The sequence below is a fragment of the Pyxicephalus adspersus genome, chromosome 10 (assembly GCF_032062135.1).
Source record: "Pyxicephalus adspersus chromosome 10, UCB_Pads_2.0, whole genome shotgun sequence".
In the NCBI taxonomy this organism is placed as follows: domain Eukaryota; kingdom Metazoa; phylum Chordata; class Amphibia; order Anura; family Pyxicephalidae; genus Pyxicephalus; species Pyxicephalus adspersus.
In genome coordinates, this window is record NC_092867.1 from 53,522,427 (window position 1) to 53,657,686 (window position 135,260).

Here is a 135,260-nt window from a genome sequence, read left to right on the forward strand (position 1 = left end):
ATTCTGATCCCACTTTGCTATGTATCTCCAAAGCCATAAAAATTTCTGTATTTCTCTTCCAACCATCTAGATATTTAATTCTGATAGCACTTGGTATTGATTCAAAAGACCATAAAAAAATTATTTTTTTTCTCTCCAGAAAATACAGATATTTAGTTCTGATCCCACTTTGCTATATATCCCTAAAGCCAAAAAAATGTATGTATTTCTCTACAAACAATACAGATACTTAATTCTGATAGCACTTGGTATCTATCCAAAAGGCCCTAAAAAATTACATATTCTCTTCAAAAAATACAGATATTTTATTCTGATAGCACTTGGTATGTATAATAATACCCATAAAAATGTATGTATTTATGTGAAACAAATACAGATATTTAACTGTGATAGCACTTGCTAGAGATCCAGAAATGATAAAATAGTGATGTATTTCCCCGCGGATTCCACCAAGCCTGTTACCTTTTTTGTGGTTTCACTAGATAGTAGGTATGGAAAGTGTGATTTTCGTTCATCCATTCATGTCTCAAATAGCTACAGCTTCTACACTGTCCATAGAGGTGATGGCCTCAACCTCTAATGCGGTCCTTTCTCCGTCTCAGGGCCCACCGCCTCCTACTGCCTGTAACTGCTGCCGCCTTCCCAGTCCCCAACTCTACATGCAAGATACTAATGCCGTCCACACTCTGTCTCAGAGCCCTCCACCTCCTCCTTCTGCTGTAACTGATGCTGCCTGCCCAGTACCAAACTCTAGATGCCAGATACTAATGCTGTCCACACTTCGTCTCAGAGCCCACTGCCTCCTCCTCCTCTTGCTGTAACTGATGCTGCTGCCTGCCCAGTACCTGACTGTAGATGCCCACCGTCTCCTCCTCCTGCTGTAACTGATGGAGCCATCTGCCCAGTACCAATTCTAGATGCCAGATACTAATGCTGTCCACACTTCGTCTCAGAGCCCACCTCCTCCTTCTCCTCCTCTTGCTGTAAATGATGCTGCCGCCTGCCCAGTACCAAACTCTAGATGTCAGATACTAATGCCGTCCACACTCCGTCTCAGAGCCCACCGCCTCCTCCTCCTGCTGTAACTGATGCTCCTGCCTGTCCAGTACCTGACTGTAGATGCCAGATACTAATGCCGTCTTCACTCCTTCTCAGAGCCCACCGCCTCCTTCTTCTGCTGTAACTGATGCTGCCACCTGCCCAGTACCCAACTCTAGATGCCAGATACTAATGCTGTCCACACTTTGTCTATGAGCTCACGTCCTCCTCCTCCTCCTACTGTAATTGATTCTGCCGCCTGCCCAGTACCAAACTCTAGATGTCAGATACTAATGCCGTCCACGCTTCATCTCAGAGCCCACCTCCTCCTCCTCCTCCTGCTGTAACTGATGCTCCCGCCTGCCCAGTACCAAACTCTAGATGCCAGATAATAATGCCGTCCACACTCCGTCCCAGAGCCCACCGCCTCCTCCTCCTCCTGCTGTAAATGATGCTGCCACCTGTCCGGTACCCAACTCTAGATGTCAGATACTAATGCCGTCCAAACTTGGTCTCAGTGCCCACCGTCTCCTCCTCCTCCTGCTGTAACTGATGCTGCAACCTGCTCAGTACCCAACTCTAGATGCCAGATACTAATGCCGTCCACACTTGGTTTTAGAGGCCGCCGCCTCCTCCTCCTGCTGTTACTGCTGCTGCCTGCCCAGTAACCAAATCTTTTTGCCAGTAACTAATGTCGACCACACTTGGTCTCAGGGCCCGCCGCCTCCTCCTCTTGCTGTTACTGCTGCTGCCTGCCCAGGAACCAAATCTGGATGCCAGTTACTAATGTCGTCCACACTTCATCTCAGGGCCCATCCCCTTCTACTCATGCTGTTACTGCTGCTGCCTGCCTAGTACCCAACTCTAGATGGCAATTACTAATGTCATCCACACTCTGTCTCAGGGCTAAATGCCTCCTCCTTCTGCTCTTACTGATGCTGCTGTCTGGCCAGTACCCTACTCTAGATGCCAGTTACTAATGCAGTCCATGCTCAGTCTCAGAGCCCACCGCCTCTTCCTCCTGCTGTTCATGCTGCCACCTACCCAGTGCCCAGTACCCAGCTGTAGATGCCAGTTAACAACGCAAAGTTACAGCTAGCAAATAGGAAAAGGTAGTCCCCTACACAGCAATGTCTCCCGTAGCTACAGCTTCTACACTGTCCATATAGGTGATGGCCTCAACCACTAATGCCGCCCTTGCTCCGTCTCAGGGCCCACCCCCTCCTACTCCCAGAACCCATCTCTAGATGCCAGATAACAATGTCATCCACACTTCTCAGGGCCCACCACCTACTCTTCCTGCTCTTACTGCTGACGCATGACCACTGCCCAGTACCCAGCTCTAAATGCCAGACTAGACTCAAGCCCAACAGGGTCTTCTTTCCCCGCTGATTCCACCAAGCCCGTTCCCTTTCATGTGCTTTCACTCGCTAGCAGGCCCTGGGAGGGATTGTGGAAGGCATTAGTAACTGACATCTAGAGCTGGGTGTAGTGCATCTTTAATGACACCCCGAAGTGTGTAAAGCAAGTGTGTAATCTGAAATTTGTGATTGAATGTAGAAGGCCACGTCTTCTGCTTCATCCATCAGTAGCACGCTTTATCGGACTGAATTTCTGTGTCACCCCCGAACTGGGAAGTGGGACAGCAGTCCCTCTGTATATGTCAGCGGGATGAGATTGGACACACCAGTATGTTTAACGGGAACCGAGAGGTCCTGGATGACTACATTGAGCCATGAAGTTATTGAGCTCAGCAGACTTCTCCACAACAAGTATTTGGCCATCCTGGGACATCCTGACTCCATTCAAAGATCCATCAACAAAGATCTTTTGAAAATACTGCAGAATGATGACACATTGGGGGATCTCTGGGTGAAATGCACAATGGCATCATTTACTGCGAAGTGTGTCATTACAGAACTGACCACCACCTTGTGCGGTTCTATTTCCTGACCCGTGTATCTTCGGAGTAGATAGAGAGTGTGCTGGCTGACTTCGAACATAGACTTCAGCTCAACGTTGTCATCATCAAATCGTGTATATAGGATGTTATCAGATATCATGAGCAATCACTGCAAATGTACAAAACCAACCTTGACCACCTGTTTATTCGCCTCACCGAGGTGCTGAGCCCCAAATGTCTGATGATATGCAACATGTCCATGTCTGTTGGATTCAAAGCTGGTGAAGTTCTAAAGTATCAAATTCCTAATCTGCGCTGGGACATCATAAAAGGGAATTTCTACAGCGCCACTCAGGCAGATTTGCACCAATTTAATGTGATTGACCTGCACTTTCACTTCCGCTTTGAGCTGCGCTCCAGGGTTAAAGATGCCACCCACTCGAATCAGCTGGCTCATCAGACGTATACCTGCATCCTGATGGCTCATATTGATCAAGCCTGGGGCGTGCAGCAGGAACAGCAGGAAAAAGAGGCGGTGGCCTCTGAGACAGAGCATGGACAGCATTGGTAACTGGCATCTAGAGCTGGGTACTGAGCAGGCGGCAGCAGTAGAAGCATGAGGAGGAGGCAGTGGGCCCTGAGACGGAGCAAGGACGGCATTAGAGGTTGAGGCCATCACATATATGGACAATGTAGAAGCTGTAGCTATTGGAGACATGAATAAATGAAAGAGATTCCAATCTCTCCCTACCTACTATGTAGCGAAACCTCATGAAAAGGAACAGGCTTGGCGGAATCAGCAGGGGGAAAGAAGACCATGTTGAGCTTGAGTCTAGTCTGGCATCTAGAGATTTGTACTGGGCAGTGGGCAGGCAGCAGCCTGTAAAGAGCTATGTAAAGAGCTGAAATCAGTTAACTCTTTCTGAACCTGAAAATAGTAGGTCATTTAAAAATATGCTTATTTCTCAGCTAATATATATGTTTGAAACATTTGAACAGCCTAAACATTTTTATTTAGGGCTAAGTGAAAGACGTGTGCCATTTGAAAGAATTATTTTTTAGGGGAACAGTGAGTTTTAATTCAAGCTCGCCAGTGTCGAGGTGCTGGAGATGAGCAGTTCGGAGCGAGTGATCATTTCAGTTGATAACTGCCGGGAGAATACGCCAGCTGAAATTTGGTTGATAAATAGGCTTTTGGCGTCCGATTCCGGATCGCGATTACGCACAAGCGAGCTTCTGATTTGTCTTGATGAATCAGGCTCCCCATATCTGAAATAAACTGAAAACACTTTTTGTAATGTACATAATCCAAATTGCAATAATGTGATAATGACAATAATGTCAGGTTGTATAATAGCTCAGCTGAACTTCACACTAGTAGAAATACAACTATGCACTGGGCTTTATTCTTACATCAGAGAAGTACTTAATTATGACTTTTGTTTGTGAAATAGGACATTTGAATGTGCTGTATGTTTCTTTATTATAAAATAAATTTATCAGGAGTCTGAGTCGGCACATTTTTATTGACTCCGACTACAGGTACCCAAAATTGTCTCCGACTCCTCGACTCCAACTCCACAGCCCTGTTTCTGCCTATAAAGAAAACACATGACCCATAATTTCTTGCATTATATATTGCATATGTGAGGATTTACACTTTTAGTCTCCGTTCCCTACAGCACAGTGGGGTGACTACAAACGAAGACATTCTGGACAGAGCATGAATTTTAGCCACCAACATTAGGATTATTTTCTGTGAATAATATAAGGTATTTATGGGGACTAATTTAGGATATATGTTGTAGAACAAAAAGAGAAAGAAATGTATTATTAGGATCAAAAGACATGAAAGTTTTTTGTCAGTACTTATAATTATCAAAGTTATAATCTGATTACTGATTACTGGAGTCTGTTCATGAACAGTGCACTTCTATTCCTTATATCCCTAACCTTATGTCCCTTCACCGAAACTTCAGCAATTTATCAGGTTTGCTTGTCAATTCAGCCAAATCCTAAAATCCCAGATGAAGAAATTGATATCCTACAACAAAATTTTCAGTGGGCTGCACACCACTTCATTGGCTTGGTAATCACTTTACCAAATCATATGACTCCCTCTACATTACCAACTACCTCCCTCTCATCACCAAACTTAGGGGTCTCTTGATGACCTAGTTTTGTTATTGCTTGTCTTGGTTCAGTAGGTTGGAATCTATCAAGATGATCTTGCCTAAGCTACTCTGTCTTTTCAGAACGCTCCCAATTCCTGTTCAGAAAGGAACTTTTACTTTCCTTCAGTTAGTAGACTGACAAAAAAAAAGATGGCCCAGGAGTACCTAACCCGGTAATCAGATAATATTTTGCTGCTCTGGCTAAGAGGCCAGATTTGCCCTCAGTGTACTGTGCCTCACTGGAATCCCCTCTTTAGTTTGGAAGCTACTTCACTCTCTAGTTTAGGTACATTTTTCTAGCTTAGTTCTAAGGATATACCCAAGTTATCCTCTCTCACCCTTTGCCACTTTGAGATTGTGTCAAACTCTCGGGGGGCATTTTCACCTCATCTTCCACTTCTATTTTCCTTCATGAGCCCAAGTTCCCTCAGGGCATTTTTTACATCGGACCCAAAATGGTCTGAGTAGACTGCATAAATTACAAATGTTCACAGAGATCCTCCCCTTCTCATATGTTTGTGACAAAGCCATTTGTTGTTCAGAGCTTTTCCATAACCTGAAAATTAAGAATTTTGTCCTCATTGTCCACCAGTTTCCTTATACAGTAGTGCAATGCCCCGCTTTGAATGAATCTGTGCCACTGATCCTTATGCTAAAGGCCTCATCTACCTTCTTCATTCCATAACTCCTGACTTCCCTTTCATCCCTCATATGTTAGGAGATGGAAAGACAATTTGGGGCTGAATGAGGACACTTAAAAGAGGATTTTGATCACAACCAAATCTTTTTCGATCACTATAGGGGCTCTTGAAATTAGTTATTAACTTTTTTCTTGCTGGTATCTGATGTCCACTGGACTTGTCACATTTTTTATACCCATTCAGTCCCCACAATGCTTTTGGGGTTCCCCCACCTGGGCTCCCTGGTACACATCTAGTGTTAATACCCTGTGGCCACCTACTTTTGGACCGGGGTTTACTGTCTATTATTACATTATTTCATAATCATATCCCAAGGACTTACCTAACCACCCTACCTTACTGCCCCACAATTTTGAATACTCCACATTTTCACACTGCAAAACAATGTATAGTCCAGGCATGATTATTCTCCACCATTCATATTTTAGAGGTAAAAAGCTGCGTCTCCTGTACTAAGGTTTAGGTGAAACGGACAGCTCAACTGCTGGACACTATGCCAACATATGAGGCCACCTGGTCTCCATGAAACCAGTGGTTTAATGCAACTACCTCAGATTCTTGTCTAGTCTGTCTCTGATACCTTTCCAGTATTTCATTCTTGATCCAACTGCTCTCTCCCCTTCCCCCTTCTCTCTCATCTCCTTGCCCTGTTCCCCTTGGCCTTTTTCTTTTTCCTTCTTCTCTCTTTCTCCTTTCTGCCATTTTGCAATGCAGAGCACAATCAAATTTTTTGGCTCTTTTTTTTTTGTTTTTTTTCAGAAGTCTGCTTTTGCACTTTTTTATTGTAGTTAATATCATTATGACACTGAGCTTCATAGCCTTCAGACTTGTCAGTGTTACTTAATATTGTCTTCTCTGCCATACAAATTGCACGTTGTAAACTTTGTTTATTTGTTTTGCTACCTTTTGTTTCTTCTTGATTACTTTGTCATACAATTCTCTGCGTTTTCTTTTCATTTCTATAAATTCAAAAATAACATTATTTATATAATGAATACAGACTTGTTTGGAGCTCCTATTACTCCTATTATAAGTTCTTTTGTGATTACATTAATGTTAAGGTTTGATATGATCCATGACTCCACTAATTAAAGATTCTGACTGCCAAACAGCTTTATTAGATTTATCACTTACCTCTGGGGAAGAACGCAACAAAAATAACAAATGTACTGTAACAATTGTTAACGTATTGAACAAATTAGCCATGACTTCTTGAATATTCTGCTTTAGTGTCAATAAAAGTAAACTTTGTTGATTTGTTTTGCTACCTTTTGTTTCTACTTGATTACTTTGTCATACAATTCTCTGCATTTTCTTTTCATTTCTATAAATTCAAAAACAACATTATTTATATACTGAATACAGACTTGTTTGAGCTTAGTGACTGATTGAAACAGTAAATATATACATACCTGTTTGAAAAATATATTCTCTTGCATATTGTACCTTATCAGAAACTAACTCATGTAAATGTATAAAGATACTAATTGGTCCAGTTTAAATTCCAGTTCAGAATGAAGCCGGGTGCTAGGGGGTAGAATAGTTAAACCATTTAACTCAACTGGTTTGATAGTAACTGCAGTAAGTTAATAAGAAGAATAAGTAAAATGAGCAGATTCAGAGAATGTGTCCTGTGTGTATGCAGGAGGCCAGACAGGGGAGAGAACAGTTCAGTTCCATATGAATGAAAGGGAATGGAATGAGAGACGGAACTCAAGAGGACAAGCTACTTCCTGTTGTTGACACATTTCACCTTTGCTGCCCACATGCAGATATCTGATCCAGGTTAGAAGATTTCTTTTAACTAGGAGATTATAGGTGATACTATCAACCGCACTTGTATTAAGGGGTTATGGGAACAAGAACACTATATATATATATATATATATTTATATAAATATAGTAATACATCTTTATATATGCCAGTAAGAAAATGACAGATAATGAGAACCAGTCTTTTCTAAATGTGTCTTCTGTTTTGACATTTCCCTTTAGTTGCTTATCCATAATAATGATTGTCCTTACGTGTTCCTCCAAATTGGCCTCCCTGAGACACCTGCTGAGCAACAACTTTCCGGAGTCATTAAAGGTGAGAGAAAATGCATGTGATTTGTCTATCAAAGGCTGTATTGTGCTTATTGTGTTGATCCTTTAGGTTTATGGAGCGCTGCATTACGTAATCAATAAAAACCCCTTCAGACTGCAGGTTTTGGTGGACCAGTGGCCGGACTTCACTTCTGTCATTTGTTGTCCTCTGTTGGAGGTAAGCTTCTCATTGGATTGGGGCGGCTGTAGTGGTATGGGCTAAATTTTATTCATTTTTTATTGTAGTGTTTGTTTGGGTCAACTTAGGAGATACGGCACCTGACTGAAACCTTGAATAAGTAGAAGAAATGAGAGGGGCAAATCACTGCTCTACCTTTTCATGTGTAGCTGTAAATATGAGTTTGAGTTTCTGAGTTTGCATGAAAAACATGAAAAAGAAGCCTAAGGCTTAGTTATTATGAACAGCCATATGAGTCTAGCATTTGCCTCCGGCAGGCAGATGCTGCAAAATGTAGCCACCCTATAGAGAATAAATGGGGCAGTTGACAAACGCTCATAACAAGCATTTGATCTCTTATTCACTTTGAATGATCAAAGTGGTGAATGCCCAATGGCTGGCTGGTATACTTAGGGTTTATATATAACCTAAATTTAATACAAATGTAAAGTGAAACACAAAAACAAAACCTGCATGACACCTATAATTTGTAAGTCTAGTCAGCCAGATTCTGTACAGGAAGATTCTTATTCCTACTCTGAAGCATTAGCCCAGCTTGGTTAGACAAAATTATACCTCCAAGCTTTTTGAAATGGGAAAGATATATACAGGTATTTGGTTCCAAAAGGGAAACCATCCCTCCAAATCAAAAACAGATGGGGCTTCACACACTCTTAGCCTTCATATCAGTGAAGAGGCTGCAGCACGCTGATATGTCAAGTCTGCTGTATCTTGCTGTCAACATACTATATGATTGGCTGCTAGTGGACCCAGTACCCTAACTGTCTGGAGTTTAGCTTTAAACTGTCCATAGGCCTAAAACAAAGTTCAAGAAATGTATCATCCAATCCCTGAACTAGTTTCTATCTTCAGCTGGTGCATGCTTTCCTAAAACTGCATTTTCATGAAACATGTGGGTGAGATTCCAAAAACAGGGAAGAAAATATTTTTATGTTGATTTCCTTCTTACCTTCCAGGAAATGAAGGATCTATTAGATCCTTACACCAACACATATTTTGTGTTTAGTAAAGACCCACAGGGTCTGAGGTACATGCTGCAAGATCCTCAGACTGTCAACTGGAGTCAGAAGTTTCAGATACAAGGTGAGAGCCACAAAAAAATTGACGGCGTACTGATGGCGAATAAGAATAAAATTGTTATGAGGAAAATAGTAAAAAAAGCAGAAATTTTCCTCAGAATGGCTGATTTAGGAGGGGCGATGCTAAAATGTAAGCCAGAACCTGAAAAACTGAAGAGGGAGAAAATCAGTTAAAAATTCAGTGAATTTCTACCTTGCTGTAGTGCAGCTTGAAAATGTTGTTCCTGCAACACTAAAATCTCAAGCAGTGTCTTTAGTTCTGTCTGCGTTTTCCTTTGTTAATGTACAAAACATCACACCTCTCCTTATCCCAAAAACATACTGTAAGTGGTGGTGATTTATAAACTTGTTGATTAGGGTTCTGCCAGGATCAACAAGTCTGCTGGAACTGTAGTTGCTGACATTCCTCCTAATACGAAGGCTGCCATACTGTCTCAATTTTTAATATATTTTGGGCCACAGGCTAAATATTTATACACTTCATATATTAATTCAAAACATAAAAGCATTGAAATAATGACTGTTACAGGTTGTCAGGAGGCACTTGGGGAAACATTTCATTCAGTCCTCTCCAAGCATGGGGGACATATGATGACTGTGAGTAACGTGTTATACATGAGAGAGAGGAAGATAAGTGATGATGAAGTGGAAGCACTCTGCAATACAAGGTAACGAGATGAATTCTGATTGACTTGTATTGTTTACTGTAAGAACACCAACTACATTATAGGTAATATTGCTCGAACATGCCTCTTTTCAGTTAGCCTCTAGTTCATCTAAATTGACCCATATATTTGGGTTGGTTCATTCTGGAAAGTAGATTCACTAAACTGTACATTGTCCCTTTCATTGTCTGCCAGCTGGATTTCATGAGCCGTCTGCTATACTTGTCATTGACAAGGCTCAGCACAGCTCAGCCAATCCACTTGGTAGTCAATAATAGGTATAGGATACAGCCCAGGAAATCCAGTCAGCGGCTGATATATATAGGATTCAGGAGTAAACACAGCTCATGCACAACCTGGATGCTAAAGATGCCGACACCGGCTGGCATCCTAAAATCTAACATGCATGAAGGGTTACTTAGGGGTTATTTGTTTTAAACATCTTTCACCTTTATTGCACATATTTATATTGGAACTAATGGCTACCTATAAGTTTGGGCACTGCTGCAAATGTTCCCCAGTAAGGCCATTCATTTAAAAGTCCAGTGCTGCATCAATTACACTCCTGATGATTTGGTATATCTGTATGATTGTAACCACAAAATGTGTTAATTTGTTGGAATAAAATGAAGCCGTGTATAACACAACTTTGCTAAATATCCTACCTTATTGTGTCATCACATATATATATGTGTCTCCTCAACATGACAATCACAACATTGTCATTATTTTTACCTTTTATTTGTGGATATAGTCAAAAAAGGTAATGTGTTTTATAAGTTTTTTTGTGATTACAATAACGTTAAGGTTTGATATGGCCTTCGACTTTCCTAAATCAAGAATCTGACTGCCAAACAGCTTTATTAGATTTATCACTTACCTCTGGCGAAGAAAGCAACAAAAATAACAAATGTGCTTTAGTGTCAATAAATAATCAGTAGTGGAACTATACATATGCTATCATTACTGACCTGTCCTTCTGAAAATGCTGGTACCTTGGCTGCAAGACCTGATCTTCATTTTTTTCTAAAAAAATTAGTATTTTTGGAAGACAACGTGCTAGTCATGTCTCTGTATTTCACTTGGCGACTGTTTCTTTTAACTCTGTGGTTGTCAGTGTGTATCACTAACGTTAGTGTGAGTCAGCTGAGTAACAAATGAAATTTCACCCGGCTAACTATATCTATGCCTTCTCAGTCATATACCAGGTTTTTCTGATTCAAATCATATATTCAATCTGTCTTACTTATTGTAGCTCAGGTAGTGGTATATTTTATGGAAAGTTGGATCCGCCCTGCACAGGGCAAGGAGGTCACATGTCAGAATGCAAGCAGACTTGAAATGTGACCATGTTACTTAAGATTAGTGGCAGACTGACTGGGGTCAGATGGGAGCCATTCTGACCTTGTATCTGAACTCAGAATTTGAGCAAACAGAGTTGTGATCTGACATATGACATGTTAAGCCATACTATACCCATTATTGACAGTTTTATACAGGTCAAAAAATCTAATTCCGACTAAGAATTTTCAAATCTAGTCAGATTTTTTTGCTAAATTTGTAATTAGTTCTCACTCTTTTTTTAATCTACAGTACAAGTGACCTTCAGTTCTCACCACTGAACCCAGATGAAGCTCCTCTTGTAAATGCACAATGGCTATTTGGCGGCAATGAACTAAGTGAGAATTATATCAGGCGATGTATCCAGACATTTCCCAACTTGTGCGCCAGAAAACCTGGAGTGTCACAGCCTATAGCCTGGTCACTGAGCGAGCAATCAGCAGAAATACGCATGGGGTACACAGAGAGTTCCTACCGCAGTCAGAGACTGTTTGGGAACACAGTAACAAGACTGATGGCTATACAACAGTCAAGAGGTGCCCCACTCTACTGTCATATTCCACCCGATAACAGGAAGAGCCAATCAGCATGTATGGCAGTTGGATTTATTCCAGTGGGAAGATGGCAGCAGTGGAGCTTTAAGCCTAGCTAATACAACATTCCATGTATTCATGTGTTCATTTACTAAAAAATCTCTAGACTTCAAATTGTGTGTTAACCAACTATATTTCTTTACATTGTATGTTTTTTCAAAGGTTTGCCAGGCTGTTTTCTATCAGTTATTTAAAGAGAGTGCATCTATATTATTGCTTTATGAAGGAAGAACTAGGTGATTGGATGGTGAAGATCTTGGACTAATATATCTAGTTTCTTATATTTTGTCACCCTTTTATAAACTGTTTAGCATAATCTTTCTAATATTTTCTAGTATTATTATTAAAATGATTAACTTTTTTGATGTGCTGCTATTTAAGGTATTTTGGTTCATTTGTTAAAGACTGTGGTATAATTATAAAACTCATAATAGAAATATATTCATAAATTAACTAAGTCAGTAAAACTAAGAAAGGAAAAGACTCTGTTTTTATTGAATAACGGGATTCAGATGTTAAAGAAATCAGAGTAATAAATTACTTTGGCATTTCAAAAACTTTGATAAATTTTACTATTGATAGGAGCCATTTACCACACTGTGTCACCTACTGTAGCACTTTAGACCAATCTGTAAACTAATCCCATCCAATGATGCTTGACCCCATCCCCTACTATAGTAGCTGTACCATAGATGAAGAGACTTAAAAGAGAGGAACAGATCTTGAGCCACTACAATTATGTACTGTTATTCACAACAGCTAGGAGGTCTTATACAAGGTAAAAATTATTAGATGGTGCCATAAGGGGTGAAATACAAAGATAAGATTTTTAAGGAAAAGCAGGAAATGGTTGCAGATGGTCTTTATTTCTTTTTGTCCCACGGCTGAGTTGGTTTGTATATGCACACAAATGGAAGCTTTTCACTGCAGCTTAGTTGATTCCAAAAATTTCCACCTAGGAAAAAAATAATATTAGTGAGTCTGCTTTAAGGCAATAGTTATTTGATTAATAACCCCTTTACATCTTTCATTTGTGCAAACCTTTCACCATTTTGACATGCACATTTCTCTGTGCCTCATCTCTTCATTAGCTCTGATAATGTCTGAAAATTTGCCAAATATCTAGTTCGCTTCTAATTGATATAATGAATTGATTGGATGGCTGAATTAATCAAAGCTGCCCTTTATTGCCAAGTTATAATTCATTTACACTAAATAAACAACTGAACTTTTTTTACATCATTTTTAAACAATAAAAATGCATATATATTGGTGTACATCCAGCCTTAGGAGCTAGGCTGTTCTTTTAAAATTTAAAGTTCTTTTATATAATTGACTAAAAAATTCTCACTTATAAATGTGAGTTTTATATATATACTCACCTCCATGTTTAAGGCTCAAACACAATTTTCCACCAAATATTTTGTTTAGGAGGTTGCCCGGTAGTTTCAAAAAACCTAATGGAGATCCATCAGCCCAAGTATTTGATCCCTAAGAGGAAAAAATAAAATGAGAATAATTTTTACAGTTAGGTCCATAAATATTTGGACAGAGACAACTTTTTTTCTATCTTTGGTTCTGTACATTACTACAATTAATTTTAAATGAAACAAACTCAGATGCAGTTGAATCACTTCATTTTAGGGGCTCAAAAGTAATTTGACATTTGACTCAAAGGGCCTGATTTATTAAAGCTCTCCAAGGCTGGAACGGATACACTTCCACCAGTGAAGCTGGGTGATCTAGCAAACCTGGAATAGATCTGCTCCTGGATTCAGAACATTTGCTAGCAAATGAATTTGAAGAAATTCATTCCAGGTTTGTTGGATCACCCAGCTTCACTTCTGAAAGTGTATTCTCTCCAGCCTTGGAGAGCTTTAATAAATCAGGGCCAAAGGCTATTTCATGGGCTGGTGTGAGCAATTCCTTTGTTATGTCATTATCAATTAGGCAGACAAAAGGCCTGGAGTTCATTTGAGGAGGGATGCTTGTATGTGGAAGATTTTGCTGTGAACAGACAACATGCAGTCAAAGGAGCTCTCCATTTGGGTGGAACAAGCCATCCTTAAGCTGCAAAAACAGAAAAAAACCCATCCGAGAAATTGCTACAATATTATTATTAATATTGTCAATAATATTATTGACAATATCAATATTAGTATTATCAATATAATAATAATATTATTATTAGGAGTGGTAAAATCTACAGTTTGGTACATCATGAGAAAGAAACAAAGCACTGGTGAACTCGGCAACACCAAAAGACCTGGACGTCCACGGAAGGCAACAGTCTACCATAAAGAGAAGACTGCATGAAAGTAAATACAGTAAGGTGCAAGCCACTGATAAGCCTCAAGAATAGAAAGGCTAGATTGGACTTTGCTCAAAAACATCTAAAAAAGCCAGCCCAGTTCTGGAAAAACATTCTTTGGACAGATGAAACCAAGATCAACCTTTACCAGAATGATGGCAAGAAAAAAGTATGGAGAAGGCGTGGAACAGCTCATGATCCAAAGCATACCACATCATCTGTAAAACATGGCGGAGGCAGTGTGATGGCTTGGGCGTGCATTGCTGCCAGTGGCACTGGGACACTAGTGTTTATCCATGATGTGACACAGGACAGAAGCAGCCGAATGAATTCTGAGATGATCAGAGACATACTGTCTGCTCAAATACATCTAAATGCAGTCACATTGATTGGGAGGCGTTTCATATTACAGATGGACAATGCTCATTAAAAAGGAAGAAACTCAGCATCTGGTGATCTCCATGAGTTCAAGACTACAGGCTGTCATTGCCAGCAAAGAGTTTTCAACCAAGTATTAGAAATGAACATTTTATTTTCAGCTTTTTAATTTGTCCAATTACTTTTGAGCCCCTGAAATGAAGTGATTGTGTAAAAAAAAAGGCTTAAGTTCCTCACATTTTTATGCAATCTTTTTGTTCAAGCCACTGAATAAAAGCTGAAAGTCTGCAGTTCAACTTCATCTGAGTTGTTTCATTTAAAATTAATTGTGGTAATGTACAGAACCAAAATTAGAAAAAAATTGTCTCTGTCCAACTATTTTGGGACACTAGTGTTGCAAAGATGAGATCTGGGGAGGGATAAACAGCAGAAGGAGACAATCAGTTGTGCTTTAGTGCACAGAGAATGCCAATAGAAGCAGAAAAAGAGATGACATGATAGGCCGATGAGCAAACATTGTGCTGCGTCTTCATTCATTTTCCAATCACACACTGAGGGAAACACAAGAGCTGTAAGTTTTACTTAACCAAAGCAAACCTTATAATTTAGGTCTCCTGTCCTACCAGACAAGGCTGTATTGCGACAGAAATGTTTAAATCTCAGAACTGGTTGGATAGAAATACAAATCTTTGGAGATGGCTTCCTTAAGAGCATTTGTCTGTGAGATTTGTTTGTATTAGAAGGGTTATGCATTCCCATCTATAGTATATAACTGAATATAAAGTAATCAGAATCTAAACCAGGAACCAATTTTAAGCTAAAAAAAAATCAGAAAACTATATTGACTCAAGTAAAAACCTAGGGCATAAAATGTTGCAACGATAACATTTAAAAAGCTGTGTCCTCAAGTAAAGTGTTATACACTCAGCTTGTCTTTGACAGCACTGATCTGTCAAATCAAAGACAAATGCAGTTCCTGGACATGACAGTTGGTGTCACCCAAGTGTAACCGAGATTCTTTTTCTATCTTGGTGTTTATTTGAAAATATGCTGTCTAGTAATTGTCTATATAAGTCTATAGAAATGCAAGGTTAACTGTAGATCTTATTCAGAATTTGACAATTGCATTTGAAGCATCTTAGAATGGGATCAACAAAATCCCAAAGCCTGTTGACACTGTAAGAACTTTGAGTAATACAAATGGGGGCTTTAGGTTCAGTATGGTAAGCATTTTTCAGGAGGTGTGAGTAGGCAATTAGTAGCTCCTTATACTTGAATATTCTATTTTTATATCTGCCATGGAGCCCTATACCTTCCATCATGACTCAAACATAAATCTTGTTCACCAGCCCATACTTTTACAGGGGTTGTTCAATTGTTTACCTTCTCACTGTTGGCTCCAGTCCAGAACTTGTCATCAAGGGAACCTTGTGACTCTGCAAGAGCCATGAGGAACAGATTGTGCTTCTCATTTATGACACTGGTGAGGTGGGCACGGCTGAAGAGGGATTGACAGTGACCCTTGGTGCAATGAAAATATGTGTGAGTACATCCTTTTTATTCAATAATGTTTTGATAATACCTCTATGGTCTTGTTTCTTAATATATGAGACTTCTACTGACAGTCAAATATTGTAAATAAGGTCCAACATGTAGTGAATACATTTCCAGTGACAAAAAAAAAAAAATCTATAAAAAATTATCAGTTTCTGTACAAACGCAGGTTTATTGGCTCTTTATGAGCATACAGTGGTGATGCGGGCAAGTTCACAGAATAGACAGGTTTCTGTCATAATGATGTTTACAGGCCCCATAAAACCTTTTATAAAATGCCTGTGCGTATTATTGTAATGCTCTACACATTTGCCTCCTAACCATTTTTAAGGCTTAGTAGTTGGGTGTTGTGGTCATTTGTTGCCTTTTACATTTAAATATAGTGCTGCTAAAAGGACTGCTTTTGATTTGCCTACTGGACTTTACTATGGTTTTGAATTACTGTGAGGGACTTTTCACCCCCACACTAGTACATTGTTATCCCATTTGGGACTGTACATGGAGCACCTCTTGGCTTGCCTTATCAAGGCATTCCTTGCCTTAATTTAATACTCTTGATTATCATTTCCTTTTGTGTAGCAGACAATAACCCCTGCCATTATCATTGTGAATTATTTTTTGAAACAGTCCAGTGGACTGCAGTGCTGCAAGGTTTGGCCTCTGTGTACTCTGCTTTCGGCCTGGAGTTGCCTAGACTTTAAACATACAAAATCGTTTTCTTTTCAGACTAACTATACATGATTTCCAGTAATCTTGACGAAGGGGACCAGCTCTGGAAAATGAGTGATATATCTGATTCTGTTCCATTTGAAATCCAGTGAACAGTAATTAGAACATTTTGTTGTCTTTTAGTATGACCCTGTATAGTGGCCAAATAGGGCCCTGTTGAAATATACCCCTTAGAGAGGATTTTATGTCCCTTTAGCAAATTGTTAACTCATTTTAAAGATGTATCAATAACTTTTTTAGTTTTTAAAATTTTTGTCTTGGTACCTAAAAAACCCTGCTTTCCTTTTTGGAATTTTTTTTTCTTGGATTCCTGGTTCTTTCTTACACAGGTAAAAGAGGTAAATAAGGATCAGGTGACCTATAGATGATGTGTACTGCAAATACATATCAAAATTCTAGAAACAACATCTATCCCATGAACCTTATTGTATTCAGTAAAGTAAATGGGTAAAGGAGTCAAAATTCACCTCGGCTTCCTTCCAGGTGAGCTTCCGAGAGACGTACATGTGACAGTAGCCAGAAGAGGAAATCCATCCATCTTTACATGGGCCCTGACAAAAATATTTTGGGTTCAGTTCATCCGGGACTGATGGCTTTTGTTGGAGACTTTGCTTTTCTTCTGATGAATAGCTCTTCTCAAAATGCAGGAATGGTAAGTGGATCTCCTTGGAATGGGAATCCTCATGGCTTCCATGCTTCCCAAAAAAGAAGGCTACAGAAATATTCTGGAATTAATGATTTTAAAGGGAATGGAGGGTGAACACATAGGTAAGCTTACTAAAATCTGTCAATAAAGATTGTGGAAGCTATAAGTAAGAGGAATTATAAATCCTTGCAGATTTCCAGCCCAGAGCTCATGAATCACATTGATGTTTAACATCATGATACTATAAAATAAATTAAAATACTGTTTTGCTATGGGTTTAGAAGTCTTTTGTCCAATTTTTTGCACCATGATTCTTGGGACTCGCAAACTAAGGTTTTGCTTGCTAGCATAAAAGCATAAGCATTTGGAGATATTTGAGAAGAATATATTTCTTACCATGAGAACCAGAAAGAGACAGGAAAGTCACCACTAAAACCATAAATGGCAACAAAGACATTTTCAAACCTGCAGAGTAAAGAAACAAAGCAAAATAAGTCAGGTTTAAAAACATGTCCATCAAGTGTAACAAGGAGCAAAATGTAAAATATATATATAAAAAAAACAAAGCCTTGTATCCTTTAGAACTGTAAAACCACAGGTGATCAAGAGGAAGGCAAAAAAACATATTAAGTGCCATCCCATTAGCATTACCAGGTACAAAATAAAATCCCTCTGACCCTCAGGGACAAGCAACCCTGGAGGTGTGGAGCTCTACCTAAAGAAAAAAGAATGCCCTGTGCAAAATAACGAAAACATGGTGTAGAATGTAAAATGCACAGTAAGGAATGACATAGTGTGGAACAGGTAAGAAGCAATGCAGAATTCAACATTAGACAGTGGGAAATACGGAACACAGAGTATAAAATATAGAATAATAGGGAATGCACAGTGCACAAGTCAAAATATCTATGAAATAAATACCATCCTTAAGGTCATTTTCCTATTAATAACTTTATGAATCTGATAAAACCTTAGGTGTGAATGACCCTTTATAAGTACCATACACTTTACTGCACACATTTTTAAGATTACACAGCTCCATTTTTTTCTAAATAAACACGTTAATTGTGCTGCAGAAAATGGTGAGTAACTGCTTATTCCCTAGGTTCTGGGTTACAGGATTCCCTGCACTTTTTGCACCTTGAAAATGATTCTCAAGACTGTAATCAACAGGTGGATCGACCTGTTACTGATCCCCACACTATGACAATGTGATTCTTTCAAGAAGATCAATCTACTTACACATAGCCAGTTTTATTGTGTACAATACCAAATACAACAGGTGTTTTTTGAAGCAAAATACAGAGTTACATAGAAGTAGCTCCTCTGGAAGTCTATTCAGAGCTCTTACTGTATAGAAACTAGAGGCTGGCGATTAGTTTCTATCTGGCCACCAAACAAAGAAAGTGCAGCTCTACTATACCTGCCATTATTATTAACCTTTTTTATAAAGCGTATAAAGGGTTGTGGATGACAATATTAAACTAGTACAAAAATGCATAACAGAAAAGTGGAAACAATGACAGTAGATGATGAATCTACCCAAATATTAGATTTAGAATGGCTCGTTAAAAAAAAAAAAAAAATACTAATTCCACGTCAGAATTTTCAAATCCAGTCAGATTTCTCAACCAGTCCAACCAGATTTTATTTGAGTCATAATTTTATTGTTCCAAGTACCTCTAGTAAAAGCTTTTTTTATATGCAAAGGTTAAATCTCTTGTCAATTAGCCACAGAGTGTCCTCTCTTTGTTCTGATGACCTTAAAGTTAACAATGTTCCACCAAGTTTACTGCATGGACACTCATGTATTTATACACGATGAGCATATTCTCCTTCAAACACCTCTTCTCAAAGGAGATCAGACTCAGTTCAACTAATCTCTTCTCATAGCTGAGCTCCTCAATTCCTCCTATTAGTTTAGTTGCCCATCTCTGCACTCTCTTCAATTCCACAATGTCCTTTTTGTGAACTAGTACCTGGAATATGCAGTCCAGTTTTGGGCGAAGCCTAACCAATGCTTTGTACAGGGGCAGGATTATGTCTCTGGAGTCTATACCTCTTTTGATGCAAAAGAATTTTGATCTGGAAAGCACAGAATAACAAATTGTTTGTGATGAAATTAGAATGTAAGAAGGTCTTTCAGGTTTTCCCGTATAATCTTTCCAATACATTCCAAAACACTGACCAGGAGCAAGTGTGCACAGAGGAAAGATCAGAAACCCAGATTTGCGTATGTGTTCCAGGTAGATTTTTTAGACAGAAAGGTCAACAATGAGTGCTTCAGTAACTGTTTGTGATAGGTCCTAATTACTTTTACAGTAGGATGGGTTAGAATTCCTCTTGAAAATTACAGTTATCTGGTGCTCTGTCAGAGAGGATTAGTGCCCCATTGACAATAGTTTTTGTAAACAGGATGCAGATAAAAATCTCCAACAATCATAAATGGAAGTAAAAAGTTCTTCTTGGTAAAGTATGAGAAGTGAATTACCATTGATATAAACCATCTAAAGACTTTAAGGAATAAATAGAATTACATACCTGTAGGTGTTTTCTTACAGTCTACCCTCCAGTAACAGATAGGACTTTATATATCTCCAGAAGTGGCACAAAAAATGCCAGCAATGAGATTTATGCTGTTTGTCCTCTGAGTATGTAAGTGGTAATAAATTCACACACCCAATATGCAAACACAAGTGTGTGACAAGCCATCCCTCACTGTTTACTGACACTTTTATGTGTATTCTACATAACCAAGAAGATGCTGGCACAGAAAAGTTTGCTTGGATTTATATAGGTTTTATTTAAAAAAATATGTTACAATTTCAAGATCAACCTGATTCAAAGTGTGTAATGGTTCCATTGGCTAACTGGAACATGGCAAATGGTTTAATATTGCTTGAAATATGGTCTAAACCAGTGGTTACCCACTTTGTTCATATAAAGGGCTTCAAGTGCAGCCCCTGACATCACCAAAAAGGCATATATAATATTTATTAAATGTAATATTTCAGAAAACTGCAAAGTATGTACAGGCAATGTCCCTTCTGCATTAAAACATACCAACACCCATCAAACGTTACATAACGCCCATTAAAATTGCTGAAAACCCAACTTCAGGAAAAGGATCGGATTAAGATGTTAGGTGCATGAACAGGACCGAGGACAAGTGAGTGCAAATAAAAAATTGTAATAAGACAGGTAAGGTTATTTTATTGCAGATAGGACATCACCTGTTTCTTCTGCGATAGGCAAACTGCCTGATCGCAACTTTTTGAATTTTGAAGGTTTAATTCTGCTTTAGGGAATTCTTTAGAATGGCTACTAGTCTAACCAGTAGGGGCTTTGGAATAACCTAATGATTTGCCTAAAAAGGGGTTTCAAAAACTTTTTTGTCAGATTAATTAATTAATGAGTTTGTGTAACACATCTAGCTTTTTAGACAGTACTAAGATAAGGGAGGCTCTCTTCTTGATCTTTGCAATCACCTTACTATTAAGATAACCCAGCCGAATGGCTTTATGGGCAAGCCAGACCATAGTTATAGGTTTTATTGCATTTAAAATAGTCCTCCAAAATATTTTGTATCTCTGCCAGTGCATAGATGGGCATAGTGAGTAAGAAATTGTTATTCCTCCAAAAAACTATAGAGAGGTAATTAGGCCAAAATAAGAAGTTTAGAAGGTAGCAATTAGGTGATCTGACCAAGAATCAGAAGAGATCAGAGCAAAAATGTTTGAGAGTTTGTAGGGATAACTGGGGTGCAAAATATAAAGTCTAATCTGACCTAACTGTGATGAGGGTGGGTAAAGAAAGAGAATTCCTAAGCACTTTTTATATTATTAGATCATCAGGAATTAATGGGAGTGTAATAGTTGGCACAAAGTCTTAGGAAAGACCTTAGAGGCAGAGTAGGTACATCTTCTATCAATGGTGTAATCAATATTAATCTTTAATTACAGAGAAAACTATATTTGCCTCCTCTCTGGTATTCCACTAACCCAACATTCTTCTCTACAATCTATTATGAATGCTGCAGCCAGACTCATCCATCCTTCTCACCTATCCTATTCTGCTGCCTCTCTGTAGTTCACTACATTGGGTTCCATTTCAGCTTGGAATCAAATTCTAGCTCCTGTGCTTTTGCCTCCTGTTCCACTTACCTTGCTGACCAAATTGAAAACTACACCCCTAGCCAATCTTTTTGCTCCAACAATGACCTACTAATGACTTCCCCATCTCACGCACAGCTCCAAGACTTTTTTAGAGCCAACCCTGAGTCTGGAAAAGTTTTCCTCGTCCTTTTTGGCTTGCTCCTACTCTCTACTCCTTTAAAAGAGCACTCAAATCCCATCTTTTCAAACCTGCCTACCCATCTTTTTCTGTCTCTTAAAACCCTCACTACCACCATTCCATATGGTCTGTTATTCTTCCCCCACATCCTAGATTGTAAGCTCTACTGGGCAGGGTCCTCTGGTCCTTCTGTGTCACTGTCTGTATCTGTATGTCATTTGAAACCCCTATTTAATGTACAACACTGTGTAATAAGTTTGTGCTATATAAATCCTGTTTATTATTATTAATACCCACCCTTTAGATAAGAGTAGTAGATTTCACTGATACCATCCCATGTAAGGATACTCCAGGCACAACAAAGAGAATACAACAATAATAAATAAAAGAGTGGTATTCCAGGACAGCTTCAATTTACTCCAGACAGTGGCTGGTGTTCCAGTGCTTCGGGGCTCTTTTTATGTGTAATATAGTCTTGGGTGGATTACTGATCAATTGTGAAATTTCTGTTTTCCTTGTGTATTAAGCTGTATACCCAAAATCAATCGTTTACATCTATTGTTGTATAGTAGTTAGTGAGAGTGTACAGAGATTGTACAACCTAATTGCAAAGTGTATGGTCATCATTTGAGAAGAGTAGAAAGATTACTGTTCTTAATTGTTGTTTATAGATTCCTGACCATATTATTATCATTGTTATTTATATAAATTTATCCTGATTAATAATATCCCAAACCATAGCTTGTGTGTCATCATTTCATTAGTCTCTACTTTCCTAGAACCTACACAGAAATATCATGATGGATATTTTTGACAGTGGGTTGAGCTACCATATTATTATCATTGTAATTTATAAAAATGTATCCTTAATATTAATATCACAAACTATAGCTTGTGTGTCATCATTTTGTTAGTCTCACCTTCCCTAGAACCTAGAGATAAATGTCATTAAGGATATTTCTGACAGTGGGTTGAGCAAAGTAAAAGCACCACCCATAATATATGAAGAGAGAAGTTTACCAAGAACACAAACACACTTTGAAAATAATATGAGTAGAGTAATTAGGAGCATAATGAGTAGTAATGGTGAGCCCTTCAAGGGTTTAAAAACCAGCTATCAATGTTTATAAATGGTTTGCAACACAAATGGTAACAAATTACAGATAAAGATGGCAACACCCCAATTTTTACACATGTACAATGTAAAAATAAAAGTGTGGAAATTTGGACATGTACTATCAAATTCTCAGCAATAGCATTTCCCTTATTCCTGTAGTGATAGGTAGCTTATAAGCAATACAAATTAAGTATAATAACACAATTGGTATGATTTAAAAAAATTATGTTTAGTTATGATTAACAAAAATAAAGATAATACATAAAAAAGCACTTTGTCTTCATTGACTCCCCAAAAACTTGAAAGGAGAATAAAGACAGAACTCCTACATTTACATATGGGTCTGTGTTGGGTCAGTAACATCATAAGTGTTGAAGCCATTGACCTTGAGTGGCAGACCTTGAATAGTAGCTGAACCAGTATAGTACAGATGTCACTTAGCCCTGCTAAGCAACTCCCTGTCATATTGATACATTGACTAGGGTGTAATTTCCAGGCATGGCATATGTGTTGACTCCCTACTATTCAAACTCAGCATAACTAAATAGACCCACCTGTCATTTATTACACACTTTCCAATGAAAAGAGAAACAATCCTGGGCGGAAGGCCCTGAATAAAACTAACCCTAGGAATTTCTTTCTTGACAGGTAAATATAAGAAGAATGTCTATGGAAACTCCGCAACTTAATCCTAGTGCAAACAAGAGACATCAGTTATAAAGGGAACCACCTTCTCTCATCCTTTCCAGTAGTGAATGCCAATGAAATATTAAAAATCCAACTTTTTTTCAAATCACATGCAGATTTTACTGACTTAAATAGGAACTATACTAAAAACACAAAAAAAAAAAACCACTTAGCTTCAATCCTGCAGGGCAGACCGGTCACTCCAGTCTGGGTCCACCCAGGGGGTGTTGGGCATCTGGTCCCGCTTCGTCCCGACAACTGTCCCGACAACCGTCCCAGAGCCGGCGCTCAAGGCGCCTTCATATTCGTCTTCTCTTCCGGGTTCTTCATTCTATATCACCCGACCCAGGCGGGAGATCGGGTGATGTAGGATGAAAAAGAAATTTGACGATCTAACAGCACATGCATGAGATCGACAAATGTTTCTCTTTGAGCAAAAGAGCTCCTTCTGCATCTCGGGCATGCGTAGAAGGAGCGCCCAAGAGCCCTCCGAGATGCCTGACGTAGGTATCCCGGGAGGCTTTGCGCTCCCATTTATTCTCGACCGCCTAGGCAGCTGAGAATTAGGGGGCAGTGCTGTACCCTTTTTTCCAAAAAAAAAAAAGGGGAGAATTTTTATTCTACATAAAAGAGTTCTCTACCCTTTTATGTAAAGTGAAAATTCTGAGTATAGGTACACTTTAAGTTGCAAAGTTAGATTAGCTTGGGTTCAAGTCAGAACAGTTTACATGAAACTTGCATGTAATTTAAAGTCAATAGGTGGTCTTAGATTCCAATTTAGGTGGTCTTAGATTCCAATTTAGGTTTTCTTGTTATCAGGGTTTCTACCAACAGGGACAGGAGGGAGACCAGCACTGGCAGCATACACTATAAAGCCACAAATCAGGGATTACTTAAGTGCATTTATTAGAAGTGAATGCATTCAAAACAACAGCAAATAATAAATAGTGCAACAACCAATAAACATACTGCTACTACTTACTTGAGGGCTGGAACAATATGGTTCTGAAGCAGCTCAAATCAGGCAATTGGTACTACATTCTTGGATCCTGAACCGGACCCTCCAACTATGGAGAGAGACACAAGCTCCCCTAATGCGGCCTCTGGGACTTCCCCAGCCTCGCATCGTGGCGGCAATGAGTTACAACCAGGCTCCCCAGATTCATATGGTTTCATGGAACCAGATTTTCACGACCCAGGATTCCTGGCTGATTATGTGAGAGTGCTTCCAACTAAGGATGATTTGTCCTCTATGTTTAATGACTTGAAGCAATACATAAAATCTGAAGTGAACTCCCTCTGTACAGATTTATCTCAGGCCCCTGGTAGGGTGGAGAAGGAGAAAGCTATACATGAATTGCTGGAGGCACAGCCTAAGACAGCCAGAACTCACCAGACCATATTTTGCCAGCTAGAGGATGCAGAAAATAGGGGAAGGCAAAACAATCCTAGGATCTGAGGCCTACCCGAAGCCACGGGTCAATTGGAAGACACCATGAGGGGCATCATAAATCTCATATTGGCGGGTTAACCCTACTGCTCTCCTATGTTTTGATCTTGTGTACAGAGTAACCAGAGCAAAAAATGCACCTCCAGATACCTACAGACATGTAGTATGTTGTCTACATTTTTACTCATCAAAACAGCTCTACAAGAAAAGCTTAAAGTTTCCTCCACTATTGATTTTGATGGGGCCTCCATTACTTTTTTTCCAGATTTGGCCAAGGCCACATTGGATAGGCAATTTGCCCTGAGACCTCTACTGGCAGCTCTGCGGGATGCAAGTACCCCTTACAGATGGGGCTTCCCTGCTTGTCTTGCGTTTTCCAGAGAACCTGGAGCTTTTTTGCACTACTTGGGTATACCAAAACCGCTGCTGCCAGGATGGCAGTAGAAGGGTTCCTGGGCTCCCTGATGGCACAACAGTCATGGCAAAAGGTCTAATCTGCAAACACCCATTGCAACATCTTCACCTGGAAGAGAATGAACTCTGCCTGCAACTGATCCTGCCCTACATTATTACGAAGCAAAAGTTGTGGAAGTTTATTTATGGGTCCATATTTGGATATCCTTTGTGTATAAAATGTTTTATTAGTTATAGAGAAAGTTGTCCCCTACAGGTAAGGGTCCGGGCCCAGACAGTTTAACACTAAAATATTATAATTGTCTATAACTTACAGGGCAATATACAGATGTGCTGACTCTTTGGGAGCACATATATCAGTACTACCCAATCCAGGGACGGATCGAATGGCCTGCTCAAGCTATTGACCTATTTCGCTGCTGAATGCAGATGCGAAATTGTATGCAAAAGTACTTGCTATGTGTCTACAGAATATTATTCACCGAGAGGCCGAGAGGTGAGGGACAACACCTCGAAAGTGCTTTCCTTGATGCACCATGTGCGGAGGTACAGCCAGCCCACCCTGTTATCATCTACTGACGCTGAGAAGGCATTTGACCGGGAGGACTGGCTGTGCCTGTCTACCACGTTGAGGGTTTTTGACATTATGGGATTATGACATGCCCTTCAGTGCAGGTGTGTGTAAATGGTACCCTGCCAGAATCCTTTCCCCTGTAAAACGGAACTAGGCAGGGGTGTCCCTTGTCGCCCCTGCTTTTTGCCATTCCAATAGAACTGCTGCTCAATGTTATTAGAGGTAATCCTTGTATACATGGAGTGAGGCTGGGTTCTGATGTTCACAAGCTAGCAACTTACGCAGATGATGTGCTTTTTTGTCCAACAGCCCAGAATATCTTTACTATTGGGAATTTGGTCAGCTCTCTAATTTTAATAATAATCAAAATAAATCTGAGATTCTAAATATTAATGTGCCAAAACTAGGGGTGGGTCTTTAAAATTATGTTTCTCTTTCGAATGGAAAACGAAATCCTTTAAATATTTGGGACCTGTGTTGACTCAAACCTCAGAGGGTTTATATAAGGCTAATTATGTGCCAATTCATAATTCTTTGAGGAAAAACATTCAGTTATGCAAGCAGTTGCACCCTTGCTGGATGGGAAGGGTAAATGTTTGAAAAATGAATGCCCTTCCTAGAATCTTATGTTTTTCAGATGCTTCCTATCCAAATACCCAGTTCATATTGTAATAATAACTTAGCAACATCATTTGTGTGGTATAGGTCGAGGTCTAGGATAGCCCTTAAGATCTTACAACGTTCTAAAGTGGATGGAGGATTGGGCCTACCAGATTTCAAACAGTACTATATTGCCTCCATACTGAATAGAGTGATAAACTGGAAATATGATATTATCCCCAAGCAGGGGAAAAATTGTAATCAGAGCTAAGCTCTACCAACCTGTCCATAATAGTTTGGATGCCTAAGCAGTTTAGGGACTTAAGCCCAAATACATCTCCACTTACACTCCTTGCTCTTCGCTGGTGGGATTTAATACACAAAAAACAGGGATGGAGCTACAACTCCCCCCATTACCTGTTAGTGGCCACTCCTATTTTACTCCGGGCTATAGAAACCCGGCTTTTTTGGGTCAGACCCCCGAATCGCCTATGTTGCTACATCACGTGGACCAGAGTGGCACTATACGTTCTCTTGCGCAAATAGTTTCTCCGGAGGTATTACTAGCTACACATAACTGGCAATATTTCCAGCTAAGGTACTTTGTAAATGCCCTCCCTCGCCCTATTCGTAATTTATCAGATCATACTTTGATGGAACATCTATTTAATGTGAAAGATAGACTTCTTCATTTGGTTTCAATGTTGTATAAGATACTTTCACAACTGAAGAACCCAAAATATCCAGACTATAGACTGGGAAAAGGGAATTGAATACGTCTCTTACAGATTCCCAGAAAATTTTAATTATGTGCCTTGCTCATAAGACTATTTATTATTTAATATTATATGTATTTATTTAAATTTCTGGCTAGATGGTATTTTGTACTGACCTAATTACATTGTTTGGCATTACATTAATCTCCACTTTGTTGGGGGGGCTGTGGTTCTCCTGGGACTATGTCCCATATATGGTGTTTGCCCTGTTATTCAGGATTACTGGCATAAGATAATAAATATTGCTGAACAGGTATCAGGCAAGCAGTTGGAGTTTACTCCATGGAGTCTTTTATTTCATTGCACCAATGAGCCATTGCTTAAATACAAACATTCAATCATTCCTTATCTTTTGAATGCGGCCAAAGCTGTAATTCTATGTTATCGGAAGGACCTGCAGGAGCTCCCTTTGATCAGATGGTTCAGAGTTATGAGAGTTGATGAGTTATATTCATCCTTCCCTCCCTTAATATTTTGTCTGTTTCTATAGGTCTTGTTTTTTTTTTATTTTTCTATGAGTATCTATACATGTATGATACAGGTACCTACTGGTGCCTACTATGTAGGCAAAATGGGTGTTGTACTATGTTACTTGTTGTACTTTTGAGTTTTACGGTTACTAATTTTACAGTGGACTGAGAACTCTATATTTGATGCTGGTCTATAATTATTTTATTGTTAGCCACAAAGCGAACATGTATTGTACAATCTTTTCTTTACCCTGTATTGTTATTTTCTTTTACTTATGTTGTATAACCCAATAAAAATTTTAATAATTAAAAAGAAGTAAGTGTGCAGCTCTAGGGGGAAAATATCTATAATTAGTCAGAATGTTTCTGACACAGACAAGTGGTTCTCCTTAACCTTAACCTATCAACCTATCAGTTTTTTTATCAATCTTTTTATAAAATGGATTTTTTTTTACAATATTTGGGGCAATAAAGACTGAAGGGAAAACTATGGCCTCCTCGGATACTTATGCCACATACGTATGCCTAGGATTCTTACGCTGCACCTTCTGAACATGCCTGAGATCAGACATCAGAGGCTTTCCTATAATGTTCTAATGATGTAAACTTAGACATATGTGGCAGTCTGTAGACTTGATACTTTTACACTTGATAAAACGAAATACTTTACTACTACTATTTCCTACATTATGTGCACAGCTTCCTGATGTGGTGTACATACCATCAAGCCTAGGCCATATAAGATACATCTAGATACACTTCTCCAGAAACTAAATAATACTGACACAAGTATTTTACAATGGAACTGTGTGATATGGGAGAGGAGGGGGTGAAATGAGGTTTGATGATTGTCCATGTTAAATTAGTAGAGCTGTCAATGACAGTTACAATACAAGTATATGGCTCTGGACCAAATCTAACCACAGAACTTCAGAGTTGTTCAAACTTGTTTCTGTTCAGTTGGGTTCAATTGGGTGAAGTTCAGGTAGAATTTGTGACTGACTTGAACACCAAGCCTACCCACCACCAAAGCCCAGGTTATGTTAATTTCCCTGCCTCTTTAGTCACAGGTAGGGATGAAAATTTCCTCAAACTTCCGATAGGTCCGCAAAATTTTGGCAAACCGATTTCGTGAAACCATTGGAAGATTAAGGAAATCATTATGTTTCCCGGCACTAGAGGTTTATTAACCTCTAGTGCCCTGGGATCGCAGTGGATTCTCAGGGCTGCAGTCATTCTTGATAACTACAGCCCGGTGACCATGGGAACTGAATTGCAGATGAACTCTCAATAGAGACACTCCATTGAGAGTTCATCTGCAGTTCCACTGCGATCCCCAGGCACTAGAAGTTTATTAACCTCTAGTGCCCTGGGATCCCAGTGGATTCTCAAGGCTGCAATCATTCTTGATAACTACAGCCCGTGACCATGGGAACTGAATTGCAGATGAACTCTCAATAGAGACACTCCATTGAGAGTTCATCTGCAGTTCCACTGCGATCCCCAGGCACTAGAAGGTAATTAACCCCTAGTGCCCCGGGATCGCAGTGGATTCTCAGGGCTGCAATCATTCTTGCAGCCCTGGGAATCCTGTTTGCGATCCTTGGCACTAGAGGTTAAATGTGGACAAGAAAGCTTTCCTCGGCCAATCAGAGAGCACCAGAGGTTTTGAATGGGGAGACTTGTCCCCATTTAACCTCTACTGCCGGAGATCGCACACTGAGCTGATCACCGAATGTAGCCAGCGCTGCATTTATTGATCAGCACACCCGCGATCTTCTTTTTTTTTATTATTAAATAAAATTTTTATTTTTTTTTAATTCGATTTCGTTTGGCAAATTTACACCGGCCGTTCTCGCTTACAATTTCGGTAAGCGAGAATGACCGATTCCGCTGCAAGATCGAGTTTTAAAAACATTCTTGCTCATTCCTAGTCACCGGGGGATGGAGAGATGGTCTTTACCCTGTGTAAGTGACAACCACACTTACATGGTAAGGTGAGAATAAAAGATGTATTAGTAGTGTTAAGCTATTACAATTGTGTGAAACACAGGGGTTACTTTTTAAATCACCACTACACATACTAAAATCTGATTGTACAATGTCTTTTTATCCACCATGTATGTAGTGCAAGGCCTTTTTTTTAACTTTTTTAAAGATTTTACATTTTTAGTTTTACATTCTGTATTAAAATTACAGTAACCTTCCTAACAAACAGCTAATCCATTGTGCTATAATTTTCCTAGTAATATTGGGTGTTTTTTCATGTAATATCAACTCTAACAACCAGATGTGTTCTGTGTAATCTTCATATATGTTTTATTCCTGTCTCACTCTCCACCCACATCTCATTGGTAACCAGCTACCAACACAACACAACACAGCTTGGTCTACTACAGACAGAGGGACAGGTATTTTGTGTTTTTCTAATACTGTTATTTTTTTTTCTGCATATCTTTATGTGCATCTAAAATCTGAAGTTTGTACTATTGTTTCCCAGCTATCATAGGTAGAAATCAGAAGCTCTGGGATAACAATTGCTTGTTTCAATTTATAGGCTAAAGTTTTAACAAACTACATTTTAGTAGATTCAAGGCAAGATTTTCTGCTCAAACTTTTAACATGAGGGGAGCCCTTAAAGTAACTTTCAGGCCTTCAGCGAACCCCCTTTATAATTATTATATCCACAGGTCACAGTACATTAGTGTGGTGGTCAGAAAAATGAAAGCATTTCATGTTGTTGGCCAATTGGAAGAATATCACCCCTACAGCCAAAAAGATCATTGGTGTCACCTAATCTGACCTGGGCAGCACAAAGTTCTCATTGCTCAAGGAACCCCTAGTAACCTCTGGAGGCTGAGAAACACCGTGTCTCACACTGCTTTACACTCTTACATACATTCAGCAAACAATTGCACATAAAAGGTATTCATGGGCATCAGGCCCGAGGAGAGGGGGGTGCAGCCGGTACATCGATCCGGGACCTATGAAGCTCAAGTGGGCCCATTAAGCTCAACGCGTCCCATAATTTTTATTATAATTTGAACATTTATTTATTTAATTTCATTTTTATTGTATTTTATTATATTTTGCAAGTCTGTTTAGTTTAAAAATGTAAAGGCATGTGGGTCACAGGGTACTTGACAGAGGTCAACAGTTTATAACATAGGAGACATTCATGAAGGCTGCCCTGGGATAGAAGTCATAAAGTCTAGGCTTTTTATTATAATTTGAACATTTATTTATTTAATTTCATTTTTATTGTATTTTATTATATTTTGCAAGTCTGTTTAGTTTAAAAATGTAAAGGCATGTGGGTCACAGGGTACTTGACAGAGGTCAACAGTTTATAACATAGGAGACATTCATGAAGGCTGTCCTGGGATAGAAGTCATAAGGTCTACAAGTGTATTCCCTGTTCGGTGGGAAGTGAGGGGGAGGAGGGGGTTCTGGGCGAAGTGAGAAAAAAATCATCAGCCGGCCAACAAATACGTCACGTAGTCGCCGCGTTCTGAGACACTGTGAATTAAGGAAAGCTGTCTAAGTATTAAGTATTGAGTCTGATCTAGCAAAACAGATTAATTTTGATAATGTAATTCAGAGTTTCGCCAGGAAAAAGGCCAGAAAAAGCACCTTTGTTCGGCAGACAATACATGCTATTATAAACATCTTTTACTATTTTAAATACAGTAAATAGATTTTACTATTATGACTTCTGTGCAGGTTTGAGTATTGGCCACTAGTTAACAGAACGAGTCATTGTTTATTAGGCATTGAAACAAGAAATGTGGAATGATTTGAACAGCTGTCAGTGAACATGCAGCCTTCTTCTTCTTCTTAAAAATGTTAGAATTCTTGATCAATATTTTTATTGATCAATAGAATTTTGAACAGGGATAACCATACTTTCTTTGATGAGCATTTGGTTTGGAGTTCTCCTTTATGACATCAAACCAAAGGGAGCAATCCTCACCATTTGCAGTACGGCTCTACTTGTTAGTGTAGACACTGGGGAGCGCTGCCATCGCCTGATGATTGTTAGGGGGTATCAGATGAATGTTGACCCTGTTATTTAATGACTTTAACCATTTAATGGCAGTAACTAGGTAAATGGTCATTATCAAAGAGAAATCAATTGTTTACATTGGTTATTGAGACAAGGACTAGTGGATGGCCACCTTAAAGAGTAACTAAACCCTTTAAAAAAATGCCAAATTTTCTCCTCATATCTCTGCTGTATAATGGAAAAACAATGAGGGTGTAGGCTCTCTGATACACATCTGATGCACTGCAAGAACTCAACAAACTTCTGGGACACCATGTTCAAAAGCATTTCTGATCTCACTTTGCAGGCTCGAGATTGGGTGAAGTATGTTGCTATGTTTTTATATAAAAAAAGTGCTGATTTCATTGCACATGTGTAAGATCAGCACCTTTCTTTTTCAATGATTAAAGAGTCCCTTCTATTCCTATGCCGGATCTCAATCTGAAGCCTCATGGAATGTATACATCACAAATCCCAGGAGGCTCTACATTCCCACTAATGCAGTAAAGACAGAAAGGGAGCATTTAAAGGAACACATTTTTACTTTATATAGAATTGTTCTCTGCCCTTCTATATAAAGTAAAAATTGTGGTGATAGGTCCACTTTAAGACTTCCTTTTTGCATTCCAGGTTTTCATAATAGTATTAGTTTTGCATTTTCAGTTGTTCTTTTATCTTCATTATATTTGGTGGAAATGGTGGTGTTATTGCTTTCTGTTTTGAAAGTGTCATTGGTTTGAGTCTATTATACTTTTGTCCTATTGTTGTGGTAATTGTTTTTATGTCAAAATCCTCAATAAAAAACATTTAAAAAATGTAACTGGGCAGGTGACACTTACTTGTCCTCATTCCATCACAGGCCCCGCCATCTTCTCTCTTCTCCCCTTCCTCTGCTCCTCTGGGGGAGTTAATTCAGTCCCACCAGTGGCAGGGAAAGCCAGAATCCTACATTGAGCTGTGCATATGCAAAAGTGAAACTTTATTTTTGCTTTTACGGGTTAATACAGAAAGTCTGAGATTGTGGATACCTTACAAGGGTGATTGGAGACTGAGAATATGCTAGACGTTTGGAGACATCTACAGGAGATGGTCAGAACATGGAGACCTCCTTTTCCAGACAATCCAGTCCTCAGATATTACAGAAGACTGAAAGAGATAAATCCCATTATAGATCCAGGTTATAACATCAATGCTTACTTCAGTACCCCTAAAATTTACTGTCCAGGCATTCCATATTACTCAGAACTGGGGTATTTTAAATGGGCTGCTGTCATTATTCTGATTCATATATATTTTTTTTTGGTCCCAGTGTCTCTGTCCTCATTAAAGAAAAATACCATTACTTTACTACCTAACACAGGGACAGAAGATAAAGATAGAGACAGGAATAAAATATCAAGAAAGTGTTTTAAACTTTATGCCTGTATCCAAGACCAAAAAAAAATTTGGTTAGGCTTGAAACTGTGGCAGGTATATATGGCATTATAACTTTTTTTTTTTTTTTTTTCAGTATCACTGTGAAATGTATAAAATGAGACATAACCTGGAACAAGTTAAAATTCCAAAGGCTGATAAGAAGAGTCCATTACTACAGGCAAGCGATCTTTAAGAGGAACAATAAGAGGCAAATTAATGGGTGATTGAAGTAGTTGCACATTTCCCCAATTTATTGCCAAAGCCATGACAACAAAGATGAGTTGTCTTTTAACATTTGCCAGCAAAACAGTCCAAAGAGATTACAATGCAGGGACATAGTCTGCGTCTTCCTTTATGAAGTCTTTATTATCGCTTGACTTTCTTGAGCGATTCTGCTTTGAACAGTGATCATTGATCAGTGTAATTACTATTCCTGATGCGTGGATGGTAATGGAAAGAGCTGCACAGACACATCCAGCAGAAGGAAGAATGTATATTAAAGGCTGGGATGCAAAGGGTGTAGCTTTTTTTTCTGTGCCTCGTGTTTTGGCAATGTTATGTTATTGAAGACTGGCACAGTGATTTTCCAGTTAAGATAACAAAATTATACTATGTGGGTTTATTTAAAAATTAATTAATTTATGGCCATCAATTGTCATTTCCTTACCATTCTCACTAGCACAAAATAGATTCTAATTTATTGTTACCTGTATGGGCATCGTATTTATTCACCACACTTTTTTAAACCAATAATTGTTACCTGTGTTATTATTTATTTTTATATATGCAGTCTATGTTCTATCAGTACCTATCACCTACCTATTTTTCACCGAAGATAATATATTTAAATGTTTATTAGAACAATAAAACTCAGATGAGTAAGTATATTTAGGCAATTTTGTTTATGTAAGCAGATTTCCTGTTGCTGCAGCATCATTTTATTATTTTGCACCACTGCCAGTTTTCTTTGACCTACATAGCAGTCAGTATCATGTAGGAGAAAATTGCTTGTATGAAACTTTGTCATGCTTAAGAACTGGCCACAACCATGTCTTCTTTGTATAAATATGCTGATGACCTTAAAATGACCTATATTGGAAGATGATACAACCTGCCATTGCTAAACCTTTTCAAAAAATGATAACTGCCTGGATAAAAGCTGATTTTGAAAAAATCAGAGGAAATACCCAGAATACATGTCAGTTTACATAATATCTCAGTAGAGATCCTCTTTACTATGATCCTTTATTTTACTTAAAGAGCTGCTTATAACAGTAAATTGTGGCTAGACCAAACATTATCCTCAAATATCCACAGTACAGTAATCACTCTCAGCCTCTTCCACTAAAGCCAGTATCACAGCCCCTTTAACAGTGTTTCTGCTACAGAAAAGCTTATAGAAAGGAAAATCTTAAACCTTCATCTTCTTTCTTGTTTTCCAGGGCCTGTCTCAAGGAGACCGTCGCTACATGTTCAGCATCATTAACGTGTATGATCCAGCCCCAGCAAGGAAGCAGTTATACCACAAACACAAAGTGCCCTGCAGCATGGTGTTGTCTTAATTGCTGTCCAAAGAATATTATTAATAATAGATGTATTAATAGGATGAAATCTTTACAAAAGATCAGGAATCCATAATTCACCTTTCTGGAACAGCATACAGTATAACCCCATTTACTACCAGAACCTATATACACATTTGTAATAAAGTGTATGTTGTGACTAATTATATTAAAGACCATGCAAGTAAAAATATATAGCTGTTGATTCTTGAACCATGTTTTTGGCTGAGAACAGTTTTTCGTAGACCAAGTGGTCACAGGTTTCTATATTGTAAAATCTGACAATTCTGTACACCAAGATAAGACCTATTTAGGAACAATAGGCTAGTATAAAACAGGAAGTGTGTGGAGAACGAGGACTGGACAAATCCAATCAACAGTTTTTGTCATTTATCAAAAAGATATAACAAAATGTTTCCAATAGTTTATTTTGCAGACAAAACGGGAACAGATAAAAGAAGTACAGGGTTAGGGTTAACTGTTTCTAGGTCCAAGCAGAGATTAAGAAAATATATAACTAAATAAAAAAAGATCATGGAAAGTACTCAATTGTGTAAGTGCTAAACAAAATATACATCCTTTTCACAGACCCCTCACTCCATACACAATTGGAGCATGTAAGTTATAGGTCAGGTTAACCATCTACAAGCAATCATTTATCCCATAATGCACCATTGGCCAATAAGTTTCAAGGCATGAAGAGGACAATGCTTATGCATATCTTGCTGTTCTACAGACTTCTTTGGCATACATACCCATAATAAAATGTCTTCCCTAGGCACTCCCCATGCTGCTGCCCATTTATCTAGTTCCTAATTCATCCAGTCCATCAGCTTGCAAAGCACACATGGAGCCAAAGAGCATGACAACTCCACAGATTTGTTTTTACAAAAACAGCAGCATAACTAAACTTTTAAAAGTTTTATGGCTTTTAAAGAAGTATAGAAATCATTTTTTTTTAAAAGCAGCAGTCTCCAAACATACTGACTCACTGAACCCTTCATGTATTTTTAGATAGTTCTACTTTTAGTACTACAAATATTATTTTTGGAAAAACCATCAACACTACCTCATGGTATCATCAGCTACTGTTATGGCTGTATAGCAAACACACAGTGTTTACTTCTTTCCCCTATTACTATGGGTATATTGCATCCCAGACAGAGTTGATGATGATGGTGTATGTTTGGTGTGCTGAACATAAATCACAACACAAACACTTCCTGGAAAAGAACTGCAAAGACTCAAAGATACATAATACAAAATATGCTGGTAAAGTCCGGGAACAACATACAACTGATAGAGATAACTTAAGGTCATTCTACCTGGTGATTAAACATCCACATTTTTCATTGCTAGACACCTCCTCTTTAGGACTGAGACAATAATAACCCCTCTCTTGATCCTCAACACCACTTTGTCCCTTTGAAAAACCAAAAAGGGTTCTTTTTAGTTTAAGGTTTTCAGCTCGGACATTTTCCCCACAATGCTGATCATGGCTACAAGAAACTCCAACCTGAGGGTAAGAGCAGAGATAGAATTGTCTGTATAATTGGTTCAAACAAAGGTTTCTGAAACACAGAAAGAATCAAGTTCCATGAAATAACAGGGAAACCAAATGAAAAAGCCACATGCAAGACTCCCTTACATAAGAGTACCTAATCAAAAGGCAAACAAAAAGCCAGCCCTCCCTGAAAGAAGATACAAATTGAATAAACCTGACCCTTGCTAGTGCTAAAAGTCAAACACTGGTCCTGATCCAACTCCTGGGGTGGAAGGCCCAAGATCTATATCAAGTGAAGTAACTTTCTAGTATTTAGGAAAAAAGCTCAGATTAGGATTCTCCTGTGCTGGATTTCTACAGCTATGGCAACTGGACGCAGTAAAGCAAACCAACCTATAAAGGTATACATCTACTGTCCTCCATCTAGAACAAAATTTCTAGAAAAACTCCAGATGGAGGGACTTCTCTAAAGGTCTTAATGTTGTTGGCTGAGGTAATTAACATGCAAATTGTCTATGCTTACAATGTACACGGCTGACCAGGAATGTTATGATGTTCTGCCCAGAAGAGGCTTTTTCTACCTCTTATGTCACAGCAGGACTTTTGATTTGTCCCTCCAGCAGTCTGGTCTAACAGTCAGTGTATGGCATCTGATAATCTTTGAGGTGATACAGCAATATTAAAAGTTATAAACTGTGAGGGCAGGAAGCAAAAGTCCAGTTCGACGGTTTGTTGCAAGATGTGGTATACCAGGGCTACAGGAATGCAATCCATTAGGTGTTTGCAAAGGTTAACAACCATCCTCTGTATAAGGATGAATCTTCTAAGAGAGTAATTGTATGAGGAATTTGCAGACTTTGAGAGTCAGACGTTGCAGGTACATAGGGAGGCCAAGAGAGTGAAACAAAAGAGACTGTGTGAAATTTGTCTGTGTCTTAGGCTTCTTGTTAAGGAAGATGGGTGCTCTTTCCACCAGTAGAGAGGTGATAGCTGTCCTTTTTGGGCAACACATTTAAAAAAAATAAGGCAAAGGTTTGAGAGATCTCAATGAGTGGGACTTTATAGTTTAATAGTTCAATAATCATTGTAACTATATATCAAAAACCATATCTTTATTTATTAACATTAAGAACATAGACATTAAAATTCATTGAAAATGTGCGACAAACACAACTAAAATATTCCTGTCTGGGTTGCCCAATCCTAGAGGGATAACCTTTTGGATCTTGACACATTTCAGATTAAATGCGCTTCTTCAAGAAAAAGTGGAAGACAGAAATATCTGATTCTCGTAGAACATAAAGCCCTACCTGACAGGTGAGAGCAGGCAAGGACAGCTCTATTTTGGACTATGGTTCACTCTGCATATATTCATTATCATGATGTAATAAACATCCAAATTGTCCTCTTTCTAGTTTCACTCCTTGGTATTGGTACTTTCTTTTAGATCAGCGGTCACATGCTCGGGGAGTCTGGTGTCACTCAAAGGGGGAGAAACCTCCCGCAGAGTCTAAGGTTGCAAATGGGAGAGGGGGTGGGTTGTGTGCAGGGACACAGCCCGCTCACTCCCGAGCCTGGGAACTGCTAGGGGGATGTGGTCCACTGTTTTAGATCACCATTATTCATAGTATTTCCTAGTTTTTACTTTAATGCATATTGTTTCCAGCCATAAATGACTAAATAATTTTCCTTTTCATCCGATTTCTGTATTATGTCCAACTGCTGCCTCAATAAACCTACGTTTGGCATCCCCACCATAGTCTAAAATACTGCTGTCCTTGCCTGCTCTCACCTGTCAGATGGGGCTTTATGTGCTACAGGAATCAGATATTTCTTTCTTCCACTTTTTCCTGTAGAAGCGGATTTAATCCATGAAACGAGATCCAACAGGGTAGGCCCTGGGATTGGGCAACCCAGGCAGGAATATTTTGATTGTGTTTGTCATGCATTTTTATTAATTTTAATGTCTATGTTCTTAATGCTAATAAACAAAGATATGGTTTTTGACATATAGTTACAATAATTATTGTTGGCCTTAAAAATCCCACTTCTTGAGATAATCTCTCAAACCTTTGCCTATAGTTAAACAATAGGGGTGTGGTCATGTGCAAATTAGGAGGTTGGTCAAACCTTACTCGTTTTGTTTATAAAAAAAATAAACTTCACACAAAATGTTTAATGCTGTGAGAAAGTTTTACATTTCTTTGAGCTGATAGATCTACCTTACAGTGGTAGAACTATCACCAAAAGATTGTATTATTCTTTTTAAATAATTTGTTAACATTTGGTTTAAATTGTGCCCGGAGTACTCATTCTGTGGAATGTGAGCAAACGTTTAGTATAGGAGGCTTTAAAGGTACAGCACAGTCAAAATGAAAATAAAACTCTTGAAATCCATACCAAGAGCATTGTGTACATATTCAACCAAACCTATGGTGATCCTGGAAGATACTTGTGAAGTTGGAATACAAACTGAAGGCTTGATTACCGTCTTGGAAATTTGATTCTAAATGGTGATGTAGGAAGTTGAAAAGTTACAAAGTAAGGAGCCTCAGGAGACACTACTACTGTCCTATTACAGATACATGGACAGCTTGTGCTGCAGGGAATTGTTCAGATTAAACCAACATTTATTGGGAATTTAGCAATCGGCCAGGAATAACTAAATGCTTAGCAAATCCTTAATGTGGAGTTCCCAATTCCTACTGAATGTGATGCTAAGATGCCAAAATGACTATGTATATGTATGTAATAGTAGAAAAAGTCCTGTTTGAAAAAATGTTTTGCTGGTGCCTGTGTCTTCCTGTCTTAGTGAGTCCCACAACTCCAACTCTATTCAAAAATTAAAATCATGGCTGCAAAGGCAAAAGGGCATTTTTTTTCTTTAATTTTGTTTTTTACTTCCTGTTTTTATTACAGTATTCCCAGAGACCTATCCTCCAAATTCCAGTTTCTGTCCCAGAGGCACAACAAAAGAGGACGTGAAGGGGGGTCCAATGAACAGGAAGAAGGAAAGGTAGAAAGCTATGAAACTTGACAATGAAGATAAACCTTACAGATTCTAACAAAAAAAAATTGGATAGCATTAAACTTCAAACGAGACCCGTGTGTTCTATAATATCTCCAAAAGCAGGAAAGATGGAGGACCACACACACACACACACACACACACACACACTTTTTCCTTCAGTAATATAAAAAAGAGAGCTGACACAGAAACCACACCACTGGAGTCCTAGAAGAGTGATCTAGGTTGACCGACTTGTAAAGCCGAACTCCAGATAAACAGTTAAATTCCTAGATGAAATACATATAAGGTATGGTCTTCCCAGCCAAATAATTTTTACCTTCATCTAATTGGTCTTGAGATTCACATGGCACAACTATCCTGCTGAATGAACTTTTCTTTGCTGCAATTACTCAACAAAGTCTGGTGACCTCCCCTTCCCCATCACGGGAAAAGGGGCGGTGACCTTCCAGGCCCTCAATACTGCCCCTCCATCTCATGTAGTTTGAAAAAATAAATCTCTTTATTCTTTTTTTCTGCCTTAAGTTCAGCTTTAGAGGATACCTGTAATGGAAGGTGTTGTAGGCCATCACTGTTTACCTCAAAAGGAAAAAAAATTACCTGGTTGGTATAATCATTCTCTGGCTTTAGCTCATTTCAGTAATTTGCCTACAGCAAGACCTTTTGTGTCTTTTTGTTCTGAGACAGTTTGGGACTCAAAAAGTTGTAGTCAGAGACAGTTAGGCCGTTGGCAGGTTAGAATTTCCAGTGGTAAAAAAGTGGGTGTTTTCCAAATACAGCAAATGAAAACTACTACTTAATAAAAAGAAGTATCACATGGGAATGTATTTTCTTAAGTGCCACCATCTTAGGATGATACACTACATTCTACTGGTACAATAAATATATACATACAACCACAAGATTTTTATCCATACAGTGAGCCCAAAAGATGTTTTCCAGGGAAAACTATTCACAAATACAGATTTTTTTTTTTTGTATGGTAAATCTAAGAATTTTGCAGGCCGTAAAAGGACCTACAAGGTCCTTCTTGTTAGCATCGGCAGTGCGAGGGATAAATGTAAAAGGGTCACTATGTTGTGTCACGTCTGTAAAGAATATATGTCAAGCACCATCGCTGATGGGCCCAGCAAGGTCTACAGAAGTTTCCTGCTCATCCAATGTAAATGCGGTGGAAGTCATTGGCACCAAAGGCTGCATTACACTTGGGGCACTTGCGTTGCCGGGTGTCATAGCGGGTCTTGACACATTCGAAGCAGAAAACGTGGAAACACTTGGTCAAGACAGCGTCCATCTTGCGGGAGTTGCAGCATGGGCAGGTGAGACGAGACTAAGGAAAAGATCAGAGTAATCAGGAGTGGAAACAAAATAGTGGCAGGTATGTGAAGTCACCAGCGGCCATGCTAACAAATAACATGGTTGATGCTAGGTGCTTAGACATGGAAAATGTTTATTGTACAGTGCTGCATAATATGTTGGCGCTATATACATGTTTCATAATAATAATAATAATAATAATAAATGGGTAAAAAGTAGTAATATGTACTTATAAATCTAAAGACTCACTCTAGGGGTATTTTGTAAAAATGGCCAAGTGGCTTTTGTAGTAATACAACCTTAAATCTTGAGTTGTCCCTGCAGTACTCCTTCTTTACCACTAAATTTCTTCATTCTTCTGGGTTGAATAAAGCTATCCAGAGACACTAGGCTTTCATTTCTGGAGACGAAAGGATTGTCTCCAGCACAAATGTATCACCTGTACAGCTGTCCCCTATTATTACGTACTGATTCATAGATCATTGAATGACTGGCAGCCAGCAAATGCTGTAGTTTCTGATGGTGGACGATACAGCAAGGTATCTCCTGCTCATCCCCCCCCTCTTTTTTTCCATACAACAAGCAGAGTGGTTTGTACAGCACTCAGCCGTTCCTAGTGACACCGGAAACGTTCAACAAATGATTCAGGACACACAGAAGGTTATTTGACAGTAAAGAGAAAGGTAAACTTTTAAAACTGGTAACCTTTCACAAGGTTTTATTGTGCATTGCACAATATAACCGCTCACTTTCTGATTTCAGTGAAATGCAACAGCTTACTATAAACAGAATGACCCTACCTTATGCCCCCTCTATGATTTTGCCTTTTCCTGCTACTCTGTTGCTCCTTTGAAGCCCTCAATAAACAGGTGTACCATCCAGGGGAGTATAAGACTTTCTTTTAGACTTTTCATTAAATTTTATTATTCAGTTCTATAGAAAATTGATTTCTGATTACATTGAGCTTTACAGTATACATTATCAGTTATATTATGCATTGCAAAGCCCTATGCACCTTACAAATGAGGTGCGGCAGGTACATGCCATCACTGGGCCTGCCTTACAAGTCCACCAACAGGTCTGAGTTGAACTTTGTCACCTGGTAATTGGAGATGACAAATATCTCTATCTATATATATATCTATCTATCTATCTATCTATCTATCTATCTATCTATATCTATATCTATATATATATATATATATATATATATATATATATTTAAGCCAACTTTAAGAGAGATTGTATTTTGACCCTGGATAATGGAAGCTGCCATGAGAACTTTGAGCAAGACAGTTACCTTGAACTCTTTGATCTCCTCCATTAAAATTTTATCACACGTAGGCACCATATCAGGTTTCTTGGTGGATTCCAGTTTTTTCCTTAGGCGGGAAATATCCTCCTAAAAAGCACAACAACAATTAACAAGTTAAAAATAAACTCAAACAAAATATTACATATAAACATTTTTTATATAATCATTTTCTATATTCAAAATCTTCTATACCAGAACTACTTTGATTGAAAACACAGCAGGTAATATTATATGAATGTTACATATTCATCATTAGAGACAAAAGAAAGAAAATTGATCCACAGGGTCTAAAAGAGCAACTGAAAGTGCTCAATTTCTATTCAGGGCACCCAAGTGTCCCCAAAACGCAGACATTGTTATGGACATAACATCCGCAATTTCTGTCATTAGTAAGAATGCCCATTTGGTCACCTTAAGTTGTTTACATTTATGAACCAGGTCATTTTAAGGTAAGAAGAACCCACAGGTTCACTTGTAAAATTCGGTGTGGCTTACAGGGGCTTTAATTATGTAAAGATTTTTAGAAAAAATATTATCACTGCCCATCCTTCATGTTTCTATGGGTGCAAGCTTTACCTGTGCTCTCTTGTAGTTGAAAGCATCTTTCTCCCGGCTAGCACTGTTCTCAATAATTTCCTGCCGCAGCTCCTGAAGCTTCTTCTGTGAAATCTCCAGCTGGGACCTAAGTTCCTCTGCCTGTTGGGAAGCCTCTACTGCCTGGAAAGAACATAAAGGTCAATAGTGACAGAAAGACAGATCCTATTAAATTTAAATGGCCCATAAGGCAGTCAGAGAAATAGCTTTGAGGCTCCATGGGAGTTCTTTATTCTTGGAATTACTAGGTGATGTCTAGGTAAGGCTGTATATGGAGAATGGAGTGCCTGAGGAAGTAAGGTTTGTGTGTACATCATGAAGTCATCTAGCATATGTATTTTTTTTATCATATTTTAAAGTGTATGTAAACCTGAAACATGACCTTCTTCTCTTTGCTTCCTATTGGCCTGCTAAATACACCATTGAACGAGTTTTGTTATATCTGTTCTGTTATATTTTTTCGTAACAAAACTAAAAAAAAAATTGAAAAAAAAGAGGACCAAACTGACCCTGCCAGAAATCTTTTAGGCTAATACCTTTCAGTATTCCAAGTACCAAGCTATCTCAGCGGACTACAAAATGCATCTCCCCCTTTTTATGCTGTCAAGAAGAGGGGATGGAGTTCTGTAGTCCGAACACACTTTCTGACCTAAGATGAAAATGATGCTTGTCCACAGTTAGCAGAGGATATTTACCCTAGGACAGGAGATGTGTTACTGGCAGGATCATGAATGAAAAATAACAGAAAAAATAATAAATAATTAAATATTTTATATTTTAACCCCCTAAGGGGTGTTCCCGAGTGTGACTCGGGGCCGGAAAAATTGCAAAAAGCGGTAATCCCGAGTCACACTCGGGGTACCTTTGGGGGTCCCCCTTACCTGATACCCGCGGTCCAGCGGCGATCGCAGGATCCCGCCTATGCAAAAAAAATAGGATCACTTTTTGCATCAAAAAATTACAGAATTAGAACGCTAGGGGGGTTAAAATATTTTTTACATATATTTTAAGTGAAATGTAAGCTTTGTGTGGAACCCTAGTTTTGAAATACAAATGTCTTGAAATATGCTTCTGAAGGTATCAGGAAAGTGTAGAAACCAATGTGATACCTTGCGCTTGCTGAGATCCAGTGACTGGGTACGTAGTGTGAGCTCCTTCTCCCCTGTGGTAATACTGCTCTGCAGTAGGTGTTCCTTCTCTTCCAATTTTCGCAAGACCTGCAGCTGGGCATCCACCTATTTATTTCAAGTCAAAACAAATTAGGGGAAACATTAGAAGGAGGAAGGAATACATTTTGGGACTTTTCGAGGCCAAACTAAATCCAAATAAAATATAGCTTAAAAATATATTTTTAATATCAAACATATACCAACCATCTTTAGAAATAAAACATATCATACAAGCAACATCTCCTGTGTAAACACCAAATTAATGGGTTACAAGCGGTCAACGCGTTCGCGGACTAATAAGATCTGCTTCTTCAGGACAGTTTCAGGGGATAAAATGATCTACATCAGACCCAGCAACTCATGACCGAAAAGATGTTTCACCAGTTAAGAGGGGGGGGGCAGTAACTAATCCATACGTCTCCAGATGGAATCCTTTTGGTCCTTCCGGATCAATCCGGAAACTTTTAAAACTGGTAACCTTTCACTCAGGTATATTGTACATTGCACAATATAACCGCTCACTTTCTGATTTCAGTGAAATGTAACAGCTTACTATAACAGAATGACCCTACCTTATCCCCCCTTTATGATTATCCCTTATCCTGCTACTCTGTTGCTCCTTTAAAACCCTCAATAAACAGGTGTAACACCCAGGGGAGTATATGACTTTCTTCTAGACTTTTCATTAGATTTTATTTTTTTTTTATTACATTAAGCTTCAAAGTATACATTACAAGCTGAAGCAAGTTAGAGACAGGACCCTAATTTCTTGGACCACCCCTTTAATAAATTGTTTTTTTAGCTTTCAGTCATGAAAGGACCAGCATTACATATGAGCATTACCTAGGATGGTCTGCATACAAATGCAGTCTGTCTAGAAATTCCTCGTTCTTCAGACTGAAACCCCAATTCAGCAGGACATTTTGATATTTGCAGAACTCCTACCGTGTTTCCCCGATGATAAGGCATCCCTATCAAATAAGCCACCCCCCGATTTTTGCTCAAACAATTAAAATAAAGCACCCCCCTGCAAATAAGACATCCTCCGATACCTGATACTGTGTGCCTCTGTGTGACTCCTCGGTGCTGGCTGCAGTGCAGAGTGAAACTGAAAGTAACTTCAAAGGACAAGCAAGCTGCTGATCCCTGCCCTAACAGAGTCTGTTACCCGGAGAGTCAGTGATCAGAAGGGGACAATCAATGGCACATACGGTAGTGATCAGAAGGGGACAATCAATGGCACATACGGTAGTGATCAGAAGGGGACAATCAATGGCACATACGGTAGTGATCAGAAGGGGACAATCAATGGCACATACGGTAGTGATCAGAAGGGGACAATCAATGGCACATACGGTAGTGATCAGAAGGGGACAATCAATGGCACATGAGTGATCAGAAGGGGACAATCAATGGCACATGAGTGATCAGAAGGGGACAATCAATGGCACATGAGTGATCAGAAGGGGACAATCAATGGCACATGAGTGATCAGAAGGGGACAATCAATGGCACATGAGTGATTTTCAACAATAAATGTGTACTGTAGTCTTCTTCATGGAAAAATAAGACATCCCCCTGAAAATAAGACGTAGGGCATATTTTGGCATTTCAAAAAATATAAGAGAGTGCCTTATTATAGGGGAAACAGGGTAGCTCACTGTTGAATAAGGGCTGAGGGTGCTGTAATGTTCCAGGAACCTACATACAGCTTTTACCAGATATGATCTGCCTGAACTAATGCAATTGAGATGTCTAAAATTAGGCATATGAAACAAATGGAAAGGTTGTTTTTTAAATATGTAATTAAATATGATAAAAGGAAAAGGTAGAAACCAGCGAAGGTAATAAATGAGCCAAATAAACCAGCTTTAATTTACAAAATGTTAATTATTATCATTTGCCATGATAAAACAAACATTTGTAAAAGCACCATACATTCAAGAAAGAAAAAGGACTTTTCTGTAAAAAAGGAACCTTGCTCTTTATGTAAAATCACTGCTCTTGTCACACTAGTCTAACACGTGGTCAGCAGCCTCATACCTAGATATGCTATGCTAAGTTTAACTGCAGAAAAATACTGGGACGATTTTATGATGCTGACAATTGTTTATGAGGAAACTAAACAGTTTGTTTGCTGCATGCTAATTCAATTATTAGTCTTTCACAGAAATCTTTTTTTTTTCTTTAAAGTGGGATTAAAGCATTAAAAAAAATTGAGACCATGCAGGTCATTTGTTGCAGAAGAGACAGACAATGTTCTTTCTGCAAATAAAATAAAATAGCAATTTTTAAATTTAAACATACCTTGTACTACAATAGGAATCCTGGCTGTTCTCGACCTCTAAATGCAGAATTACTTGCTTTAGGCCTTTTAATTTCCTAGTGGAAAACTCTAAGTCTGTGTCCCCAAAGATATATACCCTTACTTTCTGTCCTGGTGAACATTGTCAGACATGCAGCAATGTCAGTTTAAATCATGTAAAAGTAAAACAAAGCAGGGCTCTCAGAATGAGGAAGTTAGTGAACCACAATTCTGTTTCAAGATACCCCGAAATACTTGTCAATAGAAAACCCAAGTAGTGTTAACTTTATTATTACAGATAAGATACACATGTCTGTTGGTATCACACCCCACCTGTGTGCGCAGTGTCAGTAGCTGGTCTGCTAGCTCCTCTTTCTCCTCTTTCAGAAGTTTGTGGATCTGATTGGATTTGATTCTTTCAGACATAAGCTTGAAGTTGGCATCATCTTTTTCCCTAAGCTGCTGCATTAGACGAATGTTCTGCTCCTGCATGTCTTCAAATGCCTGACCAGTAACATCCATCTCCGACAGAAGAGCCTCTTCCTCCTAGGCAGAGCAAGCAAAAGCCCAAATATGGTTACCAACATGTGTGAACAAGTAGTATAGTGCAACTTAGAAGGCCCAAAAGCCAGCGTCTGTGAAGGAATTGTGCAGATAAGCTTTAAAGCAACTGTTTTTTTTGTTTTATGAAAAAAAAAGATAAAAAAGCACCTTTAGAGAAGACACTTAAAGATTTATTGAATCTGAGATGCTTCCCATAGCGTCAGATGTCAGAATCAGCTGCTATGGCATAAGGTTTCTTCTGGGGATCCCTACATCACAACTGCATCCTGTAGTGCTGTAGCAGGTGTATAGAGGAACCACAGAGCACAATATTGTATTCTGGCATCTGTCACACACTGTTTCCAAAGTGAAGATGCTTTGAGTGGAGTTGCTCAGCGACAATTTTCCAAAAACAGAGTTTTGGAACAGGTAAATACAGTTTTCTTACACAACCTGTTTTTGCTTTTTGTTTATTTTTATTTCAGAAATACTTTTGTGTGGAGGTGTCACAGGCTTTAGGCTACAACTGGGGTTTAAAAGGAAACCTGTTTCTGGCCTGTAATGTGCAAAACAGCAGGTTCTTTTAAAAAGTAATTACTTTGCAATGTATATTAATTTTCCTTCCCTATCCTGTTTCTCCAGTCTCTGCCATACTTGAGCAGAAGCCTCAAGTAATTTCCAAGTCAATCCTAGTAGCAGCTTAACACATGAACTATCTCCTTAATTCCATATGTCAATGTTGGTACCTTAGCAAACAAAGCATCTGCTCTGTCACACAGTAAAAAAATAGTTTCCTTATACCCAGACTGAGTATTTCTCTTTACTCTTAGCAGGATATGAAGTGGTAAGAGGTAATAAAAAAAAAGTGTATGTTGCTGGATGGGTAAGCAATAAATGGAACCCATTACATACTAAAATGTTTTCAGTCACCTGCTTAGCAACAGATAATCGTTTCTGCAGGGCTTCAGTTTGTTCCTCTGCTGCTCTCATTCTCCGCAAGGCATCCTCATCAGCCATTTTTTTGCTGTCCCTGCGTTCCCTCTCTTCTAGTTCACGAAGTCTCTGTCGCAGTTCATCCAGCTGATAAAACGTTAAGTAAAGTAGAATTGTTAGTTGCTGAGCAAGCATATAAAGCTAGCACAATGTTAATCGAGACAGTCATACCTCTGCTTTGCTTTTTCTCTCAGCTGCCATTAGCTGAACCTTGTCTCTCTGTTCTTTGGGGGCAGAGCGATACATATCCAATAGGAGCTTCATGTCTCTTAAAGACTCTTGCACTCTTCTAGTTAAAAAAAAAAAAAAAGACTGAGTGTGGGAAATAGTGACTGAAGACAAACGTCAGATCATTAGGTTTATCCAAAACACAGCATTTTTAGCCTAACTTGTTAGGTTGAGATTTCCAAAACTGTAGCTCCGCCTACATGTTCTGTTCATTCAAGTTGGCAATATGCAAATACTTTTTATTATTATTAATAGTAATAACAATATTTAATAATGATAGTAATTTAAAATAATATTTTGTAGTGTTCTACCCGGCTACTTTTAGCCAGGTGCATCACCCAGCACTTTTCAGTAACCACTCAGCTATTTCTGGGTGGTTATTGAAAGTTGGATTACAATGCAGGGCCACCACCAACCTACAGCTTGTTCCCACCCAGATTTAAAAAAAAAATTGAGAGGACACTGATTTTTGGAAGTGCTGTAATTTTTTGTCTTTTGTGAAAAATAATGGAGACTAAAATAGGTGACTTTGAGCTTTGACAGACCTAAAAACAAAAGGAAAACCAAGGGTCTGCTGATTTTATGCAAAAGAAGATTTGGAAAAACTCACAAGGTACTAACCAAATGGTAGAATGTGTTGTGAATGAAAAACATAGATTGTATATAAGAGGCAATACAAAAAAAAATTACAACCCTTGGTTTAAAGCATAGGCGAGAAGTAATGTTCAAATGATCAAGAAACGGGTTATAGATCATTGTTGGCGTTGATGCCAGCAGTATTCAAGCCCACTGTCTGTATCTCTGGTTTAGACGCTAATGAATAAAAAACACATCTATGACTATAGTATTAGTTCCTAATTAGGAAAATAAATAGCCTTACTTGAGTTCAGCCTTTAACTGTTTGACATTCTCCGCCTCCTTGCGCTTTGTGTCTGGCTCATATTTTGGTTTCTCCTTTGAGCTGTCACCTCTGTCCTTCTCTCGGCCACGATCTCTTTCACGCTCTTTCTCCCTCTCCCGTCTGTCTCTTTGCTGCTGTGATGCTGGTGGCTGCATCTCTTCCTCCTCTCGTTTTGGAATGACCTCTGGTTGTGGTGGGGCTGGTGTTGGGGGTGAAATTTCTTCTGGCTCGGTCTTTATTTCTATGGTTTCTTCTCGGGTCTCCTCCACGCTGGACTGTGAGGGCAGCAGGAAGATACCACTACTACTGCGAGACCGCATCTAAAAGACAGAGGAAGAATTGTGATCCAGGCTTCTCCCTTGACGCACATGATGCTGTTCTTTTCACTGACTTACCTTATTGATTTCACTTTGGATCTCTCGCAGCCTTCTCTTGTATCTCTGAACCTCACCCTTTAGCTGGTGATTGTGGTTCTGCAGGCTGCTGATCAGGTGCCTCATTTCACGATTTATAGGTCCTAAACAGGGACAAATTAGAGATTAATAGAAATAATAGGTTTAATATTATTCTCTTTTTCTCTAAATCCTTTCTCACTTGCAAGGCTATTGAACACCCGTTCTCAAAGCTCCTTACGCTCTTCAATTCTCTTAAGACTGGTTGATATTTCTCTCCATAAAATAGAAAGAATGACTGCATAAAATGTTTACATTACTTTTAAGACTCATTAAAAAATTTGGAGCTTTGACTGTATGATGTTATGACCAAAGGATTAGATAGGTACCACTCCTTAAAAATTACTAATTTAATATTTACACAGGTAAATGAGATTAACACACGCAGATGCACTGACAATTTAAGTCACCCTTTCTGTACCTTTTTAACATGAAGGAACTCTTGAAATATCTTTTAGGTTGTAGCGAATCTTAGACAGTTTTATCATTTTCAACAGCTCACAGTACATTACTGTAATGATAATTGGGAAGAATGCCTCATACATTGCTGGCTAGTGGGAAAAATGTCACTCAGATAGCCAAAAAGATCATTTTAGTTCAACTGATCTGAGCGGCACAAATTGCTAAAGGAACCCCTAGCAACTTCTGAAGAAACATTGATTTATATGGTGCAACATATATAGGGTCATATGGTTTGAGGTATACTGGCATGCGTTTAAGAAAATATATGTATCTCTTTTATTATTTAGTTTTTTTTAACTTTTATTCTAAAAAAAAATTTAAATTTTATTATACCCGCTTGTTCATTGGCCGCCAGTGTCTGCTCAAATTCAATTCTCAGCATTTCGTATTCCTTCCGCACTTGAGCAAGTGTGTCCTCTAGCTGGATAACTTCAGTGCGCACCTTTTTCTGAAGAGCCACCTCATCCCGCTGACACAGTAGAGAAAGATTAAAACTTCAGCACATTTTCCCCACATAAATCAAGGTTTTGCTGTGATCTGCCTAACTTTACTATATTGATAAAATGGTGGACGTAGTCTACATATTGTCTATAATCTACAAATCCTATTTAAATAACCCAACTATACTTATATAACTGTCTTTCCTCTCATGTGTTTATCCTGCCCATTTGTTAGCCTATTAGTTAAAACCTGAGCTTTAGCCTAATTTGTCTTGTTTATTAGGTATTGTCAGCTTCACTTGTGTGTGTAATGCATTGTAGTTGTTATGCCCCACAGGTCATGAGAAAGAAAGCAGTTGGTAATATGCAAAATATAATCTCATTCTAATAATTCAATGTTTTTGCTGTATAATACAACAAGGAGTTTGTCCAAAATGAGCTAGCAATGGTCATGTATTGATCTGATTGGTTGATTGTTAACTATAAATATAGAATCGAGTGCTGACACTGACATTTTCTACATTCGCCTAAATAAATGCCAGTTTTCTCTCAGCCTGACTCTTCCCAGTTAGAGGATATGAAAATGGGCACTTTATGGCATTAATAGTCATGTGATCTTGCAGTTAAAACTGTTAACATTTTGGACCATTGTACGCATGCAATAAAGAGAAGTACCAACTTTTAATTAAGCAGCACCTGAGTGTTTTGTGTCATTCTTTAAACCTTCCTGACAGTTGTAGTCCCACAAATACTTCCACCTTATTTCAGAATGAAAATACATAGATTGATTTTTTGCAACTTTGCAATGTGTAAATATTTTCTGATGTAAAATCAGGAATTTCACTTTAAATGAATATAAGGTAAACTCACTTCAATGAGCTCTAGTTGACGTTGGTGATTGGTGCGCGTTCCATGCAGTAGGGAGCGAGCCTCATCTAACTGAGCTTTAAACTGCAGTGACTCATTATACAGGACAGAGAATTGTGACTGCATGCAGCGATATTCTGGAGAAACCCTGACATTCTCCTCTACTGCTCTCGCCAGTTGCTCCTGGGGAAGAAACAAAAATTGGTTATAGATGAAAGCACTTACAACACAGTATGCGCCTTCAGATGCATGAATGAAGTGTCCTAAAAAAAACACGCTTTATTCATGTCAGTATCACCGGACTGCTTATCCATGTCTGACCAGTTGTGATCTTACGCCTCAAACTCTTAGTACAAGCCAAGAAGAGAAACAGCCTTCTGGTTGATGTTAGTTTCCAACCTCCTATATGAAGGGACTGTACTTCAAAAGTCCACTGTATTTACCAAAAATGTTCAGAGAGAGACAGTTTTAAACTAAAGCAACACATTGTCATTAAGGAAGGGAGTAAAAGTAAATTAACCTGCAGGTCCTTGTTCTCAAAATTCACATCATGCAGATCCTGCTTTAGCTTTTCCAGTTCCTGAAGGCGGTTTACAGCCAGCTCTTTATTCATGTCTACTTCAGAGGTCATTTCTTCAAACTACATTAAACAAAAACAAAGCCATATGTGAAAAACAGGTCACATTAAAAAACAGACAGAATCTCCGAATTCCTTTAATGGCAGTGTAATAATCTGATCCCAGAACAACAAAAGTGCAATATAAAGACTTTTGTTAACTGTAGTTTACTATGACACATGAAATACCAGGTGTAAAGTACCGAGGTAGTCTGGTCAATTTTAGTCCAGGCTTGAACCTAAAATTTGCTATTATTGTATATATTAACCTAGGGGTTTATTTTCTTTATCAAACTGGTTGTACACCATGCAAACCACAACCAAAAACAAACATTTAATACATTGCAGACAATGGGAACTAGCAGAATTCTGAATCCACCAATTTCAACCTGATTGAAACTGTAACGTAAAGCAACAAAGTTGCTGCAAATTATATGAATACAGACTGTCCCCTTTGTAGATTTAATTCACACAAATGCAGGCACTTCATAAATCCAGTGTCTATGTGTCTATGATCAACACTACTCTGCCTTGTAGGGAGACATTCCTTTTTCAGCGTTTTTTTTGCCAATATTACCTTCTGAATTATTAACTTGATGCCCTCCCTCCCTTGGATCCATGTGCATATTTAGGATATCTTTTGGGATAATCTGTGTTTATGTACAGAACACCATCAGTAACAAATACTTTCTACAATATACACTGGATAAAACTGAATGATTGTTTCTTGGAACAAATATAGCATGCACTACTTTTTAGAGTATACATGGATGTGGTACATTTTCTTGAGCTTAAATTTTGACTCTGTACTTAGTTACAAAAGAATAAAATAAATAAAAATAAATAAAGATATTGCATGTTGAATACAGTGCATTACAATGTGTAAAATTAATTGATTAAAAAAATGGTTAAAACAATTTTGTCCAGTGCTAAGCTCACAATAAATCACCTGTCCAGGGTAATTATTAAAACCCAATGCCATATGAAAAGCACATGCCTTAAAAACACAAAGTGAACATTTTTAAGACAGTGAAATCCCAGAGTTGTTTTCAAGTTATGGCTGTGGCTAAACTTTTGTTCTCAGAGCATCAATGATTTCATTACCTGATTTTGGGAAAGAAAAGGAATCAGTCTTTTACAATTTTACTGTAGCTTTTGTTTTACCTTCTTTGAGTTAATGGTTATTGTTCCTCCATACAAGCTGCTGCCAGCACCATACACTTTGTATCCTTTAGAATTTACCTAATGAGAAAACATAGAAAAACCTTAAAGGAGTCTGATCATTTAATAAAAAAATAAAAAAAAACATTGGTCTCATTTACCAAATTCTCTGGAAAAGCTTATATTTGAAAAATGACAATTGGGGTGTGGTTTCTTGCCCCTGTAACCATTATAGGCACTTGGGGCCTGTCATCAATACAACAAATTTCAGTGTCTTACCCTTTCCAGGACCTCAGACAAGTGTCTGTTCAAGCGCTGTTCTCTTTTTCGGACCTTGTCAATGTCCCACTGCAGATCTTCGATGAGGCCATCCAGATGTGAGACGCGGGACTCTGCATTTTCCAGACGGGATTGGAGCTGGGAGAACTAAAAAGCAAGTAAAATGGAAGATGATACAGGGCTATAAAATAAACACGCGCACATCACAGTAAGGTGTAGCAACACTTCATGCAAAAATGTAGCTTTTCACAATGTACAAAGGAGCTGAAGTCCTGCTGTTCTGTTATGTATCAGTGCTTCAACAGTGTCTGATGAAAGAGGATTCCTGCATCATCCTCTTAAACTGTAAATGTCCCTTGCCAATCATTTACTGTGGGAGCACATCCAAAATGTTCCTAAAGCTCACATTTTTGGCAGAACTTCTATACAGAAAGTCTAGTAACAGCATGCATGTGCATGATGAATGAGTTAATAGAAAACAGAAGAGAATACAAATTAAGAATATTTAAAAAATGTTTTTATTACAGCTCCTTTAGGGTTATCATTTTAACCTAAAGTTTACCGAATTTGCAGGCTGATTTTTAATCCTTTCCTATCTGTCTGTAAAGATGTTAAAATAATTTTAATAAAGGGTCTTTCTGAAATGTTATAATTGTAAATTTTAGACATGGTACATTTTAATAGGACAGCCCAGAACTAGATGTGTATTTTTCCTAAACAATATATTTTTATTGATTTTATACACATTTTTCACAGTAAGACATACAGAACACAGTACAATCCATATATAGCAAAGAGAAAAAGAAAATTCTCTGTCCTATTACATGTGTTCCAAATATTGGACCAAAAACATTAAAAAAAAAATAGCGTAAACATCTCTAATGACCAAAAAGACATCGACATACAATACATAAACCATTCACAGACATTCTAGACACATATGAAGGTTTCTGAACCCATGAACCTTGCATAACTCAGCCCTGTGTTTGAGCACCCCAACATGTTTGCAAAGTTATGTGAAGATGTGCAGGTGGCAGACCCAGTGGTGGCAACTCTAGATGTTACTGCTACCCCTATCAGCCGGGAGAGCAGCACATCTAGTAGTGATGGGGAGGGAAACACAAGAAGGAAAAGACAATTAGTATTCATAGGCGATTCTATCATCAGGAGGACAGATAGAATAGTTTGTCACCCGGATCCCTTCAACTGAATGGTTTGCTGTCTTCCTGGTGCCAGGGTTCGGCATGTGGTTGACCGAGTGGACAAACTGGGAGGAGCTGGACAGGACCCAGCTGACTTGGTCCATGTTGGAACCAATGACAATATAGATGAAAGTTTGTGGATTCTTAAAAATCAGTTTAGGGAACTAGGTTTCAAGTTGGAAGAAAAGGACCTCCAAGGCTATATTCTCTGGAATATTGTCTGTGCCATGCGCAACACAGGAAAGGCAGGGGGAGCTTAGGCAGCTAAACGCATGGTTAAGTCCTGGTGTGGAAGGGAAGGGTTTGGATTCATAGAGCACTGGTCTGAATTTTCATTGGGGTACAACCTGTATGCCAGAGATGGCTTCCACCTAAATGAAAGGAAGTTTGCTGTGCTAGGGGAAAGTTTTAGGGGAATGGTGGAGGGATATTTAAACTAGGACAAAGGTGGTGGGACAGTCAAATAATGTGGCAGAAAGGTTAGTCAGGGGTCAGACACTAGTGGAGGGTGGATTGGGGATAGTTGGGGGGAGGATTATGGATTATTGTAAGGAGCTTCCATTGGATTGTGCAGTACGAGTTGTACTGAAAAACAAACTGATTTGGCAAACAATGATGGTAAAAGCAGAAATGGTTTAAAGACCCTGTTCAACAATGCTAGAAGTCCAGCAAACAAGATGGGGGAGTTGGAAGCCTTAATGAGAAGAATTATTACTTAGTTGGTATTGCTGAGTCCTGGCCTTGTTCTTCGCATGACTGGGTTGTCAATATTCCTGGGTATTCTCTCTTTCGTAAAGACTTAGTCAGACGAATGGGTGGTGGTGTCTGTCTGAATGTGAGAAGTGATCTAAAAGTGAATGTGAAAGAAGAAATTGCGGATGGAACAAAGCAATGAGGTTGAGGCTTTATGGGTGGAGTTGAATGTGGGGAATAACACACAATTAATGTTTGGAGTCTGCTATAGGCCCCCCAGTGCTAAGGAAGAAAAGAGAAAATCAACTACTAGCACAGATAGAAAAAGCAGCAAAAAGTGGAAGTGTTTTATTCATGGGAGATTTCAACTACCCTGACATTGACTGGAGTAATGGCACTACAGGAACAGCAAAAGGGAGGAAATTTGGGAATTTAATACAAGATAATTTTATGGTACAGTTTATAGAAGCCCCAACTAGAAATGATACTCTGCTGGACCTAGTTCTTTCTAACAATGCAGAGTTTATAACAAATGTGCAAAAAAAAAAGAGAATCTGGGTAGCAGTGACCATAATATGATTTCATTTAATGTAAGCTGTAAAAAGGAAGCAAAAACCAGAAAGGTAAAAACATTTAATTTTAAGAGCAAATTTTCCATTATTAAGGGCGGCTCTCTGTGACTTGGACTGGGAGACAATATTGTCCTCAAAGAACACAGAACAGAAATGGGAATGTTTCAAGTCTGTTCTACAAAAGCACACTGAAAAATATATTCCAATTGGTAATATGTTTAAGAGGCTAAAATTAAAACCTATTTGGCTCACAGCTGATGGTAAAAAAAAGCCATAAGGAACAAAAAAAGGGCATTCAAAAATATAAAAATGAAGGATCACCTTCATCATTTGAAACCTATAAAGAATATAACAAAAGATGTAAAAAGTAAATAAAATGTGCAAAACTTCAATATGAAAGACAGATTGCAAAGAAAAGTAAGGCAAACCCCCCAAAATTTTTCAAATATATTAATAGCAAAAAGATGAGATCTGAGCGTGTAGGCCCCTTAAAGGATGATCGATATAACTAAACAATAGTAGACAGTAGGAGATATTCCATTTTGTTTGTCGGTTACACTTCTGGCAGGGACTCACGGGGGAATTATGACGCCAGGTTAGGTGTCTTCATGTCTCCCCTTAAGCTCAAAACATCAAGCTGAGAGACGAGACGATCGCATTCCTGCATTTCTTGAACAATTATAAAAAAAATTTAGAGTTGCACTGATGTTGGAAATTACCAAGTAAATGCTATATACGGTTTGAAATCATTAATAATGGTAAAAACACCATAATATAATGAATTAGTATATGATATGATATGTCCATATATACTGTAAAGTAAATGAGATACATGGTTTGAAATCAATAAAAATGTTGAAAACGCCATAATATAATGCATTAGTATATGATATGATGATTTATCTGCTTATACTGTAAAGGTTAGCAGGCTGTTTAAAATTATCTATAAAATGATTGTACCCTGCTATTTTATGAAATTTGAATGCTTGGGGTGATTTACCCACAGAATTAATATATTATGCCAGGATAAGTAGTACCTTTTTTGTGGAAATAGCAATGCCAGTATATAAAGTGACTGTTGTGAATGTAAACGCATTGTGAAAAATATGCATATACTTATTGCACATGAAGGATGTAAATTATTTATTTAACCATATATCGTATTGTATTGCGTTCTGCCAATATATGAAAATTGCACCAAATATGAAGGCACATAGCACTGTGGCAACACTATTCCTCTATGGGAAGTTCTTACTTTAGTCTACACGGACTGTTTCCCCAGCGTTTAACCTGAGGCTTTTAAAACCCACGTTTGAACTCCCCATGCATTCCAATGGGCTAATCTACACCAGGACATTTTCCTCAGGCACGATTATGAGCTTTTTCCTAAACGTTGCTTGCAACGTCTAAAAAAAATTAAAATGCAGGGTAAACGTGGAAAAACTCCCAAAAATGCGGGAAAACGCTTGAATATTTTTTTATATATTTATATAAAAGCTTCTATTAAAAACAATGGGGGCTTTTATAAGCATTTTTAGCAGGACTTTAGAATCTGGAAGCCCCCTTTAATAAGAAGACTCCCAAGATCTCCACCACCCCACCCTGGGGAATGAGGACAGGGGTACATAAAAACCCCTTACTCATTCCCTGAAAAGGGTTAAAATGTGTGTAAAAAAATAAGACTTTAGAGGCTTTATTATTAAAGTATTTTAGCAAATGTGTGTGTTTTGTAACTAAACTTTTTTTTTACAGGTTATCCCAATGACAGGATGATTCCCACGGCTGCATTCATGACATGAGCACAGCCAGAGCAATCAGTGGAGCTCTGCTATGCTGACAGCTCTGCTCCCCTGATTACTTCCGCAGCCTTACGGGAGCTGTAGCATGTGCTACAGATACAGAACACGTCAAAGCTCCGCTGATTGCTCTGCTCCCTGTGTGGCTGAGGAAAGGGAAATCCTGATGATGCTGGAGCTGTCATCAAGGTTTCCTATTTCTCAGCTAATCACAGAGCACTAGAGATGAATGGGGATAAGTCTCCCCATTCAAGACTAGTGCTGAATGGCTGATGAACGAAAAACCTTACCCAATCACAGAGCACTAGAGGTGAATAGAGAGCCTTGTCCTCATTTAACCCCTAGTGCTCGGGAATCCCTCACTGTCAGGAGGAGTCCCATGGCTGTGCTCATGTCATGATTGCAGCTGTGGGAATCATCCTGTCATTGGGATAATCTGTAAAAATAAAAAAAGTTTAGTTACACAAACACACACACATTTAATAAAGTACCTAATAACTTAAAGCTTCGTCCAATTTTGGGAATGAGTAGGGGGTTTTTATGTACCCCTGTACTCATTCCCTGAAAGGGTTAAAAGTAAAACGTTTATAAATGCTTATGTAAAAACGCGGCAATTTGCCGTAAAACGTGTCACAGGCATTTATAAAAGTTTTTTAGCATTTTAAAGTCAAGCTTTAAAACGCTTGTAAAAGTGCATAAAAATGTATATAAACATGGTATAAACGTTTATATGCATTTTAAAAACTGTCCATGTAGACCCTGCCTTATAAGACTTAGGAATAAAGAAAGATACATATACTAAGGATAGCAGGAAAAACATTGTTGATGATTTTTTTCAGCCCCTACGCAATGTGATTGCAGAGAATTTCTGTGCAGGATGTCTGTGTCTGTCTTTTCCTGGTCGCCAGTGAAATGCATGCTCAGGCTGTTGCCTGGGATGCATTCCACAGACAAACTGGAAGTCGCAGTCCGACCGAGGTGGAGCGCCGGAATGCGAGTCCCATGCCAGCCAGTGTGAGTGAGGATCACCCAGCACTTTTTCGCTCTCCATTCTGAAAATAACTAATTTCAGTGCCTTATAAGTTAGTACAGGAAAGGGGGGCTAGATAAATGCATTCTGTAGAGAAAAGAGATATAGTATTACTTGGAATGTTTTTGGAATAGAGGAACTATTAATGAATCATGTGAATAGCCTATGTATAATGATTTGCTAAACAAAACCCTCGATATAGGTAAGGGATGGAAAGGATAAATAGGAAATTTTAAATATTAAGAGATATAAAAATATTAACAAACACAAACATCCGTATAGGGAGGATGCCAACAGCCCTAGTACCCCTCGCTCTTTAAAGCGAGGACCCTGCTGTGGAAACTGCAAAGGCACAAACATTGAGGAGGGACCCCTGCTCCCCGCCACACCAGTAATAAATCAATATAAATAGAATATTTACTAAAACCACTCACATAGTAATAACATCTTTCAAAGTGCCACAAATATCTATTTCAGCATAATATTTATAATACCTATAATAATTGCACCACAAAATGATATGAACACGTATCTAATGGCCTGTAGAGTTCAGTACACCCTGAGAAAATTTTTTATTATAATACCATATTCAATGCAGTGCAAAGAGCAACCATCAGAAAACAAAAATCCTCAGTAAAACAGAAAAAAGAAAGAAGGCGGAAAAGTCTCCCTCCGAATAATGAGTAGGGGTTTTGACTCCTGGCATCATCCCCCTGAGGTGGTGTCAAAGTCCCTTTTAGGCTTTTTCCAGGTTGCGCTTCCTGCGTTGAATCATCCATTCCGAGCCCTTCGGTACATCCAAAATACCCGGGCCAGCAGGCCAGTGCGGTAGGAAGACCATCGGCAGGGTAAAGGTGGCTAGAAATGATGGTAGATCACCAATACTGCGGAAAACTGCTATAATTCCCTCTTTGGATGCTGCAAGATGAAAACGGAAACCCCCATCTATAGCGTAGGCCTTTGGCTCTCAAAACCTCCGTCAGGGAGTGTAATGCAAGGGTATGGTGGGACAAGTCCTGCATAAGCATTATGGGCGAATCTTGAAATAAAATTTCCTCTTGGGACTGAGCAGCTTTTAATATCTCCTCTTTTATAGGGTAGGACAGCAATTTACAGATAACATCTCTCACTCTGTTTGGGTCTTGAAACTTTTGACAAGGAGCCCTGTGCACTCTTTCTATTTCAATATAGTTATCCTGAGGGGCATCCAGCAAGTTGTTGAAAATTCGTACCACTGCTGCCTGTAAATCCGCGGGTTACACCGACTCAGGCAGACTGCGTATTCTCAGATTGTTACGTCTATTGCGATTTTCCAAATCGTCTTGTTGCAAAACTAAACGCTGGAGGAGTTGGGAATTTTCATTTAGTACTGATCTCTGCTGGTTAAAAGCTAGTAGCAGATTATCTGTGGCCTCTTCCACTGCCATTATTCTTTCACTCAGGTCACTCTTTAGGTTTGCATTCTGGCTCTTTATTGTGTGTTCCATGTGGCACATACAAGCTTCCAAATCTTCCCTACTCAGAGCATGGTAGGAAGATGGCTGGGAGCTGTCTGGGACTTGGGACACTTCTGGGGAGGAGGGGGGGAGGCTAGATGGATCTAGTGCCCTTTTTTCTGACTCCGTCATGGGACAGTGTCCATTACTCACTGTTGGAGCCTTATCCCTCCTAGTGGCCGAGTCCGGCGCCATCTTGGCTGCAACCTTCCTTCCCTGGGTGGAGGAGGGAGCCTTTTCATTGCGGGGGAGAAACGAGTCCACAGCCCGGGAGAAACGTTTCTCTCTCGGCTGCGGGGTGGCAGCGTGTTTCCTGTCCATCGCAGTCGGGAAACAGCGTGCTAATACGGCTTAAGCGGGGTTTAGAGCGGCGGTGTGCAGGAGCTCTGGGATCTCTTCCTCTCAGCTGGGGTGCATGCGCAGTCTGACTTAATGTGTATTTAACTGATTCTCCAAACAAAAAATGGTTCTGTCTCCCTCTGCATTTAGCTCTGTATGTTTAGTATTCGACAACCAAATATTCATATTGGAGCAAAAGCTACCTAGTTGTACATAAAAAAGCCTAGTTAAGCTGGTTGTGCACACATCTACCTGCTGAATATTTACTCCTAAACCCTTGCAACCAATAATAATGGAAATATAATTAGCTAAAAATTATTAGTCACTTTCATCAAAAAACAATAAACATAGGCTCTCTCTATGTCAATGTCAACTTATTCCTTATTGTGTCTTTTGTGCCTTTTGTGTACCATGCTCCTATAAGCTGCAGTTGCAAATGACATGGTCTATGCAAAGCACTACAAAAAATAGGAACTTAGCATTCTATAACACCCTTATGGGAGTCAATAATAATTTTGTAATGACTAGTAATATCAATGTAAAACACAATGCCAAAATGTTGTAATGAAAAAAAAAAAAAAAACAGTTACAAGTCTTAACACACCTCTTGAGTCATGTTTTGGTGCTTCTCCTGTAAGAGGCTGCACACTTCCTGCAGACGCATATTTTCGTTGGACAACAGAGAGTCCAGCTCCTTGACAGCTTCTTCAACCTGAGTTGGCTCTGCAATAAACAGAAGAAATGAGCATCAGGTTCAAAGATTAATCCAGGAATATTACTGCTCCAAACAAACATTGTTGCCGAGGGTTCAATTCACACTAGCCAGACCACCTCTTACTGACAATGAGTATTCTCATGCTTTGGCTTCCTCCCAAGCAATGAAGGTCCGGATTAGAGAAATACGAATTTGATAACCTGATGTGTATTGTCTTTCCAAGCAATATTTATTTTTGGTAAGTATTATTTTGGTTCACTTTATACCAAGGGTTACATAAGTTCATTATTGTTGTGCTCTTTTCTTTTGTGCAATATCAGGGGGTTATTACACTCCCAATCGTTTCCCCGCACTGTGTTACAGTTAAAAGTGGACATAAAGTCCCTGACCAACTTCTATGCCAGCCACCAGCCAATTGGTGATTGGGCATCAGATCTCTTCTACATACAAAACATTTAGGTACCTGAAGTTAGAACTGCTTATACAAGGCTCCCATGAGGAGCAGGAGACCCCAATATTTTTGTCACTGTGTTTATTTAAACCTAAATGTAGGGAGTCTGCTAACAAAATTCAAAACAAATTGGTTTGTCAAGAGCTTGCTTTAACACTATCAATGCCTTGACAAATTGAGTAAATGATTCACATCCAAACCAAATGCCAGTACCCAGTGCTACCCTGTACCTGTACTGTCCAGTTTTGAGGAAAGCTGGTCCAGTTTTGCGTGCAGCCGGTCATAAACGGACACTATACGGGCAACAGCGCGACGTGATGACTCCACACGTTCCTGCAGTTGAGACTCTATCTCTTCACTGGTGCTGCTGGCCAAAGTAGCCAGGAAAGAGAGTGGTTGATCAGGAAGCCCTTCAACTGCAAAGAAAGGTATCAAAAAAGAAGAGATAAGTGACATAGAAAAGATGACAAACCTTTTTTATACTAGGACCCCACATAAAGTCATAAAGTGTCACTTTTCTGGCAAACAACTTAACTTTATGTCAGTTTTTTGGACCCCATATTTTTTTCCTAACCAAACCAGCAAAGCATAGTATATTAATAAATTATTTATATAGATGATGAACTGCAGGATTCTTGTGTTGTTTGCAAGTACTTAGTCTTTACCCTTTAAATCAACATCCATGTCTTGATTTCTCCTATTGGATTCTCTATTTAACATGGTCTACTAGTCAATATTTATCATTATAGGGCAAAACATAAAAAAATACTTATTCTTTAGCTGCTAAACAAGCACATTTGCCTGAGCTTTATCCCTTTTAAAAAACACTGCAGGTACTGAAAAACAACTAAAGATCTATCAGAAATCCAGTGTGTTTTTAAGTCCAGACCAACAGCATGATTCCAAGCAGCCTCATAAATATATACCAAGCAGCACATAAACATATACATAATGAGGTTGCCTTGACTCTCAAGAGCCTGCCCAATCACTGTGTAGGGAAAGAGCTACTGGGAGATGTAATTCGGGGAGCTCACCTACATTAGACTGACTGCAGATACTGTCCCTGTAGCAATTTTACAAGCCTGATGACAATACCACAGGGAGTAATACATTCATTTCTTGCTACAGAACAAGCTAAAAAAAAAAAATATTAACCCTGTAGATACCACACACTGGTCAATGGGTGTTTATCCAAAAAATAATTTTGAGGGCTAAAAACCAAGATTAGTAATTTATTCTATTTATTTTTATACCAATGGCACCTCACCTTTAGTGTTATTGAACAATATGAGAACTATTCTGTCCGTATTATTCCTGGTGCCCCATTTAAAAGTTATGGCTTGTAATGAAGTGCTGTCTAACAACATGCTGTGGTTAGAGGTATATACAATATTGTCCCAATTTATATAGAAACAGTACTTTGAAGAGCTCTTTATCATGAAACATAACTGATGAAACTTTATTAGTTAGGGGGGAGCTCTTTTTTATTTAACCAATGTCAATCTTTCATCCCTAGACATGATCTTAACAATCACCTCTCTCACTGTCCTTCCGTTCAGAATTACTGTCAGAGTCCGGTTCCGGTTCTGGAATAATCAGAGCTTTGCGTTCAGTGAGAAACTCCCCCAGGTCTTGGTCCAAGTCATACCGACCCAAAAGAATCCGGATATTTTCATCAAACTGTAACGGAATGAAATATGTAAATTTTTTATATTGCTCAGACATTATAGGGGAATACTTGTTTAGATTCAAGTTGATCAGTCCATAAAAGTTATGCAATCCATCCAGAACTTGCATCCTGTTTCCTAATTACAACCATCTACAAAATCCATTGTTTAGATTAAAATTAGGTAGCCGAAAGGCAACCTATTTCTACATATTCATGAGAATATTTTGAAGGATTTCATTCACAGCTGTAAATTTCCTTCAGTGCAGGGAGGTAAGGTTCTAAGAGAGGGAGATAGCACTGCCCAGCTTGGTAAATCTGACTTGAGGATTTTATGAAACTCAGATCAAGGATATCTTATCTCAAGCTTATGCTTCCTAAAAAATAAATTAGCTTTCACCAGTTTTACATACTGGGAGCAGAGCAATCAACAGAGCTCTGCAATGCTGACAGTTTTGCTCTCCTGATTGCTCCCGCAGCTGTACAGGAACTGTAGTATGTGTTACAGACACACAACACATGTCACAGCTCCTCTAGGGAGATCCTTTAGAGTTTTTAAAAGCGTCCATGTAGACCCAGCCTAAGGCAAAGAAAAATGACCGCCGATTCTGTGTTTATGTAAATAAACAGTGCTCAGACTATGATGGGAAACAATTCTCTTACAACAAGCTCAGCTGCCATTTTACTACAACGAAGGTTGTTTGGAGGAGAGAAGCTCCTGATCTCAGTCTTGGCTCTGTTGGAGGAATAATCCAAATATTCAGTGTCAAATTCAGTTTCTAATTTGTTTCCTGACCATTTCTCTAAATCAAGATAATAAAATAAATGACCCTGAAATGGGTAATAACAGTCTTTATATTAAAAGAAAAGATGATGCTTCTTTTAGTCAAATTGGTCTCTCGGACACAATATGTAACAAGCAGAATATAAAGATGTAAAAGTCACAACACCAATTTGTACCTTTAAAAATGTTTACATACTCTGAACACAAAAGTACACAGACCTGGCTCCAGTAACGGTTGATTATAAGAAGTGACGCATCATCTGTGGCCTGTCGTTTCTCCAGGGTCTCAATGTGATCTCGAAGTTCATCCTCTATTGCCTGTCTCTGGTCCAACATACCAGCCAGCTTTTTGTTCTTCAATTGCAAGGTACGTAGGTCTTGTTCCTCCTAGGAAAATGACAATAAGACACACAAGGGAACCTTATCAAATTCGTGAAAGAAGACAGGGCAGAAAAGGGTACAGAATTGGTCACAGGTTTCCCCCTTACACCAACTACCAATCAGGAGAAACAAAGATAAGATAAAGCTTGATGAAAATCGGAAGCTGTGATGACTTGCCTTACATAACATTTGCTCATGCACATGATAGCAGAACTAGGAGATTAGGTTAGGGGTGTGTTTGGTGTAACTTTTGGTGTAAACAGATGCACCTCATTGTTCTAGAATGACTTTTTTCTCTCAGATATAGAAACACTGATGACTCTTGTCCTGTAGCATTTGTACTCTATAGGACAAGATTCAGCTTAGACAGGCTATAAAATGTCTTTAACATAACAAAAACAAGTCCACTTGAATATTACTAACTACTACCAGATAGACATTGACCTGTATAAATGAAAACCTACATAGACATACTGTTACTGTGCCTTGATTGTATATTTAATGTACAGCGCTGTATAATATTGGCACTATATAAATGCAGTTTATTAATAATATAGTATACTGCAAGTTCACTATGACAACTATATAAAAATAAAAAATGTTACCGTCGAAGAGACACCACCAAGCTTAATAGTTTCTACAGTGGTCCCAGAATCTTCTACCGCAGTCTTCTTCTCTGGTGGACCCGCAGAGGGGTCCCCCGCAGATCGTTTACTACCTGGGCCCGACATTCTGGAGTCTCCAGTGGGACAAAGAATTGGCTCAGGGGTCTAATCCAGCTTCAAGGCAATGCCTGATAAAATAAAAAATATTTTGAATTACTTTTATTAATATAATTTTAGTGTTTAGTATGAAAAAAAACAGAATATTTCAATTGCCCCTTAGTAATTCATTAGATTTTTGAAAGCAGAATTTATATCTCTCAGTGTACTTTTTTACCTTTCTACCTTATTAGTTGCAATTCGTTAATTTTTCAGATTTTCTCTATTTTCATACTTAATCTTTCCTGCTTATTCACAATCTTTTTTTTTTTTTGCAAAGTACACTGAGCTGTGCATAAGCAGCTTCATGTACACTTTTGCCATATGATGAGATTAATGAATTTCCAGGAATGCATGGGAATTCCCCAATGCTGCCACACCAAATCAAGATGGCCAAGTTTTAACTTTTACTTACTTGTTGTTGCTTCATAGAGATCTGCACCGTGCAGGCAGCACATTGGGAGCTGCAGGACCACTGCAACAGAGGACTACCAACCAATCTCTTTTTAACAATAATCTCTATTGATCACTATGGAAATCAGTCCACTACATTGCATTGGTGATTGGATGTGTCATAGGAATAAAGGCAATACCACACAAGGACAGAAGAAGCAGATGAGATGCACCAAGCGGGTCATACCATGAGAACCTTGAAGGGGCATGGACAAGTATAGAGAAATCTTCTAGAGGTGGAGGACGGGGGATCATTTAAATAATATTTGTTCAGGTACCACAACCTGCGCTTAAAACAACCACCCAACAACCCATGTTATGTATCAAAGCTGAAAACAGATTATTAAGTAGGTGGTTGTCATATGTCCAATCACGGGTTGTGTTTTCTGCTGTCAGATGACTGCATACATCAAAATTAACTAGTGTCAAAGATTTTTTTTTTCCTTTTGTTCCTCAAAAGACAGCTCTAATAAGTCAACACTTAAACTTTGCCAATCTTCTGCCTAACTGGTAGTAATAGTAAATCTTTTGCTGTTCTTATGGGCTCTATAATAAAGTGTTTTAGTTCTCATACTCATCTCCTTCTCCTCTGGATGTGATACGAATAGCCAAAATAGTACATGGCAGTATTATTGTGTGTATGAGAAATGCAGCACTTCCATACAGATCAGAAGATTTACAATTATCAGCACCTAAACTGAAGATTTGCAGGGTTAAGAAAAATAATGCCTTAAGGAAACAAAGACATAACAAAAAATACATTTCTAGTAGAATTGTGAAGGTCAGAAAATGAACTAACAATCTGTGATCAGGCAATGCTTTACTGCAGAAAGGGACAAGCAATGTCCCTTCTGCAATAAGTATTCTTATCTGCCTGACCACCGTCCCAGTTGTAAAAATTTGTTGAGCTGTACAACTCAGTGTTGATTGCTAGAATTTCCGGCAACTCCTACAGGTGCTGGGACTGCATCATCATCCTGGCCTTTCACGATGGCCAAAGACCAGAACTGGGATAGGAGTATCCGCTGTCTTTGGTTCAGCTTTATTGGCACGCTAAACACATGTGTGTGTAACTGCAGCACATTGCAATGCAAATGGTCATGTAAATGATGTGATGTACAAGGCATTGCTAAGGGAAGAACAAGCCCTTGGTGCTAGAGAGAGGGCCAATGGTGCTGTCAAATCTTAGCCATGCTATGGTGTTCTAGTGACAACCACTCCTCCCATGTACAGGTGTCACATAGACAGGAAATGTATGAAATTCCCACAATAGGTAGCAGAGGACAGTAAAAAACAGGAATTGCTTTTCTTTCCTATTCTACCCAAAATATTAGACAAGAAGTAGGCTCTACATGTTTCGTACATGGTCACACTAACAGTTATGAGCAGCTTTTTTGTACTGCTTCAGTTGACAGCTCAGCCCCTTCTTGTAACATACACCAACCTGTTCCCTGTTCATTACCTCAACACTACAGACACCTCACACACTCTCCCTACCCTGCAAGTATTTCATTTATTCCATTGTATTTACCTGCAATCCCTAATAAACTCACCAAGGACCACTCCGGAGGCGGAAACAACGTCACGGCAAGCTAAAGACTGGGAGGGGCAATCGCGGCCATATTGGTAAAGGGCTAAGAGGAACTTGACGTTACGTGCATGGTGTAAATGAAGCATCTGCGCCCGTATTGGATAGTTCTCGTAGAGTAGTAAGTCCCTGAATCTCCGCCCTCTTACTGGTGACGTTAACCGAAGCGTACCTATTGGGTAGTCTGTAGGACAGGCGGAAGCTGCTTCTATTCGCTGGACTGAGCAAGCGGCCATGTTGGAGGAGGAAAAGATTTTAGTTGTTTCATGGCAGTGATACCTGGAACAACATGTCACAGGGTGACGCTTATTATTACAAGAGGAGAGATGCATTAAGGTGATGCGAGGTAAGACATTGTGTTATCATAGCTTAGTGGGTATTAGAAAGTATAGAATAATACCTCATATTGTATTATTACCATTATGAACAGACAGAGGGACATTGGGCTGAGTGGGTATTATATAAGTTTGAAAGTACAAGGAGTTCCCCACCAAGGTTTATGCTCTAATGATTGAAAATTAACAACCTCCTGTTGTGTTTAAATATTTGTTAAAAACAGTAAAACTATTTACTCCTTTTTTTACTCCTAGTTTGCTGCATGACATTTCTGTAATCTTATAAGATGCTTTTCATAGGTATTGATTTTTGTTTTTAGGATGTTTCCCTTCTCTACTCTCTTTTTATCTGGAAAACAAAATGTAAAGCTTTAATAAAAAAATGTTGTTTAGAAAAGAATACAACATTTTATCACATAGATAATAAAAAATGTATGTAATGTAACATTATAATAACTTAAACGTACCTAAACTCAGAATTTTCACTTTACATAAAAGGGTAGACAATCCTTTTATGTAAGTAAAAATGATTTTGTTTTTTGCAACACCCTTAAAAAAAAAAAAAAAAAAAAAAAAAAAAAAGATGCAGCACTGCTACCCAATTCTCGATTGCCTAGGCAATTCAGAATAAATGAGAACGCAGAGCCTCCAGGGATACCTACTCAGGCATGCGCAGAAGGAGCTTTTTTGTCAAAAGCATGCGCAGTTGCGCAGTGAGATCAGCAAGTTTTTTTTACTATCTACATCACCCGATCTCGCGCCTGGGTCGGGTGACGTAGGAAGAAGCCGTAAGAAGAGGAGAAGATGGCGGCGCCCGGCCTGAAAACGGATGGTGGGACGACCCAGGACCTGATAGAAGAAACCTCCGGATGGATCGGACTGTCCTTCAAATTGAAGGTAAGTGTATTTTTGTTGTTATGGGGGATACTTTTGAGTTTAGTTCCTCTTAGTTATTATTATAGCAGCACAAGAAAAAACTTTGAAATGCAAAGCTATTTATTAGGTAGAAACAGAATTATGTGTACATTGTGCTAAAATGTAGTTCACAAGACCTAGGAGACAAAATAAACAATATGGAGAAAAGAGCCAGAGAGAGGTAGGAAGATCCAGAAACTGTAAAGAATACACTAGTAGAATCAAAACACAGGAAGCAGCATTGTGATGGTTACAGACCCATAAATGGAATTTTTATACAATGAGGTGTCACCACTTCTGTAAACGAGGACTACATTTTGAAGAAAGCTGTCCAAGTCTCTTCAAATAAAATTACATTTTTTGATTACAGAGGAACTATAAAAAACAGCATTTTGTAATGAAATCTGGATTTTACATAAATTGGAGACATTATTGTTATTCCATGGACTAGCCACTGGTTTAGCTGCAAAAAAGTACATAACCTACTTTTCAGATTTGGGTGTAGTCAACCATTCAATCATTTGTCGCTGAAATCTATCATGAAACATTGTTTCCATCTACAATAATTGAACATGTGTACGCTGCCTAAGATCATATGATTCTAAACACAAAATTTGGTATTGTAATAATATATTTACAATACCAAAATAAAGGAAGGAGTGTCCCTACTATACTTTATCTTTACCAGCATAATGAGGAGGAATTTCTCGAGAATTTAGATAATAAGCCTAAATAAGGCTCTTAGGTGTGTTAACACCTAAGACTTTTGACGTTGGAAAGGATCTTTCACGTTCCAGCACTGCTCTGCTCCATTGGGAGGGGAGGGGGCGGGTAAACAAGCGAGCGGCACCCCGATGTGCTCTCTCCCCTTTACTTGCATTGCAGTCCTGCATCATTCATGGATCTGCCAGGACGAGCCCTGAAGACAAGATCAGATTGCAGATAAGAGGATATTTTCACTGATCTGAAGTGCAAGATAAGTTAAAATCATCACATTTTTTTACTTTACATAAAGGGGGAAAACCCGTTTATATGAGGAAAAAAATGTGTTTCTTTTAACTGTTTTTTGACAGTTGAAGAGGAGACCCTTTCCCTTCTTTCTTTACCACCACAGCAAGATCCGGTGACATAAAAGGAAGAAGATGGTTCTTGCCAGGACAAAGGATGCATTAGCGTCGCAAAGGGATTCTACCTGTAAAGGTAATTGATACTATTTTTTTGTGATATTTCCACTTTAAGTTTAATTTCCCATTTGGCAACATTCTTTAGTATGGACCATCTTTATCTTGGGTAAGATTATAATAAAACAAGATCAGAGAGGTTATAGGAAGGAAGTACCTCCAACCCATAATGGAACTATTAGAATCTTTATTTAGAATATTCGACCTCAGAAGATTAATTTGTAAAAAGCTTTAGTTAAAGTGTTTGGGGTAAGTCTTGTAAATATTTATAACCTATTGAGGGGAATTTGTATTTTTAAAAAAAAGGGACTTGGAGTTCTAAAGGGCACAACACGGTTGCCCAATCTTGTACTTCCGCTTTGTTGGTAGGGTCACCTAGCATAGGTATAGAACTAAGTGACTATGCCCCAGTAATAAATGACATTCTAGTTTCGCTGATAGTTTATCTGTAAATAGATTAAAATTATGTTCCAAATGGCCCGAAAGTGTTGCTAAATAGTAATCTTTTAGGTCCAGATATCCCGAATACCTAGCTTGCTTGGTTTTTGATAAAATTGTGTTTTGTTTGTTTTTTTTTTTAATATTCTTTAATCTTTTTATTGGAGGCAAGACAAGATATAACAAACACAGTAAAAAAACATTACAAGCAGGGTATACCATACAATCAGTTACAAAAAAAAAGAAAAAAACGGATGTAGTAGGCCACAAAAACCTAGCGTGAATAACATAAAAGCATCCTGCATCCAAAAGAAAATAAACAGAAGTGTATTACAGCAGATATAAAGTACATCCTAATAAAATGACTTTGCCCCTTAATTTTTAATTTGGGACAAAAAATTTTTTTGGGACAGAACCAAGTCCCAAAACTAAGGTATACCCCAAGGAATTGGTGGACTGTTCTCTCCTCCTTCCCAGAAATTGAAATAAAAAAATAAAATTTTTACCCCCTTCAGAAAACCATGCGTCCTTATATCAGGCAAATCTATAATTAACTGCTCCCAAAGCTCTCCTGTCATACCAGATCGTGTGGCGAAAGGTTTCTATAATATTCATCTGGGATGGAGATAGTTAGTGCTGTAGATATTGCATCTACGTTCCAAAGAACTTTTGTGGTTGTGTGTCTGTGTTTGGTAGCTTCAGTTTTGTCAATCAATATAAGGGTTCGCAAATAATTGGTACAGTGCGTTAATGTGAGGGGGGGGGGGGGAGGTTCCATCAATTGCTTTAGTATAGCTTTTTTAGCTGCCAGCAAACAAAGATTGTCAATCTTAGACAAGAAGCATCACTTAGGGAGGGTTCTCTTGTGAAAAAAGTGCTAAATGAGGTGACAAAAATGGGCATTTCCAGTAACCTGAGTATTATGTTGAAAAACTGATTTCCAAAAATCACTTATCGCTGGGCAATCCCATAACAAATGTTCTAAGGGAGCAAGTGTAAAAGTACACTTGGGGCAAGCCACTATCCTTAGAGCCACCACATTAGAACGAAACTGTAGATTGAACGCATAATATGCCCTATGAATAATATTAAATTGGAGCTCTCGCCACACCTCACTAATAATGGACTTCCTAACAATGGACCAACTAGCCTCCAATAGTTCTAACGTACCAGAATAAGGACATTGTAATAAATCAGCCCATTTGGCCACAAAATATACCCTGGATTCTACCCCTGTAGTGGCTTCCAACAATAGTAAATAGATATATGATATCGAATGTCTAGATGTAGGTGGGCCCAGCATTCGCCCTAAAGAAAAAGGTATAGGCGGTATTGAATAGGTGCCCTGCCCTGAGAAAAAAACAGATTTGACCTGTAGATAATACAGTTTTGGGTGGGGAGGGCAAATTTAGCTCGAAGGATATCAAAAGATATTAGGCTGTTTGTGTCATCTAACAAATCACTCAGCTTTGTAATACCTCGCCTTTCCCATAATTTTTCATGCGTTATATTGCAACCCCTGACAAAAACTAGGTGACAAATGCAATGGTGTCATAGCGGTAAAGCTTTGCCAATAGCGACACAGCTTTTTAGTCTGTGGCCATGCCAACAAAGTATCCTGCAGAAGCAAATTGGTACGTACAGTGCGTGGTATGCTAGCATATGGGGCATATGGGCCAAACAACGACCAAGGTCACACCAGTAAAGATTCCAGCTTGACCACTGCATAAAAAGATGTATTGTGCCTCCAGTCCTTTACATATCCAAGCCAACAAGCTAGGTTTATATTGAACAAGTTTGGATCTAGCTATCCGAGTGGTCTTACACTGCTACAGAAAAGCTGTAAAGGCAGCTTTCAATTTCTGAATATCAGAATGTCTCAACAAAAAGGGCGGTGTTTGCATGGGATATAATAAACGCGCAAAGCTAATCATTTTAGATAAGCGACACCGCCCCATCAGAGATAAAGGTAGAGATTTCCAGCTCTGTAATTCTGCCAACATCTTGGTAATGATAGGAGTATAATTCAATTTATACATATCAGGAACTTGCTTTGTGACCTGAACTCCCAAATAGGTAAAAGCATGTTTGACTAATTTCAAATGGACAGTAGATCAACAGGCAACGTAGGATGAAGATACAAAAATTCACTTTTAGTATAGTTTATACGAAAGCCAGAAAAAGGTCCAAAAAGTGGTCTATGTCGCAGTATTATAGGTAAATCTTTTTCAGGGTTCCCCAGAAACAGCATTACATCATCAGCAAACATGGCTAATTTGACTTTCTTGTTTTGAATAGTTATCCCTGTAAATAAATTTGGATCACGAAAAGATCTCGCCAGTGGCTCAATGGCCAAATTGAACAAGGTCTACTTATCTGAGGACAGATAAGTAGAACTTGAATACATATCATTATATAAAGTGGTCAAGCTAGGGGTAACTTGGTCCACCAATATCTTGAAAAAGTCGTCCGGTAAGCCATCCAGTCTTGGGGCCTTGAAATTAGCTGACTGCTTGATCACAGATGTAACTTCCTCAGATGTAATAGGAGAATTAAGGCAATATATTTCTTCTTCTGACACGTGGCAATTTCAACCGATCTAAAAATGCCTGACCCAGTGCAATATCACTTGTGATGTATAAAGATTTTGATAGTAGGAAGAAAAAAGCAGCGATATCACGAGGTAAGTGTTGGACAGAGCCAGTAGCATTTTAAACACTTGTAACTCTTGGAGGTGTTCGAAAACCTTTAGCTAGATTGGCAAGTAGTCGGCCTGACTTGTCGCCAAGTCTAAAAAATTCTGCTGATTTTATAAGCACAGATAATAGTATCATACTGATGCAACCAGAAATCACAAAGCAAACTTAGTTTGGAGCCATTCTTCCCTGTCGTTTGCTAATAAAGATTCTTTAAATTTCAAAAAAGCCTGACGGGCCTGGGTACTGGTTTCTATATATTTAGCTAATAATTTCTTTTTTTGCGAAAACACACGGGCCATAACTATGTCCCTCAGAAGTTCCTTGGCTGTATCTAAGTATTACTGAGGTGTATTTTGGTGGGCGGCATTGTGAAACTCAAAATCTAGCCACCTGTGCTTCAGGTGTTGTTGAAATTGCTCATCTTTGGCTAGAAAGGCTGGGAAGCACCAGGTGAAATCGGTCTGGTGCAAATACTCTCAGTTAAATACAAAAGGACTGGGGCGTGATCCGAAATAACGATGGGATGAATAGTAACTGTCTCCAATTTTAGTAGTAGGTCAGGGTATAGTCTCTGTCCAGAGGGTGCAAATGCCTCCAGGAGTCAGACTCATTGCTTAAAGGAACAATTGAAAAGAAGAATCATTTGACACATTAGACCCCTGCCTTGACGGAGGTAGATATTGTGCTAGCAGTATTATTAAAATCGCCCGCCAACAACATGGGAATTGCTAGAAGATTTTGAACAACTGTAAGAAGGTTATCATAAAATAGTCCATTATCCTGATTGGGACCATATACTGCCAACAACGTATTAGGGCATTAGGCATTAGCCGGAAATTGCAAGGTTAACGAAGCCCATCTGGCATCCGAAGGGTCACAAGACTTGATAGATATGGTATATTGGAGCCTTTTATGTAGCAATATTACACCCAAACGTCTGCCATGAGCAGAAGCAACCCAGACCTCACCAACCCAAGTTTTTGTCAACAAATGAAACAAAGATGACTGTAGATGCGTCTTTCGGAGGATCACAATAGCAGCTTGTAATTTTTTTAGGTGCCTGAGAACCATAAAGCGTTTTGAGGGGAGCGTAATCCTTTAATATTCCAATGAACAATTTTCATTAAAGGAGGCAAAAATGAAAAAGGAGTAGAGAACCGCAGGTAGATCAACTCGTTGCTTGAGGCCATCCCAGCCGTGTGGCCTCAGAAAAATATAACTGCCACCAAATGGGGGCAACTGTATTGGGTGAGGAGTGGACAGTCTTTCCACTAATTTAGTACCACATTGCATAACCAGGGTATGCTGAAACCCAGAACAAATTAACAACAAACATAACAACAAAAAGATTATAGCAAAACTCACTTGCGCTTGACTTCCTTTTTTCCCAGTGAGGAAATACTTAAAAATTGAGGAAAAATAACCCTGGGCAGGTTACACTGCTGAAAAAAAACTTGTTGCCAGACATGTAGAACCATGGGCAAAAAAGAATACATTCTTAGAAGTTAAGATGTGTGCAAAGGTGGACAACAGGCTCCCTCTATTGGACAAAGAAAAAAAAAATTCCTTCTTTCTTTTTCTTGTTTTCACTTCTTGTGCCATGTATACTTAAGAGAAATCTCAGTCCTGTTACATTTATGGCGGGAGGTGAACATTATGAGGAGGCAACAGGAGAAGAATGAGTGGAACGTGACTTACGCTCCCTGTCTGATTTTGAATGGTCGACGTCTTCCAGCGAAACTACAAAATCCATAGCCTGTTGTGGATCTTTAAAAGAATGGGCTTCTTTATCAGCTGTGAATATTTTAAATACTGCTTGGTACATGAGGGAAAATCTTAACCCCTTAGATATCAGTTGTTTGCAAACTTGTGAAAAAGCTTGTCTTTCCTTTGTCATTTAAGCCACATAATCTGAAAAAAAGAATTTACTTTAGTATCGTCAACAGTGACGTTTTCATGTGACTGATCAGCTCTCAGCAAATGGACTTTGTCAGGAAAGTGGAGATAATCTACAATAATGGGTCTTGGAAAGGGCCTATTGTGTTGCATTGGTCCCAGCCTGTGAGCTCCGGAAGGCCCGGAGGTAAATTTGTTTTATTCTAAGCTTTTTGTTTTGCCATATCTGTTAATATTAAAATGTCATCCGCTTCAAGTAGAATAATACTAATATGGAAATAATTCCTTATCTTTATAACTTTTATGGCTGGTTTTAAATGGATAGTTTGAGTCAAAGTTTCCAAGACAAGGGAGAAATATATTGGGGATAATGGATATCCTCATCTTGTTATGTTGGTAATTGAAAAGGGATAGACCGCATAGTGGTAGGAATGTAGAGCCATAACAGCTTTAATTATGAATCTGTGAAATCCAAATTTTAACAGAAGAGATTGCAAATATCTCCAATGCTCCATGTCTAGTGCTAGGAAAATAGTGGGGATTCTTTTAGACCCTGCATATCTGAAAACTTTAATCTAGTAATCTCTGGTGCCTGCCTTCCCCTAATAAATCATACTTGGTCAGGGATAAGAAATTAAGTAATCAGTTGCATCGCTATAGCTTAAGCATACAGTATATCCTAGGATCTATCTTTATTAAAGAGATGGGTTCGAAGTTTTGTGGTCCAACAGGGTTCTTTCCTGGGTTTGGAATTGGAATCAAAAGGGCTTGAAGCATCTCAGATGGTAGAGAGTCATCTACCATCACAGTATCGTGAATTATTACTACTAACTGTGGCATAAGAGTTTGAGTAAAAGTCTGAAAATGCTACAGAAAAAAAAAATTAGTACTTGGGAGTTTAAAACAGTTTTGCTTATCTTATTATCACAATGCTAATCTACATCAATATTTATTTATGCTTTTAGGGCTTGTTCAGACAACAGGCAGTAACAGTGGTTCCTGGGTGACTCTCGAAATTTGGCATCTTGCCATCTTCTCCATTCGCTGAGCTGATTGTTAATGTTTTACAGCGGACAGTACTGAAATGCTTGCTATTATCCCAAGTTCGTTCCTTTTGCATGCCACGCATGAGGCACTACATGTACAACTGCGGGCACAGTTTGTGCAGGAGCGACAGCCTCGCCACCCATTTGAACTACCCCCTAGTCATTAACATTTACTACGCTATTTAAAACTAAAAAAAAGTTTTGGCTTTTTGTACATTTTACTCCTTTCTCTGGAAAGAATGTATTCTAGTTTTGAAAGGGTAAAAACAAGCACACAGCTGCAAATGCAGTTTTAAGCTTTTTTTTTTTTTTTTGTACAGCATACTTCTAGCAGCGTTGTTAACGTTTTCCTAAGAGCCCCTCAATACTCAATACTAGTTTTTTACATTTCTTTTGTTGTGTTGAGTTCTAGCACTTCTGCTAGCCTGTAACAATAACTCAGAGCTTTATGCTTAGTCCGCTAAAGCAGAAGGCAGGGAAAACATTCATTTCTAAAACCATTACCTGTCACCTCCCCAATACTATTACATAGGGAGATTGTTCATGCCCTTTTGCAATGAAAAAAAAAAACTTGATCGGGTTCTATTTTTGCTGTGTTGCAGTAAAGATGTTTTAATTTACTTCCTGTCCCTTTGATACACTAGGAAGCGAGAGAAGATCTTTCTAATGGAGATGTGTTTTATGTTGATTTTTGTATTTATTTATTTTATTTTATTTTATTTTTTCAGGATGCTTCAGACCCTGAGCAAACGAATGCTGAACTTGTATCTCATCCAACTCAAACCTAACATAGTGAAGGATGACCATTTTATGGGCTGCAGTTCTAAGCAGGAAGAATCCTGATAAAATGGAATTTGGAATGTGATGGACTTAAAAAGCACTGGGTCTTTAAAACAGTCATGCGTCTCTCAGCTGTTTTCAGGTCCACTTGCCTACACTTCATACTTCTCCTTGCACTCACTTTATTTCTGGCCCCCATTTGTTTCCGCAATTTCCTCTACTCCCCCTTGTTTTCACGACAACTTAATCTTCAGCGTCTGAGTCGAGAGTTTCTATATAAAAATCTTAAGGATGGTTCTGACGCCTTGCAGCACTTCCATCAAATCCTCGCTATGTCTAGTGCCTTTCCTCCTAATACATCCACCCCTTGTGGCCATAGGCCAGTGGGGGGTCTTCACCCATCAGGTGTAAGCGGTTCCACTACATTGGTTGTCACCATAATCACAACAAGGCGCCGGCTTGAATATCATTACCTTCTACAGGTGGCACGTGGATTTCTTGACCGGGTGTCTGAGTGTGGTCAAGACTGCTCTACATTTCAGGTCTTAATTTGTAACGTTGATCCACTTCCTGAGGACCACTCTGATGCCTGTCTCCTGTCCCAATTTTTGCCAATGGTGGCACGTTATCAGAGCAAGCACCTGGACACAGCCCCTAACCGATTTGAACAGGAAAAGCAGGATTACTCCTTCTGCCTTTCACGCACGTTAGAGACGTACAACCCAGAATATGTGTTACTGGTAGAGGATGATGCGGTCCCTTTGAAAGATATTTTTAATGTATTCTTCCATTTGGTTCAGGTACGCTTCCCACATGAGCCTTTAGGGGGCGGCCTATATGTCAAATTTTACCACCCAGAAAGACTTCAAGGTTACATTAATCCGGAGCCCATGCGTATTCTGGAGTGGATTGGTCTAGGAGGGCTAGCAGGTATGGTCCTTACCTGGGTGTATACTGTTGCCTTGCGCCAACAGAACTTTCGCTGGTCTGTGTTTGTGGTATTTTTCATTTACACCATGCTACTTGCAGAACTAGCAGGGCGCCATTACCTACTGGAACTGCGGAGAATTTCTCCAGCTCTTTACAACATTGTGCCTGTCACAGAGTGCTGCACACCGGCTATGCTGTTTTCTGAGACGTCTGCCAGAAGGACTCTATCCTACTTGGAGGAAATACAGTGCAAGCCTGGTTACGCCAAGGATATTGCCTTGTACCAAGAGCTCAAAAAAAGAGGGGAGTTGGCTTGGGCACTGGAGCCCAATATGGTGAAACACATTGGAATGTTTTCAACACTTAGAGGATCTTATGAAGGAGAAGAACCTCAGCTGCTATAATATTTCTGGTGTTCTCTCCAGCCCTTTTTAGTCGTGTCCACGACATGACACTTTTTAGTAGTCATCCATCTGTCAGACAGCCACTCGGGCTGGGATTTATTTTAGGGAGCGTTGTCAATGAGTCAAGTTGGCAGACTGTCAGCCCTGCTAACAGAGCATGGGAGCATGGGATCTCTACTATTGTAATTTTTTACTTTTTATCTTTTCCACTCCAGACCCTCTGGGCAGAACTAAGAGGCTCCTGCCTGTAACCGAATGTTTGTTTGTTTGTTCTTTACATGGAGCTGTTATTTTTCTGGAAGGGATGGTCACTAAAAATCAGACCATTAAGGCCATGTTCAGACCTACTTCTTAAAACCATGGCATGTAACTGCTCCTGGATGACTACTCTGCACAGCTAGGCATTCAGGATTACAAGAACGCTTGTGTTTGCAAAGGCCTGTACAGGCATTTATAGGCATTTCTTCTGGATATTTAAACACTTGAAAAAGCGGGTGTCTGGGTGTCTGTTTTTCGATTCAGCAAGGACAATGGAACAATTCCCTTTTAAAACGCCTATAAACGTTTAGACAGCAAAGTGACCATACAAGATGCATGGAGCTTCTGAACAACCTAAAGCCTGCACAAAAACCAGACCCATTTGTTTTCATTTAGATTTTTTTTCAAAATGCAATTTCAAGATTTTGAAGGCTGTAAAATCACTTACAAAAGCCTGGAAAAACGAAGGTCTGAACATAGGCTATGTGCTGCAGGGCCCTGGTGTTAGTGTAGGTTTCCTGTGTAAGTCATCGTTTACAGTAGCATTTTTGCTTTTGGTTTTACTTCTTAAAACTTCTTGCAAAAATAGTTAACATTGAAACAAATGGTTCAAATACTTTTCTTTTTTTTTTTTTTTTTTTTTTGAAGGCTAGGCTAGAAAAGGGGGGAACGTTGCTCCATATATATTTATATATATTTTTTACTACCAATATGAACTAAGCCTAAATTATTACACTATAATACAAGAGTTTGCACGCTTTACGAGCATAGGACACTAGAAAGCTGGTTCACCATACAGGGGCACTGGACTTTTGAGACATAAGACATAATGCAGATGATGGAAAATGAGACATAATAGAGACCGGTATTAGAAAGTGGGAACATAGGGGGTCAGTGGAGAGATGACAAAATCATAAGTTACTGGATACCTATGGCACAAAGTCTGGGAACACGAAATTTGTTGTTTTTCCCTGCATTGACCACCCAACTACAGTTCTCCCAGTAAAATACTGTATTTTTGTAATAGAAATTGTACAAATATGTGGTCCATATAGACTTTATTTCATGTTTTGCACTAGAAGGAAAATCCCTTAACTTAAGAAAGTTTTCCACTTTCTTAAGGAAAACCTGAGAGGTGTCTTCTTGGAAAAGAAACGGACATAACCTGTTATGATATGCAATCTAAAGCAAATGCTTTTCCCCTTGCTTTTTGAGCACTTACACTGAGAGAATTTCCTGAAAAGTTGGGGAAATCTTCCATCCCCTCAGCTGCTTAGAAGTAATAATGTGTGAGGCAAAGCAAATCACCTTATTGCCTTATTGTAAAAATGAGAACAACTTTTTCATAACCGTTGATGTGCAATGTCTTAACTTTTTGTATTGTTTTTGAAAATGTGTAATATTTGCCTGTGTATTGCTTTTTTTCAGAAAAATTTACACTGGATTAAAATCTAAATGTACTAAAGCAAAACTGCATCCAAATGAAATAAAATTAAGGAACCCTGTTACCAAACCTAATGTCTTATTGGTATACCTATCAATGCTAGATTTAAAATACTACCTTTTGCTTAGCAATCCTGAGCCCTGATTTTCTTTGATGTGAAAAAATGCACTTTAAAAGACCTTCACACCTTCCAGTGCTTTCTTCTTTTTTTTTTTTTTTTTTTTTTTTTAAGATCTCAATATTTTCTTTATTAAAGGACCAATTGTAAATTTGCATAATAGGAGGAGAATTGCATTTCCAGTTTCTTGTGAAAAATAGTTTGGCCAAAAGTAGGATTTGAATAACCAGAATAACTATATTCAATAGGTGAGAACAAAAATTGTCAGGTCGGGAAGATAAAACTTACCACAGGTCATCCTGGTTATGTGCCAAACCTCATAATTTGATATGTCAAAAAAGAATGGTAGGGAATGGAAGGGAAGCAGAAAGGAGGCTTTTATGACACTAAATTTGTACAGATAAAACGAATTACTTTTATTATAAATTAAAATAGATACAATTACATATAGACAAAAAAAATTGTATAAAAAAAGTAACCTTTCTTACAGCGTTCAAGATGAATGCAATATCAGATCAAGAACTAATACCTCATAAACAGATGGTATTTGTATTTTACAATGGTATTCAAGTTTCCAGATTCACATTTTAAGTCTTGTTCCCAATGCGTTTCGCCTGTTTTGGCTTCATCGGGATATATTGAGGCTTTCAGAACTGAAATACAAATGTCAAAGAATGATACCTGTCTCCAAATATTCTATCCTAATCAAGTCAATTAAAAAAAAAAAAAAAGTAATTCCCACCAGATAGAAATAATGATTTGATAATGTAGTATTGTTACCCTATTTGACAAGGTGTGTGCATGTTGTTACAAGGTATAAAGTATATATAATTATTTACATCCAAAACAGACACAACATATTGTCATTTATAGGATATGGCTTCCAAATATGTTGGAAAATCTATAATGAATTTGTTTGATGTAGCGTAATTTTTTTCTCTATCACTTATTAGTGATAATAAATTGTTGACGACTTACAGGTATGTGTCTGGTGTCCCCGTATGACAAAAATGATGGAGTATTGAAATGGTAACCTCTACTAGCTGCGTTACTGTAATATCTAGTAGGAAAGAGGTGTTTATAGGTTATCATGATGGTTATAAAATCAAATAAGGTGGATAAATTAAAGACTTTTGAAAAGTAGCGGTAGAGCATACTTCCACCTAGGGGAATCGGCAAGTTGGTCACATCATTGGTTGTTCAGAAACCAGAAGATGATACTATAGTCCAAAAATTAGATATTATGCCCAGATAATAGCAAAAAGATCAGATCTGAGCATGTAAGCTACTTAAAGGATGTCTCTGGGTTGGTAACTGGGGATAAAGAAAAGTCAGATTTAATAAACACTTTTTTTAGCTTTGTGTACACAAAGGAAAATGGCAGAGCTCAAAGTCCAAACTCATAATAGCAATGTTACTGCCTTAAACAGTTCACAATGGCTCAAAATTGATATGATTGAGAAACATTTGGGCAAAATTAAGGTTGACAAAGCACCAGGACCCAATGGATTACCCAATGTCCTCAAAGAGCTGAGCTCAGTTATTTCAAAGCCATTATTTCTAAATTTTAGAGACTCTCTAATCACTGGCATGGTACCAATGGATTGGCATAAGGCCAATGTGGTTCCTATCTTCAAAAAGGGAGCAAAGGCATTACCAAGTAACTACAGACTGGTTAGTTTAACGTCCATAGTTGGAAAGGTCATAGAGCGTATGATAAAGAACCACATAGAGAAGTTTCTGCTAGAAAATATTATAAGTGATAGTCGGCATGGCTTCAAGAAAGACCGAAGTTGTCAAATAGATTTACTCTTTTTATGAGGAAGTAACTCAACAGGTAGACAGTGGAGTAGCAGTTAATATAATGTACTTGGACTTTGCTAAAGCATTTTTTTGCCTTCCTTTTGTCCAGTTCTTTTAGGGGGTCTCCAAACGGACCATCAGAGATGAGACAGTAGATCAGGATTAGGAAGATTTATTGTTGCAACAGAGAAAATCAAATGCTTAGCTGTTAAAGCAAACAGGTTCTAACTAAAACCAGGAAATGCATCAATCTGTATAGGCATACAGAATCACTCTTGTATAGGAGGGCTTAAGGCGGTATTTAATTGTCATTAAGCAAATTGTTCAATAACCTAATCCGAAGTCCATATAGGCTTAAAATTTCACAAACAGTTAATGGGGTGGATAAACCACGTGTCTAGCACTTTTGGCACAGAAATGACTGTCCACCATCTTGGATTCCTATTCAAACTGGTTCTAACCGTGAGGGTCTCATATCAGCCTTCAAGACCATTCTGTGTTCAGCTTTTCAGGATCATTCCGCTGATTGTTTCTGTTGCAGGTGCTGCTCTCTGAAAACAAACAAAGCGGTAACTATTCTTCATAGAACCAGAGTATATTGTATATGCTATATACAGACCCCCTATATTTTTCTCTCACTCTGGACCAGCTTTGTCTTATAGGGTTTTATATCTGGGATATGTTTATTTCCCTACTGGTTGAACTTGATGGCCTTTTTTATTTTATTTTTTCCAACCTAACCTACTATGTACTATGTAAGATGTTTAGGTGTATCTCTTACCTCCAGTACTCCTCAAGAACTATTATCACATGAACTACACAAATATTTTCAAAGTATTATATGTATTAGTATTATTAAGAAATAACAAATTAAAAAATTAGAGTGTTGACCATAATGAAACCTTATAGTATTCAATAAAGTAATGTTTACTTGCATTGATATATCTTGCGGGGTACATAAAGCCTATTGCTAATTAGGCTTACTTAAAAAAAAAAAAAAAAAAAAAAAAAAAGTTAAGGAAGGAGAAGTGGAGTGAGCTGAATAAGGATCTAAAGGGAACAGATTAAGATACCAATACCAATAGGTTTTAGTAGTGAGTTGTATATAAATTAACTTTAGACAAAAAGTTGTATGTCAGTTCAGGCAAATGGTCCTGTACAGTTCTGTAGCAGTTTAAATCTTGTACAATTGTACATGTTTGTACAATCTTGAAGTGTGAGCAGGTAGGTATATCCCTAGAAATGTTACCTCTATGGGTTCCCAGGTGAATGGGTAGCATTTTTCCAAAACGTGATTGAAGGCCAGGGGAAATGTTTAAGGCTAAATGAAATGTTGCTTAATTGTTGGAGAACTAATTGAATAGAGAGAAGTGATAGACAGTTTAGTTACCATCAATATTACATTGTCCACAAACACATTAATCTTGTGTTCTCTACCATTTTTGTAATATGTTTTATTCCATGATGTGAACGTATGTGTTCAGCCAATGGTTCAAGAAGGAGAACAAAATTAATAGGTGAGAGTGGGCATCCTTGTCGTGTGCCATTTGTGATCTCAAAATAGTTGATTTGATCGGTCCAGTAAATCCAAATTTATCTAGAACCATTGAAAGATATCACTAGTAAACCCTGTAAAAAGCCTTCTCTGCATCTAAAGAAAGAAGCAGAGAAAGGTATTTTTATAGTTTTAACAGACCAAATTATGTTGATCAAGCGTCTGGTTCCATCTATGGGCCAACAATTTTTAGCAAATATTTTAACATCTGAATTTATTAAGGATATTGGTCTATAATTATTTGTACATGAGGGATCCTTTTAATGTTTTGGTATAGTTACTATAATAGCATGGAACAAGATACAGGGCCAATTTGTTGCTGAATTGCTTATAGTATTCATTTTGAAAGCCATCACCTCCTAGGGTTTTATGACTAGGAAGTGTATGAAAAATGTTCTTAATTTCCTAGATTGAAAAGGGTGCTGATAAACATTAAACTTGTTCTGGTTTCAAAGGTGGTAGTTGGATTGATTTTAAAAATGAAGCAATCAATTAGTTGGTTCAATGGGGTTATATAAAGATTTACAGTAATGCATAAAAGCTGGTAATGTCTCTAGGGTGAGAACATATCTGACCTGTAGTTGGATCCTTAATAGAAAGTATTTGAAACTGTCAACCTGTTAGCTAAATATGCTCCAGCTTTTTTGCTAAGAGCATAATGGTTTGCTTTAAATTTCTTTATATTTTGTTCAAATATAATGTGATTAATATAATTGACATATTTAGTGGTGAAATACAAATTTTCATGTGCCCCTCCAGTGACCAAAAATCCATCAGGAATAGATATCTATACCATAAAAAATGTTACGATCTGGGAACAAGCTCTGTCAGATTTGCTATAGCAACTAGGAGGTTCACAGAGTTAAATACTCTGGGTTCAGCTCACAGACAGCTGTAATGGTGCAGGAGAAAGACAGAAGCGTAGTCAGGGAGAAAGCCAAAGTCGGTATCTGGGTAAATCAGGTTAACAGGAGCAAGCAATAAGAGTAGTTGGTAAATCAGTCGTCAAAGGTCGATACACAGGCAAATAGCAGATAAGGTAATGTAGAAATAGTAAGGCAAGACAATGGCAGGAGCACAAAAATCTGGCAAACAGAAAACTCATGGCAGAGCCTAAATAGGAAGTCAGAGTGAGGAGCAAAGAGTTCAGGTTATCAGGGAAGCTTGACTGTGAAAACAGGCAAGGAGCTATCCAGCACTTCAGATAGCCTAATGGGTAGAGCTACCGCCAGCCAAAGAAGCAGTCCTGGGTTCCGATCCCGAAAAAGATATATGTGAGGGTCGAAAAATAAGTAAAATCTCTTTCAGATCCATGTTGGCACCGCTAAACATCGTAGTAGACATCCCGGGTGTGTTAGATTTTGAAGCAGGGTGCTGCACAAAGTCCAACATCACAGTCAGGACAGTAGAACCTGGTTTCCTTGCCTTTCTTCCTTCCTCTGTCATCGGTCTTTGAGCAGCAAACCACGCACATCCTTGTAGGTACCCCCTTTTTCTGGGTTGGTGGAATGTATCCAGTGAAGTGACGACCGGGTTCACAACGGTGGAAGCACGACGTCCAGGTCTATTCATAGCCACTGATGGTGTTTGGTGGTTCTTGACCATGGATTTGGAAACTTGCAAAATGAAGTCTGAATGATTCACAGGCCTCTGACTATTTTTTTTGTACAGAACATAGGCATTCCATAGGCACTGCTCAACTAGATGCCTGAAAATCATTTTGTAGTACTTCCTTTGCTGTTTCCTCATCGCTGGGTAGAATGTCATAGCTTGATCAACTCTGTCGACACCTCCCATGGTGTTGTTGTAGTCAATCACCACCTGTGACTTCATCACTTCTTTCCCACATTTTGTGTGTACCAGAGCGGTGGAGGCATCATGGACAGTACTTATCAGGCACACATCTTTCTTGTCATGGCATCTCGGGGCCATCATCTTTCCTTTCTGCCAGGCAACAATTTCTCCTGTCTTCAGCTTCCCTTTTGCAAACAATGATGGCAGGTTGCGCCGGTTAGCCCTAACAGTTCCATACACATCTGTTCTGTGTTGCAGAAGGAACTCATAAAGCTCAGGAGAGGTGTAGAAATTGTCAGTGACACAATAGCCCTGATCTAGCAATGGCTCAATGAGGGAAAGCACTGAAGATGTTGCCAATCCATAATAGCTTTATCTGGGGTTGAACTGTGTCCCTTTTCCAGTGTACAGTACCGTATTCCAAATGTAGCCAGATGAGGACTCGCACAGCATATAGGTCTTCACGCCAAATCGTGCCCTCTTTGATGCAATGTTCTGCACCCAGCTGAGCCTCCCCTTATAAGCCATTAGACTTTCGTCAATGCTGACATCTTTTTCTGGCACATAGGTTTGCTGGAAATTTTGTAGAATCATCTGAGACACTTCCCAAATTTTCTTCAGTTTTGGTGCAGGATGGGTAGTCTCTTCATTCTTCATTGTTTGTGAAGTGCAGGTACTTCATTATGAGGGAAAAGCGGTATTCTGGCATGACTGTGCTATACAATGGAGTGGCAATCATTGTATTCTTGGACCAGTACCACTTCTGCATTGGTTTGCCCACAACTTCCTGCAGAATCGCCAAGCCCAAAAACAGCCAAATGTCATCCTTGGTCACAGGTTCCCACTTTCTGCTTCTTGCAAACCTCAGGTGTGTAGCACCTTGTTGTTGTCCAGTGTACCTGCATAAAAATAAAAAAGGTATTTTAGGATATGTTCTTTTTATAGTGTGAAGGGTGCAAGTAATATGTTAGCAAACACAGAGCAACATTTATGTTTGCATAAAAAAAAAAGCAAAAAATTTAAAAAGACATGGTTACATAAAAAAAAAATTTAAAAAGTTAGCACAAAGCAGCATACATGTTGGCATAAAAAAAATGTAAAAAGCAAACACAAAGCAGCACACGTCTGCATAAAAAAAATGACCAAAACATTTCAAAAAGTTAGCAAACACAGAGCTTACCTGTTTGTCTCTGCAACAGTTTTTTTCGATAACTTCATTGGTCAAAAACCATCTCAGGTATGCCAGGGGGTCGTCGCATTCAGCCTCAATTTTCAGCCCAGGTGCGCTGGTGAATGGAAATCTTTGCGGTGCTGCCTGGTCCACATCAAGGTCAATAGGACACCATGTGGGCACAGCACTGACCTCAGGTTCAGAATCGTTGCTCAGTTCACTTTCGCTGTCTGATGACAAATTTCCTGGTGAATCACTATCACTCGATTCCACAAGGGACTCCAAATCGCTATCGCTGCTTTCAAATTCCTCCAAAACAGCGCTTGCGCCGGCGAGATGCCTTTTGGATGCCATGTGGTCTCCAGCAATCAGTCAGGAACAATCAAGGTCAAAGACAAAGTGTTGAAATGATACATTCAGGAAGTGATTTATAAGTCATCAAAAGGTCAGATCAAGGTCAGGGCTAATAGTGGGCAAAATGTAAATCAGGGCACTGGGCAATGATGCTTGGTGCACTAAAATGTTTTTTTTATTTTGTGTTTGTGTTTTTTACTTTAAAAAAAAAATTTAAAAGCAGATTACATAGTAATCTGCTTTTAAATTTCCCGCCCCCAGAATCCATCACTCCATCCCATCACCTGGAAGATGTCACACATCTTGCCGGGTGATGCGGTGGGGATGTCCCCGCCCCGCTCACTCCCCTGAAGCTGCTTGCATCACCCAGAGGCTGATCTCCAGGTGATGCGAGCAGCTGCAGTAAATTCCAGGGGTGATGCCAGCTGGAAATCGCTGCTGGCATTACCCCCGGAATTTTCTATTGGTGATCGCATCTGCAGTTAGATGCAATGCACCTTGCAGAAATCCTGCAGGGTGCATCACATCTTACTGCATATGGGAGCAGCAGAGTGGCAGGACCCGGGCGGTATTTAAAAGCAGATTACTCGGCCCTATTTCCGGCCCGGCCACGCCCCCTGACGGAGAGGCGCCCCGGCATCACAGCGGGATCGTCCAATCGCCGCTGGAGTGCGGGGCTGAGGTAAGAGGGACCCCAAAAGTTACCGCGAGTGTGACTTGGGGTTACCGCTTTTTGCTAGTTTTTTCCACCCAGTGTCACTCGGGATTACCGCTAGGGGGGTTAAGTTGGGTAATTTCTCTCATAAGTATAAATCTTTTAAACAGACTATTAAGTCCTCTTGCATTACCGATAGAAAATGAATCACCATAGAAATCATTGAACTACTGTGTATTGTTGGAAAATATTATTATAATGAAATAGAAGATTGTAGATTTTAAGTAATATCATATTGGTATTAACATTAAACAAAGAGAAGACAGCTGGCTCTAGGGTAAGAGGGTAGTGGGTAAAAAAAAAAAAACCTGTATAAAATTCAGGTGAGATTGGGAAATAAATCTGCTTCTTTTGGGACTTGTAAATAGGAAATACTAACATTATGATCTACTGGGAGATGAATGAATAGGATTATATATACGTATAGTTAAATTTGCTATACTTATCAGCCCTTTACTACATACTTAGGAGTAGCTGGAGACTTTGGAGGTTCTTGGCAAGAAGTAAGTAGCACAACTTGCAAATCCATAAAAAGTTTTATGCCTGCTTCTTCAGAAGAAATGGCAAAAGGTTTCCTATTATAGTTGAGTGTGATCTTTGTGGGGTATCCCCATCTGTAGAGATTATGTTCAATAGAATTTGTCGAATTTGGGTTATAGGAGCCAATTTTCTCTTTTTTTGTATTGTGAGAAAGGTCCACATAAATAAATGGATATCCACATAAGGATGTGGTAATGGAGAGGTTTTCCTTGCTATTGCCAAGTTTCTCTTTTATATGAAAGAAATGTATCCTAGCTAAGACATCTCTTGCATTACACATTGCATAAAATGGACAAATTAAAAAGCTAAAAATAAATGTTCATTTCTAATACTTGGTTGAAAACCCTTTGCTGGCACTGACAGCCTGTAGTCTTGAACTCATGGACATCACCAGATGCTGAGTTTCCTCCTTTTTAATGCTCTGCCAGGCCTTTACTGCAGCGGCTTTCAGTTCAGATCAGGTGACTCACTTGGCCATTCACTTCTTTTCTTTTCACTATTTCACTTCTTTGCTTTAATAAACTCCTGGGTTGCTTTGGCTGTATGTTTTGGGTCATTGTCCATCTGTAATCTGAAACCCCTCCCAATCAATTTTACAGCATTTAGCTAGATTTGAGCAGACAGTATGTCTCTGAACACCTCAGAATAAATTTTGCTGCTTTTGTCCTGTGTCACATGATCTATAGACACTAGTGTCCCAGTGTCACTGGCAGCCAAGCCATCACACTGCCTCCGCCATGTTTTACAGATTACGTGGTATGCTTTGGATCATGAGCTATTCCACGCCTTCTCCATACTTTTTGCCATCATTCTGGTAAAGGTTGATCTTGGTTTCATCTGTCCAAAGAATGTTTTTCCATAACTGTGCTGGCTTTTTTAGATGTTTCCTTTTCATGATGTACCAAACTGTAGATTTTGCTACTCCTAATATTGTAGCAATTTCTCGGATGGGTTTTTGCAGTTTAAGGATGGCTTGTTTCACCTGCATGGAGAGCTCCTTTGACCGCATGTTGTCTGTTCGCAGCAAAATCTTTAAAATACAAGCACCCCATCCTCAAATCAACTCCAGGCCTTTTATCTGCTTAATTGATAATGACATAATGAAGGAATTGCCTACACCAGCCCACATCAATTACTTTTGAGCCCCTAAAATGAAGTGATTCAAGTGAATGTGTAAAAAAAAAAAAAAGGCCTTAATTCCTCACATTTTTATGCAATCTTTTTGTTCAACCCACTGATTTAAAGCTGAAAATCTGCAGTCCACCTGTATCTGAGTTGTTTCATTTAAAATTGTGCTAATGTACAGACCCAAAATTAGAAAAAAAGTTGTCTCTGTCCAAATATTTATTGACCGACCTGTTGGAAGCCTGCATGGAATGAGGTCTTAAAAGTTGTTTTCCTATAAAACTGATTAAATAATTAACACTTCCAGGAGTGTGGGATCCCTAATTGTGCATTGGCACCAGGTTCCTGAACTCTCCACTTGCTACTATATGATTTCCTTGTGAGTGTGGCTCCCGGCGCTGCCCATCATGGCATTTTCAAGACTAATGGTGGAAATTGATCAGAGATGAGCCTACAATGTTCACAACATATATGAGGATATTTTATAGATAATATATATCTGTTTCTTTTTTCTGTTTATTCCTTGACGGTCTTGTAAATGAGCATACACTTAACATGGTTATGTAACAGTCTTTAGAAAAAAAATAAAGTGAAAGGAAAGGTTATTTGGAGACAATTAGGTAGACTAATATTATTATTTCACAGTATTTATATAGCGCCATCATATTATGCAGGGCTGTACAAAGTCAATAGTCGTGTCACTAACTGTACCTCAAAGGAACTCAATCTAATGTCCCTACCATAGTCATATGTCATTAATGCAACCTGCAAACTCAGGTTCAAGACACAGATAGTGTCCTGGCCAAGATTTGAACCTGGGACCTAGCGCTGCAAAGACAAGAGTGCTAACCTCTGAGCCACTGTGCTGCCCTTAGGAATAAGGAATAAGTTTGGGCTACATCGAAGAATGTTGTTAGGTAAATCTGCTGTATTTATACAAAACTCAAAGCCTGAGATTACCAGCGAGTTTTAAAGAAAGAGTTGCAGGAGGATGTCTAGTGTACAGCCATGGGAAAGACACCCTTTTTTCAATTCTAAAGTGTGTCTCCAGACATACCAAAAAGTCATCTAGTCCTTCGCAATTCATAAAATTAGATAAGTACAACCTCACATGACACTGTCAATATTTATTTATTAAAAGTTAAAACACAGAAACTGTTTGAGAAATTAGGTACAACCTTGTCACTTCCATAGTAATAAAGAAGATAAAAAAGTAACAGCCAAGTGGGCCCTGAGAAGGAGCGTGGACCGCATTGGTAACTGACATCTTGAAGTGTGGTGTGGAGTGTAGTGCATCGTGAATGCCACCCCGAAGTGTGTAATACACTTTAAGTAAATGGAGTACTGACAGGAGGTGGTGGGCCCTGAGAAGGAGCATGAACAGCATTGTTAACTGTTATCTAGAGCTGGGTGTAGTGCAACATCAATGACACCCAGAAGTGTACAGTTTTAGTGAATGGGAGTACTGACAGCAACAGCAGGAGGAGCAGGAGCCAATGGGCCCTGAGACAATGCAGTGAACGCATTGGTAACTGGCATCTAGAGCTGGGTGTAGTGCATCGTCAATGTCACCCAGAAGTGTGTAATACAATTTAAGTGAATGGAGTACTGACAGGCGGCAGCTGCAACAGCATGAGGAGGAGGCGGTGGGCCCTGAGACGGAGCATGGACCGCATTTGTAACTGGCATCTAGAGCTGGGTGTAGTGCATTATCAATTCCACCCCGAAGTGTGTAGTGCAAATATATGAAATTTGTGATTAAACGTAGAAGGGTCAGACCAAGATGTTTGCACTAACTAGCTCAAACTTTTTATCAAGGCAGGCTCAGCTGACAGGGCGTTTGGTGATAAGCAGCCACAGACTCGGCACAGGAGCAAGGCATCTTGGTTGGCTAGTGAGTCCTTGTGTCGGTCAATCAGTGACATCTGCAGTGGGGATATGAAAGTTGTTAGTATCCCACCTTTCGCTCATTTTCAAAAGGTGAGGCGATTGATATTTTTCGGGGCAAGTCATGATCGATTGTCTGTTACCACTCCACCAGCAGCACTGAAGGTTCTTTCAGGCAGAACATTGGATGCCGGGCACGAAGGAAGTTTGATGGCATACTGTGCCAACTGCAGGCAGATTTCAAGCCTGTTGACCCAAAAAAATGGTGGCGTCGCTAGTGTAAGAACAGGCATCCTCCTGATAACTGCTATCGTCAACACCACCACCACCAGCCAGAAAAGAGGCAACGTAATTGTGCACCATGCGCTTCATCCGTTTTTGATGGTTATGCCCCTGCACTTCATTTGTTTGAGGTGGCCGCATCAGGTTTCGCCAGGCATTCAGAAAATTCCCCCTGCCTTGGCCTAGACATTTGGATGTGTGCGGCCTGGTGCCACTTATGCTGATGCTGCCGCTACAGGGCGATGCGGTGAGGGCAGTGTCCCCCTGAGCTCCCTGTGTGGAATGTAATGCTCAGAACTCCTCACACAGCCATAGTATAGTGCTCAGACTGGTCACCTTTTCTTTCTCTTGCATTGAGTAGGGTAGACATTTTGTCTTTGTAGCGGTGATCCAGAAAGGTGGCCAGCCAGTTATCATCCCGGTTTTTGATGCTGCAAATGTGGGGTTCCCTCCGTAGGCATCGCAACATGTGGACACACATATGAAAGAGGGGTTCCCTGGGCTCATCCTCCTCCTGTCCCTAAGTAGGGAGCCAAAACATCTTCCTCCTCATCACCCACCTCCTCTTCAAGCTCCAGCAGTTCCTGTTGTTCCATCACCAGCACAATGCCTGGGGCGTGACAGCACAAATGCAGGTTAGACAAGTCCTGTCCAGCAGCCCCAACATGGTTTTCCTCATCATCATCATAATAATCATCTTCCTCCTCCTCCTGAAACTCCTCATGCTGGCTATGTGCTATGGAGAGTATTGTCACCCTCATGCTCCTCCCCCATTTCTTCCCCTCCTCACTTTCCATCAGCCCACACAAGGTATTATCAAGCAGAAAGATGATAGGCATGACATCATTCCAGCCTGATCACTTCCGACACAACTTTTGTGGCCTGCTCAAAGGGGGCCAGTACCTTGCACAGCATCTCCATCTGTTGCCACTGGTCACTGCTTAAATAGCTCAGTTGTGTGGTTGTACCAAGGATCCCGCTGCCTCCATGCACCATGCTGACCAAGTAATGGCGGATGGCTAGCTTTTCCTCACACAGACGCTGGAGCATGTGTAGGGTGGAGTTCATCTAGTTACAGTGTCACAAATGAGTCTATGCGGTGGCAGCCTCTGTTGGAGCTGGATCTTGCTATGCGCCGCAGCAGCAGTAGGAGATCGGCGGACATGGCTGCAGATGGAGTGGGCCTGTCTCAGTAAGTCCTGCAGTCCTGGGTACGTACGGAGGAACTTCTGCACCACCAGGTTCAGTACGTGCGCAAAGCCGGGCACATGTGTTATGCGGCCCATGCGCAGGCTGCTCCTACTTTTGTTTGTGGTTCTTGCGCATGTGGGAAAGCAGGGATGTTATACCCAAATGTCATCCAGCCTGTTCTCTGCAGATGTGCCTGTGGAACAGGATGCAGTTAGCTACACAGCCTTCATCGTCTTTCAGCATGAAAAAGGACCACACTGGAGAGGTGCGTGCAACCACTCTGCTGCTCTTTCTCTTTGCCTGCCTCTACGTCTGCCCTGAACCTGCTCCAGCTCCATCTCCCTCACGGTTACATCGTCTCTGACTGTTACCCTGCTTGTGCCCACTCCTCTGTTTCTTCTTTAAAACTCACATGAGGCAGATTGGCGGCCCCTTCCATCCCCAGTCTTTTGCTGCTGCTGCCTTTCCTCTACGTCTGTTTTGAAACTGCTGCTAGCCCTTACACACATCGGTGGTTCCCAGGTGCCATCACGGTCATCAGCATCCTCATTTTCATCTAAGCCAACATCTGCAAATGCAGCCGCTGATCCAGAACCCTCGCCCAGCCAAGTGCTGACCACACTCTCCAAGGGTCTCAAAGTCCACCTCCTGTTCTGAAATTCACACTCAGGTCCTCAGGCTGTTTGTCAAACAAAAAGGGTGATTTATCGAAAGGTACAGGCACATTAACATGCTAACATTAGCCACGCTAACTTCTGCTGCTGCAGAAGAAGAGCCTGCTGCACTGGAGGCCCCTGAGACCCAGTCCACAATACCCTCCACATGACGTGGCTGTATGATTGTAGTCCGCCCTCTCAATATATCTACCAGCGTACTGGTGCTCCGCACACATCTCAGACCTGTTTGACAACTTGTGCCGCTGCCTTCAACAGTTTGCAGTCCTACAGTGGCAGACTCCCAGGGAGTATGCCTCCCGCCATATGCGGCAGGCCGCCCAACGCCACGCCTACCCCTGCGTCCACCACTCATCTTTTACTTATTCGTCCAAAAATGCACCTATAAATAGTCGCTGTTCCCACGCCCTGCATTTTCCCTCGTTTGTTGGCGAATCACAAGGCCGTTCTCGCCTAAATGTTTGGGAAGCAAGAAAGGCCACGAGATGGAACTTACAAATCTCACTCGCTTATCCCTATTTGGAGCTGCTTAGAAGATATAGGGACCATGGAACATATGTGGTGGGGTTGGCCACTGATAAACTGTTTTGGAAGCAGGTTACTTAGAATAGAAGACTTTATATTAGGCACATTCATTAATGTCCCTTCCATTTTGTTTACTGCGTAAACAATGTTCATCTATTAGGTCTCAAAAAGCCTCCCTTTACTTTACACCATCTAAATACAGCTAAGGTTTTAATTCCAGAACTGTTAATGGGTGACTCAATGACTGCAAAGTGCCCAGGTCCTATGGGTGCAAACAAACCATACCAAACCAAGCCTTGATATTGCTACCTAGTAAACCCTGGCTAAAGACCTTCTGATTCCACACACAGATTACTGTCAGTTACACCACATAAAGGAAGAGTCTTAGGTCTACCAAACCTGTGGTTATATTATCTTAAAGTTAAGTTACCTCAATGGGCGCAATGGTACAATCCTTATTCATTGGTTCCATGAATATCATCTGTTAATTTACCATTCCGTACTAATTTCCAACTTTACTATGGTTTATGTTTGTGCTCATTGGTCTTTTGCCCCATTAATCACTCTACGTGCCCTTTTATAATGCCTGTGATTGCTTTACGTTAAAACATTTGCCCATATCTCTCAAGCCTTCCATGGCTTCATTTTAGGGTACCCATGATTTCCCACACATGATTTACCACACATACTTTATTCTACTGGTAAGTGCAGTGCATTTGAATGCCTCTTGTCTTTTTAGCCCAAGAGGTAATGCAGTTATCTCTTATCTTTATTGTTATCCTATTTAATCTCCCTTTCCTAAAAAAAAAAAAACAAAAAAAAAACAATGACCAAAATAGCAAGCAAATGGTAACGAACTTTACACCACAACATTGGAGTGCTGTGCTATTGAAACCATACTGTCCCATGGTGCAAGTAACTGCACTTAAACTCCAGACTAGATATTATCTAACCCCCAAAGTTTTTATTTTGTCTTTATCACCTGTTTCCAGGGTTGTCCTCTCACTGGATGCAGTAAACATGTTTTTTGAACTGGGATGTTTTTCAACCCTATGGTTACCTATAGATTCCCTTGAGGAACAACTTCTGGGTTGCCAAATCTCTCAACTTATTGCTAGAATTGGTGCACATGTGCTAATAAAAAGTATTCTACTCCATCCATAACTGGGACCATTTTGCCAGTTTTCAATATAAATGCAACTATTTTATATATCTATTCATAATTATGATATATTAGGAGATCTTCTTTAAGTTTTGCCCAGGTAAATGTCCTTTCTTGGTTTTGTTTTGTTTTTTTTTGGTTTTTGTTTTTTTTTCTCAAGCGTCAACTGCTTTGGTTTTGCAAAGATACTGGCAATCAAATAATGAGGAGAGAGCTGCAGCACTCCCATAATTTACAGAAAATATGGAATGTAGGTGTGTAAATAAAAAGAATGTAGGTGATATTCTAATTTTCGATAATGCAGGGTTCTCCCCAGGCTCTTTTAGCTGGGTGCACCACCCGGCACTTTTCAGCACACACCCGGCTGTTTTTGGGTGGTTACTAAAGGTTTTTGATCACAATACAGGGGCTGCCACCCACCTACAATTTCTTCCCACCCAGCTTAAAAAAATTTCTGGGTTGAGCACTGTAATGCTTGCTACACAAGAACTGAACACTTTCATCTGAACTCCATTAATCTGTAAACACACCCTCCTTTTTCTTTGTCAACAGACTTTTACTGTAGGAATTCCTTTTAATTCTTTAGGTTTGTTATATACCCTCTAAACAGGTTTATCTAATAAATATAAAAAAAATCACCTTAAAATTATTATTTTTTTTTTTTATCGAATCTCACGTAGATGTGATTCTCTAATAAAACACCCTGTGCTCGAAAAAGAAGTGATAGCGCAAAAAAAAGTGCACTGGGGTACTATTGTGATCTCTCCTCTAAAGAGGAAGGGCCACCCAGTTTCCCCAAACTCCCCGGGGCACAAAGCTCCTGACGCGGGGGCTGGGTCCTGGGCGGCCGAAGTCAGACAGGGTCCTTTCTCTATGGGACTGCGTAGGCAATCCCAACAGATACTAGGCTAAGAACTCTCCCGAAGAGAGACTCCCAGTAAGAGAGAGTACCTGACCATAAGGCCAAAGCACTCCCCAAGACTTCAGGGCTAGCCCATAAGGGAATAGCATCTCCATCAAAAGTGGCACACAAATACCACAGCGTCACAGTGACGTAATAGAAAAAAACAAAAAAAAAAGTGCACAGTGCATAACACACTGGGCAAAAAGTAAAAAATTGCCCATCTGTACTAGCCGCAGGTAGTGCAGAATGAAGGTGAAGTGCTTAATTAGCATATGTCACCTCAAAATTTAAAATTCAACTTGTATTTTATTTGGACACTGTCTTAACAACTTTTTTTTTTTTTTTTTTACCTAGGTAAGTTTTTTTTACCTAAGTACCTAAGTATACCTATTTGTGCCTGTTTACTTGATTTGCATGTCGCCCACTGTTTTGTCAGCTGCTTCAAAAAAGAAGTGAAATCAGCAATATTTTAGAGTCTTATTGAAAGTCTGTTTGTTTTTTTGTTTTGTTTTGATAAATATATTGGCTGTTTTCTCTGTACATGATTGCTTTTGTATTGTAATTTCATTAGGTTTGTTTTTGGTCTTTTGCTGCCATCTAGTGGCAATTTATATTACTGCATACAGTGCCAACTTCCTTGGACTTGTAGTTCCACAGAGACTGGAGGTATAAGGTGAGAAGGGTGTGTACTTAAACTATGTTTCAGACACAAGAATACACCCAAGCATTGTGGGGCTCAAGTCTGTATGATGCAAATTTTTTGGGGTCCGAGTATTTGTAACCCAAATGCCATAATAGGTATGAGTCTGTCATTAATATTCTCCCCTAATCCTTGTAAGAGCACCTATGTGAAGCCATGGTGAACAAGAATTAAAAAAAAGGAGAGCCACGCCTGGAGTGATTGCAAACTCCATACCCTCTCACGTATTACATGGTCTTACTTTTATATTGATAGATTAAACAGTGAGAATGCTAAGACAGCAGAAGAAGACAGAAGAAGAAAGAATTTGAGAAATCAGGAACTACTACAGCCACCAGGTATAGTGCAGATATAAATTAGGAGAGCAACAGAAATTTTATGTCAATATGCTACTGCTAAAGTTGTAGATTATTATAACTTTGAAGTGATGATGTTTTCCCTGAATGATAAATTTAGAGAGAAAAGGATCAAACTAAAAATGTTTATACCAAAAATGAGTCATATTATTTGGGGATTGTGTGATTTTCGTTTTGAAAATTATTTAAATGATTTATTATATATTTAACATCTTTACCAAATCTTTATGAAAATAAATGTACTGAAGTCTTCATAATAGAGCTTGTTGGAAAGATTTTTATAATTAACCTATAGTACAAATTTGTTTAACACAGATGATTGTCCAAATGATAGTTATAGTTAAAAAAAATTGTGAAAGCAATAATGAATTATTGTATAAAGAATTTAGAAGAGGCGATGGAACAAATACATTTAATAAATAAAGCGTAAAAGGGAAAAGAAAAAATAGATAATGCTGTTGGGAATTTAAATAGTTCTCATAGTCAGCCATGGCCTCAATAAAAGGGTCCATGTTATGAGTCTCTCAAAATTAACACAGCACCTCCTTCCAATTCGTACGCAGCAGCTCAGCAAGTCCCACAGTTACATCTTCTGACTTTAAAAAAATTAATGAGACTCAGTAAATACTGTTACATAGTAGGTTATTTTGAAAAAAGACATAAGTCCATCAAGTTCAACCACTAAAGAGAAAAAAAACATATCCCAGATATAAAACCCTTAAAGACAAAGTTGGTCCAGAGGAAGGCAAAAAAAAAACCCTGGTACAATTTGCTTTAACAGGGGAAAAAAATTCCTTCCTGATTCCATGAGGCAATCGGATGTTCCCTGAATCAACAGTCTCTGTTATCTTTACTTTAAAGCTTTACTACCCAGTTATATTCTGTTCTTCTAGAAAAGCATCCAGCTTTTTCCTAAAGCAATCTATAGTAGTTGCTGAAACTACTTCCCGAGGGAGCCGATTCCACATTTTCACCGACCTTACAGTGAAGAATCCCTTTCTTATCCGGAGTGAGGTCAGATAATTATATATATATATATTATACAAATATTTCTTTGTATTGGACTCAATACAGCTATTTTGTATTGAATCCAATACAAAATTATTTGGATTTCCTGTCGCTCCTCCCGCTCACACCAACACATGCACTGACGTCACCAGGAAACCCTGGAGATCGTCTCTGCATTCGGCGGCTGAAGACAGAAGAAAGAAGACGTGTCCAGAGGAGCTAGGGGGACCAGCACGACAACGGAACAAGGTAAGTGGGTTTTTCTTATGTTTTGTGTACTTTTGAATTTAGCGCCAGAGTTACGCCGGTGTAACTCTGGCGTACCCCTTCCATCTTTCCGGCTATTGCGGCCAGCATATTTCCGCTGCAGCCCAATGACATTGTCATTGGGATGGAAACCGCTGGACACAGCTGCCAGATCGGGTGCTTTTCTGGAGAGACCCATGCACCTGACTTGAGTATAAGCTGAGGATGACCTTTTCAGCATTTTTTGGGTGCTGAAAAAAGTCGGCTTATACTCAGGTATATACAGTAAAATAAATTGTGAATGCAGCAACTGCATTCCAGTGCCCAGTAGTCCTTATCATAAACAGAAATCGATTTGTAGTTACTGCTTTACCTACACATAATCTGTTTGCTAATCATCTAATACCCCCCTACCTTTTTTTTACTTCATACTTCATACACATGTTAAATGGTTGGTGTGTGTATACAGTAATCCCCCAATGTCTCTCATAAGTCTGTCCTGGCAGATTGATGAATGACTGATGAGGAATAAATATGCAATATCACCTTTTCATAATTTCTCAGAATATGTTTTTTTTAACACATATCATGTAGCAAGACAGTAAAATATTTGGCTGCCACTCAGTATTAAAACATATAAAGGTCAAGAGGTTTAGTTGTTGTTCAAATCTACTACTCTTTACTACAAATTTGTGGTAATCCTATGTTCCCACATGCCCAAGACCATGCCACCTTTGGAATATGGCGGCGCAGGAACTGCAGAATGTCCCAATCAGACCTCAGTAGCACCTATTCCATACCTAACTGGGTGCTACACACTTTATACAACAGTCCATTCACAATTTATCTGTATTCCATTGTAAATAACCCAACTTAGCTTAAAAACCAAATGAGTATGATACCCTCTTAAAGATCAACACCCTTGATATTTATACTACATATGCCTTCCCTCTACCTGCCTTTACAAAAGTCTATCTACCTCTAATCTCAGACTGTGATAAAGAGACGGCCATGATTCAGACAAAGTTGACCATATCATTCAAGGTTTTCAGATGGTCAGGAAATATATGAATAATGAAGACTGGCGGGAATCACAACTTATGCTCATGCAGAGCCTACAAAGTGTTGAGGCCCACAGCCGGCGGGCACTGGACAAGGTAATTTGGCACCTGCAATGTCCTAAATGTGACAGCTCCTCATCCTCCTTAACCAACTATCTGTGCTATTGTCCATGTATTGTCAACTTTTGGCAAATTATACTCTCGTTGGTGAATAATTTATCAGGCTGTTCTATACCATGTACCCCTTCTCTCCTGCTGTTTGGCTACCCCTGAATGGATAGGTGATCACCTCTAGGCAGCGAAAAAAAAATATGACTATACTAACCAATTCCTACAATGCTGGTACAAATTTCTGATTCACGTCTTTGCTGACCCAGAAAAAAAAATTTTAGACTGGTTCAAATTCTTTTCATGGTATATTCCCAATGTATCTGCAGTATATGTGGGTGAAAAGTTTGTGACTCCAGTCTCCTGACTTACCAGGGTACCTGTGCTATTATATTGTACTTTATTTTACCCCATTTTATGGGGTAAATGATATCCTTTTGTTTTGGTTCTCTGTCTAAAATCAATATGTGGGTATATAATTTAAATACACCTAATACTGTACAAGTTATGTACCAGTTATGGACCCCCCCCCCCCCTTTCTATTGATTTTTATTTAATTTGTTTAAAATTGTTATTATTCCTGACATATTTTGTAGAGACAGTATTGTCTTGATTTTCATAATATGTTCTTTTGTACCTCTGTTTTCCCCTTGTCTTCTCTTATTGTTTTTATCTGAAATTCATATCTGTTATGTTGGAAAGATTTGACTGTAAAATGATTGGTTGATTCTTATTTTTTCAGCATTTTAGATGTCCCTAGTGTTTGGAGAGAAGGCAAATAAATTTAGTATTTTAGGTATTAAACTTTTTTTAAATAGAGATGTCGGGGAAAATGAAAAACAAAAGGTCCATAAATATTTAGACAGGGACAACTTTTTTCCAATTTTGGTTCTTTATATTACCACAATTAATTTTAAATGAAACAACTCAGATGCAGTTGAACTGCAGACTTTCAGCTTTTAATTCAGTGGGTTGAACAAAAAGATTGCATAAAAATGTCGTAAAAGGATTTTTTTACACAATCACTTCATTTCAGGGGCTCAAAAGTAATTGGACAAATTAAGAAGCTGAAAATAAAATGTTCATTTCTAATACTTGGTTGAAAACCCTTTGCTGGTAATGACAGCTTGTAGTCTTGAACCCATGGACATCACCAGATGCTGGGTTTCCTCCTTTTTAAATGCTCTGCCAGGCCTTTACTGCAGCGGCTTTCACTTGCTGTTTGTTTTTTGGGCCATTCTGTCTGAAGTTTAGTCTTCAACAAGTGAAATGCATGCTCAATTGGGTTCAGATCAGGTGACTGACTTGGCCATTGAAGAATATTCCACTTCTTTGCTTTAATAAACTCCTGGGTTGCTTTGGCTGTATGTTTTGGGTCATTGTCCATCTTTATTATGAAATGCCTCCCAATCCATGTGACTGCATTTAGCTGGATTTGAGCAGACAGTATGTCTCTGAACACCTCAGAATTAATTCGGCTGCTTTTGTCCTGTGTCACAACATTGATAAACACTAGTGTCCCAGTGCCACTAGCAGCCATGCACGCCCAAGCCATCACACTGCCTCCGTCATGTTTTACATATAATGTGCTATGCTTTGGATCATGAGCTGTTCCACGGCTTCTCCATACTTTGTTCTTGCCATCATTCTGGTAAAGGTTGATCTTTGTTTCATCTGTCCAAAGAATGTTTTTCCAGAACTGTGCTGTTTTTTTTTAGATGTTTTAGCAAAGTCCAATCTAGCCTTTCTATTCTTGAGGCTTATGAGTGGCTTGCACCTTGCAGTGCACCCTCTGTATTTACTTTCATGCAGTCTTCTCTTTATAGTAGACTTGGATATCTATACGCATACTTCCTGGAGAGTGTTGTTCACTTGGTTGGCTGTTGTGAAGGGGTTTCTCTTCACCATGGAAATGATTCTGCGATCATCCACCACTGTTGTCTTCTGTGGAGGATGTCCAGGTCTTTTGGCATTGCTAAAGTTCACCAGTGCTTTGTTTCTTTCTCATGATGTACCAAACTGTAGATTTTTCCACTCCTAATATTGTAGCAATTTCTCGGATGGGTTTTTGCAGCTTAAGGATGGCTTGTTTCACCTGCATGGAAATCTTCCGCATACAAGCACCCCCCCCCCCCCCGAAATCAACTCCAGGCCTTTTATCTGCCTAATGGATAATGACATAACAAAGGAATTGCCCACACCAGCCCATGAATTAGCCTTTGAGTCAATTGTCCAATTACTTTTGAGCCCCTGAAATGAAGTGCTTGTGTTAAAAAAAAAAAAAAAAGGCTTTTGCTTTATTTAAAATTAATTGTGGTAATGTACAGAACCAAAATTAGAAAAAAGTTGTCTCTGTCCAAATGTTTATGGACCTAACTGTAAAGTCAACAATTGTGTGACTATTTGCTTACATAGTAAAGAACCTTAAAATATATGGTTTGATGCAGAAGACCAGGTCTGTTTCCACTTCTGCCAGTTAACGTTAAGAATATGGGGCATCAGCAAACATCAACATCTATTAAAACTGAAAATAGATTGGAAAAAAGTTCTGCTCTGATTAGAAACTCTATTACAGCATACTGATGATGGGCCACATACTTCCATTTTGTCTTTTCCTTTTTAAAGGTAAAAGTGTATAAATAGATATAAGATGTTTTTTCCAATCTGATACCACTTAGATCAGGTATTACTGGTCTCTGGGCAGGACAGTCCGTGGCTGATAACAGAGAACCATGGAATGCATTGGTGTTCCCCAGGGTCATTTCTTTGTATGAATGTCGCCTGCTATGTCTACAGATTTTCAAAAGTGGTCCAAAGAAGGATAACCCATCAACCAGCAAGAGATTCATAGACATCATAGACATCTAAAGCTCATCAATATATGTGAAGTCCATCTATATGCGTTAGCCCTTAGGGTCTAAAAAAACTACTTTAGCACTACTTTAGTCTTCCTGGAGGTAGTGGACCTCCTGCGTCAGATGGGCTTACGAATATACCACTACTTAGATGATATACTACTGTTATCACAGGACAAACTCTGGTTTTACAGCACAGACAATTAGTACTACAACAACTGAAGTCCTTTGGCTGGATGCTGAATATGGAAAAGAGCAATCTTTTTCCTTACCCAGACATTGATCTATCTCAGGGATAGAGACAGATAGACACAACAGTCAATATGGTCTCCTTACCAGAGCAGAAAATCTTAATCATCAGGTAAAGGATGTTCCAGGTTCACAAGCAAGTGTCACTGACAAAGTGGGCCCAGTGGAGAATGTGTCCTTTCAAAATAGGTTTCCTAGAACAATGGAACTCAAAGGCTCAAGAGATGAAGGCCTGCCTACTATGGTAAGACAAACAAACTCTCCTCAGTTGTCACTCCTTTCTCCCCATCAAATGGGTAAGCCTCACCTCAGATTTCAGCAAGGAAGGATGGGCGCACTCTGTCAAGGTCAGATCACGCAAGGGTCTTGGAGCAACCCAGTGGGCCCATTTTCGAAAATGCTAGAACTGTGAGTAGCATATCAGGACCTCCTATCTTTCCCAGATCAGATAAAGGGCAAATCAGTCCCATTGCGGACGGACAATGCCACAGTCATCATCTATGTGAAAAATCAAGAAGGCACAAGCAGAAAACACCTGCTGAGAGAAGTACCCCCCCATTGTAATCATTTTGGGATTTCCTTGCCATCAAGCTCTGGGTTCTGATGCGCTGACGATGGACTGTTCAATCAGCAATCAATCTATGCTTTTTCCTGGCGCTGCTGATACACAAGTTGTGAAGACGCCTACTAAAAGAGCCAATACTGGCATTAGCAATCATTACCAATTGTCCGCAACACCCTTGGTATCGACTCTTGCAACAATTGAGCATCTGGCCCCCTTCAACTGCAAGCCCACAGCGATCTCCTCTCACAAGGCCTCTCCTATTCCATGTGAATTCCAGGCCTCCATTGGGCCTTGATTTTGTTAGCGATACAATTCTTTAAGGAAGTTACCAAAATTAAAGACCAAGAATACCTAAATGGGATATACCTCTTGTACTTAATTTCCTTGTATCTGAAAAGTTCAAACCAACCAAAAATTGTTTCCCTAGGCCTATCATCACAAAGGAGTTTGTTGTGCTCCGGAGAGTATGAGAAATGGCATCATTTGGGGCTAAAGAACCCTTCATCACCTTCTCAACTTCCCTATAGTTCCCCATGCACATATTTGGAAGCTTCATCTTCAATACGCAGATCAGAACATCTCATTTTTCTCTTTGACATAAATAAAGGAAAGAAAGCATATAGCCGACTCATTGCTTTGTGGATTGTTAAAACCATCTCAATGGCATACAGGGATTCATTCAACTCGCAGTATCTCGACATCCTGGACAGCAGCAGGACAAGTGTCCCTGGATAACATCTCTAAGGCAGAAACCTGGTCCTTCATGTCACATTAGGAAATGTCCTCTTAATCATCCCTGGCTATTTAGCTAGCTCACACACTGAACTGTGTTCGTGCAACGTGTCTCCATTGGTCCAAGCCCCTAGTTCTGTTGATCTAGTTCCTGTTCACCTGGTGCTTAATTTAGTGTTCCCTCTCTCCAGCTCCTTGCGTTAACCCCTCGTTGTCCAGTCTATAGGTTCCCAGCCAACTTCCCTGTGCTTTTCAAGAGTTCCTGTCTTTGGATATCCAAGTCATCTGTTCCTCCCAGTATCTCCTGTGTTCCCTGTGCCCGCAGTGGCCCGTCACTGGTGTCTGTCTCCGCAATCCCTGGCAATTGACCACCGGTGTGTGACCTCTCATGCTTGCTGCCTGCCTGGACCCCAGCCTTGCACAACTATCCTTCTGCTTTGTGATTTGGTACCGTGCTTCACCTTGGTGTGCCCAATGACCTCAACCTGGCAGTAACAAGCGGAGCAACATCCTCACCATCAGAGGCCCTGGAGCCCTGGTTACTGCTTAGACTCTGCGCCTTGGTTGTCAGGGCTCACAACACCTCCGTGCAAGCCATAGCGCCCCCTACTGGTTGTGTCTCTCCTAGCATGACACCACCCTTATTATTGAGGACAACTAGTTATGGAATGCCAACTGCAGGGGTTACTTTTAATTTATTCAGTTACAATCCTGGGAGTGGGAGAAGCAAGGCTAACATGGAGCATGTCAGGAATGGAAAATTACAGTAAGTACTCAATTTTCACTTTTTGGTTTGTTTTAAGGAAACTTTGCAGAATACGCTGCAGGCCCAACTCACCAGTCATGATTTGTATGCATTGCAAAGAGCAATAAATACACAGTCATGATGTAATTGAGTCTATATGTATGAAAGCAGGTTTTATTTAGGTAGAAAAGGAGAAGTCAAGGAATACATTTCAGCCCTAATGTTATGAGTGATCAGTGTAGTACAAAACACATACACTCTGTTATTTTGAAAGGTTTATTTGGAATGATGTTCTTGGTGTGTTTTGGTCACATATCATTTAGCAGCAATTCAAAAAAAAAAATCATAAAATATTGGGAAACATCACCCAAAACTAAAATACCATTTTGGTCAAGTATTCAGAATCCACCAGTGTTTGTCTAGTATTTAACTGTAGGATTGTTTTGGAACTTTCTTGAATAAAATGGTCAACAGTCCTCTGCTTTGATGTTATTTTTTAAGATTATTATTCACTTGTGAAACTTTATATTTATTATTCAGTTGGATGCAAGCTGCGTACATTTTAACATAAAGAGTTCTATACCCAAACCGAAGATTTAACTGAAGATTTAGTAAAAGAAGAGGTTGAAAAACCTAAGTTCTTCCATGGATCTGAAAAACAGTGAGGTAGATGTGATTTACAGAATAATACTAAACCAAAATGAATCCTAACTCTGGGTGGGGTGCAACATTAGCATCAATAAATTTGTGCTTTGGTCCTGTCATAGCTTGTCCAGTTATAAAAGAAGAACATAAGAAAAAAAAAAGATTTGGCCTACAACTAACATTCAAATTTTGGTTGTTTCTTCTAAAATGTGTTTACTGCACGAAATGTTATATAAAATAAAGTTTTTTTTTTTTTTTTTTTTTTACAATATGCAGAGATAATATGTGATGTTCAGCAGCCCACAGCAAACTTTTCTCTGTCAGTTATTGACATACTAATAAAAGATGTCATCTGCTTGGTATGGGTTATTGAACCCAGCATATTACTCTCTGCATTGGTGGCCTAGAAGTAACTGGCTTAGTGTGTCGGAGATGGGGCTGTAATGTCGGTCAGGTAATCCCAGAAAACATGTAACACAAGGAGGGCAGCACTTAGTAGGTGTAGCTGGGCTGAAAGAGGGACTCTGAGGAGGCAGAGTCTGAAGATCCAGAGGGTACATACTTCCCGAGTGATGACAAACCGTTAATCTGCAATATACAATGGCATTTAGCAAGAAGTTAGTGACAGCATTAACTTTTTCAGAAAAAAAACTCTATAAATAAGGGTCTGGTGCCACCCTTTTTTCCTTATGTAAAGATTTAAAAAAATACACTGGAAAAAAAACACAGGAACACTTTGAATAAATTTTAACTAAAACTAGTTAAGTTAAGTTAAGTGGATATTCTGACCTTTGCCCTCCTAATGAAAGCTTCTTGTGCTGCTTTTTCATTCTCTGCTTTCCCAACCCAGGCAGAGAGTGCTGAGGCCTGCAGGGCACGGCCATAGGAAAAGGACAGACGCCAGGGGCGAGGGAGATTGCAGCGATTCATGGCGTTAAGATTAAGCGAAGCCTCTTCTTCACTCTGACCTCCAGACAGGAAGCAGATACCTACAAGAAATAGATGCATAGATAATATTTGAGTTTGTGACACCAAAAGGCTAGGCAACTCATTGACATTTTGTATGTCTTCGGCCTTCTAGACCTTCTCTTTCGTGTTGCCATCAACTTTGGCCCCTCATGCATTTGAGCCTTAACCCTCCTGCCAATTATAAATCCAAGAAGATGGAGACTTTGGTATTCAGTAGAGACAGTATTCAGATTTAATTTCCTGGTGTCATTGTCTCACTAAAGCCGCATACACACGTGCAAGTCTTGTCGTTGGAAAGGATCTTTCACAATCCTTTCCAACGATAAGAACCGCAAGATGCATGAACGAGTGCTGTACATACAGCACCGTTCTGCTCCATCGTCCATGGATCTGTCGCCACGACAGATCCATGGACGATGAACGACGTGGGCTGTACACACGCCAGATTCTCGCACGGTATCCAGCCGATGCCGATTATCGTGCGAGAAAAATTTGACGTGTGTACGTAGCTTAAGTAATAAGGCCAGGATAAGACTGACACCCCTGGAACAATTACCTTTCAAAGTCATCTCCCACATCTCAGATTCAACTTGTGGAAAGGTATAATAAATCACAGCTCTACTTACCAGGAACAGCAGAAGGGACTGTTCGTCTCAGTGCAGTAACAGTTGCCATGGCGACCTGCTCAGGTGTAAATTTTTGAGAGCTTGACTGCCCTCCTGTCACCATGTTTGGCTTTAAGAGGGTGCCTTCAAGATACACATGATGCTGGACAAGGGCATGGTATACTGCAGAGAGAACCTACAAGAGGCACAAATTTATAATAAGTTGATATATAGCAACTTTATTGTTCAGAAACTACTTCAAAGAGGCTAATTGGGGAGACTTTACTGCAAAAGCTGAAGCAAAAAGACTTCTAATATTTTCAAATGTTAGGCAGGTTTACAATGTAAACCCAATAAATTATTGGGTACATACAGTATACACATTATTTTACATTTGTTGTCAATATCAGGACATTGATGGTATGATTGGAAATCTGTGGCACTGATGAAACTGGCTACAAGTTTAGAATTCAGTTAAATCTTTAGTGGGTTTTAAAAATGCAGCCACAGAACCAGACATAAATAAAATACTACCATCACATACAGTTTCTAGTTTTATAAGGAGACACCTATTAAAGAACTGGTTGAGCAATTCAAGCCAGGATCTTCAGGTTCACCAGGTCTGGTTCAAACTCCAACTGGCAACTTTCCCAGACCTCTCCAATAACCCTTAGTGCAAAAAAACAAAGGTTAATATTTAATAATGGTGTCGAAATCAAGGATTTTTACATATGCTGGTTATCTACAAATTTCAGCCTGACTTCTCTAGAAAACGATTGCCGTGAAAGCACCATAACCTTTGAGAAAACTTTCTGGTAAGCAATTTCATTTTCTGATGTATGGACAAAAGGAAGTGTCATTTTTCAGAATTTACCAGCAAGAGTGTAAATGTTCCTGTTGTGGCAAGAAGTTTACCAAGTTAGCAGGAGCATGGAGCTATGAAAGGGATCATTTTGTCTTAACTTGCCAGAATAGGTAAGACGTATAGTGAATTTAGTTCCACTTTAAGCAGCCTCACCTTTTCAGTTTCATACTGGCATCTTTGGAGGTCATGGGATCCATCTGACAGAATTTCAGGTTCCACGATTGGCACAAGACCATTCTGCAAGACATAAAACATTGATGTTTGTTAACACAACACTCATTTCTGTCATAAAGCAAAAGCACACATCATTCATAGAAGCTGCATGTGGTTTTTCTCAATTGGGGATTTTAAACAGGAAGTCAGTAGTGTATTGGGAGGTCACTTCCGAGCATAATGGACATTTTAGGTACTGTCAGTTTCATAATCTCCTATGCAAAGAAATAATCGAAAAAATACAGACAGACCTAAAAGTATAGTGTTATCATCTAGGGTTAATAAATTAGAAAATATTAGGGAAAGTAAATTAACCATAGCTTTTAGCTTTAAGCTGTACCTTGCACTTTTAAAATAAAATAGCTTGTAGCACTAAGATCTTGACACCTAAATTTGCAGATAACGGTAAGGATTTTATGCCACTGTTCTCAATGCAGGAGTGGTGGAGAATGTTATTATTATTTTCCGCAAAGGAGATTTATTTAATGATGAAAATTAGTTTATGGCGAGGCTAAAGTTACATTGCCCTAGGGAGTTTATCATAAAAATCTAGCACTAGTATAAATATCTAATAACATTGTTTAGGAACCCACCATACTTGATCACCAAACGAACAGTCGTAACGATTACTATTGTAATCACCACTGTGGATCACTTTCCAAGTCCCCCTTTTCAAGTTTTGGAAAGATTAGGATTGGGTTCCTCTGTCAAGTTTTTTAGTTGCTTTTTGTCTGCTCATTTTTAAAGATTTTACCATCAATTTTGAGTCCAACACAGAATAATCTATGTATATTTATTAAGTAAACTTCAAGTGTTTATTTTTCCCCCTCAATAATAATTATTTTCTTATTCACTTGCAGCATGCCTTTGAAGACATTAGAAAATTTGACTATTTAAAGATAGTCAATTCTCCTCAGGACCACTCCCACCTTCCTTGCATGTCATATCCCTTTCCTTTTTGGGAAGTCGGGAATTCTGTTCAGGAACATTTAACCATCACCTCCCTACATAAAGTTTTATGTAACTGCCAAGAGAAGAGTGATTGCTTGGAAAATATTCATACCTTCATACCTATTCAGAGGGGTTGTGTAATATACTAGCACTAGAACCCTTTAAGCCTGGAACTTTTAGACACAGTTTCTGTCAGGGACCAATCCAAATATTTTTATTAATGGTAATTGATTGCTCAGAGGTCTCAAAAATTTGGCACAAACACTCCTACAATATTTTCCACTTCCAATAATTTTTTCCCGGGTAGAAAGGTATTAGAATTCCTGTTAGATTAAATTGATAGTTTATAGACACAACTCCACTTAATTACTTTAAATCAGTATTTTTAACACATGATCACCCCATCAAGAACCAAAACTTGTTGACTTAGGATTGGTCAGCTCCTGAAATTTACTTCACATGATTAATTTATGTATCAGAAATTAAATTGCATATAGTCATTAAATGTCTTTCTTGATTGTGTCCAGTGACATGAGAATGAAATGAATGTGTGCGCACACAGCACCCCTGTTTGGTTGTCTACCGATTCTTTCACCTAAAGTGATCAGGATCCCTCATCTTGATGACAAGAATCTAGTGTGTGTACATAGCTTTCAGAATTATCAGCCTAATGCTTATTGTAAAAAACAGGACATAGTGTAAAAATTGGTAAAAGAATGCTATTGACAAAGGTAAACAGGAGAAAATGTGAGATTAGAGTCCCTTTATGGTGGAGTCTCAGACATTGTGTACAGAGCTGTCCTATACCACGATACAGGCTCTGATAAGCTATTTGTTTTTGATCTTACTGAAATGCTTAATGAGGTTAATGGCTGCTAGAGAGCAAAGGAAAAAAAACAGCTCAATCAACTTTGTTTGTTCTGTACAGAATTTTTGTGCCAAAGGGGCAGGGTGTGACCTCAAACTCTACCAGGTACAAAAAATATCCTCACCATAAGCATAGTGCTGAACAAACACTGCAAAGAGACCCTGACACCAGCTTGTGCAAGAAAGTGCACAAAACATTCAAATATCTTGCTTTTTTGCAGCATTTTTTTCTCTTTTTTTGCTGCCAGAAAAGGTGCAAAGATGAATACCACATGGTGTCACTTCTGTTTCTGAGACTGATACATCACATTTGAGATGAAAGTGCCCACAGCAGTCACTGGCAGTTTGAAGATCTACATAAGAAAGTCTTTTACATCAAATAACATTCATAAAATACGTTAAATGTTCTCATTCACTTTCATCTTTCCACTTTCATATAAATAAAAAAAAATGACAGATTCTTTAAAAAGCCCAGCATCTTCCCCAATTCCCAACCTTCATTATGCATTCTTTCCTGTGTATGAGTTGGAAGTCAACCCCAGTGTTAGCACTGTGTTGAACGGTGCCAAAGGTGACACTGGGTTGAATAAGGGAAAGCCACCTAACCTACCAAGATGTTTTTAGGATGTGGAAGGAAATTGAAGTGCTCAGAGGAAACACACAAATACAGTGTGAACATACAAACCCTATGTGAATAGCATACTGTCAAAGATTTAAACCGGCATATTGTCTTCAAATAAATCACAGGTGCACTTATGATATGATCAGACCTAGACTGCAACATTTTACAAGAATAAATCCAATTACCTGTTGGCAAATGCTGGCATACCGTGCCAACACATTGGCATTTTCGTAGATTGCAAGGCTTGAGGGTGCGTTGTCTGAGATCTTCAGTACACAGCGCCACTTGGCAAAGTCAGCACCATCCTTTTTGTACTGTGCGCAGCGGTCGGACAGTCCATCCAGACCTGCAAATTTAACAACCAGAGGTTTGCAAATAAGAAGCTGAGAGTTTGTCTAATTGTAACCTGAAAGATCAGCTAATATTTATATACTTTTGTGTTTGATAGCATGAGAAGGGTTAAAGCTCCTGATGGATTAATCTTACATTCACTGAAACATTCCCTGGTGAAGAATCTTCCAGGTCCAAGTGTTTCAATGGCAGAGGGAATATTTCAATGCATGTCAGTTTCAATGCTACATACCTTGTAAAGAGACCCCTAAGACAAGAAGTAATCAAAATCCTTTATAATCAGGACAGACAAAAATTTAACATTTAATTACACATTTACCAGAGTGTGAAAAGGGGTTTCTGATTTGGTGACAACCACTAATCATGGTATGCCACAAGGACAGGAAGTGTTGGAAACCCCCTACTCACTCTATCATAAACTGGATTAAGTCTTAGTGAGAAGTTGGTATGTATTGGGACTAAAAGTCAAAAAGAAATGGTTACCACAAGTATCTCACCTTGTGTGGTGGTTTCTCCATCAGTTCCTGCCAGAGCAGCAGTGCCTTTGTCAACCTGTCAAAGAAAGGACACATTTGATATTCAAAGGACATTGTACATAAATGATGATACCATTAAACCAATGAATATAAGACCAACCTTGATTCCTACAACAATGCCCTGATCCTTCAGTATTTTAGTGAAGGGGACTCCACTATTGGACTTCTGGTAAAGAGTCTCATGGAAAAGGATGACCCCTCCGATGCTTTCATTAAGTTTAGGGTCAGAAGTGAATAGAAGGTTTCGGAAAAGACGGCGGTTCTCCTCTGTGTTCTCCACATTAATACGCTTCAGGCGACTCCCCATGGTCCCTTAAAATTACATGTTTAGACAGAAAATTATTAGATCAGCCTCTCTCAACCATTTTATCATGAAGGAATCTTTGAAATAACTTTCAGGTGTTAGGAAACATCTGCTATAATTACTATACCCACAGCTCACAGTACATTAGTATGGTGGTCAGTGGGAAGCTTCTTACATTGGTGGCCATTGGGAGTAATGTCACCCTTTGGATAGCCAAAAAGATCATTGGTGCCACCTGGAGCCACAATTTTCTCATAGGAACCCCCTAGCGACCCCTGGAGAAACTATAGGGTTCCACTGAACCCTGCTTGACAAATACACAAATGCCACGATAAAGAGAAAATTGTTGAACAATGAAGGTGAAATTTCAAATGGGGTCTATTTATAAATGCTTTCATCCAATATTCCAAGATCAATCCAAGATTTATAAACGCTTTCATCCAAGAACTATTTAGCTTCAATGAGAAAATTGTTGAGTAAAAGGTGTTTTACAAATTTTCTATTTGAACCTAGGATAAAATAAAACATGCACATTTTAGTTAAAAGATTGATGAATCTTGGATGAAAACATTTATAAATAGACCCTACCACATGTTTGGTCCTCCTTAACAGAGCTTGATTAAAAAGTTTTCAACTTGTTCCATTAGTGAGCAAAATGCATGAGTGTTTCCTTAATTCACTTGGGACAGATACAGAGTATGTCACATTTTATTCACAATCTGTACAGAACCAAACATAGCAGAATAAAATGGGCTCATTCAGTTGTGTGTAGATTCAGGTCTTCAACTACTATGCTTGATAAACAGAGTCTTTTTTAAGCAAAGCACTTATAGATTGCAGGTAAACCTGTATTTGTGTATACACACACAACTTTATACTTTCCCTTTAAAGTATCTTACCCACAGATTCATCTGCCGCCAGAATTCCCCTGCCATCTTTAACAATACGCTGAGCGATTTCAGCGAGTTCTTTCTTCTGTTCGGAGGTGAGTGCTGGGAACTTGTAAGACATTATGGATGATCTAGGTAAATGTAATAAATCAATAAAATAGGGTAAGGAGAAAAAATAAATATATATATATATATATATATATATGCAGACCCACATTCATTAGGTCATTCACTAGGATTTTCTTAGTGCTCTAATGGTTGACTACCATCTACTCATATGATTCTGTTCAAGTCTAAATCCAGCATTTTTTTTCCTTTTTCTTGCATTCCAGTTTTTTTTTTTTATGTAACTCTTGATTTGGTCCATTTTATCCACTTTTTATTCACCAGGAGTGATACATATGATCCCAAGTAATTACCAAAAACAAAGTAATCTACCACCTTAGGCTTTGTACACTTACTAAATGATTCCTGTCCAAAATGAACGATGATTGCCTCCTAGCGGATTAATTAATGACCGAACAGGAGCAACTGCTCAGGTTGCCACTCTATCCTACCCCTCCACTCACCATAGAACAAGACAGCACTGCATATACAATTCTGGTCTCTTCTGGAAATGATCAAGTAAGATTGCGGCAACGAAAATCCAGCGTGTGTACATTGCCTAAGAATTTATTCGACTAGTTTGATAGAAATTGATTAAAATATAATTCAAAATGTTTTTCATTAATAAATTGTGTGAAGCTGGATCTTTCAATAATAAAATAATATTTTTGGAAAGTTGAAGCTTTGCCAAAAGGCCTTTTATGTACTTTGGCAAATGTAGACATTGATAAACACACACTAAATAAACAGCCTTTTTCACAGCTGCACAACAGGATCTTCACATAACTGCCACTGATCTGCAGATCTGTGTCACAGTGTCTTTACTCTGCAGAACATCACAACCATGTCTTGTACTACACTACACAATGTTCTGCACAGTTATATTTGCAAAACATCAAATAACTGCAGAGCAAAGTCCAAGTATTAAACTGTTGCAGAATGCTGCTGATGTCTTCAAAAAAGCTGCAGAACACCGCCCCCTTATTTAACATCTGCAGAGCATTGCTTCCAACAGATGCCAATAAATACAGTCATACCCAACTGTTGCAGAGCATTGCTTCAACCTTTAGAATAAGCAGCGCTGCCCACTTCAGATTAAGAGCACTGTTCCAATTTCTTATATCATTACACTAATACTCCCCTATATATTTTGTAGAATTGCTACAGCTTCCAAAAGATGTGAATAAAATACTTTTCGCTGCAGCTACCAAAAGCTGCAGAATATTGCTAGACTTAAGCCACAGAGCAAGGCTGTAGTTTTCAGCAAATCCCTTCCATTTCCAGAAGTTGCACAGCATTACTCTCATATTCCATAATGAAGCAAATTGGGATTCAGGGTCTACCAGTTGCAGACAATTTCCCCAGCCTGCCAGGAATATTAGCATGTACTAACACCTTGGTATCTTCTTTCAAACAGCTGCATAGATCACAAAGACATGAAAAACATTTCTATAGCCTCCAGCAGCTGCAGAGCAAAAACTCTGTTTTTTACCACCTGCAGAACATTGCTCCCATTTTCAAAAGGGTGAAGCTTTTGCAATGAACATTGACTCAGATCAGCCAATGTTAAAGGGGTCAACAGGACAGAAGTGTACAGCATGTGCAGAGCATTGCTCTGATTCTATTGATTATGTTGGCAATCAATTGCTAGTTGAAAATCCTTCCCTATGCCTAAAGTTAGCCTGCAAGGAATATTAGTCCCCTAGATATACTTACTGGTGTGTTGGCACTGGACTAGCAAACAGGATCCTGTTATGGCAGAGCAGAGATGATCATTTCACTGTATATATATGTGCTATCACTTATAGGATCTGGGTGTTACCTGTGCACTACTATGTTCCATAGGCTCCTTGGTCTGAACACTCCTCCAAAACCAGCCAGTAGCTTTCAGCCAAGCTGTAATCCAGGCTGAACAAGGGTGGAGAGAGTAAGTTCTTAGTCTGGGCAAAGTTCACTCCCCCCCCCCCTCCCCTCCCCTGCAACCCCTGGGGGAGCTCAGACAGATCAGACTTTAGTAGAAATGTTGGTGTAACACAGAGAAATTTTTGTCTTTCATGACAAAAAAATAAAATCTGACCCATCATACATCTTCTTACTAAAAATTGTTGTTCATTGTATTTCTTACTGTAACTTTGTTGTTGTATTATCATTCTAAATTGTTTTACATATACAATCATACTTCCTAACTGTCCTTATTCCCTCTTTCAGCAATATATATAATATATTTAAACTGAACTATGAAAAAGTGTTATTTTGCATTAAACCTTTCTTCTAGCCTCCATTTGTTTTAACTTTTGTTCATTCTTTGCATATTCATTTTTGTAGCCAGCAAAATAAAAGCATGACATGAGTGTCTTTGCCTACACACTTTGAAAAAGTATCCCTTCACTGTTTCTCCAAAATCTAGGAGTTATGGTCTTGAGTTTATGATTAAAGGAGATGTCTGCCTTTCAAGTGTCCTCATTCATATCCATTATTATCTAACTATCCCTCTTTCGCTGTGACAGTTGTTTGTTTTGTTTTTTTGTTATAACAAAACTCCATCCCTCCTTTTTCTTTACCCCAGCTATTTTTATATGATAATGTAAAGGTAAAGTAGCAATTAGGTGGATATGTCTTACTGGTTTAACCAATAATTCTTTATGTAACAAGGAGCATGTGTTTTATCTACATGCTTTGTTCTAGAAGTTGTCTAGAATTAAAAAATAATATTAAAGAAAAAAAAACAAAAATGTCCTGTGTAATCTCAGGGTGGAGCATTAAGGAGTCTCCCACCAGCCTTAGTGTTTGGTAATGGAGGGGTAGAATTATAGTACAGGCTCCCCTATACCAAAAAGTACAGAAATATTTCACTTTTTTCTAATAGAAGAGCACAGTGGTGGGTTAACAAAAGAAAAATATAAGAAGCAGGAAGTTAAATGGAACCATAAATGTACCTTTTATTTGCCAAGATTTCATTGTATGCCCACTAGGTCCTTCTATCACCTTTTAAAGTGACCCTTAAAACAAAATCTATTCAAATGTTCCCTGCAAGAAATAGGGTAAGAAAAAGGTAAATACTGATCTGTCTGGCAAGAAAGATGCCACTGGTATTTGACACATCTGGATGTGTTGTTGAATAATATGCCCCCCATTATGGTTCTACTTGCCTTCTGCTACAACCGTTTTCGGAAATTGGAGAAAAGCAGGACACCATTCTCGTCTTCCCCTCTACCCAAAGAATAAACTTCACTAATTTGCCCATACTGTTGCTGGAAAGGTTTGTTAGAATTGATCATTTAGTATCTCTACATAGGGCTTTAGTTCCATAAAACAAGTGTATGGACAACTGGAGGCTGTCAATGAGGTGTGCGCTGGGAGTCTGTTACTTATGTCTGATTTGAGTTTCTTTTACTGAGGACTGATGCTTGCATGGGGGGAAGGGGTGTTACTGAAGTTTGCCCTAGTGGTCTGACACTAAATTAGTCTAGGTTTGCACTGGGGGTCTGTCATTAAGACTATGCTAAGTTAGGGGTTGAGGGCCTGACGTTTAGTAGTAGGGATGGTCGAATTAGCTTCTCCTTGATTTCCTAATAGTTCACCCAAAATGTCTCCAGTGTTGGTGTTGATCCATAGCCAAATGTCTAACATCATGGCTACAATATTCTGGAACACTCTTCTTCTAAAAATGATGGGGGTACATTAAATTCAATAGGGGATACATCACTAGGGGAGTACTTTTTTGGCATCATAATTGTATATGTATGGAAAATCTGAAAAAAATGCTATTAAAAAACCAAAGATGTATGTAACTGGGTGTTTTAAAAATTCACAATGTATTTAATCCTATTTGTTGTGTATGGTGCTTTGTTTTACTTAAAAAAATAAAAATAAATGATGCTTCACACATCTTTCATGTCTATTCATCCTAGGCGAAAGTGTGAAAAAAATGACATAACAGCTGTTTTGATTTCTCATTTCTGTTTTGATTTCTCATTGTTCAGATGACATCATAGAATTTCTTACTACAGATGTGACATTTTACAAATTTTATATATTCTGCTGCACTTTCAGTTGTATATTAGTGATGAGTGCATGCCCCCCTAACTTCCTTACTTTCTATTTGTCTGGAACATTAAAGGAGAAAGAGGTTAATAAGGAAGTAAGAGGAGGTTAAGAGGAAGAGTTAATATGTCAGTGCATGTTTGTTAGATGAGGATCGAAGTCCACAGGTGTTGTGACACACAGTCGAAAGGATGCGTCAGAGGAGAAAATATGTGTAACCCTAATTTAAAAAACTGTTCATTTTATTGTGTTCATTTTTTTTATTTTTGAAAGCATGCAGCTTTCATGTACTGACAACTGATGCTCCTTCTTTGTTTATATATAGAGTGATAGCTCTCTGTCTTTCCTTTTGGGTCCCTGTATTGTCTCTTTTGCCATACAGATATCTGATTACAAAAATTTCAAAAATCACAACATAGCATAAATAATACAACAAAACATATATACTGTAAAAAAGCACACTTCTGGTTCTGGAGCCCTAAGGCTCACTTCTGGGGATATCCATATAAAATATGGCACAATGCGCTGCAGACTGCTTCTTCCACCTGTGTCTGCATCCTGGTACCTGGATGGACCAGTAAGTGGAGTGTACTGCAGCTCCTGATCTGCCAACTCACATGGGCAAGAAAGATGAGTCCTGCACTTCTCCGACCAAGATGGTTGCTGCATCTGCTTCCCTGCAAACAGCAGCTCCCTCTTCCCCACAGTGAGGCACTAGTAGCAGCGAGGCTTCTTCAGAGCCATTCAGGAACATAGATGCTGTAGCAGAACCATTAAAGCCCACACTCCAGGAGGCAATTGAGACAGCGGTGAGTAAAGGCATTCAATCCCTCCGTAAAGATATACGTGAGCAATCCCAGTCTATCTCTACACTTGATGTATGTGCCAACACTATTACTCATCTTTAGTTTTGCCCTCAAGTTGCAATGTAAAGAAAACACATTAACTGGGATCCCTGCAAAAGTATTTGACTTCACCTAGGCCTGTTCTTGGTAAATATCTGAACTACATAGACAGATTTCGGATCCTTCAATCATTTCTCTCCCAACTCCAATTACAATACGAGGGGCTACAATGCTTATATTTGCTGATTACTCAGCTGAAGTACCCAGCAAAGGCAGAACATTTTAGTAAGTCGTACTCTCAAGGTCAGAAGAACATCTTTACATATGCTGAGGAAGCAGAGGATTTTGTTCACAATTTATTTGCTGATACTGCATCCACTTCCTCCGACTCAGCCTCACATTCACCGTTTTCTTCTTCTAGGTGCTCTTCGATACCGGTTCCATCACCCAAGCTTCAAAGGTATATAGGTGGATCTTCTACCAAAAAGCTACCAATGCTTCAGTTCAGCAACTAAGGGGAGATAACCAGTTCAGCAGGCAACAACCTGGCACCGGCGTGGTCGAATATTTTTTCCCTTTTATTCTCACCCTTCACTCTAGCTGTTTAATCTAGCGGTTTGTTTACAACCTAAATTGCGATGATATTCGCGCTCGTGTTATAAGTATAGTACTTTTTGCTCCCCATTGAGGTCTGTGCCTTTTCCAAGTTAATTATTTTCTCTCTTTCTCTTTTTTCTCTTGTTTTTCTTATGAGAAAAAAAGGTATTCTTTTGTCTGTTCTCTCCAAACCACCACTTTTTCCTATTGTGATGCCCTCTGCTTGGATCTCCCATTCCACATTACGCCACCTCAGTCGCACCCTTGTAGCATTTATCATAATCCCACTCCACTCATCCAAGAAGATCATCATCTACCAGCAAATAGACTTCTTGTGTTTATCTTAACCCTTGCTCTCATATCTCAAGGAGGACACCTTGTGTCCTGGAGGTCTCTGTTTCATCAGTCACCACTCAGGACATCACTGACCTTGGTATGCTTCGTTTATTCACAGATTTATCCTGTATAGTGTATGTTCTATATGTTGGTCCATGCGGGTGATCTCCTGGAAAGGGTCTGTACTCACCTAACAAGCAAATGTCAATACTGCAACACCTAAAACAGCTCAAAGCCCATAAATCCTTTTTATAAGAAACCCATTTGGGCTATAAAGATTTTTATAGAATGTGAAGAGTTGGGTAGGAAAGGTATATGGTTCTCTGGCTACCGACCGCAAAGCAGGTGTACTTCTACTCCTTCATAAATGATTCCCAGACACAGTTAAATCATTCCAATGTGACACTGGGGGTAGAATCCTTCATGCGACAATTCAATTATGTATCATTTTACAACATAAATGCCCCCAACTCACTAGCTATTACCTTCTTCCAGGAGATTACCTGATGGATTGCTCAAGGCCCTGTCCCCCCACAAAATAGTAGGTGGTGATTTCAATTCAGTATTATCAGATGGCAAGGATAGGTCACTTCATTCACATCATGGTGCCCGCCAGCAGACAGATTTAAATGTCTTCCATGATTTTGTTACTGCTGTTCACCCTAATGAGATATGATGTCAACATTACCGATTGGAAAAACAATACACCATCTATATGCTATGATCTGATTCATAGTTACATAGTTACATAGTAGGTTAGGATCAAAAAAGACATAAGTCCAATAAATTCAACCACTGGGGAAATAAACATATCCCAGATATAAAACCCTATAAGACATAGTTGGTCCAGAGGAAGGCAAAAAACCCCTGGTACAATTTGCTTCAACAGGGGAAAAAAATTCCTTCTTGAATCCATGAGGCAATCGGATGTTCCCTGGATCAACAGTCACTGTTATCTTTACTTTAAATCTTTAATACCCAGTTATATTCTGTGCTTCTAAAAAACCATCCAGTTTTTTCTATTTCAAGCAATCTATAGTAGTTGCTGAAACTACTTCCTGAGGAAGCCGATTCCACATTTTCACAGACCTTAAAGTGAAGAATCCCTTCCTTATCCAGAGCCTAAACTTCTTTTCCTCCAGACGCAAAGAGTGCGCTCTGTTCTTTGCAATGATCCCAAAGTCAATATTTGAGAAGAAGAACTTTGAGAAGAAGAAGAAAGTACTTTACAAGCTTTAGATACTGCAGCTTGGCGTTGCATCCTATTATTAAGTCTATGATCTACCAGAACCCTCAGATCCTTTTCCATTTCTGACTCCCCCAAATGTATTCCCCCTAGGCAGTATGAAGCATGCATGTTGTTAGCCACCAAGTGCATAACTTTACATTTCTGAAAAATAAATGTCTTTTGCCACTTGGCTGCCCAATCAAACAGTACATCCAAGTCTGCTTGTAGATTATAGACATCCTGTATGGACTTAATTACATTACATAGTTTGGTGTCATCTGCAAACACAGAAAGGGTACTTTTAATCCTAAACTCTATATCATTTATAAAGATGTTAAACAGTAAAGGTCCCAACGCTGAACCCTGGGTACACCACTAATAACCTTAGACCATTCAGAGTATGAATCATTAATTACAACTCTCTGGATGGGATCTTTAAGCCAGTTCTCTGTCCATTTACGGATTGACTTTTCTAAACCTATCGACCCTAACTTGCATATTAACCGTCTGTGGGGTACAGTGTCAAATGCTTTAGCAAAGTCCAAGTACACTATATCAACTGCTACTCCACTATCTACCTGTTTACTTACCTCCTCATATAAAGAAAGTAAACTTTGCTCTATCTTGAAATACAAATATAAAAACTTAGAATATCACAAATATGGTAACAAGTCCGAGAGGGAGCAGGGTGGCCCTCCTGGTCTCAGGGTAGGGTTAATTTCCTGGACATCCTGTTCTAGGCCTATAAGACACTGGGTAAAGGGAACTTCATAATATTTTATTCTCAGACTAAAAAGTGCAATGACACATCCTTGGGACCTGCACGCTCTTTTACATTGCAAATCCTCTTCCCTCCCACCACAGTTAAGACATTGGGCCTGATTTATTAAAGCTCTCAAATACTAGAGAGGATACACGTTCATTAGTGAAGCTGGGTGAATCAGCACACCTGGAACAGATCTGGTCCAGGATTCAAAACATTTGCTAGAAAATAGCAAATGACTTTACATTTACAAGAAAACCATTCCAGGTTTGCTGGATCTCCCAGCTTCACTAATGAAAATGTATCCTCTCCACCTTGGAGAGCTTTAATAAATCAGGCCCATCATGTCCTTATTGGAGACACTGCGGTTACATGGAAGAAAACCAGACGAAGACAAACTGTTTTTGTCCAAGTACCTACCAATATGTGGCAACCCCTTGTTTCCACAAGCCCAGTACCATGCCACTCTGCAGGGACTTTAACTATTTTTCTTTCACTGACAGTTACACCAGAATGTCCCTCTTGAAGCTCTGCAGCACCTATTCCATACCTAATTGGGCACTACTCCCCTTGTACTACAGCCAATTCACACTTTTATGTGCTTCATGGTAACTAATCTTACTTTAGCTATGTACCAAACAAGTATGATACCCTCCTAATGTCTCGCTTATATTTGCCTTCCTTCTATCAGCTTTACAAAACCTCTATCTACTTTTAATCTCAGACTGTGCTAAGAGTCTTCCATGACCCAGACATTGCCAAACATATCTTTCAGGGATATTAGAATTTCAGGAAATGTATGATTATTACAATGTGGAAGGAATCACAATTTATGCTCATGCACAGGGATTACAAAGTGTTCAGGTCCTCTGTCGATGAGCACTGGACAAAGGAATGGCACCTGCAATGTCCTAAATGTGACAGGCCCTCAGCCTCCTTGTGCCACTGTATGTGGCATTGTCCACATATTGTCAACATTTGGCATCAGATACTCACTTTGGTGAAAAATGTACCATACCATGTACTCTCTTCACACTTGCTGTTTGCTTTTGGGATGAATCCATCCCCTCCCTATTATCTAGAGCTACCTGTGACTGGATAGGCGTCCGCCTCTTGGCTGCTAGACGTTCTATTTTGAATATTTGATTTTTCTATATTATATTTTAATATTATATTGTAGTATATTTTATTATTTGAATATTGAATATTTCCATCGGTGGAACAGGTAATATCACCTTTGAAAAAAATTTTCTATACAGAGATGCTGAAAGCCCAGCTGAAAGATAATGATTATACTACCTCATTCCTACAATGCTGGTATAAATTTCTGATTCATGTTTTTGCTGACCCAGAAAAAAACTATTAAAAAAGCTATAGACAGCTTTAAATACTCATCATGGTATATTTTCATTGTGCCTGGATGATGCATGGATGATCTTTACTGTACTAAAGGTGCGTACACACTTCCAATTTTTATCGTTCCAATCGAACGACGAACGATCGATTGGGCAAAAAATCGTTCGTAAAAAAGTAACCAACGACGCCGACGAACGAGGAAAGTCGCTGGAAACGAACGACCGGACCGGCGGATCGCATTGGACGACGATCGTTGAACATCGTTCGTGTGTACGGTCGTTCGTTGATCGTCCATGTTCAGAGCATGCGTGATGAACGAACGTCCGTTCACTTTCCTGTCGTGCACATAGTTCCTCTATCGCTTAAACGATCGTATCTATTGTGTGTACAATATCTACGAACGATCGTGTCGTTACCTCTATGTGCAGTATCGGTGCTATACGATCGTTCATATATATCGTGCAGGAACGTTCGTCGTTCGTTTTCCGACGATAATAATTGGAAGTGTGTACGTAGCTTTAGACACCAGTCTCCTGATTTACCAGATATTCCCTGCTTTGTTTTAACATATTTCATTATATCCCATTATCTCCCATTTTATCTTGTTGTTTAGGCTCTGTTATCCTGTTTAAGATCACTATGTGGCTAATATCATAACGTTTTTGATAATGTATATGTCATGAACTGCCCCCCCCCCCCTCATTTTTTTCTTTATTTCCCTGTTCTTTAATTAAATGTTAATAATAATGATAATGGTAATAATATTAATACCTATGACACATTTTGTATTGTACAGTATTGTTCTGATCTTCATGATATGTTTTCTTGTTTTTGTTTTCCCTTTGTCTTTTCCTGTTGTCTTCACCCAAATTTTATTGGTATTACATTTTAAAAAATCAATAATTTTTTTTTAAGTGCAGTGAACTTCTACTTGAACATATAGAGATAATTGTTGGGATATACATCTCATTACTTTTAATATTCTATTGTACTAGTCATGCTGAGCAGTATGATTTACTGCTAGTATACAATTTAAAGTAATCTGAGAAATTTAGTTTACTGTATACTAGGATTATTTAATTACACAAGCATGGCCTACTGTTGTAACAAAAACGTAACTAGATGAATATACTGGCGGTATGACTGCATGTCTTACTGGTATGAACAGTTATATGAAAACATTTTTGAATCAGTTTCATATTAGGTAACCACTTTTATGTCAATCTCAAATTCAAGCTTTCGTTACAAGTGTTCTAATGGTCCCACTGTGATCCACCATTGCAACAGATTTTAAATCTATTAAAAAGTGGCTTCAATGCCTTAACAGTCTTTCTGAAAAACTCAATATTCCCAGAGAGCTAACAGTTTGATGAACCACTGTGGCTGCACTAAGCTGACCAATGCAAATTTTGGGAATTCTTCACTACAATGACGGGATAAAGCAGATGCCAGGGATGAGCGAGAAGTGTGAGGAGATAATGAAGATTATATAAAGCCTGGAACTGATACCGGGGCCCTGTGAGCCTTTAAGCCCCGTAACAGCCTGAGGAGGCTGCTGATGGATGTGAAAAGTCTCCTGGTGTGGCACTTATGCTTGGAGTTTTTTTGGTCAGTTTACCCAGGGAAAGGGGCTGCTTGGGTTGGAAGCGAAGTGAGGTTCGATCATATTGTGCTGTCTTGTCAGATTTGACTATTTCCAGGGCTGAAATGTAATAGTTCAGTCTAATCCCAACCCTGAAACCCCCTACCTGGTGTCTATGTAAATCCCCCCCCCCACTGGCTGGTAAACTTTAACTCCTGCCTAGTACCTAACCTACCAAAACCTACCTAAAGAGAACATGTCAGCACTTTGTTGTACTTAGAATTATATTTTAACTTTGTTCTATCTCACATAGTTGTGTGATATCAGACATATAAATCTCAATACAGTGGCTTCAGAAAATATTTGGACCCCTTCAGTTTTGTTACATGATACCCAAAACATGATATCTACACATATTTGTTATAGTAGCACCTCACTGATCACACTAACATTTCATGAGCTATAGCTGAAACTATTATTTTAGGGGGTTTATGAAATCTGAGCAACCAATGGTCAGGGACACTGTCATATATGAGTGCACCATAATGTCATCTGCTGTTTGGGCTCCAACACCATAGCTTAGACGGGGGCTTCAACACTGGAGCTATGACAGGTTGGCCCACAGTGAGTAGGCAGTATAAAAAGGGATAAGTGGGCAGGTACTTGAAGAAGTGTGCTATGTGCAGATACTGACTTTGCCCTAAATTGGAAATACGACATTGTCTTACTAGCCACACATACTTGTTATCACCACTTCTAAGGTTTGTTTAAAATAAAATAAAAAATATTTCAGAGGTGTTTGTCAGTTTTTTTTTTCATGGAGAAACCCTTTAAAGTGTTCAATACACAAGCACTGTCACAACAAGCGTGTACTTGTCAAGATGGCCGTCTAAATGCATGCTTCAAGAAATGCATTGGTGCTGAAAGGAATATAATTTTGCTGAGTTTTGAATTTAGGTTGTTTTTGTGTTTTTGCTATATTTTGCAGTTAAGAGTTGTGTCGGAACTAGTTACATCCTCCTTATCAGTAGGTCAATATTTGTTCCATCCTTACCTTGAAGCTTCTTACCTTGAAACATCTTGCTCAGTGAAGATGTTAATTAAGTTTCTTGTTACTGACTAACTACTAAGTGTCTTCCACCTTGTTGTCTGACTATATAAACTGTGATGTGAAAATAAAGATTTGAGACAGGATATAACTATATATGCTTAAGTTGCGTGTTGTGTTATTCACTGCTCCCAACATGTTGAAAACCGAGGTCACGATAGAGAGGGAAATATTGGTCTGGGATCAATAGGAAATCGCCTTAACAGGTGCCAAGGGACCTCTCATCCCATAGTATGTGATAATCTGGAGTTTTTTGTTTACCCAACCTGTATAGACATATGCTACTCTTACATATAGAAATCAACCTAACTCTGCCCCATATATGTTCATTCTGACCCCTTTTACAGGTGCCCTTGACCTCTGGACATTTGTTGAGTCAGCTTCTTTTGTTTAAGCTACCTGGAATCTACACCATGTGGAGGTTTGCCCCAGGGCTAGATGGACATAGGACTTGCCCCACAAACATACATGGCATGTATCATCAGACCGGTTCAAGTGTCAACCCGGCACTGAAAAAACAAGGTATCACGTTGTGTTCCGACTGGTTTTTCAGGTTCCCTCTGACAGGGCAATCTACAGCTCTGTAGAAGGTTAAAGTGCAAGTGTGATTACACGCAGCTAGACTACTATTAAACAGGTAAACATGTTGTTGTTCAGAGTAAAAATGTGGCCTTCATTTAAAGAAAAACAGCTTTAATAATGAGGACAGCACAAATGTTCAGTTCACCTAAAAGTGCTAGTTTAGGTGTAGGCAGTGTCTGATCTCCAAGTTTGTCCTGGTCTTACTGAATATCTTGGATACTTGAATAGTTATTTCTTCCTTTCCTGAATATGAACTTTTCCTTACACTTCCTCTGTTAAAGCTCCAGAAACCACCAAACACAGTAGTATCCACAGAAGTATGTAAAATACACTAGTCAAACCGGGATATTTAGAATGGAAAGAGAAACTTCATTTAGGACCAAACCTACTGCAGTAAGGCTGTACTTGGGTCAAATGACTGCCTCCAAGGTACACAGTGCTGCATTATTGGGATTCTAATACAACCTGACTATATACTTTCATTTAGATGTATAACCAAAGAATAGAGAAGGTATACTGTATATTAAATACATTTGGTAAATCTAAACATAGTTCAGGCACATGGTCAGGTGTGGTAAAGTTTATATACAAGAGTGCAGATAAGAAACTTTCATTTCACTTTGACTTTTGTGATCTGCATAGTTGATCCAGATAAGACAATCAGTATGCACCATACTGCAACATATGGCTGAATGAATGATTATCATTATTAATATTAAGTAAACTTTATTTATAAAGAGCCAACAAATAATGCAGTACAAGTGCAGAAACCACTGCTGTGATCAAGACAAAAAGGGGAGGGGCATTACCTTTTTGTTTTTACAAAAAAAAGGTTTGAAACCACCTCCCATCCAAAAATTGTAATTTTAATGTTATATAAAATGGTTGTCTGTAAGGGGAAAAAAATTGTTTAGGTCTGCTTTAATGGAGAAGTGGTATCACATGTGCAATAATGCCCTTGCCTGATTGGAAATTTTTAAAAAGGGAACTTTAGTTCCGCTTTAAAATTTTATATTTATTATTTAATATTTTGAAAATCCATTATGAAATAAAATATAAATGTGAAAAAAATTAGTTGTCAGTTGTAGCAATACATTTTTTTTTGTGTTCATTATTCATGGTCTGCAAAATATGGGCACAGTAGGGATGTGCTATTTGCTTCTTTTCAAACTTTAAGAGGCCACTCTTCCCTATCTCCAATAGTTGTGATATAGGTTTTTAAAGAAGGTCAGGGATTGCCCCCACATGTCTATATAAATACTAATTTTCCTTAGGGGAAATCTAATCCATGATTAGAAAGATACAAAATCTAAAATTAGGCTGCAGTTTCAAAAATAAGTGCTTAGAAACTTTAAACCACAATGTGTAGTTTCACTTTAAGGCTTAATATAATTAGCCTTTTTTGTGTGTCTATACCTTCCTGTCGGAGTGACAATTAATCTGTTTTTTTACCTTGATTAAAAACTACCCAAAATATCCAAACTTCATCCTAAATATTTCTGGTTCTCTGAGTAGTTGGAAGATCCCTTTTCAAAATATAAATGGAGTAGTAATGTAATTGTCACTGCTCCAATCACTCAGCAACAAGAATGACAACCTAGGGCCATGGAGGTGGAAACAGTTGAGAGGGGATGAGAGTTTTGCTCTCGCTTCCTTGAGTTCCTTCTTCTGCACTGTTATGTTAGGTACACACTTCCAATAATTATCATTAGAAAACAAACGATTACGACCGTTCAAAGAATAAGCACGATTATATTTGAACAATGGTATCGTGCACAATTCTGTACATGCTGTAATGATATGATCGTTTAAATATAATCCACCAATAGTGTACACACGCTAGATACAATCGTTTGAACGATGCAGGGAGGGACATGTAAAGGAGAAAGTGTACCGCAGAAACATGCACAATCACTGAACGACAGATAGTGAACGATCGTCAGCCAATCAGATCCGCCGTGATGGTCGTTCATTTCCAACAACATCTCATTTGTCGGGGTTGTTGCTTAGTTGTTGGTCACCTTTTTTGTGAACGATTTTCGGCTGATCGGTTGTGCGCAAACAGCAACCGGCTGATGTTAAATGTGCGCAAACAGCAACCACCTTGCCACTCGATTTTAGAAGGAACAAACGGATATGTTTTATATGCTGCATTGCTATTGCATTAATAAGATTGACACAATGCAAAAACAGATGTGCTGAGATAATCACCAACTCTAGTGTTTTGGCACCAGTGTTTTGATCATTGACAGAAGAGGGATAGAAGAAATGATTAAATCCAAAGGCTGTGAATACTCTATTTCTTTGCCTGTCAGTCAAAGGATTGCTGCCTCATCACAAATGCAGAAAAGTGAGATTATGTCCTTATCAACCTGAGCTTTGTATCAAGGTGAGAGAGCATATCATGCCACTCAAGGCAAGCCATACAACACTCAGGGATTAATGCACAATAGCTGTAGTGCTGGCAGGATTACAACTGTGTACATGTTGCAATGCATGTTATCTATGTTGCTGTTTTTTGTTCTTAATCTTTACATTGTTTGTATAAAACTGAGGTGTCTGTGCATAGTCTGCATAAAAACAAACAGTTCAGCTGAGCATTCAAATTTATGCCTTGGGTGGGGAGGGCATATGTAAAGAGGAGAAAGGTGAGTAGAATGTAACAGGTTCCTGTTTGCACCAGCCTTGACCCACTTGGAACAATGAGTTGATGTAATTGTGCACACTGGAGAGGATCTTTCAGGAGCTGCAATGCAAAAAACCCGAATTTTTAGATCTGAGAAGTGGCACATCCATTAGATCCATTAATAAATAAATTAGATCCATTAATGGATCTGGTTAATCCATTGTGGGTGGGGGAATCTTTCAGAAGAGAAAGCAAAGCTTGTAATTGTCCTGGAAAGATTGAAATGTGTTGTCAGTAGCTGGCCAGGGCTGAGACTCAGAAGTGCTTTCAGCAGCTTGTTGGGGCTCATCACTTTGACCTACTCTTCTAATGCACTCAAAAGAAGGAGGATGAAGCTGCATACAGAAGGCACATTCAACAATGAATACAGAAATTTAAAGATTGACTACATAGGATAGAAATGACCAGTATAAGGTTATCAAGGAAAGGTAGAACAGTTTGTTAATGGACTCGTATGAAAGAGTAAATCTGGTCAAACAAGACAGGCCAGGTTACCTGGGGAATTTTTAATACTTTGTGGACACAGACAAAATGTATTAGCATTTTTTAAATCCCCATACCATATACCATAAAAAAAATGGTAGTTACAGGGCTCCAAAGAAAATCAGTACTAAAAAAGCATCAATGTCTGTTACTGCTGACCAAGAAATGTTATCAAACACAAGAAAAATATATGTGTGCCCCAAAAAAACACCAGTAGTTTAGGAACAAATATTGTTTCATATTCAAAAACCAAAACCTAAATACTGACTAAAAAACATACAAAATGTTATTCATTACTCCACATACACTAAAAAACACCAATATATATTAAAACACCTTACAATCACACATCCTAAAAATGTGTTTTTGGATGGTTCATATACATAAAGTATCCCTTCATCATATTTCAAATGGGTGATGCGTTTCTTGACCGCTTACTTATTACAGTAGTGGTACCTCTACTATGGACATATTTTAAGATGTTGAAAATCCAACAACCCCAAAGTGTCTAAAGTCCCCATTTTGATTAGTCGGTATGCTGATCAAGAAATACTCACTGTCTGGCTAATATTCTGATCCAAAAAAATAAGGAGCATTGACATTACCTTACTTAAACTGCATGCTTGTTCCAGGCATGAGTCAAAAAATATTGAGGCTGGAGACAACCCCAAAGTATTCAATTTTTAGAGCAATTCTGTAATGCAGATAGTTTATATTGCAGTTAGAAATTTGGCTCTACATAGGAGAGAGCTGTTTTTTACATTTTCAGAATCTAAAGCCTTATAAAGTGATACGTAGCCTAATCGTCTTATACTTGATTGCACCAGCTCTTTGTAAAAGTGGTATACATTGGTGATCTGGTCATAAGCCCCTATTGTTGATTCTATATCTCCCTTTTATGTTAGAACCAAAATACTTTATTACACATTTTCCCCTAACATTTTCATTTTGTGGAATTCTTATTTTAAACCAATACTAAAGAGAAATAAGGTTTTTAAAAATGCATTAAATTGTATGCATACTTCATAACTTAGCAGGAGACGGAACTTTCCTTTTTGAGTACCGTATATCCTTTTTTTTTCAGAAAACTGACGTTTCTGAGAGGATGAAAAAGGATAGGCGTACATGCTACAATCCTTGAATGCACACATATTTTTTTGCTTTAACTTTGCTGACACTTTTGCTGATACGTAATTTATGTATAAATGATGCATTAGAATTCTTATGTGACTACTGTGTGATAACTGGTAACTTTGTTAAAAAATTTAATATTATGCAGTCATGATAAAAAATAGTAATTATTGCTCAATTTGCAGACATGACAGTGCAAATGTAATTGAACTGCGACACCTATTGGTCAGACAAGCGAGGTGCACTTAATGGTGTTTATGGTATGTGTCTATTTACCAAACTTCAGTGTTCATAGGTGATGTTATGCTCATTTATTTATAGTTATATAGTATACAGAGTTCATAGTCAAATCTCTTTTCATCTCTTAGAATCTAATACTTCTACCATGTCATTTTTTTTTTTTTTTAGAATCTTGCGATTCGTGAAAAACACACCCCGTGCTCGGAAAAAAAGTGAAAAATGCAAAAACACTCCACAAAAAGCGTGCACTGGGTTATTATTGGTAATCCCTCCTCTAAAGAGGAAGGGCCACCCTTTTCCTTCTACCATGTCATATAACATTCACACAGCCTGAGGGTAATTTAGGAGAAAGTCAATTAACCTATCAGCAAGCTTGCAGGATATTGCAGGAACCCTTCACAAACATATGGAGAACAGAAAAACGTAATTCAAATTACTCAAATTCAAACCAGGGACCCTATGGGCAAAATTGGCTATGTGTACTGCACTCATTCAGATGTATGCTAAAATGCTCCCAACAAAAGTCCAAAATATGAAAAACACAGCAATTAATGTGTATTAAATTAATGCAATTAATGCATTGTTTAACTTGAAGGAATCCTAATGCACTTCCCCCAAACAGCCACTTGCTGTCCTCAGTGAGCCGCCATAGACAAATGTTTCAATGATAAGGAATACTGAATCCTTGTAAAACCAATATTTATCAGTGTAATGAGTTGCTGAACACAATATCTCTGGTGAATGCTGAGAGGACTGGGTTACTTGGTCAGTTACTGTATTTAGGACAAATTAAACAGCAGTTTTTGGCAGTTATTAGACCTTTTTTTTTTTAGTGTCCTATTTTCCCCAAAACACCTTTTGGACTGCTACCTATAGCTTAACAAAAACTTTTATATAAAGTGACCACACCCTGCTATTATATATATAGACCTCTAGTGGGTGCCTGTGTTACCTTTCCCAGAATGATGCCCTTAGTGCTGGATGGTGCCTGGCTCTTGTTTTTCGCTGTGTGGCCCCTTTTTGGATTGTGCAGTAATATTACTAAAATTGACTACTTGTGTGGGGTGGAAGGGGTTCAAATTCAAGTGGAACCAGGTTTCTTGGGGAAAGAAGTAACCTTTCTTGTCCGGGGTGAGTTCCAAATTATTTCATGTAGGATCAGCTGTTTAGCTTGTGGATAATTCTGGTCTTAATACACTTCCCTTGTGTGTGTGTGTGTATGTGTGTGTGTTTGTGTAAATATATATATATATATATATATATATATATATATATATATATGTGTATATATATATATATATATATATGTGTATATATATATGTGTGTGTTGGTAGCTATTTAAATGTATTGCTGGAGGTATAACATGCAATATGTCACAAAGCAGTGTGGGGTGTTGGTGCAATTAGAATTGGGCATGTTTTGGTCAAATAACTGTTTTTTTTTTAATGACTTTACATAATTGTAGGGGAAGATTGCAATTTTTGGCAGCCTTAGTGTTGAAATTTTGCAGCTTTGCTGCCAATGCTGCTTCATATATTGAACCTGAATACCTGTTACCCCAGCTGATGCTGTTGTTCCTTTCAGCATAAATGTCCTGCAGAGACATTTGATCCAGAAGGATGAATGCATCAATCCCTGCAGCAGGGGAACCGGTATCCACATAAATGGATATATAGAATGAGGGGCAAACATGGGGAGGTGCAAATTGTGCCGCTGCATGAAGGCCTTAAACCCCCTTCAGAAAACAGGGGGAGCCCAAGTCATTTCTACTCTGGGGCCCACTGCTGGCTTTGTCAACCAGGGTGCGAAGTCCAGTGAGTGAAGCCTTGGTCTTGCCTTTTGAATACATAACCCAGGATAAACGCTCTTTGAGTTTCTTTTTATTTTTCTTCCGCACTCTTTGGTAAAGCATGTTTCATGCATTGGTTTGCTGTGATTTTTAAATGGCACCGCATTATACAGCCTTTAACTTTGGATAAAGTGGTGAAGGGTTAGGACTGTGAAGCATTACTTGCTGGCTGTATAGCTGCCAGGGATTTTGCAATCTATTTGAGCTGGTGACCATTGTCCTTGAGACTAAAAGGTATATAAAATCTAAAGTGTAAATATTCATTCATAAAACCTGTCTTGGAATTTGTTCCCTAAAGAGGGAAGAGAATATTAGGTATGATATATTTGTGTAATAGGCTCCTTGGGCACTTTGACGTGACATCTGTACATCTCCACAACATCTGCTACAACACAACATCACAGTTCCTTGCAACTTTACTTTTTCAAATTCCCCATGTATTATTTTATTATGGTGCAATACATAGAGATCTAGATAGAGATGTTGTATTCCAGGTTGATGGGAAATAATGCAGGTAGGTCTGTGTATTGGTGGGTTTGGGGTAGTGTAATGGATCACACACTTTATGCCGCCTTAGGGGCTGATAGGAGAGTAGGCAATGAGTAGATTTTTCATAATAATGCCCTTATATAAACATGAAATAAACTACTTTTGTAGTTAGGGGAACATAGAGAGATGAGGACTGGCTGCAGGAGAAATGGAAACGTTTTGGGGTGATCCTTAGTCCAGTGTTTTACTTTTTTTGTTTTTTTTGTTTAATATTTTTGTTATTGTCTAAACACATTTAATGCAGCTCTTAGAAATCTGTTCTTAGTGTTCTTTTTCTTTTTATCTTTTTTTGCTTTGTTCTAGATGAATTTGGAATGGCTTATAATCTTGATGGATGTGTTTCAAAATGTGTCTTCTCCGCTAAAAAGCCAAATGGAGAAAACATCTTCTTTGTGTCTTATCATATCTGTATTTCATTTCGGGAGGTCTGTATGTAATATTTATTTTTAATATTGATGTATCGAGAGTGGCTGGAACATTCAAAGATGGGTGGGAAAACCTAACTGTTGGAAATTATGGCAGGGAGGTATTATTTTTAATATTAAAGCAACTGCCTACCTGCTTCTTCCCAACTTTATTATAGTAAAACTAAGCTGGCTGTTAACACATTTGGTCAAGCAAAAACCTGCTCGCCTTTGGTAGATCGTCTAGCACTAAAAACATGCTTACAAAGATTTTTTTTTCACAAAACATTTTTTGCTTGGCTAATATGTTTGCTGGCTTGAGTAAATCAACTTGCTGATTGGGAACAAGTATGCCGAGTCCTGACTTTCTGATGTGATTACTTGTTCCTAGTTAGCAAGACAAAGGTATTTATGCCAATGGATCATCATAACAACTAGGCAAGTAGCATTTCTAAAGGTTGTTTTATGTTAAAACCAGTTGGGCAGTTTATGGAGCTGAAACGTTTATGGTAAAAATAAGTGTAAAAAAAAAAAGTGTTTTTTTTCTGCAAGATGTTACAACTACAGAGTAAAGATACATAACTAATGTGCTGATATTGTGTGAAGACACATATATTGTGTGTATGTGTGTATATATATATATATATATATATATATATATATATATATATGTATAATTATCTTTCATTTGTAAAAGGTGTTGTCCCAAGTCTGTATCCTTGCTGAACTAGTGCTGTTAGTGATTACTGAAGTGTTTGTTAATGGTCTACTTTCAGTATGAGACCTTTTTATTCCTCTTCCTTGGTAGGAGGAGTCATGGAACCTACGTGTGCGCTTGTTTGGCAGTAACAAAACTGAGGACATAGACATTGTTTGTCCAAAATCAAAAAAGAAGAAACCTCGAATGATTACCCAAAAGCCTAGAAGTACTAGAGTGCGACAGATGACTACTGTGCCCACTTGGACAACATCACTCAGCAGTTCTTCCACCCAAGGACATGTAGGTTTGTCAACTAAACCCGGTGGTATTCAGGGTGAAGGTGAAGTCAAACCAACAACTACTCCTGGTAAAGGGCTTGTAACAAAAGAGGTTATTGTGACTACGACAAGCCCCCTACCCATTGTAGGACGTCTAACAACATCTACAACCTTTCCAGGTGAGGACAATGTTGGCCATGTTAGGGCAAGACCGAATAAATTTTTCTTAGAATTTGTCACTTTGACAACAGTTTACAGGTCCAGTTTACACAAAACTGATGTTTTCAGTTTATGCAGATGCTTGTAGGCGGAATTACTATTGCTGCAGGATGGGATGTTCTCTGTAGTATTTCTAATGAAAGGGATGTTTGGCTTTATTTCTAATGAAAGGCTTTGTTATGGACCAACTCCAATTACTATTTTTAAGGCCTTGAAAATGACACCAAGTTTGTCTGACATGTGGGAAGCCATTGGTTATTGGAGCACGTTAGAATTTACCTAAACCTTACTTCTTGGGGTTGGCAAACACCTTAAATTGGAACAGGATTTAGAAAGTGAACTTTTGCTATATTATACATTAAGAAATATTAATTCAGAAATATGTTTCATGGTACTGCTTAGGCACACTTTGTACTAAAATTACTTGTTTGGGGAAAAAAAGCAGTATTTTTGGCTTGGGAAGTTCAGACCATTGCCTCCACAGCCTCACCCTGTTGAACAACAAACACACGCTGGCTGAAATGGACCATCTTGGGGAAATGGTAACCAATTTGTTAACCTTTGCCATACTCACACAAGACTTCCATTACATGCTTAGAAGAAGCACGAACCAATACTTTTGACAACCACAGTTTCAAATCTGCAAACGGAATAACTGTGAAATATAGTCAAGTAAAGGTTGGTTTGCCTTATTCAGGTTGCTTGTGCAAGACCCAGTCATTAGAGTAGTTGGGATCTATGAACCACTTCATGACCATGGCAAATAAAATATTCTGTATGAGATCTCCCTAAAATGACTTTTTCTAGGCCAGTACACAGAGGAGTAACTGATATGACCATCCAATGCCAGCAAGGTGTAGCAGGGCTGAACCGGTGTGTTCATTTGGTGAATTCTGCAGGTTTATTATTATTCATCATATTATACAGCACTGTGCATTAAATAGGGGTTGCAAATGACAGACAGATACGGACAGTGACACGGGAGGAGAGGACACTGCCATGAAGATCTTACAATCTAGAAGGTTTAGGGAAGTATTACACAATAGTAGGGGAGATATGGATTGGTGGGAAGTAGACAGAGTTTTAGGAGACAGAAGAAGATAGGTAGGCAAGTTTTGAAAAGATGGGTTTTGAGTGCTCTTTTCAAAGTTAAAGGTTTTTTGGGTTTTCTATTTGACCTGCAAGAGGGCAGATTTTTAGTTCAAAATATGGTGTCCAACTAGGCATGTCTGGGATTCTGGGAATAGGCTAAAGAGGGGTTTTGGGCTTCCTTAGGCTTAGAAGAACATTTCTTGATCACCTATAGATGATCTGGCTATAATGCTTCAACATGCTGACTGTTGTATGTATCTTTGTAATGGAAATATAAAAAATATTAGAATTTGTGTCCCTAGGATACAGCTCAGAGGTTTGTCAGAGGCCACTTCACTTCTACACTTTTTGGTCAGATCCTGAGTTGTATGACACCTGACAACACAAAAATTCCACTTCTATAACACATGTTCTACTGTAGCTCCCCTGGAAATATGTACTGGTGGATTATCTGATAAAAGAACTGCTCTCCATTACCTCCTCCTTTGGACTCACACAGAACATAAACGGCCACACACAACGCCGGACACGTCGGCCTACACACCCCACCCTCCTTGACAACTCGCTATTTCCCCTTTATGATTACAACCTTATCACCTTCAACCTATCAAACTCTTGGCCCCCTTTGCCACATCCCAGAAATGGTCAATGGCATAGAGATATCCGCAATGTTGACCACAACCTATTATCAAACTGCCTTGCGTCCCGAACCCCCCACCCTTTCTAAAATCGCATTTCCGGATAAAGCTGCCACTTGGTTCAATCACACTCTCTCTCTGGCTCTTGATAGAGTTGCCTCTGCCACCTTCCGCTACCCCCGTCCTGCTAACCCCCGACCCTGGCACAACAATCACACCAAACATCTACAAAAGCCTGTTCGTGCAGCTGAGCACAAGTGGGGGAAATCTGGCCTCATCGCTCACTTCATGGACTACAAAGCCAGACTACAACACTGAACTCGCGGTCACCAAGCAAAATTATTTCTCCGCTGTCATTTCCTTTCAAACTTCCAACCCACGTAGCCTCTTCTCAACAATTGACTCCCTCCTAAACCCCACACCTGCTCCCCCCACAACTACCTTCCCTGCCCAAGACAGGGATAAAATTGACAAATCAGACATGATGTCTCTGTTCACCGGGCCACTCCAACCATATCTACCCCTTCCACCTGTAAACCATCACTTGCCTCCCTCAGTCCTGTTACTGTGGATGAAGTCTCCTCTCTTCTCTCATCTCCGTCTACTGTCCGCTTGACCCAATTCCCTCTGATCGACTCCCTGCCCATGCCTCCACCCTGGCCCCGCCCTAACTGAACTATTCAACCTCCATTTCTACTGGTATCTACCCCTCCGCTTTCAAACATGCCATTATTCTCCCTATCCGTGACACTGCTCTCTCTTGGTTTGCTTCCTATCTGTCTGACTGCTCCTTTTCTTTCAATGGTAATTCCTCCTCTCCTACTCTCCTCCCTGTTGGTGTTCCCCAAGAGTCAGTCCTTGGACCGGTCCTCTTTTCTCTGTACACAGTCTCATGTCCTCCTTTGGCTTACAGTACCATCTGTATGCTGATGACACTCAAATCTATCTGTCCACCCCTGACCTGTCTCCCTCAG

At 38.9% G+C, this 135,260-nt stretch overlaps 6 protein-coding genes and 1 long non-coding RNA gene across 17 annotated transcripts in view; 4 read left to right on the top strand and 3 right to left on the bottom strand.

Annotated features, from left to right (window-relative positions):
- The first annotated feature begins 3,859 nt into the window (after window positions 1-3,859).
- Window positions 3,860-12,151, top strand: LOC140339445 (glycine N-acyltransferase-like). 3 transcript variants are annotated; one of them, XM_072424169.1, is made up of 6 exons: window positions 3,860-3,878; window positions 7,812-7,905; window positions 7,972-8,079; window positions 9,057-9,183; window positions 9,709-9,847; window positions 11,438-12,151. In XM_072424169.1, the coding sequence occupies exons 2-6, from the start codon at window positions 7,828-7,830 to the stop codon at window positions 11,835-11,837; spliced, it is 852 nt and encodes a 283-aa protein (XP_072280270.1). In that variant the 5' UTR covers window positions 3,860-3,878; window positions 7,812-7,827; the 3' UTR covers window positions 11,838-12,151. The 3 variants fall into 3 exon arrangements, with proteins under 3 accessions (XP_072280270.1, XP_072280268.1, XP_072280269.1); XM_072424167.1 differs by lacking the exon at window positions 3,860-3,878 and adding an exon at window positions 7,469-7,601; XM_072424168.1 differs by lacking the exon at window positions 3,860-3,878 and adding an exon at window positions 7,599-7,634.
- Window positions 12,152-12,250: 99 nt separating this feature from the next.
- Window positions 12,251-32,851, bottom strand: LOC140339446 (struthiocalcin-2-like). Of its 2 annotated transcripts, none has more exons than XM_072424170.1 (6): window positions 32,662-32,851; window positions 17,793-17,861; window positions 17,218-17,462; window positions 15,851-15,988; window positions 13,161-13,269; window positions 12,251-12,733 (listed from the first exon to the last, which is right to left on the bottom strand). In XM_072424170.1, exons 1-6 carry the CDS (start codon window positions 32,669-32,671, stop codon window positions 12,642-12,644), a joined length of 663 nt encoding a protein of 220 aa, XP_072280271.1. In that variant the 5' UTR covers window positions 32,672-32,851; the 3' UTR covers window positions 12,251-12,641. The 2 variants fall into 2 exon arrangements, with proteins under 2 accessions (XP_072280271.1, XP_072280272.1); XM_072424171.1 differs by lacking the exon at window positions 32,662-32,851 and adding an exon at window positions 19,938-20,038.
- LOC140339447 (uncharacterized) lies at window positions 30,139-34,725 on the top strand. Its single transcript, XR_011922442.1, has 3 exons — window positions 30,139-30,188; window positions 33,333-33,416; window positions 34,681-34,725. It is a non-coding gene; the product is annotated as an uncharacterized lncRNA (long non-coding RNA).
- Window positions 34,726-40,132: 5,407 nt separating this feature from the next.
- On the bottom strand, window positions 40,133-66,991 carry RNF20 (ring finger protein 20). 3 transcript variants are annotated; one of them, XM_072424917.1, is made up of 20 exons: window positions 66,867-66,991; window positions 64,705-64,892; window positions 63,938-64,105; window positions 62,804-62,948; window positions 61,499-61,684; window positions 60,707-60,825; window positions 52,975-53,121; window positions 52,699-52,776; window positions 51,439-51,558; window positions 50,922-51,101; window positions 49,945-50,080; window positions 49,093-49,214; window positions 48,677-49,017; window positions 47,740-47,857; window positions 47,506-47,655; window positions 46,366-46,578; window positions 43,668-43,793; window positions 42,541-42,681; window positions 41,950-42,051; window positions 40,133-40,662 (listed from the first exon to the last, which is right to left on the bottom strand). In XM_072424917.1, exons 2-20 carry the CDS (start codon window positions 64,828-64,830, stop codon window positions 40,486-40,488), a joined length of 2,895 nt encoding a protein of 964 aa, XP_072281018.1. In that variant the 5' UTR covers window positions 64,831-64,892; window positions 66,867-66,991; the 3' UTR covers window positions 40,133-40,485. The 3 variants fall into 3 exon arrangements, with proteins under 3 accessions (XP_072281018.1, XP_072281019.1, XP_072281020.1); XM_072424918.1 differs by having other exon boundaries at window positions 66,845-66,941; XM_072424919.1 differs by lacking the exon at window positions 66,867-66,991 and adding an exon at window positions 65,276-65,469.
- Window positions 66,992-67,104: 113 nt separating this feature from the next.
- Window positions 67,105-79,296, top strand: PGAP4 (post-GPI attachment to proteins GalNAc transferase 4). Of its 5 annotated transcripts, XM_072424922.1 has the most exons (4): window positions 67,161-67,247; window positions 68,016-68,133; window positions 69,037-69,351; window positions 76,140-79,296. In XM_072424922.1, the coding sequence occupies exon 4, from the start codon at window positions 76,311-76,313 to the stop codon at window positions 77,523-77,525; it is 1,215 nt and encodes a 404-aa protein (XP_072281023.1). In that variant the 5' UTR covers window positions 67,161-67,247; window positions 68,016-68,133; window positions 69,037-69,351; window positions 76,140-76,310; the 3' UTR covers window positions 77,526-79,296. The 5 variants fall into 5 exon arrangements, with proteins under 5 accessions (XP_072281022.1, XP_072281023.1, XP_072281024.1 ...); XM_072424923.1 differs by lacking the exon at window positions 67,161-67,247 and having other exon boundaries at window positions 67,257-68,133; window positions 69,225-69,351; XM_072424921.1 differs by lacking the exons at window positions 68,016-68,133; window positions 69,037-69,351 and having other exon boundaries at window positions 67,105-67,247.
- A 24,618-nt stretch (window positions 79,297-103,914) lies between these two features.
- ALDOB (aldolase, fructose-bisphosphate B) lies at window positions 103,915-113,440 on the bottom strand. Its single transcript, XM_072423253.1, has 9 exons — window positions 113,292-113,440; window positions 111,480-111,601; window positions 110,377-110,588; window positions 110,238-110,292; window positions 109,575-109,735; window positions 106,890-106,973; window positions 105,893-106,067; window positions 105,087-105,286; window positions 103,915-104,885 (listed from the first exon to the last, which is right to left on the bottom strand). Exons 2-9 carry the CDS (start codon window positions 111,589-111,591, stop codon window positions 104,790-104,792), a joined length of 1,095 nt encoding a protein of 364 aa, XP_072279354.1. The 5' UTR covers window positions 111,592-111,601; window positions 113,292-113,440; the 3' UTR covers window positions 103,915-104,789.
- Window positions 113,441-129,503: 16,063 nt separating this feature from the next.
- Window positions 129,504-135,260, top strand: part of LOC140339400 (zona pellucida sperm-binding protein 4-like) — a 23,106-nt gene continuing 17,349 nt past the window's right edge. For both annotated transcript variants that reach the window (XM_072424101.1, XM_072424102.1), the window contains exons 1-3: window positions 129,504-129,687; window positions 131,259-131,380; window positions 132,168-132,516. In XM_072424101.1, coding sequence (XP_072280202.1) covers window positions 129,519-129,687; window positions 131,259-131,380; window positions 132,168-132,516 — 640 coding nt within the window. In that variant the 5' untranslated portion in view covers window positions 129,504-129,518. The remainder of the gene's footprint in view (window positions 129,688-131,258; window positions 131,381-132,167; window positions 132,517-135,260) is intronic.

Bases quoted from the DNA above. Each gene is read 5' to 3' on its own strand.
- ALDOB (XM_072423253.1), bottom strand. From the start codon at position 111,591: ATGTCTTACAAGTTCCCAGCACTCACCTCCGAACAGAAGAAAGAACTC. The intron at 106,068-106,889 runs GTGAGGCTGCTT...TGCCTCTTGTAG, and splicing joins GCCAGTATGAAACTGAAAAG to GTTCTCTCTGCAGTATACCA. The intron at 105,287-105,892 runs GTAAGTAGAGCT...TATTTCTTGTAG, and splicing joins AGTCCCTTCTGCTGTTCCTG to GTATCTGCTTCCTGTCTGGA.
- LOC140339446 (XM_072424170.1), bottom strand. The intron at 17,463-17,792 runs GTAAGAAATATA...ATATTTCTGTAG, and splicing joins GTCTCTTTCTGGTTCTCATG to CCTTCTTTTTTGGGAAGCAT. The intron at 15,989-17,217 runs GTGAATTTTGAC...CATTGCACCAAG, and splicing joins TCACCTGGAAGGAAGCCGAG to GGTCACTGTCAATCCCTCTT.
- LOC140339445 (XM_072424169.1), top strand. From the start codon at position 7,828: ATGATTGTCCTTACGTGTTCCTCCAAATTGGCCTCCCTGAGACACCTG. The intron at 7,906-7,971 runs GTGAGAGAAAAT...TTGATCCTTTAG, and splicing joins ACTTTCCGGAGTCATTAAAG to GTTTATGGAGCGCTGCATTA. The intron at 9,184-9,708 runs GTGAGAGCCACA...TGACTGTTACAG, and splicing joins TCAGAAGTTTCAGATACAAG to GTTGTCAGGAGGCACTTGGG.
- PGAP4 (XM_072424921.1), top strand. From the start codon at position 76,311: ATGCGTCTCTCAGCTGTTTTCAGGTCCACTTGCCTACACTTCATACTT.
- RNF20 (XM_072424917.1), bottom strand. From the start codon at position 64,830: ATGTCGGGCCCAGGTAGTAAACGATCTGCGGGGGACCCCTCTGCGGGT. The intron at 47,656-47,739 runs GTATGACTGTCT...ACGTTTTATCAG, and splicing joins AGAGAAAAAGCAAAGCAGAG to CTGGATGAACTGCGACAGAG. The intron at 40,663-41,949 runs GTAACTGTCTTG...TCTTTTCCTTAG, and splicing joins AGGAGATCAAAGAGTTCAAG to TCTCGTCTCACCTGCCCATG.